Source organism: Aplidium turbinatum, chromosome 9 (assembly GCF_918807975.1).
Source record: "Aplidium turbinatum chromosome 9, kaAplTurb1.1, whole genome shotgun sequence".
In the NCBI taxonomy this organism is placed as follows: Eukaryota; Metazoa; Chordata; class Ascidiacea; order Aplousobranchia; family Polyclinidae; genus Aplidium; species Aplidium turbinatum.
In genome coordinates, this window is record NC_137480.1 from 26,698,100 (window position 1) to 26,841,543 (window position 143,444).

Sequence of the window (143,444 nt, forward strand, 5' to 3'; positions counted from 1 at the left end):
AAACGAACAAATAAAGCAAACTCCGATATTATCAACACGCATAAAATTCTATTCTAAATGGATGGTTACATAATATTAAAATCAAAAGCAGCAAGCCTAAATCTGAAACTGGTGTTCTGCCACGATTTCCAACTATGTACTGGTACAAAATGTAAGAAATACATGAACATATATCATCCATATATCATCCATTACAATACCGTTCATAGCGTTCTTTTGACGTTAATAAAAGTCACCTACCTTTGCTGCAGGGAGGTAACGAGTCAGGGGGGAGTACGCATTGTCTGCACTCCCCGCATGTCGCCCGGCAGTTGCTCTTGAAGAAGCGGCAACGTTTTTCGTTCTTGAAATATTCGCAAACTGCTTTGTTGTAATTGTCCACGCAGTTGACTGAAAGAAAATCAGAGCAAAGATTTTAATTGGAACGAAATGACTCGTGAATAAAAATTGCCTTCCCCAGGAATCAAACTCATGTTTACTGAACATGCTTTTATAAATGTTAACTTGCTCAATATTTGTAAGCTTACATTCACAGGGGGACACAGGGGCGATCAAGGTTGGGGGAGGGCGGTCGGGTCTGCAGCGTTTACATAATCCACAGGTCACAGGGCACGTGTACTTCATCGCGAATGACGAGGCACATCGTGGCTTGAGGACTTCACAAAAGTTCGAGCGATCGGCACACCCTGTCAGGAAGTTAATCAATTATTAGTTTTAATATCAATAATTTTGAATATAAGTTATTAACATTTTAATAACTGCCAAACTCAATGAACTCATTGAAATTGAAATCGCATAAGTTTTGCTTGGTTGGTGTCAAACATTTTGTAGAAACAATTTCTTGCAAATTGTAAAAACAAATTTTTTAATCTCCTATTTTACAATAATACATTTTGACTAAATTCATCGCAAATTATGAAAAGACATTTTCACTTCATTATTTGCATAAGATAAAAAAATTATTATTTTATTGTTGAGAAAAATTAGCGATAATTTACTCAGACATTATGACGTCACTTACTGCATGTCAAGCTGAGTTGCCGATAAAGAAGCGAAGTCAGGACAGCTCCATTCAGTCCGAACAGCGCATGCGCATTAACAGCCAGTCCGAGCACGAGTAGAGCAACAACAAACTTCATGTCTTGATTCTTCTTGTTTCTTCTTTAGATTCTTCGAGTTGATTGAGTGGAATGAATTGGATGCGAAATGCTCTCGCTTTTATAGCTGATCCCACTCAATGCAAAGTGTCAATCAAAAAAAGTGCATTAATTTTGCTGAGTAACAATGTTATGCCTCCTTAGAATACAAAGTCGGTTATTGCGGAAGCAGAAATTATTGGCAGGTTTTGTCAATATTAGTAGGAAATGCATTTGAATGGAAACCGGTCTTATTAAACCAATTCTTACTACCACTGAGCAATACATTAGCATATCAAAATTCTTGAGCCAAATTTCATGTAAAGTATGAACACTTCATATTCGTATTATCATAACGTATGGCGTAATCACAATGTAACCTGTAAAATTACACAACGCGTTTTATTATTATTCTGTTATGTAAAAATTTTATAATGATTACTAGATTTTTTTACTTATTTGTATGTCAGTTTACTCAAGCCACTCATCATGGAATGATGTAATTACGTCCACTAACATCACATTAATGTAAGTTACTTTCAGGTTCTAATTTCTTTGTTCTAACCATCAAATGCAGCCGACGTTGATTTTGTTGTCGATCTACCTCCTTAGCACGAGAAGTGTGGCCTTTCCTTTGTCAGCCTTGCTGTTGGTTATTAATCGCTTTAACACGACAGCGGCTAAGCTGAAGATGCTTTGTGACTTCAATTATTCTTTCATTCTATAAACAGATTGTTGCCATCAACTAGGTGTCTATGACGGAACAATCAGCCTGAAATAAATGAAGATAAACCTCTCGGTTTGAAAGAGGCAAGATCAAAACATTCAAGAGAGTCAAAGCAAACTAATCGAAGATCGCAAAGAAGATGGCGAGATGACATTGCAGAAAAGATTGGCGCATGGCCACTTAAAGATACGGCCTGATTTGTTACATTTTGCAGAAATTTTCAGGTTTTTCTAACTTTGGGCGAACGTTTAAATAAATTTTTCTAAAAATTAGATTTTTCCCCTTTCTTTATTCTTTTCCCCAGATGACACAATAGGTTTTAACATTCTCACATGTCGAAAAACAAAGAGAATTTGATTTCGAAGATTGTACTCAGACTGTTAATTTTCAATAACAGTCTGATTTTGCGTTTTTCAAATTAGTTTTTCTCATTTGCTACTGCTTCCCCAAGGCAACAAAAAAGTTTTATGTCATTAGGAAACCGTGAAAAGTAAAAACATCTCAGAAAATGTCGGTCAAGCACTAGCAGTAGCTGTAATCAAAATCTGCAAAATGTGACAAATCAGGCCGCATCTCCAGGTGGCCATGATTGGCGTCACCTGGATGAGAACAGCAAGAGACAGAATGGCGTGGAAACATATGTGGAGGCCATCTGCCAGCAGTGGCATGACCGGCTGATGATGATGATGGTAAGCAGGGCCGTCTGGGTGATGTTGGAGAGGTATCAACGGGACCTTCGGGCCACAAATGCAGCCTATTTTAAGAAATCCAAACTGTATTCAATTAATATGCTGTGGTTTTTCTGTTTCCGGCCCGTTGTAATGGTTTTGGGCCTCTAAAAGCAATCCGGTACCGGAATCAAAAGTACCTCCTGAACCCCTTTGTCAACACTACTGGCAATGATGATGTCCGACTGCAAACCTTCATGATAACTTTGTCAGCAATTTGCAGCTTACAAAATCATTGATAAAAATATATCAATAAGTTGAAAAAATGCAAAGAAATTTATTTCATTTCACTTCTTATTTCTACTTCATTTTCTTAAGTTGAAAAAAGTACTTTAATGTGTTGAAAGATTTATGTGGACACTTCACTTCAGTCAATTGGTAGAAGGATGTTATTGGTTGAAACTCAGTCGCTGTTTGCATCGGTCTGCGATTTTGGTCTGGTATTGTGTCTAAACACAAATGATCAAGCAATTTCCATCGATAGAAATGGTGACTGTCTTGAAACGTGTCTCTCGACACGTACTACGTCACAGACATGCGTTATTATGATGTAATTGCAAGCAAGGCAGGTCATTTGCTGTTTACTCACTTATTAAAAGTTCTAGAATGTTGACAACCAGGCCTACAAATATTACGCCTAACGTCTGCGAGATGTTAAATTACCTTCAAACTTCAAATATAAACATAAACGTTTTATTACCTCAACATAAATGAAAAGATTTAGATAAGTTTTGAATTGAATTGACAATATACAGGCTGATGCGATTTTGCAGTGGTGAAAGAATTCGTCTGTTAATTCATAGAATCCATGAAATGCACATTGGATTTCTACTCTTTCAGCTGCTTTGGCTTTGAAATATAAAGAAATCCCAACATTGAAAACGAAACCAAATGATTATCCTGTTACATTTTTACACATTTTTTTCTCACAGACATAAATTGAGTTACTTATAATTTCCAGGTCTTGCCTGTCACTTTGGACTAAATTATAAATTGGCGTTCGCGCTAAAATTCTCATCCCAACAAAATAAAACAGCCAGAAATAATCGATAAAAATAATAAATAAATAGCACAAGACAGACAGAAAGTCAACTTTTCAGCAATTTTTATGTTTTGTTTTGCTTTCAATGTTAATATTGTTTAATTTTTTCAAGAATCGCTTTGACCGAAGTCAATCATTTTAATTTTGTCGAGTTCCCCAATTTGCATGTTGGCTACTAAGCGTTTAATAAATAGTCAAACGAAGATAGTTCATAATGTTAATCGTGATCAGTCCATATTAAGGCAAATGAGTTAAACATGCTCAACATGGAAATCTTAAGTATTAGACTAATTTGACTTCATTCTTGCTTGGCTTTGGCCTGGCTGAATTAATGAATTATTTTATAATCATTTTACTTGAAGTAAAATGTTTTCCAAATAATCAAATAAAAGTTTAAGAGATGGTCCAATAACCAACTTATTATACATGGGAATTCCACCAACATGCAAATGTTATAACAATCAAGATATTGATTAATTATTTTTTCGCTTCCAACCAAATATCAATCATGGACCAATAAAGATGCCTAACAACGTATGGAGTAAATTGTAGGCCTACACGTTTTTTTAGAATAAATATTATTAACAGTAAATAAAAAAAAATAACAGTAACCTCTCAAGTACATGTAGCTTCACACAAACTGAAAATTACATGACTTTTGTCTCTTTTTTTATTTCTTTAAAGATAATGTCTAAAAATACATTTTTAACTGCAGACAGAGGCAAATATTTCGATCTTAAGGATCTTCAGTGCAAAGAAATAAAAGTAGAGAAGTTTTGAATGGGATGATGGTTTTCAAGAGTTGTGATCAATAAGCCAATGATAATTGATTAAATTTTTAATTTCGAAATTCAGCAAAAGGTAATTTTTCCGCCAATTAGTCAAATTGGGCTCATGGGCCAATCCTATAGATGGTACGTCCCTTCATTTTCTTGGAACATGATTAACTTTACAAAAGTGTGTTCAAGGCCAACCAATAACATCCAGCAGAGCACGATGAAGCAAGTATAGTTGCTACTTTCCACAAAACTTGAAAGAGTTTGTTTCACCTTTGCCTTGGTCTTCAGAAGGTTCTGATTCAAATAGAATCACTATTCAATCATGGCGACTATATTTAACAAAATGCTTTTATGTCGTCACTATATGTCTCGTGCTTTCATAATTACAGCCGGAAATAACAAACACAACATGTTATGTTTCCAAACATGATGAAAAAACAACGTTAGCTTTGACCCAGGTGATGCAAAACAAGACAAAATCTGCGAGAAATTTGTTTCCCGGCTTCGAGTTAACAAATCCACACCAAATTGCAACTGATCTGGCGGTGATTGTGACATCATAGAAGCACAACGATGACGTCACAGTAATTGGCAGGCAACCGCTATGTTCTTGCTACATGTTGTTAGAATCAATCTGAGCAATGCGATGTTGCAAATTCGCAAACAAAGTAATCAATTCAGCTCTGAATATTCATTAAAATATTTGGATGAATTGTCCAAGTATTGTTTTTCATTCCACGATTTAGAAAGTTATGATGGAGGGAACTGACCAAACCACGCCAAATGATTCGCTTGCGATCCAGAAAACTCGATTTATGAAATCAGCAAGTACTAAGAATTTTTGAAACCAAGATTTTTCGGGGAATTGGAATGGTCAAAGACTTGGATCATCACAATGGGAGCTTTTGTCTTTGTTTATACAAGAATCTATCAAACGCCTCGGAGAACGTCTTCGTAAAATTGAAACAAATTCTACAAGGAAAATTGCGCTTTCGTTATGTAATGTAAAATCGGCCCAGGGCTTTATTGCTATTTTAAAGAAATATTTCTCCCCAGAACTTATTCTGCTAAAGCGGCAACAATCTCTAAATAACATTCAATTAAACTCATTTTTGTAAATTTATTTTTTGATGCAAAACGGTTATTTTTGAAACGTGAAACGTACTTTCAGAGTAGAGTTCGTTTGACTCACCGCCAGACTATCACGTAGACAAAGTGTTTGATTGACAGGGCGCCATTAATGTCAATTTAGCGTAAAAGAATTTTTAAATTTCGTATAAAATTAAACTATAATTCATATTTGGTAAATTATGACGTCATTATTTCTTTTCTGCATTACGTAAAGTTTTTATTTATAAACTACGATTAAAATATTCCAGATGCTGTAATTAGAACAACTTCAGAGAAGTAATTAATAATTTAACATTTGGCCGTTGAATAAATATTTCAATTCCAATACCTAACCACCGTTGGTTTGTAGCCTACCTCAACCACGATCTTAAGTTATACCTGTATGGATCAAGTAGCATATTCCCATTCAATTTCTTATTTTTGTAACAAAAACGTGATTCAATTACAAAAATGATCAATCAGAAACGCTTAAAACATTCATGCACATCACAATATTCACAATGCTTATTCATGCACATCACATTATTCACAATGCTCATTCATGCACATCACAATATTCACAATGCTCATTCATGCACATCACAATATTCACAATGCTCATTCATGCACATCACAATGCTCGAAACCGACCAAAGAACAGATTGTTAATATGAAACTTTTGCAAGACATAATTTTGAATTTACTTTGACAAACAAAACTTGAGCTAAATGAGACCTTCTTAAACAAAGAACTCGAACGCGAGTGGTCAGTTTGGTTGGATCAAAAATGGCTGAAAATTTGTGTGATTATGTTGACTTTCACAGACTCTAGCAACTAGCAATTACAGTGTTCAAAATACAAACAACAAAATAAAGCTTAAGCGAAATGCGTCATATAGCTTTGTACTGTGAACTAGAGTAAATCTAAAAAAAAAATCTTAAAAGCGACTTTGTAAAAACCAATGTATTATATCTATTTACTCATTCAAGCTTAGAATGAGATAATATGCTGTTTCAAACATGAGCAATATGCTAATAAGTAAGAATTGGTTTAATAAGACCGGTTTCCATTCAAATGCATTTCCTACTAATTTTGACAAAACCTGCCAATAATTTCTGCTTCCGTAATAACCGACTTTGTATTCTAAGGAGGCATAACATTGTTACTCAGCAAAATTAATGCATTTTTTCTGATTGACACTTTGCATTGAGTGGGATCAGCTATAAAAGCGAGAGCATTCCGTATTCAATTCATTCCACTCAAACAACTCAAAGAATCTGAAAAAGAAACAAGAAGAATCAAGACATGAAGTTTGTTGTTGCTCTACTCGTGCTTGGATTGGCTGTTAATGCGCATGCGCTGTTCGGACTGAATGGAGCTGTCCTAACTTCGCTTCTTTATCGGCAACTCAGCTTGACATGCAGTAAGTGACGTCATAATGTCTGAGTAAATTGTCGCTAATTTGTCTCAACAATAAAATAATAATTTTTTTATCTCTTGCAAACAATGAAGTGAAAATGTCTTTTCATAATTTGACACGAATTTAGTCAAAAATTATTCTTTTAAAAAATAAGATTAAAGCAAGAAATTATTTCTACAAAATGTTTGACACCAACCAAGCAAAACTTATGCGATTTCAATTTCAATGAGTTCATTGAGTTTGGCAGTTATTAAAATGTTAATAACTCATATTCAAAATTATTGATATTAAAACTAATATTTGATTAACTTCCTGACAGGGTGTGCCGATCGCTCAAACTTTTGTGAAGTCCTCAAGCCACGATGTGCCTCGTCATTCGCGATGAAGTACACGTGCCCTGTGACGTGTGGATTATGTAAACGCTGCAGACCCGACCGCCCTCCCCCAACCTTGATCGCCCCTGTGTCCCCCTGTGAATGTAAGCTTACAGATATTGAGCAAGTTAACATTTATAAAAGCATGTTCAGTAAACATGAGTTTGATTCCTGGGGAAGGCAGTTTCAATTCACATGTTATTTCGTTCCAATGAAAATCTTTGCTCTGATTTTCTTTCAGTCAACTGCGTGGACAATTACAACAAAGCAGTTTGCGAATATTTCAAGAACGAAAAACGTTGCCGCTTCTTCAAGAGCAACTGCCGGGCGACATGTGGGGAGTGCAGACAATGCGTACTCCCCCCTGACTCGTTACCTCCCTGCAGCAAAGGTAGGTGACGGTTATTGAAGTATTTGTAAACAAAAATATATCAAAAGTCTCTGTCGATGAAACATCTTTTTAATTAAGTTTCTTGTTAAATAATTTTGTAAGCTTCGTTTCAAGTCCCCTCCGTGTAGAGGCCATAGCAAGTATCAACAACACACTTGACAACGATTAAATAATAAATGCTATTAATCCAACAAAAAGTGCTCAATGCCAAGCAATAAGCCAAGCAGAGCGAATTACATCAAATACAGTTATTACTTTCTAAAACCTTTACAGCCTGTTTCACCCTAAAAGGGGATCATCAGAAGGTCCTTATTCAAATAGAATGAATGGACGACACTTAAATTAATGAAGTATCAACAATTCGGTTTAATTCTGTGTCTGACCATCAAAGCAAACTAGATCGCGACGATGATTGTAACTTCAAAAGTTGAGTTTGAAGATATCAGCCGTAAACAATTATGACTTCACACTATCCCATTGACAGATTGCAAAGACCTGAGGGGGAAGAAGACATGCGAGTTCTGGAGAGGTCGCGCCCAGTGCAGTAATCGTGACGTCAGATTCGTCTGCCAACTTACGTGTGCGGCTTGCACACGGTGCCCCATAGCGTGATGTCATTGATGACGCAAGAAGAACTGAGACTTGCATACAATTAAATATATTTGTCTTTATATTCGTCATTGTGTATCTTTTCTTTTTACTTTAGTTTTGTTATTTTTTACTTAAAACAAAGACATTTATAAAATAATATTTTCTGCAGTTTTTTATGAAATTTTTATGCAACGAAATAAAACACTTATCAGCATATTTGGTTTTGGCGTTGTTAGAATTCAGAGAACCCAGATTTCCATTAGATATAATTTCAAACCATCACAATAAGTTGCGATAGGTAGAGGTGGAAATAATTGAATAAGGAAACCTTAAAAAGGAGCTTGCGCAGTTTCATCATTTGATTTATTGAGCTGTCCTTGGAATTCCTCCATCCATCGTCCTTCGGTCGTTATGGAAGAGCCCAGATGGTTCTATGCAATGACGCTCACAATTTAAAGCAGTGGTTCCCAACCTGGAGGAATTTCTTATTACGGGAGAATTTTACAATTTGCAGGGGGGAATTTGGTTTTAGGATTGTAAGGCTTTTTAAGCCTAGTAATTTGGCCTAGACTACTGTTGAGCTTTAGAACGTGTTCAAATCATTTTTGAATTGACATGTTTTCACACACAAACTAAACCTTTGCGATTTCATATCTCCCACTCAAAACTTGAAACTATAAAGTGTAAACAAAGCTTCACACTAACTGTTAAATGCATTGACTCTTACATTTTAAATATATTCTTTGAATAAAATATTTTTCAGGAAGGTTCATCATTAATTGTTTTAGTATGAAGTGGAATATTAGAGGCTAAAGAACTTATTACTAGTGGTAAATTATTTCCTCTTCTAAGACTTAGATTAAAATATTAATATAAACAAGTTTTTAACAAAATAAATTTATAGGGGTGGAATTTAAATTTGAATATTGACCAAAAGGATCCACAAGATAAAAAAATGGTTGGGAACCACTGGTTTTAGGGGTAAACCTTCCTTTTATGTTGATGTAGTAAAATTTTTTTTAGTTCTAATAACTCCTTTTTGCGTACAATGTACCAATCTCTTTCTCTTTATTGATCACCACATTTTAGCTATCAGGTTGTACCAAATGTCAACAAACGCGCCACTTTATTGTGACGTAGTTAGAATAAGTTCCTTTCTGAAATGCTGCAGAAGACTGAAGGCAACGCGGGACGTAGCAACAACTGTGAAGCTGCTCAGACCGAGAACTTCTCTTGTTGTCCAAGCTCTTGTGGTTGGTTACCATGGGAACCGGATAAGTTTCTATGCACATGTGTCTGTTAGATGACGTCATCACCTTCTGCCACTCAGCGATGATCGCACAAATCGTGCCAGGTTGTGGCGCGATTTACAATGCGCTGTTGGCTTTCTGACAATGCAAACCGTCCCAAGATCATCAGCGACGTTGCTTTTGCGTTGAGGATCATGAAGCGCGATGCTTCCTGGTCAGAAATCGTTTCAACTTCAACTTGGTTGTTTATTTTTGCAGCAGTTTTATGTTTAGTTGATAGAACTACCATACAACGTTTTTTATAGGTAGAGAAAACTTTTTTCAAACTGTTGAACAATTTTTTATGATCAGATCAACGCTGCAATGCGTGCTGAAAATTTACAGGAAAATCTGCATCAGGCATTGCAGAGTGCAAAAACAGTGTTGCAGAACGCGTTTTTGAATATTGAATTCTCATCAGTGCAACTACGTTTATGTACGCAATAACAACGGTTAAATTTAAACTCAATACAATACATTACAAAGATTATAAGGACATATTCTCAGTGTTTAATTGAATATTAATAAATCCAGAGACATCAGAAAATCACTTCCCACATGCAGTGCCGGTCTTTGGGGTGTGCAAACCGTGCGATCGCACAGGGCCCGCAAATTAGGGGGCCTGCAATTTACTCAAAAAATTCAGTAATTTTGTCATTTCCAATGGAAAATTTCAACACGTGAATTCAACAAAGGAATTAGCAACAAGAAAACATAGAGACTCAACGGGTGCAACCTATTTCGTCCCCTGAACATTTCGTACCCTGAAAAGATCGAGAAAAAAACAACATAGCCAAAGTTGCTGATCGGAGTTGCCGCAAACATTTCAAATTTCTCTCGATCTTTTCAGCGGACGAAATAGGTCGAAATTTGATTTTGTTACTCCGATTTCAGGGTACGAAATCGGGGTACGAATTTTTCAGGGGACGAAATAGGTTACATCCAGACTCAACATAGCTTTATTTCCGAAAAATGATCCTTTTGCTATGCCACCGGACAGCACCATTTTACAGTAATATTCATACCCAAAGTTTGAACATGCTCTCAGAATGCCCCAAATTCCAAGTAATTTTTCAAAATTTTCTGGGGGAGGTCCCCCAGACCTCCCCGCCGCTGGGTGTCGCCTTCGGCGATCACGTCGTCAGGCCTCGTTTGCCGACGCTCAAACCACCTCCTCCCATTTCAAAATACCTAGCTATGCTACTGAATTGGATCATTGTCATTGGGCCCGCAAAGCATATTTCGCACAGGGCCCGAAATACCCTAAGACCGGCACTGCCACATGTATTTCCAGACCGACATTACTCGCTTAGAGTGTTTTTTGTGTTTCTGGCAACACTGTTTTTGCACTCTGCAATGCCTGATGCAGATTTTCCTGTAAATTTCCAGCACGCATTGCAGCGGTGATCTGATCATAAAAAAAATTTTCAACAGTTTGAAAAAAGTTTTCTCTGCCTATAAAACGTTGAATGGTAGTTCTATCAACTATTCTGGAAACTTCCTTGGTTTCGTATTATCTGAGTTTATGTTTGGTGACAATACTTTCACGCAGTTCTTTCTGAAACTTGAAAATTCTGACGAAATTTATGAGAGAAATTTGTAAGTCACAAAACATCAGTTTGACTGGAATGGTAGGCTACTGCTATTTTGCATTCATCAAATGCTGGCATTTGCACAACAATATAACCTCTTACTGTAATTTATTAAGAGTAGTTTTACTGGAATACAAGTTTTAAAACTTTAGCGAAGGCCGGCACACATAGCAGGGACAAATTCCATGTCATTGCCATCTTGAGATCAAACCATATATTACGTTACCGTTAGAAAATATTACACAAGAAAAATACTTTTTTAAAATACCAATTAAATAGTAATTAAAAGTAGGACTACGATTGGAATTTTTATTTTGCCAAACACATTTTGAGTTACAAACTCACTTTTTGCGCTCTCTGGTCTGTTGACGTTTATTGTATTCGCCGTGATGGCCATGAAATGAAACAAATTGGAGTGAACTGTAAAAATATAGACGACTAGACCTGTGCTTCCCGAACTGAATGGTGTACTGATCGTTTTGAAAGAGCATGAGAATTGCATTCACATATTTAGCAAAGTTTCAGTGTTTTTCCACTGAATCAAAACGGAATAGCAAAAACTTTTGCATTTTCATTTCTGTTCGTTCATTAACAAGAATGCAATAAAATATTTGATGTGTTTCGGGGCTTGCTCTCTAATTTATCGCATTCGACACTGAAGTTATTGCTGGAAAAGTAACATGAATTCCAATCTAAACTATAACAAAAATATTTGCAAATTTATCTACAAAAACACATTTGAAAGTGGGAACAATTCTAAGATCTAAGCAAAGGATTAGTTCTAAGCATTTTAGATCATTTCTCTGCTAGCACCAGTTTGTCTGCAAATTGAATCAACTCAATAAATTCATAAATCCACTTCTAAGATATCTTCGAAAAATATCTGGCAACATGGAAAGCTGGTTCTTCCCCATCGTCGCAACCGCACATGATTCCAACATCATGAAATAGATTATTAACTTGTCAGGTAACAATGCAATTACTTCCTTTGTTGTATTTGTGTAGTAGCCTATAATTGATTTATTGTAGCGCTGGTCGCATTTTACATCGGTTCATGTACACCCCGCACGCGGTAGCTCGACGTATCAGCATCCAAAAGAGAAAAGCGCACAACCAAGAAGTTAACTATAAAAATATTTTTGTAATTCTGCTAGAAACTTAATTTCACACAAAACATTTAGTTAATTTGCTTTTGTGTTTGCTATTAGGTAGAGATAGTATTGTTTATAATGTTTATTTGTTCATATTGAATTTGGTTAAGTCATGCTTTGCATTCACTGAAAACGCGTTACTGATTAATCCACTTTGCCCTCTTGTGGCAACACGATCGCTGTTTATAGTTTTCTGCTAATTCTTGTTCTGTTGGTTCTTTCCAACTTTTGTTTTGCTTGGTTTAAAAAAGACGATTTGAGATAGATTGTTGAAGTGGACGCTTGCATCTTTTCTATTTTTGCATCACAATTATCTGTTGACGTCACTATAGAATAAATCTCGCTTGACGGTCACGCGCTAACAAAAAGCGCGCAACCGACAGGATGCGAGGTTTCTTCGATTGTTTGACAACAATATCTATCAACAAATACAATTGCAAGCCCAAAATATATTCACGCATATGTTGTAGATGCTAAGTGGTATACATGTAAGTGGTTACAAGAGTAGGGGCTCAATGCGATCCTACAATCCTTCCTCTTCCTGCCTCATCCATGCTTGCAATCGTTTCTGGTATTTTTATTTATTGCGTATGACTTGATTCAGTGAGTTGGGATAAAAGCTGAAATTTTGTACACACTTAATTCTAAACGATTTAACTTAAATCCAAAATCAAACATTCCTCCAGCTTGCTTTACTAAATACTAAACCCAACACAAAAGCAAAATTGTGACCAGAAACAACGGCTCCCGGCACGCAGCAAAAAGCGACAATCAGTTGTGAAATTTCTTTGCAGCCAGGCAAGCCACATCACGCAGAACACAAAAACAACGCAAATTCAAGGTCAACAAAATTTCATCACAATTTCAATTCTAAACAAGAGGGCAATTGACCCGCCGAAACATTGCGGCCCCTAATTATGGCACATAATTAAAATACAAAAGTTGCAGTAGAAGGGTCAATTCCCGAAATGCAATACACAGAAAGTATGTACATCAAAGCTACACAAAAACAGTGACTATCCTTTTATAGCAGTGCAAGGCACTGGGATACCCTGGCCACAATGGCCTGGCGAATACTTACACGATTAACGATTAATATCTACGTTAGTTTCATGAGACACACACAGTAGCAAACAAACCAAAGGCACTACACAGTAACTAACTAGCTACTTATAATGACGCAAATTACTGAGATCGCTGGCGAATACTTACACGATTAGCATTTACATCATTTGCATGAAACACACAATAGCAAACAAGTCAAATGCATTAACTAAACAGTAAGAGTATACATGTATGTGTAAGTGTTTTCGAGCGTCTGGATTGGTCGCGTGCAGGGTCCCGTGCAGGAGTCGAAACCACGGAGTGCTGACGGCAAGCACTGACGTTATGGTCACGTGGTTCAAACTGATGAGCTCCTCCATGCAGAAAAACTGAAGCATCCGCGACCGTTCAAAAATATCATTCCGCCAGAGCAACGTTTAAAACTGACCCCAAGTGATCCTTGAGGTAGTCCCGTCTTCAGTGAGGATGATCAGCATCCTCATGTCGGCTCCTTCTTCACCATATCGGTCATGGAGAGGAGCCAAGCTGCAAATGATGACTCAGGTTATTGAAGTAGAGATTTTGTTCATGATCTTCATCTTCATCAATAAATCCTAAAAATTAACGATGGAGTGGAAAGCGAAGCGCCTTAACCTAAAAAGGACAAACAATAGAACAAGCGATCGTTCCAAATATGTTTTGTTCAAGCAATTGCTTACGTCAAAACAAGGTGTGTCTAATTAAGCGATGGATTGATTGAATCTTTATTCTAGGAGTGACAAAGCCTTTGAAGTCTTAATCCTAGCAGTTTCGTATGCTTGTGGAGGTTTTAAATCACTGATGCAGGTCCAGTCACCAAGATTGACAGAGTGAAGTTGTCAATTGTTGAAGTAGCTTACTGTTACCTCTTGGGTTTTGTGAATGACCCAGCAGAGTGTTCACCACGATGTTGAAGTTCTTCAATTCGAATGAGATCCAAGTCAGCTACAAAAGTTAGGAAAATATATTTTTATTGTTCAATGTTAAGTACCAAGGCCGGGAATTTACTAAAACTTATCCTTTGTAAGAAGAAGTACTCTCCATTAGTGGCATCCAGCGGCTGGATTAAATCACAGACAGCACTTCAACAACAAACCGACACTGCTAAGATTAAACTCTCTAACAAGTTTGCTCGGTGTGTAGAATGAACGATTTACTTGGCATCAGCGCAAGGCTAAGTGAGCTACAGTCAGAACAGCGAGAATTGTGTTTCGTTCACCTGAATTACAGTCTGTTGCCATACAGAGGTAAAATTTCAGGACGTTGAAAAGTTTAAAATGTGAACGAATAGTGAGTTGTTTGGGTGATAAAGTACTTCTGCCATCTCCACAAAATCTTCTATTATATTTGCATTATTATATTATTGATATATTTTATCAATGGTATCAGTATCAATCTGTTAGATTTTCATTTTGAACGTCTTAATTGAGGCTTTTGTGATAATGGATGGAGGTAGCCCTATGGAATTCTGATGTTTTTTTTGCAGATTAAATTAAGGTAATAATATTTAATATCTTTTCAGGTATTACCGATTTATTGCTTTTGCATATTTTTCAGGACTTTCTGATGACCCTCATTTTAGGGTGAAACAGGCTGTCAAGGGTTTAGGGAGTAATAACTATATTTGATTTAAATTTTATCTACATTTGTATCAGTAGAATAGGATTTATAGCAGCCTCCTTCTCAGATAGAAACTTATTAAAATATTCGCTGCTTTGTGTTAAACATATCTTGTGCTTTATTGTGTTTGCAGTCAGGCTGTCGATGCCTATTATGTTGCATTGCGTGTAGATTCAGTCACTCCTAAAATCGCGCGCTAAAATCGCAATTTCAAAACGTAAACAATAAAATACCACCAAACTGTAAACGTTGGCTTGTCAGCTGATAACTCTTCAACAAGTGATGGCAACAGGAGAATCCCACCATTGGAACAATGTCTGCTAGAATCCCATCTTCAAACGCGAAGGTTATCTGCGTCTAATTGTGTCGTCATAGTGGAAGACGTTATTTTTATCTTCACACTTGGCTGACTCAACGTCCCGCAATGACGTTTTATCGGATAATGACGTCACAAAAGTAAACAAAAGCAAGGCGTCGCAATCAGTCACGTGATTACAATCAGATTTGGTGGACAGCCTTTTGGAAATCTCTTTATTTTGTCTACAATAACTAACAAAGTGTGGAATGATGAAAGCTCTCAGTAAGACCTTACCGATCAGAGTAACATTGCTGCTATAAATGAGCATATAGGCCTAGACATTACCACACCTGCGTGTACATGTGCGAACTTTCATACGTGCCTATTCATTTACATGTACTTTCCACGCATGTACATTGTACATGCGATACTTTCACGCATATATTATAATAGGTTCAAACAAGCCAAATATTTCATCAGCCTAACCTCTAAAATAAGAATGCAGAAGCAATGAATATTATTTTTTATACATGAAATTAAAAACTGCTATTTTTCTTAGTTTATTTATTTTATTTCTGCATTTGCTTTAACTAATAAGATTAAATTAATAAAATACCGCAGTGATATTTTCCAGAACAAACAAAATCGATTTAATTTTGGTGCGAGGTAAACACATCCTCTCTCACGTCACAAACATGACATTTTTCATTAAAACGATGCAAAACTAACGCTTCGTGAAACTATTTGCATCTTATGGTTTCGTGATGATCATGTTGTGATGATGTGAGCTGTTGTGACGCAAACTTACAAAAATAACTTACAAATGTTTTCACAGCCAGGCAGATGCCTCCGGCTAATTTGTCTCATGTTCAGAACAAGATGTTTCTTGACAAAAAAATCTTAAATTTCGGTTGAAATCGATGAATTAAACGTTGAAGATTTTTGCTGAGGCCACAGACTGTTTGTTGCTTTTCCGCAACAACGAAATATCTTCTCTAAGAGTTCTTGGAAAGTCGCAATTAGTCATAATCTTTTAATGAAACTTGCTAATAACATCTTTTTTGTTGTGACTGCTTCATAGTAATCATTCCAACAGACTATGAAAGATTTTCTATGATAATAATGAAAAAGTAACTTAAGTTGATGCAATGGAATAAAACTTTTCATTTATTCAAATTAAACCTAAATGTAGAAAAGTTTAAAATCTCATCATAAACATTTAATTTTCCAGCAGTAGTTGTAAAGGTTATCTGATGAACATGAAAGTAAAAAGGAACGAGTGAATAGTTTCATTGGTTCCCTTGACGTTTCGAGCACAATGACAATATGCATCTTTATGCGCTATGAAGATGACTATTGTTATGCTACGCGAAACGACAGTAGAGCAAAAAATTAACTTTGTTTCTCGTTTAACTTTTGTATTTATCAGAAAAAAGCACCTTTCCCACAGCTAGCTTGTAAACACGTAAACACGTTTGACGTTGCTTTTCAGTCGTTTTGTGTTATCTAGTTACTAGCAAAGATGCAACAACTCAGTTTAAGGAACTTAAGGTTTACCAAACCCTTGAATTCATTTACAATACAAAAGTAACGTAAGCTAGTTTGGAAATTGTGGAACATGGCAGAGTTTTAAAAGTAGTTTGAGCTAAAGTGAAACGATCGCTCATCATGTTTGGAAAAGGTTATAGCTACTTGAGAATACTTCATCAGGCGCGGATTTATGGAGGGGGCCAAGGGGGCCCGGGCCCCCCCCGAAATTTTGTGAAAAATTGTATGTTTCCGCATCAAATGGTTTGATATGCTTCTAAACAGCTGATATTAGTCCCTCGGCATCACAATTGATGAAAATGGTTGTTTTAATATCTATTTTCTAGCATATCGTATATGTCGTAGTATCATTGTTCATATCTGTTTAGCTTTTTCTTTCTTTTTAATTGATTTTCAAATTTTCTGCCCCCCCCCCGAAAAAAACTCTTAGATTCGCGCCTGTACTTCATGACAAGTTACTTTTAGAAAGAGCCGTTTCCATTGGAAAACATTTAAGTTAGTTTCAATCCTTTCTGCAGGAATGGATTCGATTTTCTTTCAAAGTTCAAGAATTCTAAGGTTTTCAAACAGAATCAAATATTTACTGAGCTTCTGGTGTCTACTGATTATTCCGTCACCGGCTCTCGAGGATAAACTTCCGCCGACGGAAAAGTATCCCCACTTTTCCGCCCTTGATCTCAAAATCAACTTTTGGCTTTACTGGAAATTTGATGACGTGTCGATTACGTTTGAGGTGACGTATACAATTGAGTGCGTGTCACTTAGTTATGTAATGATTTCATTTATATTTGGTTAGGGAGTAAAAGAGAACTTGCAGTAAATTGACGAAAAGGTTTGTTTAATGGTTTAGTTGAAGTTCGTTTGTCTATTGTCTGCGTGGTATAAACTAGGGGTCCCTGGTACAAACGTCCAGTCGCGGATCTAGGGAGTGGGCGATTGGAGAGACCGACGATTCTGAATACGTTAATAGCGATTCTAAGGCTACTTGCTGGATCGCCCCTGAATACATCAGCCCTGTAAACGACACAATGAATTCAGCATCTAAATTCTGAGTTTTCTTTCAATTATCCTTTCTGCATTATCAACAAATACTTAGCATTTTACGATGCAATAACATAAACACACGAGGAATCCTCACACAAAGCAACTTTGCAGGTCCACGGCCGCACTGACGGATGGGTGGCTCTTGGGATTGGGGCTTCTCCTGATGGTCTCATGAAGAAAGCTGACTTCTACGTAGGATGTGTGAACAATGGTGTCGCCAGCGTCACAGTAAGTACGATGACGTTACTATGACGTGGTTGTTACGTGAACTTCTTATTTTACAAACCTCGCGATAGCTTTCCTCTCAAAAGTTTTAAAATTAATTGGAAACACTTGAATTCTAAATTTTTTGAATTGTGTTAAAACGTCAGAAAGTTTTCTTCCAGATGCATCTTTATACACCTTTACCCACAAAAAAATTGTTAACATAATAAAATTACAAAAAACAAAAACATAAAACACACAAAAATTGTTAATAATCGGCTAACATAATACACAAACCTTTTCATAGACCTAAGCCCTCAGTTTTTATAACTTTCTGCTGACAGTTTTTCATCCAGAAGTGAAAGCGAAACCAATTTTTAAAACTTCAAAAATTGTTCGCTCCTGAACTGCAAAGGTAGGTTGCCATGGTATCATGCAAATGTAGTATCAGTAGGCTACTCCATGACCAGTTTTGTTTTTATTATCATTTCGTTGTGAATGATGATAACAACAAAAGCGCCAGTGACGTCAACATCAACTATGACGTCACCGCAGGACATGCATGGGGCGCACAACGGATCCACATCCATTGTTCCGGACACGCGACAGGACGCGACATTGATGGACGGGTTCGAAGAGAATAGGTGGACAGTGGTGAAGTTTCGTCGTCCGCTGATTTTGTGCGACACCGCGCAGGACGCGAACATAACAGTAAGAATGTGGATTGTTCTTCTTTGATAGTTCTGAAAGTTGCAAGAAGATGACAATTAATATTATTGATATTATTGTCATTCTGTATTTACTAATTATTACTGACTTTGTGTCTGTTGGTTTCTTCTGAAAACCCATCATCATTTTCATTATCATTATTATCGTCATTAACATCATTATCACTATAGCTATTATTAGAATCATTATCGTCATGGTTAATATCATCATAATCACTAACATCACTATCATCATCATTAGCATCATTATCATCACCATGTGAACATCATTACCACCACCATCATAATTATCATCATCATCATTGACACCATTATTATGGTTGATGGCCTTCACAAATACTAATGTTAGCGGCTAACCAGACGAGAAATTGCGTTCTTCCTCTGCCATCCAGACTGTGCCATCCAGACTGTGTCATCCAGATTGTGCCACAAAGACTGTGTCATCCAGAGTGTGCCATCCAGAGTGTGTCATCCAGACTGTGTCACGGTGTGACCAGCTACTTCGAAGCATGTTTGTTTTGGCAGTTTTGTTCATTCCATCGAAATGAACAAATTTAATTGGCTTGAAGTTCCACAGCATTCCACTGTGAACCATAGCCATGCAGTGAACACTACAGTATATATGATTTTGTTGAAATTTTAATACCTACTGTACATAAGTTTTATGCAGTTTGCTTTATTCAATCATAACCTATTGAAGATCGCGTTTAAATTAAATAGACCTGTTGCTTTGACACTGATCATTTAGTTTGAAAAGCTTAAAAATGTGTTTAAGTGAAACCAGAGTTTATTGTTTCTTGCTTATAGTTGGAGGTGATTAATCATCTATTATGTTCAGGCCGATACTCTATCGATCTTGTGGGCGCTTGGCAACACTGATTTTCCACTCAACATTTCGAGTTGGAATTACCTCACGGAGAACACTAATTGGAGAGGTATATCAGGTCTTTTATGACATTATACCTGTGGAATGTACTTGTGATTGGTTGGTTGGTTTTGAATCTTTATCCTCGCACTGACAAAGCCTTGATAGGGTATTCCTGGTAGTTTCGCATACATGTAGATCCATTTGACGCAGGGTCGGTGTAACGGTCCAGGAGTTACTGCGGTCTGAAAGTTATTGTAACTTCTGGACCGCGTATACGCAGTCTGAAAGTTACTGCCAGTCCAGAAGTTACTAAAACAGGGTTGTCAGATTTGACGCTTGCAGCAGATTTGTATAAATGATTTCAACATTGGAAACATGTTGAACTTGAAGACTTATCCACCATTGCATCTTAACAACATAGTTTATAGCAGAAACGTAATTGGGAATGAAGCGAAAATAAGATGAAAGTTAAAAGATGAGTTTTGTACCAGAAATTGTTGCTGTATTGGAATGAAATTTTAATTTGTAACCTAACAGTTTACGTAGGCTATCATTTTAACCTGATTTATTTGTATTATCATATGCGGTTGTGTCCGCGCCTTACGTGCGTTGGCAAATAAATTTGCAAGGGGAGGTGATTGATTAGATGACCACTTAGCTTATAGTCTTTTGCTGTCATCCTGATTATGCTATAATAATGCAACCTACGATTCACAATGTAATGTTATGAGTGTTTTATTGACTCGTTGTAGGCTATATGGCGCTGTTGAAACAAATAATTTAATTGATCATCGCTACAAACATTTCAAAGTTTGAATCGTGGCTATACGTGAATCGGTGGCATTTAATAAGCTACAGGCCTAATATATCGTGCAAAATTTGCATTTGAAGGCTGACTTGTTATAACCGCTGGTCTTGAGTTGTAGTTGACAAACTGCACGAACATAGTCTGTGACTATATTTTATATATTTCATGAAAGTTAAAACCAAAGTTTTCTAGTGAATGAAGCACTGTACACTGAGCCTATTTTTGGTCTGGTTTTTCATAACTATAGTTTTGAAGAAATATAAAGTAACTTAGGCTACATGTAGGCCAACCGGTAGTCAAAACGCCATCAACCTTCAGTGAGTAGGCTATCACAGTCTCACACAAGTTACCAGGGGTGCCCGGCGTTTTCGCAATCGATAGAAAAGCAAAAATTGTTTTAACTAAGTGTAATGAATTCATTGCTTTCAAACTAATGCAAGCTTATCAATTAACATTACAAATACTTATAACTATTAATCTGACCTTTTGAGAGGTAAAAAATTTAATTATTTTTCAAAACAAAATTAAATAAAATTTGAATGAAATATTTGGCAACTCTTGTAACTTTTGACCTGCAGTAACTCTTGGACTGCTACACCGGTTACCAAGATTGACAGAGCGAAAGAAGTGTTATTGTCGGGGAATTATTCCATACATTAGGTGCCAATGAGTGAGGAGCAGTCCTTAGAATGCGTTGCTCAAGCGCGCACCACGAGAGTCGAACTAGCGCCCCTTGATCTTGAAGCTTCTTCGTTCACGAAGTCACACGCTAACCAACTGAGCTATCGCGGCAGACATTAAGTTTCTGTGTTTGTCGTATCCGGGCAAATGTTTGGTGATTACCTGGTGATTGACAGATTAGATGAAATGGACGGGAAGGTGAGAAACCAATCTTCGTGTCCACCTTCAACCATGGCTTAAGTATCTTGCTACAAATTCAGAAACATGCTCTTGAGAAGTTCAGTTCAGTTCAGTTGTTTTTTTATTTCTGACCATCATATCAAAACAATACACATCAACATAGCAAAGGTCAAGAAAAAGGTAGAAGCGACAAAACGCGAACGTTAAAACGTGCTTGTGATCGAAGTAAGTTATTGAGTTGAAAAAAATTTGGCACGGTCGCAACACCTTCAGAAAAATTTAAGATATAAAGGGAAAATAAAAAAATAAAAAATGTTACAAAACAAATAAACATATATACATAGGCTATAACTTTATTAGCCTACATAACTTTAGTTGATATATTGAAGATTTGTATGGACAGTTGCTATGAAGATCGGCCATGGTGCGTTATCAAGAGTGCTGATGGTCGTAAGGGGAACACGTCTTGATGCGTTTAGCTCATAGCAAAGAGCAAGGCAGGCAAAGAAAACCCCACAAAGAAATCCTACCACGGGCAAAGCCATTTCAAGCGCAACGCACCAGGCCTTGCACGACTCACAAAATAGATAGGCTATAACTTGACGACATGAAACAATGACAAAAAATAAATAAAACAAACTAGCAAAAAACAACATCATCATCTTGCGGAAATTCAATTATACCCAGGGAAGTTATGTCTTAAAGATATCAAGCGTGCTTTGATAAAAGTTGCGTTGATAAAGCGATAATTTTAGACCCCTGTCAGCTAAACTCGCCACTTCCACACCGATCCAACGTTGGCTAACGTTGAATTAATGCAAAAATGACAGTCATCGCCAGCTGGGATGTAGTAGTGGTATGTCACAGTAATATGATAAATTTGGGTTACCGCATGTTTTATACGTTAAACCATATTAAAGTGACAAAAAAATATCCAATTTGGCATATTACGTTAAAAAAAATAGATAAACAATCAGACAATAGCATGACGATCCAGTCCAAGATATTGAAATAAAACAACTGGTTGGAGCACATGGCCACCGCTTCACCGAAAGATGGAGATTGGTCAAAAAGGATGGAAAAACTTCTGCAGACTCTGTAGAACTTCTGTGGACAAAAAACACAAGAACCAGAACGCCAGTAGGAGTACTTACAATCTTACTATTTTGTTAATAAATCTACACACATTGGCTAATCATTGCTGGCAATAAAAAAAAAATAAAAAAAAATATTAGTATGTTTGGTGCATGATGTAATACTTAGATGGGATTATTTCAAGGAAGATTTAGCTTGTTTATTTTTGATTTAAAGCCTTTTACAGTTTTACATTCATTTCTTATAGTAGTTGGAAGCTTGTTCCAAACTGTTGGCCCCGTGTACCGTATTGATTGTTTGCAAGTGTTAATTCTACAATACATCGGAATATAAGGAGAATTACTTCTTGTTGTTAGGCTACTTGATTGTTTACACATAAGTATATCATTGAATGTTGTGGGAAGCAGCTTTTTTGAATATTTAAATATGAAAGTTGCAATCTCTGTAGTTTTCATGTGGTTAATTGACTTTAAATTATTGAGTTCCATTACACCTTTTATGCTTTCTCTGCGGTCAATGTCAAATACAGTACGAAGAAAGTTATTGCATGTACGTTGTAGCTTTTGCAATGTAGTTTTGTTTTCATGACACCACGTTGAGATGCAATATAATATCTGACTCTCAACTAGAGAATGGTAAATGGAGAGAAGTGCTTGTTTGTTTAGGAAAGGCTTAATTTTTTTTGTCACGCAGAGTGTTGATCTTATTTTTTGAAGCAAGATTTCCATATGAGATTTCCATGACAAACGCTCGTTTACAATTATTCCCAGAAACTTTATTGAGGCAACTTGTTCTATGTTGCTTTTTCGAATATTCAAGGGTGGGTGGTATGATAGTGTCTTGCTTCCTTGACTTGAAAATAATATATGTTTGGTTTTGGTGACATTTAGAGACAATCGATTTGTTGATAGCCATTGATCTATGCATACAAGCTCTTGATTTGCCGTATCATATACCGTAGAAACGGTTTTACTTTTATATATAATGGTGGTGTCATCTGCAAACATAATTGTAGTTCCGTGTTGAAGGCAGTTAGGAAAGTCATTTACATAAATCAGGAATAGAAGAGGGCCTAAGATAGACCCTTGTGGGACACCCAAAGATATGTTGTTAACATTAGAAGATAGTGTGCCATTGAAAACCACTCTTTGTTTTCTATTACTCAGGTAACTCATGAACCAATCATAAGCCACGCCTCTTATTCCGAAATGATATAATTTAGCTAGCAATATTTTATGGTCAATGGTGTCAAATGCTTTAGATAAATCAAGAAAGATTCCTAATGCAAGGTGGTTGTCACTGAGTATACTAGTGATACTATCTATTAGCATTGAAGCAGCATGGCTTGTGGAATGATTTTTTCTGAAACCAAATTGATTGTTATAGAAAAATTTATGTCTAATTAAAAACGAGTATAATCTGTTGTACATGAGTCTTTCTAATATCTTTGAAAAAACAGGTAGTAGGCTGACTGGTCTGTAGTTGTTTGAATCTTTGCAGCTACCCTTTTTAAAGATAGGTATCGAAGTAGTAGAAGTATCGAACCGGCGTCGTAGGCTACTAGGGTTCTCAATAGGTTCTCACCACTCTGCTATGCAGTCATAGTGTAGGTGATAACAGTTAGCAAGAGAGAACAAATTCATATTTGTCACGAACAAATTGTTTCAAATATCAACTGCGATGATTCAATGCAAGGTCAAACGAAAAGAAATTATGTTACTCTGCTCTCCTCATGGGCCGTGAAGGGAGACACTTTGAAATGTCTCTGAATTTTTTAATAAAATAAATAATTCCCTAATTCGTAGCAAAATGTTCAATTAAAAGAAATCTCGGCTACGACCTGAAGTCCTTAATGAAGCAAATTGATGGAGCTCAGCAGGAAGATAAATATTTCATTGAACTCGTCAATAAATTAGCGGAAGTGCTAGTAATTTGCTTATCCACATCTTCCATCAGGAATGAAAAAGCTGCTGATACTCCAAGGGAGCGGGAATTATTCTCGGAACGAATCAACTCAGCACATTGACGTCATCAATGAGATCATACTTCCTTCCAACCCGACGCATTACAACTGCAGGTTGTTCAAAATGCCAACGTTCCCTTCAAAACGTCATATCATCCAGGTAACCACGCAACACTGTGTCGGTATCATTCAATAATATCTTTCCCGCTAGTAGCAACAGAAAAAAATTTAAACTAGTGCTTGATGCAAAAGTTCATTGTTTCAACAGATTGACCCCATGGTACAAAGCGACAATGTGCATCACGTGATCAGGATGGTGTTGTACAGATGCCTCTTCGAGAAGCCGCAGGTAGAGTTCAATTGTCTTTTTTGGTGTGGTTGTTCTTTATGGTTTTTGAATCTTTATCTTCGGACTGACGAAGCCTCTGATAGGTTGTTCCTGGTAGTTTCGCATATTTGTAGAGGCTTTTGACGCAGGGTCGGTTACCGAGATTGGCGGAGTGAAGTTTCCAATTGTTGAAGTCTTGTTGTCAGGCAATTATTCTATTCACTAGGTGCCGTTGAATGGAGAGCAGTCCTGAAAATGCGTTGCTCAAGCGCACACCCCGAGAGCCGAACCAGCACCGCTTGACCTTGATTCTGGCGCTTAATCGCTGAGCTGAGTTATAATAATGAAAACATTTTCTCGAACAGTCAGCTGTAGTTAAGTTGTGTTTCTCGCAGTCGAGTGTAGCAGTGTGGAGGCTACACTGGTATGGTTAGCAAAACACAATGTTCGCTGTTCTGTCGTGAGCAGTCAGGTAGTGCTAACGCCAGGAAGATCGCTCCTTCTCAACTGTAGTTAAGTTGATGATATTGTTGTTGAGATTCATCAAACTCCATTTAATTGGCTCAAGGTTTCCTGCACTAATGATTGTAACAAACGTCTATTTCCAGACAACAAATCAGCCGTTTTTTTACATTGATTCAACGTCTGGAGACGTTAAAACGGCTGATTTGCTGTTTGGGTTATAATGCCAATTCTCGTGAAGGGAACTTTGCTTGTTCTCACAAAGAATTCATCAATCTATCTTGTTTATTGAACAGAACAAGGATTTGGTTGGAGTGAACCACGAGTGCAGAACTAAAACATCTCCCAAGGACTTCCAAGCGTGCACTGACGTCATCCATGCTTGGGCTATCGGAGGAACGGTAAGCCATTCTAAAGTCACCGAGATCTGATGTGAAGCGACTTGAAATGAAACAACTCAGTAGCGAGCTGAAACTGGCGCCTTCTGGAGCATTCTAGGTTGGCTGCTTCAAAGTCTAAGTATTACTAATCGCGTTCATTATTGGATCTGTTTTGAGTAACACCTACAAGCCAGAGTTAGTTGTTGCCTTTAATACGTGTTTAAAAAACTTAATTGCTGCAAGAATTAGGTTGATATGGAAAAAGTTTGTTTGAAATTAACAAAATATAGTGGCATGAATTAATTTATTGTCTGTAGTGATATCAGGAAACATGTTTGAGATATATCACAATGACAGAGCTGCTGCTGAAATAACAAACATGTGCAGTTTCTGAAATACAGTGCCCATAAAAAAATAGACCTAGGCCTACTAAAGTGACATATCGAAAAACACTGCAAACTAACGAAAGCAAACCTGACATGCTGACAATAATCTAAGTCAGTTTGTGTTTCAGACTTTCTTCTATCCAGCCAACGTTGGGTTTGCAATAGGGGAAGGTGGCTTTTCAAAGTTTGTCCTTCTGGAAACGCATTACAACAACCCAGAGAACAGAACAGGTGCTAAATGTAGCTGGAAATGTTCTTTGATGAAATTTACTTGTAGCCTACAAAGTAGTGATTGCAGGAGGGTTCAGGAAGTCCAAGGAGCCTAGGGAGCAGATTAGTTTTGGGCTCGAGCTTAGAACCTAACCGGAAGTAAAAAAATGAAAAAAAAATAGGTTCATGTTTTACAGAGAATTTGCAAAAATCCTTTTGTTTTAGAGGCAACTCCTGCATTTTAGAACAAAACTGTCTTCCTCTTTAACGACTTGACTACTAGGCCTATTTTCCCTTCTTAGCCACTTAAGGGATGTCTGGCTTCATTTTTTCAGCGGTGTCTTGTTTTTAAGGCATGCAAATGTCATTGACAGCAGACCCGAATGAGTCTCCTAATGACCTTGTGTGCACTGCACACTGGATGCAGTTGAATACACACAAAGAAGATTATTAGTGTCTGTTTGTTCCAGAGATAAATCTATGACAGACTATCATAATAACTTATAGTTTTTCTTCTTTGCTTTGTATGAAAAAACGTTTTTTTATTTTGAATTATTATTCTTTTTGTTATACACTTTTTTTTGATCTTCCTAAACTTTCAACTTGTGTTCTGTTCCAGACATTGGAGACAGCTCCGGCTTCAGACTTGTCCACACGGACGAGCTAAGAGCCCACGATGGTGGAGTTCTCTTGGTTGGTCACGTGGTGAAGTATTATGCGTTCACAATTCCACCCTCTGCTGAAGACTTTGACTTGTTCAGCGAGTGTCCCAACACTTGCATCAATCAGGTGGGAAGTTGTGGAAATGTTTGAAAAGTTTTTAAGGATTCCCACTTTCCATTGATCCAACATAAACCAACATAATGTATTTATTACTTTTTTGTCTGTTAACTGGAAAGCTTTCGTACAACCATGGCCACCTGAAGATGCGGCCTGATTTGTCACATTTTGCAGATTTTGATTTCAGCTACTGCGAGTGTTTGACTGACATTTTTCTGAGATGTTTTTACTTTTTGCTGTCTCCTGATGATATAAAAGCTCTTTGTTGCCTTGGGGAAGCAGTAGAAAATGAGAAAAAATAAGTTGAAAAACGCTGCATCAGACTGTTATTGAAAAATTAACAGTCTGACAAAATCTTCGAAATCAAATTTTCTTTGTTTTTCAACATCTAAGGATGTTAAAACCTATTGTGTCATCTGGGGAAAGCAGTAAAGAAGACGTAAAAATATAATTTTTAGAAAATTTTTGTAAAACATTAGCCCAAAGCTAGTAAATCTGGAAATTTCTGCAAAATGTGACAAATCAGGCCGTATCTTTAGGTAGCCATGGTACAACCCAATCTTGGAATTTTTGCAACTTGTGAATAGTTTGAAGCATTGACACAAGCCCGTTCGTTGGGATTGCTACAGTAAGTTTTCGATTGTTGATGCATTGTTGCCTGCATAGTATTTTGTTCACCGAGTAGGCTATTATAAGCTACCACTAAGTGAGAGCTGTTTTTTGAGATACAAAGTAGAACTTGGTATTTTCAAGGAACAACCACAGATGTTGAAATTAGTTATCAAAAATATGAATTCCAACAAGCTGAAAACAAATGTGGCACCAAAACGGGAAACTCAAGTGAAACAATGTTTGTCTTGTAGTAAGAGCTTGTGCTTGCAAAAATTAATATTCAACGAAAGAGCTTACTCGAACGGAAAAATATAAAAAAGGATGCAATATTTCGTCATACAATATCAACACTTTGCTAATAGTCTCGTGCGCCTTTCCAGGCAATACGTCACATAAGACGAGACAACATCCAATTGTTCGGGATTTTATTCCACAGCCACCGACTAGCGACGAAGATGACATTACGTCATCTGAAGAAAAAGAACAAGACAACAGACATGGAGTATGGAAAACTGTGAGTTTTGTATTTCTGATTTATTTTTGTCTCCATTTCTCTTCTAACTTTATTTCCAATGCGCGTTATTCCCGTTGATTTACAAATTACAACTAATGAGGTTGATTACAATTACACAACAAGTTAAAGCTTTAATTCGGTCGCATCCAGGTTCACGTCTAGTGGTTAAAGATTTAGATTAAAAGGAAGGAAAGGCAGGGGAGCCAATCTTCGTGTCCATCTAACCACTTTCAGGCTTTTAAGTATCTTGCTAAACATATACTGTAGTTGCATGCACTTGAGCGGTGTCGAACCGGTGCTCTCTCTAGTGCTGTACCAGGGTTCTCACCACTCGGCCATCCAGCCGTTACATTGAGCTGCTAAGGAAGTGGCAGATGCTTGTGGGAAATGTTTCGAATGATCTTGTATTTGAATGTAAACATTAAATAGTAAAGTACAACATTATTAAGCTACAATGACCTGCTTAAACTTAAATAAAACGCATGTTATGCCATTCTTACATTGAATATCATCATGACAACTTTCCCCCAATATCGCTCCACGCAGACGACATCTTCACGCTTTCCCGCACATCGCTCAAGACAATAATTATGACGTCACACACCAAGAATCGCGGGTTCTCCTGAAGGAGGTCACCTTCAAAATTGGCGAGTCCATGCAATTGGTTTGTACTTACAACACTGAGAACGAGCGCAACCTCACTATGGTACGTTCTTAGGATTAATTAGTTGCGTTTTTTTGTATTTGTACTTTTCTCTTCTAAGAAGCTAAAACCTCAATTGCTAAGGTAACAGGGATCAGTTGTCAGTAGATGTTGCAGAAAATATATTTCGCACTTATTCAGTGCATCGTCAGTTCTGATAAAGGGCAGTTAAAACCTACAAGTAATGTTTTAAACAACATTACAGTGACGCAATAATGTCAAAACATGAGCGTAAAAAATTGAAAAAGTATAAGCGTAAGTATTGAAAAAATGCTGAATGAAAACTAAACCAAGCCGGCAGTAAAGTAAATTACGTATCAAATATATAATATAAACTAGAATCTTCTAAGTTTCTTTTCTCTTCTAAGTATCTTTTTTGTTTTATTTTTGTTGTGCTGATATATGACTTTATATCTTGTTGTTAGCGCCACCATGTGTCGTTTAATGAAACAATAAACAGCTGCATGGTGGCGGTGGCTTACCGTGGTGAATACTGAATGTTACAAATATAATTTCTTTTTTTCTGCAGGGCAGCTATGGAATGGATGGAGAGATGTGCGTAGCATACGTACACTACTACCCCAAGATACCGCTGACAAAGTGCCAGACCTATCCTGACCTCAAACTGTTCTACAGTAACGCGTATAACATCAGGTTCAGGTGAGTAGCCTACTCTGATAGGCCTGCTAATGCACGAGACCTTATAAAATCTTTGCTCACTAGACACCATCAAGAAGATGTTAGGTAGCCTATCAAGATATTAAACACTATTGAGGATTTTACCAGTTTTTAGAAAATGTTGTTTTTTTGTCTGTTTGCTGTAAAATAAAAGTTCAATTTCTGGAAAATTCAAAAGAATTAGCTAACAGGAAATTTAATTGAAACTTTGTGTGTATCCCTTAAGTTTGTACCTGTGTAGACCAAAATTTTGTTTTGTGTAGACTTTTTGGTTTGCATGTGATCATGACATCTTGAAAGCAACAACCAGTTAATTGTTTCTTTGACCTTCAACACTTTGAAGCGGATTCTCATTTATTGTTTGTTTAGATTTGAAGACCCTGAAGTAAAGTCAGTCAGCAACGTCATCCTAACTGACCCTTACTATTACAGGATCGTCAACTTTACTATGCAGCAGGAAATATATAGTGTGAGAACTTGTATAATTATATCGAGATTTTAAGATCTACAGCAGCATTGTCCTTACAAATTTTGTTTAAAAAGTGCAAAGCAGTGTTTGATGACGTTTAATGGCTGTCTTAATTTGTTCTAATTTGGCTGGCTGTTCTAATTTGCGTTATAGTAACATATCTACAGCGCATAGGCCTATATTTCATTTTAATTTTTTTGTAATAATCCTTAAAACCACTAATTTTGTCTCCTATTCAAGGCCTAGCAACCAGCATTATGCAAATATATTGTGTTAACAACGTTGTTTTCATTGTTGCAGAAACCATTCTACCAGTACAGAATAACCTTGATCCAAGACGTACAAAAGGATACAACAAGACAGGTAGAGTGTGAAAACACCACTGACTTCCCTGTGAAGGTGAGACCTTGTGTTATGTTCTTATGTTTCTCAAATGTTGCAACTTCCTTTAACCGTATCTGTCACTGCCTCCTTTTGGCGTCAAGAGTTACTGGCCGAGACCATCAGGTCTACGTCTCTCTTATTGCTAATTACTCCGTCGGCTTATATCAAATAACAACGGAAAAAAGTATGCCGTTGGTCAAAAGCCTTATCTATCACTTCAATCAATTTATTTCGCAAAATATATTCGTGATTGTGTATTTTAGGTAGAAAAGGTGATAAAGACTCGGTTTTTGACCTATTTTCGCCATTTCTTGGTCAAATTTCCCAGTTCACATTTTATTTTGAAAGTCCTCTTGCATAGAACACAGAATTTCATCAATTTTGTTTTTCCGTTTCTGTGCAAGCAGTATTCCATGCACTTTTTGCACTACAAAGCAATTTGCGCAAATAATAAATTACCTTCCTAATTGATGTCTAGCTTTGGTAGAGAGGTACTTTTTAAAAACCATAGACAGACAATCGATAACAACTTAATAACATTGAATTGCATAATTCAAAATTAATACAGAAATGAAACAGATACATAATTTCAAACGTTTTCGGCAAAACTTTCTGCCCTCTTCAGGAAAATATCTTAATTCATCTAAACAAAACAAAATTATTCGTGAAATGTTAATAATAAATGACTGAAAATTTAATAAAACTGCACTGACCTGCGTACAAGCAACAACTGACGAACAAACACAAAAGGTGGTAGCAATTTGTCATAATTATGCGGGAGTGTGGTCATGAGACAAGATAGTGAGCGGACAACATAACATAAAATAAACGTAAGCTAATACAAATTCAACAAAAAAGATGCCCCTCCAGCGAATAATTGTTTGTTGAGCCTGGGGTTGTGCTGCTTTATTTGGAGTGCCTCATGAATTTTAGTTTCAAACTCTGATTGACAGTTGCGAATTATCTTGAATGAATCTAATGTAAATTTGATGTTGGAACAAATACTGCAGTCATAAATGTGGTCTTTGATTGCACTGTGTTTATTGATGTCTGTTAAATTTAGGTGTTCCGTTGCTCTTGTTACCAAGTGTCTTGTGGACATACCTATGTATGTCATGTTCGTGTCGCACGAACAAGTGTCGCACGAACAATCACTACATGAATGAAATCACCAAAATTAAATCTATGTTATGTGCGAATGGATATCCCGGGCAGTTTTTTGATAAGGTTTTACAACGTTTCAATTCAGTATCTTCACCGAATACTGACGTCATAAATTTCCAGAACTCTATATCCATACCTTTCCTAGGAAAGGAATCTCTCGTATACGCTAAAAAACTATCTAAACTCTTTAAGTGTAAATTTGATATCGACATTGTTCCTCTGTACAAAACCTTTAAAATAAGTAGATATTTTTCGCTGAAATCTCCCGTTCCGCAGTCTCTTCGTTCCAACATTGTCTACAAATTCACTTGTTCGTGCGACACGAACATGACATACATAGGTATGTCCACAAGACACTTGGTAACAAGAGCAACGGAACACCTAAATTTAACAGACATCAATAAACACAGTGCAATCAAAGACCACATTTATGACTGCAGTATTTGTTCCAACATCAAATTTACATTAGATTCATTCAAGATAATTCGCAACTGTCAATCAGAGTTTGAAACTAAAATTCATGAGGCACTCCAAATAAAGCAGCACAACCCCAGGCTCAACAAACAATTATTCGCTAAAGGGGCATCTTTTTTGTTGAATTTGTATTAGCTTACGTTTATTTTATGTTATGTTGTCCGCTCACTATCTTGTCTCATGACCACACTCCCGCATAATTATGACAGATTGCTACCACCTTTTGTGTTTGTTCGTCAGTTGTTGCTTGTACGCAGGTCAGTGCAGTTTTATTAAATTTTCAGTCATTTATTATTAACATTTCACGAATAATTTTGTTTTGTTTAGATGAATTAAGATATTTTCCTGAAGAGGGCAGAAAGTTTTGCCGAAAACGTTTGAAATTATGTATCTGTTTCATTTCTGTATTAATTTTGAATTATGCAATTCAATGTTATTAAGTTGTTATCGATTGTCTGTCTATAATTGATGTCTGCCAGCAAAGAATGACTCATATCGCGTCAAAGACCAACTCCCTACCCAGACAGAAAAATCGACGTTGAATCAATGTAAAAATGACGGATTTTGCTGCCTGGGTAGAGAATGGAATTTTAGCGCCGTCGTGTTATGACTGACAGACACAAAATGAAACCGCACGCTAATAGTAAACTGTCAATCAAGCTATTGAATATCAGGAAATTTCTTGCATTTTATAACTGGCTGTGACAAAAGGTTTATTTTGAACTTCACAATTATCCGATACCAACATAATCGGGATTAAAAGTTGGGGCAAGAAAAAAAACTAAAAGTCAAGAAATCTCAGGTTTCTAGCGTCACTGCTTCTATGTGAAATTGCTGAATTAGCAGAGGGCGAGACCATAAGATCTACGCCAGTGACAGATACGGTTAAGATTTTGCAACTTCCTCTTTCACTTTTTCTACTGCAACTCTTTCAGTAACTTCGCATTTACAGTCGATTTTAGTAGTAGACTGATGAAAGTAACTTCTGCTGCAGTTCACAACCAAACTATTTCTATTCTTTCCATGACACTAAATTAGTGGATTTTCCCCCGATTTACTATTTTTACCTCAAGTATTTTTAATTTTCAAGTAAATTCCTTCAAGAAAAAGTCAGTTTTCAAGTTACAGTTCACTGTAGCCTACTGACATGTAGCCTACTTCGGTTGTAGCGAAGCATGAGTTGTGTCTTGGCTGACAAAACCTTCAACATGATTCTCTTTTTTCTAGCCACCTCCTTGGAGCATTCCCCCATGGGTACGTTACTTCGACCAGCCTCCATTGACGTGCGGATTATCACGAGGATGGGACTTAGGTTCCAATTGGTCAACCACAAAGTTGCTTTGCATCACCACTTCACTGGTGTTACAACTCATGCAAACGAATTGATCTGAGCCTAATTTGTGCAAATTTTATAAAGATTTTGTTGGAATCAATGTTGTTGTACTGCTGCATGCATTACTATGGCATTGGGTGTGCTTTAATTTTCTTCAAGGTTTTGTGTGGGCCACTTCGAAGTCATCGGTTTGGTTGACGTTGAGAAGTTTACTGAATGATGTTGGAATTGCCGATAGCGAATATGTCCTTTTTATATTAAATTTAAGGCATACGAAGCCGAGCAACGTTATCAAGTTTAATATATTAAAGAGAATTATATTTAATATTTAGTAAAAATTAATATAATAATCTTTAATATATTAAACTTGATCACGTTGCTCGGCTTCGTATGCCTATGGTTCAACAAGACAAACTCTCTACCGAAGCTGTATTATCAAATATAAATTTTATTCAACGTTGAATCTATATAAAAAAAAAGACTGATTTCCTGTCCACAACATGACATTGCATCAGAATTGCGTAATTGCATCTGGATTACGTCATTGCATCACAATATGCTACAGTTGCTTTTTACTTAGCTTCTGTGAGACGCCTGAAACTTCAAGCATTATAAGCGAGAGTGGTTTTATTTAGTTTTGCAAAAGAACTTGAAAGTTGAAAAATCCCGAATTTAGAACAACATTTCAAAGTGTGATGACAAGCCGACAACTCTGTGACGTCATAATGCATATTCTGTGTAGGCTAACGATCTTTATTTGTCCACAGGCCTTGCCAACGTGCGAACTAGAGGCCAGGCATGGAGGAACCACGTAGGCTTCGTGGGCCTCTGGGTGGGCCTGGGCCACTCACTTTTGAAAACCAAATTTCTTTGAAAGGGGTAGCCTACTGTATGACAGGCTACTGTATTGTTTGTACCGTAGCCTATCTATCTGCCAACTGAAATGAAGAAAATTACATCGCTTTTCGCCAAACGGTCTTTAGACAAGTCCAGTTTCGAAGAAAACTCAGAGGAACCTCCTTCTAGAAAGTATAACTGTGTGTATTGTTGCCTTTTTATGTGTGTGTACATCGCCATATTTTGTAAAGCGCTTTTATAGAGCAATTTTGTAAAATTTTTGGCCAAAGCGGGCCCAAAAATGGAAAATGTCTGCTTTCTGGCACAAAAGGCAAACATGAAAATACAAAGTATAAACGAATTCAAGTATTACTACAGGAATGCAACAATATTGTGGGGGTCCGGAGAGCTTCGCCCCCCAGAAGTTGGATTGACTTTGACTGCTGCATCTCTGGGCCCACCTACTTTTAAAATGGTTCCTCCATGCCTGGACTAGAGAGGCCAATGTAATTTCGATTTTAAACGCTAAGCTGAATTTACTTTAAATAAATGATATGTTTGTTTGTTTGTCGTATCCAGGCTTGCACCGGTGGTTAAAGATTTAGATTAAGTGGACGGAAAGGCAAGGAAGCCAATCTTTGTGTCCACCTTAAGGTGTGCCTCAAGTGTCCTGCCGAAGACACAGCTGCATGCTCTTGAGCGGTGTCGAACCGGCGCCCTTTCTATTGCCATTCCAGCGTTCTCACCACTCGGTTATGCAGCCGACGTGAATGATATGAAATTCCGTAGGCTACTGTATATTTATTTAAAATGACAGATTCGATAATCCAAATGGCTAAAATGTGATCACAGAATCTCAAATCACTGAAAAACTCAAAGTTTTTATGTAGCTACCTGAGGCCTACTGTAACTTACAATACATTGTAGTCTATAAGCGTATTTGCGAATGCGAACCACATCTCGTTCTACAAATATTTAAGAAATCAGTTATTGCAACACGTTCACCCTCAGATTGCAGCCTTTTGATGATTAATTGATTAATTGACATTTTATTTGTTGCGAGTATAAACACACATATTCAGCAAAGTCAGCGTTTGAATGTTGGACAGAAAGTTAGAGTAGAATTAAGACCATAGCCTACTGTAAACTTGTTGTAAATGGAACATGCAGCATATAGCAGCCAGGGGCGCCGGAACGATTTTTGACTGGGGGGGCAAGATTACGAAAAAAGGGCACTTTTTTTTACTAAAAGGCAAATTTTTTTTCAATTTTTAAGATAAGATTTAACGATAATGCTACTGTAATCTATCAGCTCACTATGTATTGAGTAATAATAGCCTACAAGTGTCCAGTATACAAAGAATGGCATCATGCTATATGTTATAATGATGTAACCTACTGTCAAGCCTTAAAGCAGCCTGCGGCCATGGCCGCTAAGTAGTGCTTAAATGACCACCGGTGCTACCTCCACAATCGGCCAAGTTTGGCCACCGGTCTCTTCTAGCCAAATATTTAATTTCGCAATAGAATGATCGTGGATTAACTGTCGAAAATATGTAGTATCAAAGAGTGACGCAAAATTAGGTCAGCGCGTCATAATCGCCACTGTTGCATTGTGCGGGGATATTTGTTATTGATGAAATCAGGGACCTCAGAATACCGGGACCGCCTCTGGAGAATTTTCGGTGCTTTAGTGGCCACTAGTAGGGTAAAAAAAACACACACGTTTTTGAGAATTATGAATGTGATTCTTTGAGGTCGATAGTGGTCTGTTTTTTGCAAGCAAGTGATGAATCCTCATGATGTGTAATTTTATTATAACAGATGGTATTCCTAACATATGAGTACAAGCAATAACGTGGTGGTTCTTGGTTTAAGAGACTTAGCTGAAGACTAATTGCTACCCTACTGACTGAGAGATGACTTTTAAGCTTATGATTTTCAAGCTAACTTAAATCTGTTTCTAGCTGTTTCAGTGGCAAGTACTATCATTACTTCACTAGCTGGTACAAACAGGTTATTTTAAGCATAGATTGTAGTCATGGTCATCCCTTTTACATCAGCAATAAACATGTGTTGGGGTGGGTACCGTACTGTTTCTCCAGTTCTGATAAACTTCCTAATAATTTTGTAAACTTTTGATCAGCAATGTTGCCTTTCACCTATCAGGCTACATACCTTAGAAGTTTTACTCCAGTAGACTATACTTTTTTTGCAGGTTCTCGTAATGGTAAAGTGATTTTTTTTTGTACTGTAGTCAACTTATATTTCATTGCAAGGTTTTAGCTGTTTTTTTGGTTGAACTATCAATGTCGCTGTGCAACAATAGCAATATCAAGTGAATTTAAGCATTACAGTTAGGCTACACACTACAGGATAAAAACAGTGCACTTTTTTCTTCTCCTCTCGTCCTTTGCTTTAAAAGAGAAAAAGAATACGTCATAACCAGTCAAATAGTGTTTCAGATTAAAAGACCGGAGCCGGTCAAATAGCCACTGCCTTCAATATGCGTTATATCACTAGCCTATCAGTTACTTTACATGATTTTATTAGGTTAATAATTTGGAAGTGGCTATTTTTCCACAATCAGGTGTTGCCAGAGTTAGGATTAAAGTTAGGAAGAGTTAAGGTAAGGGTTAGAGTTAAGAATAAGATTAGGGTTTTGATCTTCCCAGGACTAAAAAAATTTCCAAAATACAAGTACAGTAGAACTCGGTTAATCCGGATTCGGTTAATCCGGATCTTCGCCTAATCCGGATGAAACTGGAAGTACAAATGATTTGTAATCTTTTTCTTAAGAAACAGCTTCGGATTATCCGAATTATTTAATCCGGATCTTCGCCTATTCCGGACAAAAGTTGTGCTTTCTCTATCGCTTTATCCGGATTTTCCCGACAGTTTTGCCATTTTATGCAAAAACGTAACGTGGCTTATTGCGAGAAATTTCTTATCTATTGTTCCGTTAATGTGACGCAATAAATTATTGCGGATTTCTTCTTTTCATGAACAGTAATCCCTCCTAACGCAAAATTCGTGCGCAAATGCCCAAACTCGTACTGTTAAACTTGAAAAGATGTCGGTGGAATTTTCGGCAGGATGTCGGTGATGTTTTTCCAATAGAAGACTTTGTTTGATTTTTTGTAAGTTTTCCAAAGAAACTCGTCTTCCGTAACTGTTTTCAAAAGTTTTGAGTGACTACAGATTATTACGACACGCATGTCTGAAGATATAACTTTTGCCAGTGTGTTCTTGCGTTAGACGCAGAGTCTACAAATACAATCGTTTTACATGCATTGGCTACTGCATTTCAAAAGAATTCTATCGCTAATATGGTGATCGCGCGTCTCGGAATTGACAGATGACCACACTAATGCGTTCAATTTCGGTGATTTTTACCGATACCCTTCTATCTAGGTAACGTCAGGCTTGATAAAAACCGTCATCGGTTAATCCGGATCTTCGCCTAATCCGGATGGAATCGCCGGTCAAATCGAATCCGGATTAACCGAGTTCTACTGTAGCCTATTTGTTTTCAACAGCTTTAAACTTTTCTCAAATTAGGGCAGAATTCCTTATCTGGCAACACTATTGAGGCTATTATTACACTATCTAGTGTAAATATAGCCACAGCCTAATAATTTTTGCTTAATGTCTAAATAAATATATATATACAACTAAGGATAGTGCTGTTATGCCAGTGTTTAGATACCATGGTGTTTACTTGCTGTATTCCGAAATGTAAAACTGGATGTAAAACAAATAAACCAACCACCACTGAAAAAATCACATTGTTCAAATTTCCAGCTGGTAAAATTCTACAACGAAAGTGGATTAGAGCAATTCCTCGTCAAGATTGGAATCCAACAGAAAAACATAGAGTGTGTGCAAAACATTTCAATAATCATGATTTCATTACCACTTCTCATGATACAAAAAAGAGTCGAAAGATTACTCGCAAATCTGATAAATAAACTGCAACGGATACGTTTTTAACCTACGGCTGTTCCACATGTTTTTCTGTGTCTTCCTAAGTATTTATCTACGCCTGGGATCCCATTTCGACCTGCATCTGCAAGACTTAACTTAGGAAATGCAGCAATAACAAAAATGAGTGAAGATCTGTTACAACAGGAAACATTTAATGATTTTGCATCATTCCAGCAGAAAATAAAGGATGAACCATTGATAAGTGGGTACATTACAATAAAGAAAGACAATTGTATGCAATTTCATTACATGAAATGCTCAGGGAACTTCGTTGATGCTCCACAGTTGCTGGCATCAGTAATTATTACTGATAGTATGGAAATTAAAGCATGTAGCTGTATGTGCAGATAACCATGTTTGCAACAGGTAAGCTAAAATATGTTCTTATATTGATACATGTGCAGCACAGGAAATTGTTGTTTAGGCAATTGACATTTTTCGTGTGCAAGAAATTAGCTTGCTTTGGCAGCTAATGACAGTTAGTTGTTGCTAATCTCACCACATTCTTTGTCTTTAATCTCAGTGTAGAGTTTGAAATTTTTTGATAAAAATGATTTAACTTAGTGACATTTTTTCTTTACAAAAACCTATGAGCAACTCACATTTGTTTCCGGCTTTGTGCAAAAGTGACACTGCACTTATATATTATATATATAAAGGTAAAGGTCCCATACTCAGGTACTGAGCTTTGGGGAATGAAAAGATAAGGTTTTCATTATACTAAGCCTTCGGCACTAAGGAGAGTAGGGTGGCCAGTTCCTTTCTCTCGGCCGCCTTTACTTCAGCAACTACGCCCACCCAATTTATTACACCCTGGGTAGAGGTGAGCGGTGTTTTTCAACAACCAGCTGAAGCCGGGAGTCGAACCAGGATTGCATAATTGGAAAGCCAACGCCTTATCCGTTGCGCCATCCCACCGCGTATTATATATATACATAATGTATATACAGTATGTGAAAAGATTTGGAGTTTTAAATAGCAAATGTGGAGTTAAAAAGTTTAATTGCATCTAGAATTTCTATCCTCTAGAGTGTGGTGTTCATATGGTATGATTCCAGTGTGGTTTGGCATTTTGGTTTTGTCAAAGCAGTGTGTTGCACTGCTTTTAATATTTGGTACATACATAGCATCATCCGATGATAACAGTTATAAGCATAATTTTAATGCTCTTTTTCTCTGTGTGGGTTAGTTTGTTGTGTTATGGTAATTTATAAACTGTACTAACTACTGGTACTGGTGTATGTATATTATATATATACAGTATTTTTAGGAAGCTTTTTGTGGACCTTTGTGATGGGAAGTTGTCACACAGCATTGATCACCCAACACGGAATGGAGAACGTTTGTTTATTTTATTCGACTTTACACACAGCTTCAAAAACATGTACAACAACTTTCTTAACAGGAAAATAATGTATCTTTCCACTGTTGGCCATGAACAAATATTGGGTGAAGCCTGTTGTGCTGAATTCTCAAACACCAAGAAGCTGTAGGCCTATGCTCTGGAAGAAAATAAGACTCTGAAAATAGCCCACAGCTTGAAGAAAGTATCATTAAATCCAAGCAGTATAGCACGAACTTCTCAACATGCTCTGGGTAAGTAGATATGTTTGTTATACCTTGGTTACCTGTTTATTTTACTAATAATTATGGATATATTTATTATTATTATTTATTTGCGTCAAACAAAGTTGTCCATATCCAAAACAAAAACAACGAAATAATACACAAACTGCAAATGAACAATACATAGACATAATTTAATGTATTGTTAGTTAAAATAGCGGTTACTGTGTTATACAGTACCAGTGCTGTATTTCCATAAAAACAACAAATTTTTGTAAGATAGCAGCTTGATGTCAAGCCTTCTTGGTAAATGACAACCTCTGGTTATATGAACAGGTTTGTGCTCTTTTTACTGCATGATTAATTATTGAATGACTATATAATTATTAATTAGTTAATCATTAAATTCCTTATCCATTAAGTTTGTTGTGAACAATTCAAAAGAGCTTCATGAATATATGAAAGTATGAAAGTATATTATACCACAATGTACTTTCCAGATGTATTCAGTGAATCCACTGCCAGAGGTTTGGAATACTATCCCAGCACCTACCCTCCATTCATGCAGACTGCTCGGTACGTGAAATTTGTGCACAACATAATTATGGAAAATCATGTCAGTAAAAGCACCATATGAAGGTAAGTCTTGTTTCTGAATTAAATAGGTACTGTCGCTAAGAACAGTCACACAGTAGTTATGGTTTTTAAGCATTTTTTTAATCTGGCCAGAACTCAAAATCCAGGTCTGGTATATCCCTAATAGTGTCTACTAAAGTATATTATACACAAAATAATTCTGGCTATGTTTTGGTAGATTTAAGAAAAAGAGACCAAATGCATATGGAGATGAAGGTAGTAGATGGTGAAAATGATGCAGCAATGGCATACTTGCAAGAAGCAACACAACTCTTAAAAGAATGGCAAGCATGACTTACAACCGAAACCTTCACAGCGTGCATACAAACTATGGGGGCACTCCCTGAATTAACTCGGCATTTGCAAGATAAACACAGTTTCCAGTATGTTCTGTCTGGCAAACTTTGCAATCATCAGTTTAAGCAGAGCCACAATAGTGGGTAGATTGCTTGACCTACGTGCTCCGTTGATTCTGTTGTTTGTACTTTGTATGCTTGCGATATTTGATGCTTTGGATGCTTGTGATATTTGTATGCTTTGCTACCGCTTATTGGTAATATAGGCTACTTGTGATAATCTCTAAAATGTGGTCTGACGAAGTGAGTTAAGTTGCCCTCAAAACATCAAAAAATAAATGTGGTGGATCAGCGTTATGTATTGACCTCTTAAAACATCAATTTAAGAGAACATTAACAAGTTTACTGGGTTTCGAAAATCTACCCTACTAGTGTCCGGGGCAAAAACAAGTGAGCCATCCCGTACTTCAGAGATCCCTGGATGAAATATATCCATCTGCGATCACCAACGCTGTAAGTCTTGTTTGTAATTGTCGACGTTTATATTAACAAAATCTTAATCCGAAGTGCTAATTTACATCGGCTGGCAATATTGTCGTTTTTATGTCGATTCGATGTTGTCGGACATTGAATCGTTGTTAAAAAGGAGAACTAGATTAGTTGACATCCAAGGGAAAAACATTTTTTGATCATATTTTGCAAAAATTATGCTTCTTTTAGTAATGTCCTTCACATCATTGAAATACTTATTTTATTACCTTGTCGTCATCGTCAACACAATCATGTCGAGCGTTGTTTTTCGTTGCTAAAAAGAATTCTAGGGGAGTGGCGAACTTCTTTAAAATCAGCCACATCGGAGACACTCGTGCAAGTGTCGTTAGATGGCCCCGCCGTACTGGATTACAATCCCGATAAAGCAGTTATTGCGTGGTGCAACGATTCTATTGTATAGGACGTCGTCCAGGCCCAGATTTCAACAACGGTAAGTGATCACTTTAGCATTGTTGCAAGTTTAATTCTATTTACTTGTGCTATCGTTATTTTTATTTTGTATTTTGGCCTCCAAGCACGCAGATTTGGCCGCCGAGAAGGAGCTCTAGAAAAAAAAACGAGTTTTAAGGTCTGATAGGCTACTTCGTTGCAAAATTTTCTGCCGTAAATATTATTATTAGGCTAAAAGCGAATAGCAGAAATTGTTATATTGCAAAATGTGCAGTTGCTTACATGACTTTAAAAGGGCACCATTGCCCCCCCTGCCCCCCCATCTGCAGACAATTTGAGGGCAGGGGGGCATCCGCCCCCCCTGCCCCCCCGCTTCCGGCGCCCCTGATAGCAGCATCGCTTGAAACACACATAGATGAACGACAAAACATTTGTTGGCTTTATACATCACAAGTCATCACGAGCACAACTAAGCCTTCAACCTAGTTTGGTCTGAGCTTAATTGTTGATAAGGTTAACTATCGCAGTAAATTGGTTGCTCTAACTTCAACATGTGGGCTATAAATGAGAATAAGCACTTTCGGCGGTTTTTCACTGAGGTGCAAAATCAACTAAAGGTTTTTCGGCAAGAAGTCGCCAGGTTTTCTACCCAATTTGCTATCTCAGGCTATCATAATAAAGGCTACATGTCCTAATTGGCTATCATATAGCCTAGTTGGTTGGTTTGGTTTTGAAACTTTGTACTCGGACTGACAAAGCCTTGATTGGTTATCCCTGATAGTTTCGCATACTTGTAGAAGCTTTTGACCCAGGGCCGGTTACAGAGATTGACAGAGTGTAGTTTTCGATTGTTGAAGTGTTATTGCCGAGGAATTATTCCATTCACCATGTGCCACTGAATGAAGAGCAGTTCCAAAATGCGTTGCTCAAGCGCACACTCCTAGAGTCGAACCAGCGCCGTGTGGTCTTAAGCCTGGCGCGTAGGCTAACCACTGAGCTATAACGGGGCGGACAATTTCAATTAGTTCATTTTCAATGCACAATCTATCCTAAGTAGTAAGTAGCCTACTTCTAGTTTCATGTTTTATTTCTGACCATCAAGGCGAAAATATTATTTGTCATAACGAAACACGGGTCGAGAAAAATTTGGAAGTGACAAAACGCAACTGTTAAAAAAACTTAAACAATGTGACCGGTGACCGGGCCTGCGTCAGTAATTCAAAGCCTCTACAAGTATGCGAAACTGCCAGGATTAAGCTCTGCAAGAAGCTTTCCCAGTCCGAGGATAAAGATTCAATCAATCAATCAATCAAAAATTGAACTTTGATTTGTTTGGAATCCTTATCCTCGGACTGACAAAGCTTTAATAGCAGTAGCGTAGCTAGGAATTTTGAAAGGGAGGGGTTCTGACGGCCGGCGGGCGAAGCCCAACGGCGTTTTCGCCAAAGGCTAGCCTACACCCAGCGACGGGGTCTGGGGGGCCTCCCGCAGAAAAATTTTAAAAATTACTTTGAATTTGGTGCATATTGATCTTGTTTCAGTCGTATAGTTTTACTACATCGTTTTTTTGCATTATTGCAAAGAAAAGTCTACAATTGAATTTAATTAAACACCACAACTTCAATGCAAGGACTGAATTACCAAGGTTTCTTTTAATGTTTCTTAATGTGTCTTTTAATTCGAAGCGATATGTTTCACAGAATTTAACCTAATTTTTTCAGCTTTGTAGCCTACCAGAAAAGAAGTTAGCCTCAAAAGTAAACAAAGGGCGTCAGCAGCATTGTCTATACCAACAGATAGCGCTCATCTTTTTTATACAAAAAATAAAATTCAAAATAAATCACATTTACTACAGGTAGAGGTAGTAACCAGTGCAACTAATAGGCCTATACGAAAAAATAAGTTTTTTCGTATAGGTAAATGACAAACTTTTTTCTGAGAGCATTTTCAACAAAAATGTGGGTTTAAATATTCCTGTAAAATGGTGCTGTCCGGTGGCATAGCAAAAGGATAAGATCATGTTTTCTTGGGTATTTTTCGGTAATAAAGCTAATAAAGTCTCTATGTTTTGAGGTCATGTAAGCTAGGCTACTACCGTAGGCCTACACATTTTGCAATATAACAATTTCTGCTATTCGCTTTTAGCCTATAGGCTAATCTTTCATTTTTGCCGCAAAATAACATTCACGGCATAAAATTCTGCAACACAGTAGGTTACATCATTATAAAATAGCATGATGGCCTTCTTTGTACATTGGATACTTGTATCATTGCGGTAGTAGGCTACTCGAAAGTGAGCTGATAGATGAGCATTACTGCTATAGGCCTATCTTATCTTAAAACTTGAAAAAAATTGACCTTTCAGCAACACTAGTGCCTTTTTTTCATAATCCTGCTCCCCCAGTCAAAAATTGTTCCGGCGCTCTGGGCCTAGAGGCTTTTGACGCAGGCCGGTTGCTGAGATTGACAGAATGAAGTTTTCGATTGTGGAAATGTTGTTGCCGGGGAATTATTCCATTTACAGATGCCGCTAAATGGAGAGCAGTCCTAAAATGCGTTGCTCAAGCGCACACCCCGAGAATCGAACCAGCGCCGCGTGATCTTGAGTCGAGCGCTTATACCTACTGAATCACTGAGCTATCGGAGCGGACTTTTTAACTTTCTTATTCACCTTGGAAAAGTCATAAAAAACAATCTTTATCCAGAAAATGTATAATGCCGCCTCGTTAGCTTAGTGGTTAAGCGTCCGAATTTGCACACGAAAAAACTTCAGGATCAAGCGGCACTGGCTCGGATACTTTATTATTTTTAATAGAAACAGATAAATATCCATTTGGCCTTTTTCATCTAACATTTTCCTTGTTTTGACCTTTTTTGTTTTATTTCGGTTTAAAACCTTTTCATAGTCTGGCAACTCTGCTAAGAACCCATCCATTCAGATTTCGGAGAGTTTGTCAGGGAATAGGGCCTAGGGGTAAGGTCAAAGATTCCAAAATCCAAATCAAACCAGGGGAAAAGCACTGTTGCCGTTTCGGATTTAAATCACATTCATTTTTTTGTCGCATTGTAAGAAGAAACGATGTTGTGAAAATACAATGCAACAACAAAAGAAATTGGTGGCAAAGTTTTTTCACTTACAAACACTAGCAAGCAGACATTGCATATCGGCCAAAGGCTACAACCGAGACAGCAATAGTGATAGCTGTAGCCACTGCGTTTTTTCTACTCAGAGAATGCATAACCTGGTAGCCTACAGTCTTTAAGTGGTTAAGACCATCAAGTGGGATGTTATGAAGTTTCTAACTTCATGCTCATGAAGTCTTGTAAATTGCATAACTTGGACAAGGTTATCGGAATATCAGTCTTCACATTTGTAGGTTTTACTGCATTTTTATTTCTCTCCAGTTGTGCTCTCTTCATGCAAAGTCGAAAACCTCTGATCATACAACCTATGGGTCGCGGTTTGCTAATGACAATGCCATACCTGCTCAGACTCCTGATGATATCCAGATGATAGCCACCCATTACAACGACTCTTATAAACATTTGGGAATGGAAGTTAACATCAATAAACTAGGATAGCCGTTATGCCCGTTACGTCGACAGGACATTTGGTCGATAGAACGATTCATTTTAGGGTTAGGGTTAACTAACCCTAGCCCTAACCTAACTCTAACCCAAATGTCCTGTCGACCAAATGTCCTGTCGACCAAATGTCCTGTCGACCAAACGTCCTGTCGACCAAATGTCTGTCGACCAAATGACTGTCGACCAATCGACCGGCCACCGTAGATGGACCCAACAAGGCTTTTTCGTTTAATGCTCAATGAGAAACTGGAAGGAATGTGATGCAAAGATCAGCAAACAGTCTTCTTTAACCTTTAAGTCTTCAACTGCAAACATGAGTGTCTTACAATTTAGCCATTGTGAACTCAGCATATTGCAGTTGAGCAAGTGACATTTCAGCAAGGAGTTGAAATTGGTAAATGAGGAACCTAAGCAAGTAAAAACTTAGTACCAAGGAAGTCCAATACAAGATGAAAATTTCATTTACTGATTTGGGCAGTAGCTGAAATGTATATACTTGCTGAGTTATAGCATACCCAGTGGTCTGACTACCAGCAAACATTGGTCTGGAATTGTGGGAACAACTTACCAGTGACATGTCAATTTAGAGGAAAACTAGGAAAGGCACAGAATTCTTCAAAAACAGGAAACAAATAGATCAGAAAAACAAAACATTAGATGAGAAGAGTTGAAAAACCACGTTCTCCACCTTCCATGCAATGTGACTTTTGCCCACGTCTTTTCCATCATTGCCTTGGCTTCCTAAGCCACTTCCAATATCACCATCTAAAGCCAAATCCGATTTGAAAACAAAACCAATGCTCGGACACAAGCTAGAGCCGATAATGATTTATTGAATTTTCTTTTTATTTATGTTTACTAAAAACAAAGCTAAGTGTGTATTCCTATTTCCTTTTACAAATAATAATAAAAACAGCATTAGTACAGCACCATATCCACAGTGCAAACTATGCTCCTGCCAGTGCCGGTCTTAGGGTATTTCGGGCCCTGTGCGGAATGTGCTTTGCGGGCCCCAATGACAATGATCCAATTCAGTAGTGTAGCTAAGTATTTTGAAAGGAGAAGGGGGTTTGACGGCCGGCGGGCAAAGCCTGACGGCGTGTTCGCCGAAGGCGACGCCCAGCAGTGTGAGGTCTGGGGGGCCTCCTAGAAAATGTTGAAAAATTGCTTTGAATTTGGTGCATTCTGAGCGCATGTTCAACAAAAATTTGGGTATGAATATTAACTGTAAAATGGTGCTGTCCAGTGCGGAATGGCCCGTTTCGGTGAGTCCGATTCGGTGAGTCCGACCCCTTAACGGGAGATTTTTTCAATTTTTTTTTCAAATTATTGGGTAGGGTACAGGGTTGGCTGATTTAAATCAAATGATTTAAATCATTGATTTAAATCATGATTTAAATCAAACAATAAAAATCAAAAAAATCATATAAAAAAATCAAATGATTTTTTATTTGCTAAAATAAAAATAAACACATCAACAAACGTTTCACTGCTTCTCTGTAATACAAAAGTTATATTTAAATACTTAAGGCTATAGGCTATGCATGTTTTGAAAGGCAACTTAGTTTACTTGGCAGTTCACAAACAGTGTTGTTCACTAAACATAGTATACTAGGCTAGAGCTTTTTAGGTAAAAAAAATACAATCAACCATTCAGAAAAATGTATCTGTGAATTAATAAGGATGACACTATCATAATTCATCTGTGATATCACAGACAATAACGTTAGTAGGCGGGAATAATTGCACATGGCCATTGGCCAGGGTGACTGCTCTTGTCATTCATGAGAAAGGATGAGCCTAGGTCTGAGGTTGCAGCAATGTAATAGCTCAAAGTATAGCTGTGATTTAAGATACTGATAATTATGGAGTTTGAGTTGTGCATTTTAACTCAGAGAAAAAAATTGTTTCAGCATTTTAATACAGAAGAGGGTAAGCTGCACTATTCTGCATTGAGGCTCAGGGTTTTCTAATGTGAGAGTTTGAGCTAAAAAACACGGCGCAGATTAATTTTTTATTAGACCTTTAAAATGCCTGTCCAGGTTAAAAACCGTTTTAAGAATTTGGTACTTTTTAGATCATTAAGTATTTTGCAAAATGTGTTTCTTTCTTTTTTCAAAAACCTGTTACCATTCCACAGCTATTGATCTTTTTATAGAGCCATAAACTTTAGCGCGAATTTTTCCTTTTCATTCAACACAGATGTTGTCATGCAATGTGACGTCAAGATGGGAGTTTTACACCTAAGTAGACAATGCCGATTGGCTGACAGCGCTGCTGCTGACAAAACCCTTCTTAGTGTAAAAACGTGGTTGAGAGTAGTGAACCATATAAAACGAAGAAAACAGCATGGTTGAGTTCAGAATTAGAATAACGCTTTGCAGAATGACTTAATATTGATTAAATTGGTTACAGATTGTTTGTTAGACCATGTATTGATATATTTAATGTTTACCTTAAACGCAAACTCATTTAGATCGGACAGGCACTTTAAGGGAGTTTATTTTTGGCATAGATTCAACAACACATACAAGAATTATTTGCTAACCCAACTCTGCAAACCAATCCAGACAGAGCCGCAGGTTGGAAGACTTGCATTCTATTGTATGATTAAATGTTTATCAAAAGATCTAGTGTTATTAATTAAACTTGTATGCAGCCGAGAAACTGTATATAACTTGTGTAATTTTGTAGAGGGAAGAAGTGATAAAATGTCGGGAAGAAAGCAAGATGTTGTTTGGTTAAAATTTGACAAAATAGTTTTAGCTGGTAAAAGTGGTTGTAGAGCGAAGTGCAAATCATGTGGCAAAGAGCTTCAGGGACTAGTAGCTCGAATGAAAGCTCATATTAATCAATGCCAGCTTGAAGACGAAGTAATTGAAATCGAGCATTCAGAACCAGAGCTTACAACAGTAAATAACATACTAGTATCCTCAGCCGAAGTCCCAGGTCCATCTCGAAAGCGCTCATTCCCACCTGAAAACAATTCTTCTTCATCACAGATTTCAAAGAAAAAGACAGGAAATTTGGATACATTTGTTATGCGAACATCACCATCAGAAAAACGAGCCATTGATCTGCAGATAGCTCGTTATATTTATGCTACAAATACTCGCTTTTCTGCTGTTGATCATCCAGAGTTTAAAAAAATGATCCAAATGTTGCGACCTGGTTACAATCCTCCCAACAGAAAGCAAGTCGGTGGCAACCTATTAAATGAATCTTACATTTTACTACAGTCAGATTGCAAAAAACATTTGCAGGGAGCAACCGTTTCTATGTCATTAGATGGCTGGAGCAATGTTCACAATGAACCAATTCTGTGCTCTACTATTTCAACACCTGAAGGCCATTCATATCTTGCTCAAACGATAGATACATCCGGGCACAGTCATACTGCTGAATATTTGCTTGAGGTAACAGAAAATGCCATTGTGAAATGTGAAGAGCAATTTAGCTGCCATGTCGGAAGTTTTGTTACTGATAATGCAGCAAATATGGCAAAAATGCGAAGAGCACTGAAAGAAAAGAGTTTAAATGTTATCACTTATGGATGCTCTGCTCATTTGTTAAATCTTCTGGCACATGGTGTGGAGATTGCTGGAGTGAAAGACCATGTAGTTCAAGTTGTCAAGTATTTTAAGAATCATCATCTTCCAGCTGCTTGGTACAAGCAAGCAAGCGGCAAAGCTCTGGTCTTGCCACAAGATGTACGATGGAACACTTTAGCAGATTCCATTGAAAGGTACTTGCAAAACTGGCCCATTTTGCTTCAGATATGTGAAGATCATCGTACTGACATAGAAAGCACCATTTACAATAAAGTGCAAAACCTACAGATGAAAAGGCTTGCTGAAGATTATTTGTCTCTACTGAAGCCTATCGCAGTTGCATTGGATGTGGTACAAAGAGACACCTGCTGCATAAGTGAAGCCGTAGATGTCTGGAAAAATTTAGAACAAGATCTACAAAATGCTGGCCACTCCAATGTATCTGCTAAGTTAAAAAATCGCATGAAGCAAGCTTGTACTCCGGCTCACTTTTTGTCCAATATATTGGACCCCCAATATGGAGGTAGCAGACTATCTTTGGAAGAAATTGACGAGGCAATGGAATTTGCTGGTGACATTAGCCCAATCATTTTGTCAGAAGTTCTCAATTATCGTGCTAAAACTGAGCCTTTCAAACCATACATGTTTCAAGAAGATGTGCTCAAATCAGTAACACCCTTGGCATGGTGGAAGTCTCAGTCTGACAGAATCAGCAGTGATATGTTAAAGATGGCTCTGAAAGTTTTGGCAGCAAAAGCTTCTAGTGCTGACGTTGAGCGAGTTTTTTCCACTTTTGGTCTGGTTCAATCAGAAGTTCGAAATCGATTGGGCACTGCAAAAGCTGGCGAGCTTGTATTTATGTACAAATTTCTCAATGCAAAATAAACTGCAATTTTGTGTCATCTGAACTTTTATTGTTTTGGTATGGTACGTTGGTAACATAATTAATTAATTATATTGCACAGTTAAACTTTCTTTGCAAAAAGTCTGGTTGTAGGCTATGCATCAGTTAAGCAAAAAAGCAAAGAGATGTGCGCCCAAACGCAAGGAAAGATCTTAGTGTAGTGAGATGACAGTCTGAGACGTACCTCAATCTCGATATGCACATTATGATTTAGTATAAAGCAACATATCACACCTACTTAAAAATATGTGCAATAGACAGGCTAGCCCACAATATGATAATAAAAAAGATTAAACACTTGCAAAGCAAAGCCTTTCAATCAATCAAGGGGTTAAAAATAATTCTGCTATGTAACTAAAATGATCTCTTCCCCCCAAGTAGACTCGACGCTTTTTTATCTAAAAAAAATCAAAAAAATCTGATTTAAATCAAAAAAATCCGATTTAAATCAAAAAAATCCGATTTTTTTGATTTTTTTAAAAAAATCATGATTTTTTCCAACCCTGGTAGGGTAGCCTAATTATCATTTCCGTTTTAGGGTTAGGGGTTAAGGATTAAGGTTAGGGGTTAAGGATTAGGGGTTTGTGGTTAGGAACTCACCGAATCGGACTCACCGAATAGTAGCAGACCTTGTCCGGTGGCATAGCAAAAGGAATTGAATTTTTTCCATTGGAAATGACAAAAATTACTGCATTTCCTGAGTAAATTGCGGGCCCCCTAATTTGCGGGCCCTGTACGATCGTACGGTTTGCACACCCCAAAGACCGGCACTGTCCTGGGCACTATACATAACGATGGTGATAAAATAATATAGTAGCCTATTTTTAGTCATAATGTTCAGTAAAATTGAATTCAAGTGAGTTTTGATTCATTGTTCTTTGCTTACTAACAGGTTTGTTGTGTCATTAAAGTTATATATACATCCAAAATGTTTGGTGAGGTTGCACAGTTTTTCTTGGATGGGAATAATGAGATCTTGGCACTTGTCTTGACTATTGCATTATGTGTTGGTCCACTTATCTTAATATGGAGATCTACAAGTGTTGCCGATCGACCATATGATCAATACACAAGTGCAGTACCTGGGTATGTCAATATGTCATTAGTATTCATTTAAGCCATAAACTAATTTTGAGCTGGTGTACAAGTCTCCGCCCTGGTCAAAAATATGGTGATGTCATAGTACTTTGGAATCGACCAAACGTATAGGGTGAAACTACTTTGCCTTTGCTTTACTGGTCACACACTTCACCCTATATATCTTTGTTAATTTCAATCTTTGACGTATATTCAAATTCATGCCATAGCATTTATGACCAGGGCAACCAGTGAATAACATCACGTTATCCGGTGAGTAACATCACTCAAATTGAAAATATATACATTGTGGAATGTGGATCACTGCAAATGAACGTTACGATCAAAATTTGTACATCGGCAGTCGCCGACGCCTTTTAAGAATCTGTAATTTTACGTCAGCAATAATTTTGTCGTACAATAATCTAATTTCGAAGATTGTTGATAGAATCTGTGACATCATCCGCTGTGAGGAGGAACAAAAGCCAAGGTTTTTTATTAAGGATAATTTTAATATTTTGCTGATATAAATATTTCTTTTGTTAGGCCACAAGGTGGCAGTGAAGAAACTGCTCCCAATAGCAATCCAACCCGAGAAGTTATCGATGACCAGACATTTCAAACTGCGACCTTCGCGTTTGCTGGTTCGGTTGGTCTTGACACCCCAGACCATAACGATCCCACAGCAACAGAGGTGCCTGTGAACCAAACTGAGGAAGGGACCAGTCCCAGCTCACCACTAGAGGAGCCAAACACATCATCCAACGATGGTGGGGCAAACGAGGAACCGCCCACTTCTTCACAGGACGAAGGCTCGGCCGGTAACTAATCTAAGAACCAATGTATATACAATAAGCCAATGTAATAAAAGAGTACTACTCCGCAAATACCTTTACAATCTGTTCCTCCGTTAATGAGGTTTTCACAAGGTTAATTAAGATTTCAAAACACAGTTTGCTCTGCTTGGCTTATATTAGATTCATAGATTGATGGTAATGATTTTTAATGCAAGCATTTATGTCGTCATCACCTGAATAGTAAGTAGAATATTAGACTGTTTGCAATATCGTCGTCAAGTCATTGTTGCGTGGATAATCAACATCCTCTACAACTGACGTGATGAGACATTTTTCCCAACTGGTGCTTCCCCACATTCTGTTCATGTTCAATGTTGTGCTGGAGCCTAAAACTTACAGTGTCTACGTATTTATGACGTTGTTTCAATGTTGTCACAGAAGACTCAGCCTCCTCTGACCTTCCCACTTTGCAGCCTGGCCACTTCTATATTCGCTTGAAATATCTCGACGAAACCGTTCGAGTCGTCCAAGCCAAACCCACCGACACTATCGCGGACTTCAGAAGGTCAGTTGAGGATCTATGACGTCATTCTGTTGTGTTTCCTGGTTCCGTGGAGCGAACTTGTGACATTCCTCCTGTTGGTTGCATCCAACACAGCTAAATCCGTCCTTTTAACATTGATTCAACGTTTATAGATCAATGTTAAAATGACGGATTTTCCTGTCTGGGACACGACTTGGGCATGTCGGAAAACAATTGTTCAAGTCATGAAGTTTAGCTTCGTCTTCTTGACGGGTGCTTTTCAGGGTTGTAAAAACCTCGGTTTTTTGTTTAAAAAAAATCCAGCCCACTCGGACCCCGGTAGCTACCCAAGTACCCTGGAAGCTACCCACTACAACCCTGGTGCTCTAGAATATGCAGATGAGTGTGTCCCAAGATGGTGCACGGAAACGACGGTCGCTGTTGGCTTTTTGTCTTGATCTTGTAATTTCTGCAGCTGCACAACAACCATCAGTACTTTGTGAAAATGTTGTTCCTTGGTTTGTGAAAGTTCAGAACTTTTCGTCTGCCCGGGTATGAGACTGCCGCGGTAACTTGTGAGCCAGAAGGTGGACATCCTGCCCCACTTGGTCTCCACGCACAGAAAGTGGGAACATCTCAGTCAAGATGTTTGTTTTCAGACGTAACTTTTCCTTGGATCTCTCCCAGCGATATCGCTTGATATTCCAAGGGCAAGTCTTGCGTAATAACGAGCAAACCATACAGAACTGCGGCATAGCGCCTTCATCGGTGAGTTTATGTGCTTGGATGGTGGCAGTAACATGCGACTATGATAAAAATGTCAATTTTTGGGATTATTTGTGATGCTACTTCAGCCCTGTCACTGGGTTATGGTGGGTGATTTTCTGGTCATGCTGTCAGGCTTTACATCTGTTGCTCCGGCTCCAGCTTCGAAGAGAAAATAAATACATTTTTAGAATGAAATACAATGGAGTTTCTTTAAACCACTGCCCTTCAAAACAACGACAAATCTATGAGAAATACGGACAGTGTGGCAAGTTATTTGTAGGACGTGACAAACCAGCTTACAAGCCTACACCTACATAGTTTCAATACATTGGTTTCATGTAGAAAAACTTCTCAGATATTGTGTGACATTATAATTTTTGAATTATACTCTAGCAGTAACTACTCAGCTTGTAGTCTGGGAGCCTACGACAGAAGATTTCACCCCATAAGGTACAAAAGGTTTGACCCCTTGAAGTTACTGGGGTCAACCATGTCACTCACAAAAAGTATGGAAGATTGACCGCACCGGGTGGATCTGGACCCTAGAGCCCCCTAAAAAGCCCAAAAAGGGGGTTAATTTCACCCCATAAGGTACATGGACCAAACTTGGTGAAAACGAAGTTCTATGTCAGGACATCACAAAAATATCAAATCTAACAATATTTTCGAGTGGAAAGGTGATGTAAGACTCCCCCCAAAGTGACCCCCCAGGGGGTTAATTTCACCCCATAAGGTACATGGACCAAAGTTGGTCAAAACGAAGTCTTATGTCAGGACATCACAAAAATATCAAATCTAACAATATTTTCGGGTGGAAAGGTGATGTAAGATGCCTTCAAAGTGACTTCCCTTAATGTGACCCCCTCGGAAGGTTTATTCCACCCCATAAGGTACATGGACCAAACTTGGTCAAAATGAAGTCTTATGTCAGGACATCACAAAAATATCAAATCTAACAATATTTTCGGGTGGAAAGGTGGTGTAAGATGACTTCAAAGTGACTTTCCTTAATGTGACCCCCTCGGAAGGTGTATTTCACCCCATAAAGTACATGGACCAAACTTGGTCAAAACGAAGTCTTATGTCAGGACATCACAAAAATATCAAATCTAACAATATTTTCGGGTGGAAAGGTGATGTAAGATGTCATCAAAGTGACCCCCAGAGGGTTTATTTCACCATAGAGTACATGGACCAAACGTGGTCAAAACGAAGTCTTCTAGGGCACCACAAAATATCAAATCTAACAATACTCTCAGTTGGAAAGGTGATAAAAGACCTACCCAAAAGTGAATCTCCTCCTATAGTTTAATTTACTTCATCCCTTTCTCGAACCAACCTTGGTGTAACGAAAGTGCTATGCCAGGACAGTACGAATGGATTAAATTAAAAAATATTTTTATATAGGTTTTGATGAAATACATTCACAAGCTGTCCCATGATGCATGAAATGGAACTATAGCCTACTTTACAAAAAGTTTTTGTATAAATCATATTAAGTCAATCGAAAAAAGGCAACAGGACATGACAATACATGGCTTTGTAACACCAAAAACAGAAAGTACACAAGAAGCATATAGGCTACAGTAGCCAGAAAATTGATCCAAGATCTTGATACCACCACTAAATGTGGACTTAATCGAACAACTGACTATCCAAATCAAAACGTTTCGAAATGAATCATTTGGAACGTTAATTTAGGCAGTAATGAACATTTTCCAGCTGCTACAATAAATAACCTAATAAACCCAATGCAGTAAATTTTTATTTAATGCCATTTGCTTCATGTCTCCAATCAGTTATCGTAACTGTTCATTCATAAACAGAGATTGTTCGTGTAAATGTAAACGGTCGTTTCTTTATTCTTCATTGTCACTGCTGTCGCTTTCACTTTCTTCGTCTTATTCTTCAGATTCATACAATTCTCCTGTTATATACAGAGATAAAGCAAGCTGTCTGCGATGTACCAGCCCCAAGCAATGTGGTTATCCGCACGTCTGACACTGACTGTCTTGTAATTGGCTTAGGTTGCTATGGAACTTTTGATCCTTCATTAAAGATATGGATAGAAGCTGGCTTGCAAAGCAATAACACGCAGCGGTACATCAACATCAACCAGCTGCATAGGCCTACCGCACTTGGAGTGACGATTTGCAAGTGTTTACCTGCATATCATGCCTTTACAGATTCTGATTACACCTCGTCATTTAGCAGGAAAGGGAAAGTGCGGCCGCTGAAATTACTCCAAGGAAACCACGAAGCGCAGGCAGCTTTTAGCCAACTCGGACACGACAAAGAAATTAGTGAAGACACTATCATCGCCATAGAGAACTTTGTGTGTAACATGTACAAAAACAAGAAAATTAATTATGTCAACGAAGTCCGTTTACAAATGTTTTTAGACGGCTACAAACCCAAAAAAGAAAATGAAAGGATATCATGCATACCAGAAGCTACTGTAGATAGTAGTACTCTACCACTTTGTTTACGAGTACTTCTCCAGAAGACAAGGCGCACACATCTCATCACAAGATGGTGGTTATCTTCAACTAGAAGTGAACAAGCAGCAACGTTGCTGCTAGAGTATGGCTGGAAAGAAGAAGGAGGTTCTTATAAAGTGGTGTGGTTTGAAGGTAAAGGTATAAAGCATCTTTAGATGTCTCTGCGTGGAATCTGATCTCATCCAGGAAAGTCAAGAAGAAGGTAAACAGCATTGGATGTCGCTTGGGTTACCCTTTATAAATATAAAACTTTCTCCTGGTCTATCAGTCGTTTACTTTCTTACTGTAAACATTAGCCAATAACTGGCTGTAAAGTTTCGTTTTAGGAACCTATAACCAATAGTTTCTGCAATCTTGAGAAAAATGCCTGGGTGCACTAAATAACAAATAAATGTTGAACTTTTTCCAGTTAATAGTAAGTTGCAATGTTGCATTATTCGAAGAAAAATAGACGTCTGTAAAAGATAATAAAATTACTATTGTATGTTACGCATATCTGTAGTGCATAATAGCAATTGTTTCGTACAGTCTTTATTTCTCTGTATATAACAGGAGAATTGTATGAATCTGAAGAATAAGACGAAGAAAGTAAAAGCGACACCAGTGATTGATTGATTGATTGAATCTTTATCCTCGGACTGGGAAAGCTTCTTGCAGAGCTTAATCCTGGCAGTTTCGCATACTTGTAGAGGCTTTGAATCACTGGCGCAGGCCCGGTCACCGAGATTGACAGAGTGAAGTTTCCGATTGTTGAAGGCTTGTTGTCGGGGAATTATTCCATCCATTAGATGCCGCTGAATGGAGAGCAGCCCTTAACGTGCGTTGCTCAAGCGCACACCCCGAGAGTCGAACCAGCGCCGCTATTGATCTTGAAGCTTCTTCGTTCCAGAAGTGACGCGCTAACCAATTGAGTTACCGTTTACATTTACACAAACAATCTCTGTTTATGAATGAACAGTTACAATAACTGATTGGAGACATGAAGCAAATGGCATTAAACAAAAATTTACTACATTGGGTTTATTGGGTTATTTATTGTAGCAGCTGGAAAATGTTCATTACTGCCTAAATTAACGTTCCAAATGATTCATTTCGAAACGTTTTGATTTGGATAGTCAGTTGTTCGATTAAGTCCACATTTAGTGGTGGTATCAAGATCTTGGATCAATTTTCTGGCTACTGTAGCCTATATGCTTCTTACGTACTTTCTGTTTTTGGTGTTACAAAGCCATGTATTGTCATGTCCTGTTGCCTTTTTTCGATTGACTTAATATGATTTATACAAAAACTTTTTGTAAAGTAGGCTATAGTTCCATTTCATGCATCATGGGACAGCTTGTGAATGTATTTCATCAAAACCTATATAAAAATATTTTTAAATTTAATCCATTCGTACTGTCCTGGCATAGCACTTTCGTTACACCAAGGTTGGTTCGAGAAAGGGATGAAGTAAATTAAACTATAGGAGGAGATTCACTTTTGGGTAGGTCTTTTATCACCTTTCCAACTGAGAGTATTGTTAGATTTGATATTTTGTGGTGCCCTAGAAGACTTCGTTTTGACCACGTTTGGTCCATGTACTCTATGGTGAAATAAACCCTCTGGGGGTCACTTTGATGACATCTTACATCACCTTTCCACCCGAAAATATTGTTAGATTTGATATTTTTGTGATGTCCTGACATAAGACTTCGTTTTGACCAAGTTTGGTCCATGTACTTTACGGGGTGAAATACACCTTCCGAGGGGGTCACATTAAGGAAAGTCACTTTGAAGTCATCTTACACCACCTTTCCACCCGAAAATATTGTTAGATTTGATATTTTTGTGATGTCCTGACATAAGACTTCATTTTGACCAAGTTTGGTCCATGTACCTTATGGGGTGGAATAAACCTTCCGAGGGGGTCACATTAAGGGAAGTCACTTTGAAGGCATCTTACATCACCTTTCCACCCGAAAATATTGTTAGATTTGATATTTTTGTGATGTCCTGACATAAGACTTCATTTTGACCAAGTTTGGTCCATGTACCTTATGGGGTGGAATAAACCTTCCGAGGGGGTCACATTAAGGGAAGTCACTTTGAAGGCATCTTACATCACCTTTCCACCCGAAAATATTGTTAGATTTGATATTTTTGTGATGTCCTGACATAAGACTTCGTTTTGACCAACTTTGGTCCATGTACCTTATGGGGTGAAATTAACCCCCTGGGGGGTCACTTTGGGGGGAGTCTTACATCACCTTTCCACTCGAAAATATTGTTAGATTTGATATTTTTGTGATGTCCTGACATAGAACTTCGTTTTCACCAAGTTTGGTCCATGTACCTTATGGGGTGAAATTAACCCCCTTTTTGGGCTTTTTAGGGGGCTCTAGGGTCCAGATCCACCCGGTGCGGTCAATCTTCCATACTTTTTGTGAGTGACATGGTTGACCCCAGTAACTTCAAGGGCTCAAACCTTTTGTACCTTATGGGGTGAAATCTTCTGTCGTAGGCTCTCGGTCTATTGTCTGTGACTAACTGCGCATTACTTCACACGCAATGTATAGCTGCTCATTAAATGAAATGCATAGCTACCAACTAGCGAAATTCTTCCGTATTATTTGTTGATTTAACCTGTACATCTGTACATACTTTTAAAGTATGACATCATTTGTATGTAGCCTATGGTTTCGCTAGTTGATCTGTGACGGGACAATCTGCTCAGTAAAAATGCTTCAATATGTGACATCATCGGTCATCTCTCGTAGTGTCTCATCTCGTCACGTGGATTTAAAAAGTTTTGTGGCTCCAGCTCCATTAAAAACGCTTGGCTCTGCTGCACAGCCCTGGTGGAAACTTTTCAAATGTCACAAACCTTTCACGTCAGTGGTCCATGCTTTGTACTCGCAGAACGACGCATCTTCAGACAACATGCCAGTGGTGCATTGCTTCCTGTCTTCCCAGGTGGACAACCCGAACCTTCCCTCGAGCTCATCGAACCATCTGCAACAAACAGCTGAAGAACTCAACATTGGGCACTTCTTTCTTCCGCTGCTGGGTGAGTTGTGGCTCAACCGAAGCCAAGTAATTAATCGGCGCTGTGGACCTGAGGTCGGTTCCAGGAATCGAGTTCGTTCATATTGAGATATCGCATCAATGATTTCATCGGCTTGTGGATATTTTTATGAATTTTATCAATTTTAGCATTAGGAGAAGGCGGCGCAAAACGGACATTTGCATTTTTGAAAAAACTGCAAACAAGAATAAAATTTTTTTCTCTATCTTCTAAAACTGCTTGAATGAATATTCCTCACAATAAAATTTGAAACTTTCGTGCCACACTCAGTGGCAAAGAGGTTGAGATAACTTTCTCAGTACTTTGTTATAAAAACTTTTCCGCCCCGTTAGCTCAGTGGTTAAACGCTCGACTCAATATCACACGGCGCTGGTTCGACTCTCGGGGTGTGCGCTTGAGCAACGCACGTTAAGGACTGCTCTCCATTCAGCGGCATCTAATGAATGGAATACTTCCCCGACAACAACACTTCAACAATCGGAAACTTCATTCTGTCAATCTCAGTAACCGGCCATGCGTCAAGAGCCTCTACAAGTATGCGAAACTACCAGGAATAAAGATTCAAAAACCAAACCAACCAGTTTGTCTGCTAAAATGTGATAGGATAATATTTAATTGTTTTTTGAAAAATTTTGCTTCTCTTTTAGTTGTGAGCATTGGGGACAATGGATCACTCTCCTCCGAAAAATTAGATTTTTACATATTTTGATATTGCTGCACAACAGTTGGAATGTTGATCTGATGAATGAGAAAATAAAACCATTGAAATTTGTTACTTCAGTAACGCAAAAGAAATATTTCTGGTTTCACTTTCTCATTTACTAGATGACAGAGGCATTGTCAGGGACGTAACCTCCAATCCTTGCGTCATTGCAGGTTTCGTCATTTCCTTCCTGTGGTACCTCTGCATCTTCTACACCACTTTGTTCACCATCCCATCGTTGTTCGGTGTTCTTGGCCTCTCCTGCTTTTACATTGTCCTCCTGGTCAACAGGTTCTTATGACCGACGCTTCCTTCTACCCTCTGTGTGACGTCATAGTCGCGTTTTTAAGGAATCTTCTACGTTTGTGCTCGTGACGGCCTCGAGTTGTTTGTGTGAGATCTCATTTACTTGACCTATGACGTCAGTGGCTGCTTGTGATGACTATGTCACTATAAAGTCCGGTACTTCCCCTCATTATGATGACGATGCAAACGCTTTTGACATCAATATCGTCATAATTGTTTTTCAAACTGGAGTCTAACGCTTTCCGCTTCATGGAATTGTTGTTCCTGTCACAAAGGAAGTCGGTTGGACGAATTTACAGTTGTTCGAAGATTCGGTATTCCTCTCAAACGTAAGGACGGCATTCCACCCTTATTGTAATTATTTCATATTAGACATGGAGTTTGTGTAAATTCGGACAACTGGTATACCGTATCCCATTAGGCAGGCACGGGTGCAATGCTTTCAAGCAGACGACAATTAAGCGATTTTGGAAGAATCGTACCCTTTGTTATTGCCGTGTATTCAAAACTGTGCATTTTCAACAGCTATTTGTTGAGCCCACCGGTACTAGTTCTGCTGTTCATTCAAGTGTGGCTTGTTACTCAATGATTGTAGGCTACTATTACTTCTTTACAGACCTGGATGATATGCTTAATTAGCTTTTTTACGCAAAATGCAACATTTGGTCTGCTGTACGTTATGCACTTGCAGGCCACAAATGAATTTTGCAAATTTAAATCTTTAAATAATTACGACCACAGCCATGGCCGCTTTGAAAACCTTTGCGATCCGCTTCAAAGGTTCAAGTTTGGGATTAACATCCATAGTGACTTTTAACTTGAAAATTTCGAAACCGTTCGGCTTGCGCATTATTTGTATTGCAGTAGAGCAGTGTTAATTTTAAAGTGTTCGTGCAGCGATCTGTGGTTGGTACCACGAACTCAACATAATGGTTGAGAAATATATGACCGGTTTAATTTCATTTAAATTGTGTGTGAAAATAGATTGGTGGAATAGGGAAATGAGTTTGAGACAAGACTATTCGACGCTTAATTGATAGTGTTTGATGTAGGCTACTGTGTGAAGCGTAGGGCTGCATTGCTCAAGTCTCCCATCAAAAAAAAAAAACAGAACAGAGAAACCATGTAAATTTTTGGGATTTATACAATTGCAAACTCAGCTTTGGGAGAGAAGTGATCTTACAGTTTCACAAACCGATGACTGACAGTAACTTAATGGGATTGAATTGCCCGCTCGCTATCTTGTCTTGTGATTACGCTCCTACGTATCAACAACATATTAACAGCTTTATTAGGCCTATCTGTTGTTCAGTTTTACGTTGTAAGCTACTTAGTTCAGTGCATATTGCAGTTGTTTATTTCAGTCACTTATTAGGTATCACCAGTGTTTTGGGGGACCGAAACGGTCCCCCAAATTTCTCCAGCGGTTTTCCAAAATTTGGACTTGCAACTTCAGTCAAAAAGTAATGGTTGTTTCTCGCTATGTCTTGTCGATAATACGAATATAGCCTACGATCAATAGTTTACGTCCGGAAAAAAGAATAAGTGGAGGTACAGCTAACAGCTGAATCAAAGAGTTATTCACAAAAGAAGTGCACCTTCGATACTCGTCAATGTTTATTTCTGATTTATGGCGCATAATGATCAGTTTTTACGTGTGGAAACATAACAAGCAGAAGCCAACAAGCACACTTTGATTGTGCAGCAAATTTGTTTAGTTAAATGTTAGCCTAATAAATAATTTGTTTACGCAAATATGGCTATTTTTTGGTATTTAAATGAAACACTTGCGGTCTCTTAAAACTACTTTGCGGTCAACCAAACCTTAAAAAAAAACCTGGGTATCACTGCCATGAGTTATTTGTTTGTTTAAATGTATTAGGAATTTTCTGAAGAGGGCAAAGAGTTTTTACCGAAAACGTTTAAGTTTGCTATGTTGTTATTTTATTAGCGTTGTTCACGAAATTATGGCCAAGTTATCTGTCTCCGTATTGTGACATAGATTGTCGCGCAATCGTGACGTCATCATTGCGATGCACTGCCACGCTTGAGCGACAATCTCTCGTCATTCTTTCTCTATTTTTTCTAACTTGTGTTTTACAAACGTGTTTCGTCTTTCTTTTACGATGTGTGAATCTAACGGACGGACGTAATAAGAGTGTGAAGTGACTATTCCACATCACAATTATTGAACCCGTCTCTTGTTAACAATATACCATCAATCTTCACTCAACACATGTGGAACTTGAGTCGAAAGTTAGGAAGAAGACAGATTGGATAGCAGCTCATACGTAGTGGCTATCAAAAAGAAAGAACAAGTGTATTGTATTTATTGTTAATGTTGCGATTCAATCCCATCAAGTTACTGTCAGTCATCTGTTTATGGAATTGGAAACTTCACTGGCGGCCTCCAACTGGCTCTGCGTCAGTAGTTCAAAGCCACTGCAAGTAGCCTAGCAATGTGAAACTGTCAGGAATAAGCTCAGTCCAAAAATAAAAGTTCATAACCTAGCCAGCCTTCATTAAGTTAATATCTTAAAGTAATCTCCAGTGATTACAAAAGTATGCCACATAGGCCTCCGCTATCGACATGTAGGCCATAGAAGAGTGGTTCTCAAACTATCAACCTTGGACTTTTCATTGCAAGGAAATTGTAGAAGTAAAGGCAACGCTAGATTACAAATCGGCCGCAAAAGATAACAAATAAATGAACTTTGAGTTGCCCACAGTCGTCGATCCATCTTTTCGCTATGATGGTTACAAATAGGCTACTGAACCAGTAATTTACATTAATTGTTAAATCTGGTATGATGTGTCTGCTCTTTTCAACGCAGTTCAGGTTCAACAGCGTTTCCATTCATACAAGAAGGAAAAGTCTCCGCCCTCACTTCAGGAGATTGAGACGCACTATTTCTAAGAAAACGCCCTATCAAGCCACGACAGTGCAACTCAGCGTTCGTTTGAGCAGAAAACTTTTCATGGAAAGGCTTTTTATTCAATTTCAATTTATTTTTCTTTGTTAGAACGTTGGCTAAAAGAAACGATACTGTGGGAATAAAATGCACCAACAAAAGAGAATAGTGGCAAAACTGTAATGGTTTTAAGATGTGCATGTACAAGATGTGTAGATTGCATGTGTCGATGAATATAATCAGGCATGGCCACCAAACCTGATAGTTGAAATAAGTAGCCTAGATAGATTAAAAGAATCAATCGTCTCGTTCCTAATACAACTGGAGTACCAACTAGCCTATTGATGCAATGCGAGGACGATTGAGCGTAACTATCCCATAGGTATGGGATAACCAACATAGATAAAATTTCGAATAGCTAATTACTGTAGGCTATAACATTTCTTCTACTCTAGTATGGATCTCTAGTAACTTAGCCCACAACGCGCGAAGATGCTGATTCTATGTAAAAAGTAACCAATCCGTTAAGGCAATGTTTGTTTTGACTGACCAAAGTCCGGATCAGCAACAAGAAAAGTAGGTTATGCCCAAAGTAATTAAAAATATCTTTAATCCATATTCTATGTTTGGTGAGGTCGTAAAAAGGTTAATGCAGCACACTGGTTCTCTTCCACATTGATCCTACGTGCGCAGACGTTGATAGCCTAACTGACTATAGCTATAACTTGTGAAACTTGATGCAATGTGAGAGCACAGAAATCGAAGGCAATTTGTAAATTAGGTTATCAGAGCACATTGTCAAAAGGATTTCTAAAGAGAGGTCTTCTTCTTTCATTGTCGTAGCCTATTGAGTATTGATTCCAAGCATTGGCTTCCTCTTATATGAAAAGTTTCCAAAATTCTAGGTCTTTTTGCTGTGTACAAAGTTCAAAATAACGACGCAACTATTACTTAAAAATGTGTAGAACACAATTGGAATTAGCGCTGGGTCTTTACATAATATTCCCTCGCAAATTCAGGATCAGGCCCGCATTTAGGGGGGGCAGTTGCCTTGGGCCCCCGACTTTTGAAAGGCCCCCCTATGTGGAAAAAATGTGATTTTGTGTTATTTTTTTCCTTTTGGCCTTTAAAGTTTCTGCAAAATGCTGTGCAGTAAGCTACTGGACTGATATGCTACTGTAGACGTAGAGATGGTTTTTGCACGGGGTCCTCCGATCTAAAAGTGCCCCGGGCCCCCCATCAGCTAAATCCGGCCCTGTTCAGGATGCTGTTTTTATTAAAAGATCTAGATTCGATCCGGAGTAAAAAAGTAAGATTCGGGTCCAGAACCTGTTCCTGTAGCCTACACCTCTGTAAACGGTCAGTGATTTAAAGTTGATTTCAAAAAACTAAATTAATTTCCAAATTTAAAATTATTTAAAAAAAAAAATTCCATAAAATATATCTTGTGAACTAGCCTACATGCACGTATTAAACCATTACGGTTGGTTGGTTTTGAATCTTTATCCTCGGACTGACAAAGCCTTGATTGGTTATTCCTGGTAGTTTCGCAAACTTGTAGAGGCTCTTCCGCTCTTGACACCGGATCGGTTACCGAGATTGGCAGAGTGAAGTTTTCGATTGTTGAAGTGTTGCTGCCGGGGAATTTATTCCATTCACTAGGTGCTCTGAATGGAGAGCAGTCCTGAAATGCGTTGCTCAAGCGCACACCCCGAGAGTCGAACCAGCGCCGCGTGATTTTGAGCCGGCGCGTAACCACTGAGCTAACGGGCGGACAGGGTTAATTGCCACCTTTTCCTTTTGTTGGTTTTGTTGCTGTTGTGTAAAGGCATAATACATGTTATGCCCTGAGACTGCTACGTGAGCGATGACTGAGGTTTTTGTGGTCATTCGAGACTAACACAACAGTTGCTGTATTTTATTTTTACATTATTATTTTTTTTACCTTCCAACAAAGAAAAATAAATTGAATTGAATATAGTTTTTTAGAATCATGTAATCATGTTCCTTATCCGGCTGAAGAAAAACTAAAAACAGCTCCATTTAAAAGTTTGCCTTTCCCAAGAACAACGGGGAAATCCCCCGCTCGATTTCTCTGATTCGCAATTTTCACGTTTGTCAGTCTATTATTAAAATATTGTTTCAATCATTTGCGTATTCATCAAAGACGCATATACACAGTGGAACACAATTTAGTAAAGAAGTTTTCAGTTTTAGTAAAGAAATTTTCAGTTTTAGTAAAGAAATTTTTATTAGGTTCATTTTGGGTGCCCAGGAAATTCTCATAACTTCATCAGATTTTTCACAAACATTCACTGAGGGAACAACTTCTTGTACCAAAGAAGAAGTCACTACGATGGTTATATCAGCTCAGCTTATTTTTATTTATAACCATCACAACGAACAATAATATATCATATGCCAAACACAGCAGAGGTCTAGAAAAAGGTAGAAGTGACAAACCATGCATGAGATACCAAAGCAGGACAATCAGTTTAATATACCGGTATGGCACGGTCGCAAAGTATGGAGTACATACCGTAACTATGGTGTACTGGCTCGTACCCATACAAACTTTATGATGCAATTTATGTGGCAGATATATGCTTCTGTCAGTAGGGAGTAGGCTAATAATAATAATCGTGTTTTTATTTGTGCCCATTGCGATAACATACAGTACACTGCGATCACAGATGCGATACAACAGACGGCGGAAAGCAGCAAAACGAAGTGACATATAGTCTTCGAGTCAGCTGCTCCCCTTATTTTGACCTGCCTTTAAGTGTCTTTGCCGAGACACAGCCGTGTGCTCTGGAGCGGTGTCAAACCCACGTCCTTTCGAACGTCATGCAGACGTTCTCACCACTCGGCTATGCAGCCGAGCTCAGTGCACAAGCAGGCAGATGTTTGACTGCCCCACTGGTGATATTCGGCAGATTGACAATGTCAGTTTGTACAAACCAGGGCCGTGGAATTCAGCACACAGATTGTACGACTCTCGACTTTGGACACGTCAAAATCCTTTCGACTCCACAGCCCTGGTAAAGCTTATCAAAGGTAAAGCAAACCAGTCGTTGGATAATATCCGAACTTGATGTTGCAGGCTACTTTCAATTTAATTTATTTTTCGTTGTTGGAACACAATTAAGAAATGATACTGTGGGAATGAAATACAACAACAAAAGGAAATAGTAGCAAAATTGTAATGGTTTAAGATGTGCATGAAGAAAATCTAATTTTATGGTATATTTGCCTATGGATATAATTAGGCATGGCCACCAAACCTGATAGTTGAAATATATAAGTAGCGTAGATAGATTAGTGGAAAGAATCATATTGTCTTGTTCCTAAAACCACTAGAGTGCCAACTTTTGAAGCAAATTGAATAGGTTCTTGTATATTTCTTATGGGTTACTACATATATAAGGACCTGTACTATCGATTTCCTATTATTTTCGATATTGAGGGGAGCAGCTGGCTAGAACGATTAAATGTTCCTAATGTTGTCGCAATAGGCACAAGAAAAAACATGAATATTTTTATTATTAGGCTTGATCTAGGTGCAATCCCACTTCCTGCACTGCAGCGTTTGTCAAAATGGCACTTTGCCAGAACTTTTGTTTGAACTTGTTTCTTGAAATTTACTTCTTGAACCGTGGTGCTTTTAGGTAGAATTAGAAGAGAGGCTTATTTTTTTTAACTTGAATCGATGTTAAGTCTATAATACTGTAACTGAAATATTTTTGCATCCTTGCAAGTTATGAGATTTTGCATGACTTTTTCGCTGCAATGTCTCAAAGCAAAATATCTGAAAAGAAAACCAAAAATTGAACATGTTTAGAACGTATAATAGTTTTTGAGTATTTTTATGACACAGCCTGTCCCGTCCGACCATTATTAACCTGTAAATATCCTTTAACGTCAAGGATGCCAGACCATTAATTTGTAAACAATTTTTTTTTAATTCAGTAAAATTAACAAGTTTGTTGAAATCATTTTATGATTCCTACAATGTTGGACAAGAAACTTGGTTGTAGATGTGAACTGTCATAGAGACAGCCTTGGTTTATCTGTAACTTGATGATATTAAAAATGTATTTGAAAAGTTGCTTGTACCAACACGCAGCAGTGATTTACTATCAGCATTAAAGTTTACATAAACACTTGATAAGGTGAGACAGTGTTGATTGCAGCAGCAGTTAACTTGCAACAATCCGTCTAAATTGATCCTTCAAGTATATGACTGAAATGTAGATGAGTTCTGCTAGATTATGCACAGAGATGGGCAAGATCACCAGTATTGGTGATCTTGAAGATCAAGATCAAAATCACCAAGAATAGGTGATCTTGAAGATCAAGATCACCAAACTAAGTGATCTTGAAGATCAAGATCGTGATCTTGAAGATCAAGATCACTTTTTGTGTACTTGAAAAAAAATGAAGTTTTTGGTCAATGATGTTGCAAAAAATAGTTACTATACTGTATATAAGCAACCCGGGTAAAGGTATATAGTTGGTATTGCTAACTTTTACTTTTAACTACTCGATCGCTGGCCTATGAATTGTAATGAGTTAGTGACTGTTGCTATTAGGCCTATCAATTGTTGACGTAGTTTGCGTAGAATCGCAACGTCACCCCAAGGCCGAGGTTAATTACAATAGTAGCCTACTGAAAAAGCAATTAGTTTTATGCTTGTTATTTATAATAAATAAATATTAATAAAGTTTAACTGCATCATTTTTTACCAAATTTTTGTCTGGTTTATGTTGGAGTTTTTATTCGTGTTACTAAGTTGTTTTAACTTTCACTGTGTTATGTCAATGTTTATTGCACCATTTACCCATCTGGCAACCTTGATACTGTTGTCTGCTATCAAAAAAGTTCCAGAGGTTTGCGGTCAAACAAACCGCTCCATACTCAGACCGTAAACAAGTCTTGGTCTGGTTGATTTGCTGCAATAAACCACTTTACATGACCAAAGTCGGCTAGAGTCCAGATTTTTTAACACCGCCATTCTACACTTTTGAAACATCTAAAATTGGGTCAAAGAAAGCAAACATTTCTTTAAAATTCACACATGGAAATTGTGAACAAAGTGTTTCGTGAACAATTGTGTGAACAATTGTGAACAATTGTGAACAAAAAAACAGTGATCTTCAAGATCAAGATCACGCCCATCTCTGATTATGCACACAACTTGCTTAATGCAGTTGTCAGACCATTTGACATGCGACAATTCAGTAACTAATTACGTTTCAGCTACTGCCAAGTGAGCAAACGAGAATTACATGCTCACGTCGAACTTGGTCATCGCTTGTCAAACTTATTTTGCTGACTTGTGACATTCCAAGATTCGACTTGCTCAGTTGTTACTTGCTCAATTTCATCATTTACCAACTTAGGACATTTGCTGAAATGTTGCTAGCTCAGTTGTCGCTTGCTCAGTTCACAACTGCTGACTTGTAGGAGACTCATCTAATCCATTTGTGACTCAAAGACAGAGTTGATGCTATTGAAGCTGTGAATATTTCTTTGGGACGAAAGCATTGGGTAATGGGAATTACATAATGGAAGAGGTAGAAAAACACAATGCACAAAATGTTAGTAGATGTACTATATTTTGCAATGTTTGCATCATAGATTTTATGTTATAGAATTATTTTGTGAAAAATGGTTTAAGCTTACATGGTGAAATAAATCATCTATTCTAGTTAGTTAAGATCAATTGCTATAAACACCCAAGACTTACTATTTGGCATGGTGGTTCTGACAGAAAAGATCGTACTTGGCCGAGCCCGGACAACAGATCTCAGCGGCGTCAAAACATTGAATTGCTGGTGAGGTGTTTAATTGCTTTGTCTGACTTGCTGAAACTCATAAGTATAAAAACCTCACTTCCAGGAGATGTGAATAAATTAAAAGATGCATAAAATTATAGTTTTTTTATTTAAGAATTGAATTGATCATGATTTGAGCAAACGATATGGCAGCACTGTTGTCTGACTGCATTGTTCAGTGCTACACACCATTTACTTGGCACCAGATTGTAATATATAGATTATGAAACTATATAACTGTTCGCTCGCATGTATGATGATTGTGCTGTGTTGCAGGGGAAGCGACTTGACTGACGTAAGTTGTAGCTTTGATTAAAATGATTTCAGCATGCTACAAGAAATAAGAAATTGATATGTACTGTTTTTGAGGAGAGCTGCTACTTCTTATCTGAAAATTTTAACATTTCTTGCAATTCACTTGTAAAGTGATGCAGTTTCTAATATGAAATGCTTCCACCATAACTTTTAGGAAATGTATATATTGTTTGATTTCATTAAATATTCTTTTATAGCAACATGGTTGTAGCAACTTTTGCCATGTTGAATGATCTGATAAGATTTTGAAACATTGTAAACTTTGTGATCTCTAGTAAAGAGCATTATTCATCACTAAGTTTTTTGTTGATGCTTTTATTTTCTTGTTAAATTTATCATTTGAAATTGTATGTTATTGGCTCGGATTAATTTGGGCCGAGTATAATACAACATATTATGCACTACTGTATCTTTCATATTTTTAGGTGTCCGTTGTGAAATCATTACCAAATGTTGAAGTCATAAATGCCAGGTACAATTTTAAGCACATTGCCATGACAGCGATTCTCAAACATTTTAGTCACTGTCTTTTCAAAGATTATTATCGATTTCTAAATTTTTACAAGTGACTCCGAGCACAAAAATTGCAGATTTACTGGAAATATGAATATTTCAATTTTAGCACTGTTTTCTAAAAACAATGTCAATTCAAATACGTTTAATTCAATAGAACTGAAGATGAAGACAGTATAGTTTTCAAAATCTATGAGTTTGGTACCTATCTACATTTTAGGCTCTCTTTGATTAGGTTGACCACTGACCAGGCATACTAATTATTTTGCTACTTTTTTTGCAACAGTCTGCTCCATTATTTCCAAAGTTCCTTCGGCTTGCAGACGATATTTGTAGCCAGAACGTTATGATGTTGCATTAAATGGAGAAAAATTCTATTTCTTGTTGTTTTTCAGCGTCAATGACATTGAAAGTCTTGATGCGTTTTCTTCTTGCCTCAACTTGAAGGAATTGTATTTGAGGAAGAACAAGATCAAGGACATTGAGGAACTTTCTCATTTGGTGGAGCTGAACAATTTAAGGTTAAGTTGAAATTTAGAGCATGCTCAATTTTCGTGTTTTAATTTTTCCGTTTTACTAAATTTAAACATTTTTCACTTTGTAATCTTGTCAATTTTTGTTTTCCGTTGATCTTTCGGTATAAATCAACCAATGTCGGATAGTTGAATATACAACCTGCAAGTAATATTCATATCTACCTCCAACGTAGTTGGTTATGCGCTCATTGTTGGCAAGTTCGTGTTAAAGCTTCTGCGCATTCATCTCAACTCTATTGTTATAATCCAGATTTCTGTGGTTGTCCGGGAATCCATTCTGTGAGTCCATGTCCACAGAAGAATACCGACTTGCTGTGATCAAGTTCCTACCCCAGATACAGAAGCTAGACAATGCAGGTTTGTATAGGCGAGCTCTGTCCTGATTGGTTGCTCTCTCGGAAAGTGCTTACTTTGGTTGAATCATCACGAAAGCCATGCGCCACGGCTTTCACGTGCATTTCAAATTAACAATAAATATTTACAAATGCTATTTTACTTTTTGCACCAAACACTGAACTGTTTTCAACGGTTTTAAACTACGGTACATATGTCTGCAATGAACTTGTGAAGCACTGCTGACGTCAGTTCCTACGTCATTGTTTCCTTTCAGCGGTGACTTCGAGTGAAATACAAAAAGTGCTGCAGTTGAACCTGGAGTGCGCTGCGATCGAAGCCGAGACTGAAGACGCCGAAGCGCCTTCAGTTCACAGCTGCGAGGCTTCGAGCGAGATAACTTTGGCTTCGGTAGTGGAAGCGAAGTCTCTGGATGACGTAACCACTGAGTCGGCTACGTCATCACAAGCCTTAGATGCTGAGTCAGCGAGTAGCGTTGCTATTGGAGACCACGACGAACCAGCCAATCAGGAGTCTGCAGCCGCGATGACGTTGGATGAAACCAAGTGAGAGATCCGTATTTTGCATATTGTTTATTCTGTCAATTGTCATTTAATAATGACAGTGTGGATGTGTCCACTCCACAAGTATGCGCTGCTCTCGGCACTTACCCGGCAGACAGTGTCAGTGCAGCCGTATAACTACCGATTCAGTGTCAGACATTTTAACCGCTAAGCCAGGTGAGAACGAGCCTTCTTTGCGCTAACCACCGCTGGTTTGAAATGTTTAATTCTTCCCCCATCTCTACTTTTAACTTTGATAACCTTTGCAGCCAACTACGACTCCAGCTCGGTCTTAACCCAATCTCGGCGGCAAAGTACAGTGCATCAGTGACCCCCCACTTCAAGCCACCTCGCAGGTTAAGGAAGGTGAGTACGGAGGTAATTCATCAACCACTGGAGGTTGAAAGGCTTTGATGCATCTCAATCTGATGCAGCTACTACTTGAGGGGCCAATGCACAAGCATTGGTTTCCCATGAACCATGTTATTTTATTCTTATGGAACTCGCATTAACGCTTTCCTATAGCTCATTACAAGGACCTAAAAATAGCGGCCGGTTATATATTTACATGGTGGTATTTAGATAAACTTAAACGCAATTAGAGGATTCCCAACGGTTTTAGCAACGCAGTTTTTCCCATGGGAGAGATGTTGATGAAATTTTGACATCACGAGCAGAAAAGACTCTGGTAACAGCGTGAAGTTGCATGCTGGGCATTGTGATGCGCGGAACAAGCAACAAAGTTGTTTGTTGTGTTGTGAACGTTCCCGTAGTGTCGGCCCATCCTGGATCTTCATGCTGTGTCTCCGAATGTGAGTAGGGGGAGTATGTCCTTGGGAAACTGCACCGGGGGCCTATTGGGCATTCTTATTTGAAATTGTGCTCAAATTAGTTATCCTCCTGGCACCAACATCCGATTCCTCCACGGATTAAATGCTCTTCCTGTTCACTTCCCTTATAATCTGTTGCCTTCTTCCAGCATTGTTCGACCAAAGGCAACAATATCCTGTCAGCCACCATGTCCCTCATCCAGGAGCTGGACACTGGAAGCTTATTGTCCCTCCAGGATGCCATACAGGAGCGTCTGGAGACTTTAACAATCCACAGACCTACGGAGGTGAGCATTGTCGAGGTCATACGAGCATTGACTAAGATCGAATCACGAGCATGTTGAAATGTTGATTGCAGCGGTGGTTGAATTGAAGCCTGGCCAGGTTCACACCTGTTCCTGCTAACTGTGACTCTTAGTAAACTCTTCAACCACAAAGCTTCACCATCTGGCCGATCTTACTCAGTTTATCTCTTTCAGGTACCGCACGAGCAGGAGTTAGTACCGAGTTGAAGACGATCAGAAGGACTGTGTTCGAGTTCCACCAGCGCCGGCAATCCACGTCGGTGCTGCTTATTGTGACATTTTGCGTCATCAATTCAGACGCTTACTTGTCTCTAACGACTCTCCTGTGATGTCACACATTTCATATATTGTTTCCTCTTGTTCAATTTCATTTTGTACGTGAACCGATAGCTCGATAATTTTGAAGCTTATGTTGTTTTCTGTAACCATGGAAACATTTTGTGTATAGAAAGCGCCCCCATGTGTTTGCCAGCATCTTGCTGCAACCTCAAAGTGGTTTGGAACTGTTTTGTCTCCAACCTTGCTAACAAGTATCTGCTTGGACAGAATCTTTTGGTTTGCTTGGTAGCTCATCAGGTTAACGCCCTGGTATTTGAAAGAGCAGTTCCATCGACTTTGGTTCAAATCTTGAGGTGTTGTAGCAAACGATTGCGCTTGGGGTTGAACATTTCGTGAAATGGCTCAGTAGTGCAAAGCGTGTGTGAGCATGTGAACTATAATCCTAATCAAGAAGTCACTTCCTGTCTTGTTTCTAAACTCGGCTTCGAAGCTAGACCATGACATGAGATTGGAGGCCCAGAATGGCTTTGAGCCACTGTCTTTTCTCGACCAGTCTTAGAGAGGGGAAGAGTTGCAAAAACAGTTTGCCCCAATAGGGATCAGTCAATCTCTGACCGTCCTGCGTCAGTGGCTTGAAACATTCCGCAAAACTGCTAGGAATAACCCGAGTACAAAGACACAGTCAATCAGAACGGTGACGTCAGCACGTTTAATGGTTGGCCGACCACCGCTCGCATCGTTCTCCATGATCCTGTGCAAAATTGATTGCATGATGAAACACACACGATTGAGTGAATCGATATGTAATTGTTCGCAACTCATGCGCGCCTTTGAATATCTGCATAAATAAGGTACCCGTAGGCTACATGATTGTGAAGGAATATTTATAGAGCAATGGGAGATAAATCGACGAGTACAAACAAGAAAAAGCAACACAAAAGTGGGCGAGATGCAAGTATTGTCGCCTCCTTGTATGATTCAAATTAGGTGAAGAAAGATCTAAGCGCTCTGAACATCTCGACAACACGCACTGGTCATCGGGGGGGGGGGGGGGGGGGGTAGGTAGAGTCACCGCATTATGTACCATTCTTGATGTGACGATCGAACAATGTGCGTGCTGTATACGTCACACTAGAAAGGCAAGGACAACAACGAACAGTTCTTAGCAAATACACACCAAAGACGTCATATTATGGTCATTTGGTCAAGTAACAATAGAAAACAAACGCGTGATGATGCCATAATAGGTTTATATAATAAGAATATTGAATCCACGAGGCATCAGCGTTCTGACAATACGTGGAGTAGTGATGTCGATTTCATGGACATCCTCTAATTAAAGAAGCAGTTTGAGAAGTTGCACCACTTAGGAGGAGCCATTCGCATGATATGGTTAGAAAATTACCGGCGATAAAAGGGCGGGCAAAGACACTTCGCCGTAAGCGGAATATTTCAAACCATTGTTCTAACCTCGAGCCGGATATCGGTGGAAGTTTAAAGGTAATCGGACGTTTTATTTAATAACAAAACTCTCACTCAGGGCCACTTAAAAGATCCCACCATTGGAGGGAGTGTGCAAACGTGCAGAGGTCTGGAACCACTGATGCAAAACAAAATCCATAGTGTCCATCAATCATTGTTCTTGGTGCTCTTTGCGTCCGGACACGGAGGATGTTACGAAGCCCACATCTGCAGTTCCGCCAGCTCATCATCTTCTTGTTGTTTCGCTGCAGGGAACAATGAATGATAAGACATGAAGTTAATCTCCATCAAACAGCGCGACTCAAGATCTCATGGTGCGACAAGAATTATCAGTAAGACAATAATTGAAATAAAAATGAGCTGATTCTTAGAAACCGGGTTCAATAATTGTCCCACAATTTCCTCCCTCATGGTGATCGCATGATGACGCTTGTTGCATCATCAATTGGGTTCAACTGTAGGTCAAAGGGGCAGGTGAAGGTCTGACGGCAATCTACATTTCAAAAGCCACCGCAACAACATTTTATCCGGTAAAATTTTGAGTCTAGGAAGTCTTGCAATGCGCTTGTCTATTGTCTAAGATGATTATCATCTCAGGCTTGTTCAAAACCTTATAAGCGCTGTGTAATACAATTCTGATGGAGGGTTTATATAAAGTGCCATATTGCCTAAAATGTCGCTGAAAGACAAAGCATACGTTGTGATGAGAACTGATCGGTGTATTCACCACATCAGGGATCGCGTCTCATCAACGCATGGCTCTGTAATCTCTCTTCATTCCGCCGGGGAGAGCCGTTTGCAGCATGTCAGATGTTTAGGAAAGCGTATCCACCATGCAAAAACTAACTCACCTTTTGAGGGTTTGGCTGCAGGAAGAGCAGTAGTCGGTACATCGGGAAGTTGATCCACGGTCGGTATGGTAAGGATGCTTTCATCCAGATCCTCCTGCTCTAACTCCTCCAGCTCCGCCATCAGGTCATCCTGAAAACAAAAATATTCGTACATGAAGAAAAGAAACGCATCCGTCTTGAAGGTTCAAGCAACAAGGTCACTGCAATGGGGCTCAAGGACGTTGAAAAAAATAATTTGCACCCGGTACGGTACCAAGGAGACTCGGGCCTCAAATTCAGACACTTTCTAAAAAACGAACCATGTATTATTGTATAACGACTACAAATTGATTTCGTTACATTCCCGGACCCCTTGGAATGGTTACGGGTTCTAGAACCATTCCAGGCCCGGATCCAAAAATACCATCGGAACCTCGTTACTGGTGGGCCGTGACGTCCCAAGGCACAACATTATTTAAAAAAAAGTTGTGTTTACCATGACCGGTAAACAATGAAAGTGGACAAGTTACAACTGTACAAGTTGCTAGTGGAGGGACGAGGGTTGGAAAACAATTTTTCTGCATCGTAACAAAGAAGTCGGGTTTCCTCCACAACAGCGATTCTCAACAAGAGGCCCGTAAAAATTTACAAACTTGCAACATGATTGACAGATGACGTCATTTCAAAATCGCTTGTGTTTTATTTGTAGTGATTCTCAAACTGTGCATCACGATGTCCTGATGCATCTAACCAACTAAAAAATAAAATTATGTAAAAGAGATAAACCTTTTTATTGTGATAAATATAAATGTGCAACTGGATTCAAGACAGCAAATTGTTGATCAATGCTTAATTTAGAGATACAAACACAGTGTTGCCATGACTGATGACAAAAATGAAAAACTCTTTGAAAGGCATAAAGTCTATTAAGGTTCGATAAAATTTATAGAAAAACATTAAACCAGAATATAGATTACTGATTTTTGATTCTGTGTGCCAACATAATTATAACTCATATAACATAATTTCGTCAATGTCATTAATCGTCATAAGTGCGTCTCGAGTCTAGAAAATTCTTCCAAGTTCCAAGCATGTCAACTCGATACTTATGCAGTATTTGTTTCTGTTAAGAGACGCGATATACAATAAATTTTGTTGCCCTTGGGATCCGCCAAGACAAAAAGGTTGAGAACCACTGCAACGTTGTATGAGGGGGTTCTTTGAACTTTAAGGTTTATCAAAGAAATTATAGAGTTGATTTGCATGGCTTCGGATAAGGTGGTTGATAAGAAAATAGGGGTGTACGACGTGCAAACATTTGTTGGATAGACCCATGAGACAAGAGAAGCATCAACAACAAATACTCGCTGAATTATTTAAGTCAACAAGAAAAAATACAATAATCTGCAACCTCTCAAGATCCTGCCATTTATACAAGATCTTTTTCAGTCTCTTGAAAAGTGATGTCGGGAAAGTTAGTTTTCTTTATTTGTTGACGAACTATGTAAGAGGTTGCTGAGTCCTTTATATTCAATGCTGATTTATTTAAGCCAACTTGTAAATACAATTTTTGTTTCTAACATTTTTATCATAGCAAAGTTTACAAACTGTTACAACACACAAGTTCATCGTTCAAGGCTTAAGCTGGCGGATTTGCCGAATTCAAAACCAATTGACTTATGAGGTAGCATGTAATTTTAGACGATCGTTGAGTTGGAATTGCTTTATTAAACTCCAATCTAGACTATTGCGATTTGTTGTTATGTGAGCAAAGATAGGGATCAACAGGATGCATTGCTAACCCAGGGTACATCACCCATCAGCATTCAGCAAGGTACCTCATCTATATCCTCATTGTTGCCAATGCCAGTAGCCAATGCGTTGGTAATCTCATCAGAAACTTCCTGTTGTTCTGTGATTTCGTCCATGAGGTCGGCAACATCGTCCGGTGACCTGAAAGATCAAGTTGATGAACAAAGTTACTTCAATGCAGCTCGATCGTATTTACTGCTCACGACCATACTTCACAATTCAGGTTTTTATTTCATTCTGGTGTTGAAAATTTTGCTGTTTGTTTATTTTGTAATTTTGCTGCAGCACATCTCAAGTCAAAATGAGTAGGACAGAGTGATCCCGATGGCCTGAACTTGGAATCAAGTTGGTCATGTACCGACTAGATCAACCATGCAATTTACTCAATCACTGTCATGGAAACCTTTGACGCTTAACGTCGTACACAACCTTGCTTTAAATGTTACACGAGTGCGATGATAAAGTGCTGATGACGCTGGTGCTGCCTGGTGAAGCTGCAACGTGAAACCAGAAAATCTGACTTTGACAAGGATATCTCAATTCGGAGACAGAATTTTTTTTGGAGATGTTTAATATCCTACTGCGGCGTCTGTTTATTCAAAGAAATTAGCTTATAATAGAGGTAAAGCTCAGCAAAACAGTCTCAGCAGAAAAAAAGTTGTCAAACCGTGTTTGGTGGTTGCGTTCCCTCCCCTCAACGTTACTAGCATGATCGATCACTGTAGCCGAGTTAGCAATATATCAGCTAATTTACATCTACCTCACTGAAACCGTAACCGTTTCGTTTGCATGGGTATGGGAAGGTAAACACAAAAACGCCTACTTATATGATCCCTACAAATTCTCTAAATAAACAGAAGCCGTCGAGCTGGATTTTCAAGAAATCACCAAATTGGTCAAAGGCTGTCTCCGAACCAGATTCTTCGAAAAGAGCCATTCCGCATGAATCAAGAGACACAACAAACTATAGGGCAATTTCAAGTTAAATGTACCCCTGTGATAAATAACAATACTAAGAACAGCGAGTTTTCAATAAAAGGTTTTAATTAGTAGGCCACTGGGCAACTGGAGCTTTCATGTTTATAAGCTTCAACCTCCAAAAATAATATTTTTTTTGGTACCTCTGCTGAGGTATTTTGAAGAAAAAACAAAAACTTTTGTTTAATTAAGTTTTTGAAAAATCCAGAATAGGCTTGCAGCCTTTTTACTGGCGGGCCGAATACAAAACTTTGAACGATAACGCGGTCTCGCATCAATTTTTTATTCGAAGAAAATTAACAATTGGTTTGATGTGAACCACATCAAAGAGTGAGGTGAGCTAATCACAAAGTTTTTATGATTCAATGCTTGCCTTCCTCAATCCGATTCTACTGCCAAGGGTGAAAACAATGAGATATAACTTGTGATGGTCATTATACTAATATACTATATTATACAGTAGGCTATACACTTTTAGTATTATGTTGGGCACCACCCGGGCCGCGCAGAACAATGTTGCACAGAACAATTTAAGTCACGCAGAACAGTGTTGCAAATCAACATACCGTACTTTTAATCTGATTAGTATATTTAGCAAAGCTACTGTTCTTTCAAAGATTTGCAGTGCTAAATTAGTTAGGGACTGTTTCTTGAATTGTTTTTGAGAGTTCAGAGTAGATCCAACGGCAATGTCCCATTAGTTAATCCGCGGAAAAAACAATTTTGTATTGTCTGTGCAGTGACGTCCTGCCATGCGGCGCACATAAAATTTATAGCGTCTAGAACACTACTTGCACGTGCTACGTTGGTGGCTGTAGCGTTTTCATCAGCATCGATGGTGACCAGAAGTTTTTGCAACATACTCCATCGATAATGATGTTTGAAATTCTTGATGATACCTTGGTCTAAAGGCTGGACAGAAGAAGTTGTGTTAGCTGGAAGAAACACAACTTCCACTTGCTTAAGGTGAGTTTTGTCGATGTTGTGTGCAGAACAATTATCCAGCAGCAAACAAACTTTTCTTCTTTCTTTTTCCATCTTTTTTTCGAATTCGTTTATTTATTCTTGAAAAATAGTTGCCGTCATCCATGCATTCTTGTTAGCCTTGTAGCTTACTGGCAATACACTCATGCCCCTAAAGCATCAGGGTTTTGCCGATTTTCCGATCACCAACGGCTTTCTTTTATCAGAACCATCCAGATTCGCCGTCAGTAGGACAGTTAAACGCTGCTTTGATTTTTTAGTTCCAAATGGCTTTTCTGTTTTAAAACACATTGTTCCTTCGGGCAACGCTCGGAAGTACAGTCCTGTTTCGTCACAGTTGTAAATATCGCAAGCTGCGTACTTGGAGTGTATGTCAGGCCATACCTTTGACACCCAGTGTTCGGCTGCTACATAGTCGTGATCTTGTTTTTCGCCATGCTGTCTTTTGAAAACAATGCCCTGGCGTTCTCGCCATCGCTGAACCCAACTCATTGATGGGTCAAAAGTGATGCCCATTGACTGGGCCAAGTCTTTTGCTTTTTGTTGAAGCATTGGACCATTGATTGAAAGCCCTCTCGTTTTGGCCTGTTTGAACCAACGCAACAAGACCTCTTCCACATATTTTTGTGAACTGTTTCTGCAACGTTTCCTCGAGGGATTGATGTTGTTACGATGGTTGTTCAAGAGCTTTTTCCTTCCATATCCGTGAAATTTGCGCCTGTGACACATCAAATTTTGCTGCAACAACTCTTTGCGGAGTTATCTTCTCCAACTCTTTGATTACAATTACTTTTTCAGCTAAAGACAGATCTTTTCGTTTTACAGATTTGCTTGACATGTTGACTTCACAAAGCGGATTTGCTAAATGATTTTTCAAAAGTTGTTTAGATTTATCATTACAATGCTAACTGCGTTTTTCCAAAATGTTGTGTTTTAAACATTGACTCAATGTTTGTTTCACACTTTATTGGGAAGTGTGATTATTCCTTTTGTCTGCTCTTTTGTTTTAACGAAGCCCAGCTGTGCTAAAGTTGGTTGTTTGCAGTGCGATGTCTAGCACATCAGATGATGGCCTGGGATTACATACACTTGTCTGTGTTTTGATCGCATGCGTCTCTCTCACCTTTGTTTCATGTCGCCTTTGAACATTGCAGACAATTAAACGAAGCAAAAAAGAGACATTGTATTTTCGCTTATGGGTACAATTATACGATTAAATGAATGAAGTATGCAAACGAGAAGCAAATCCTGATACTTTTATCCGACTTATTCTTTTAAGCGGTATACGCTTAACCGATGTTTTTACTTAACATTAGATTGGATTTGGTTTGGGATTTCAGGTTTTGATTCAAATAAACGATTGATACGTTTAAGCAGTATACTATTAACCGATTTCGTCTGTAGTAACTTTTTGAGCAATCCTAAGTGGCAGTAGAAAAATGATTTATGTTGTAAAAACTTACAGGTTCCCATGAGCTTTCTTCAATGCTTGTGCTCCCGTTTTCATAGTGTCTAGGACTTGTTTGTTAGAGTGAGCATTCTGTAAGGACTCCAACTGAAATTCCACTGTGGACAATGTTCCATCGATGTTTTGAAGTTGTTTCTCATATCGCTTCTTCCTCTTCAAAGCACTTATTGCCACTGCAAGAATAAATATTTTTGCAAGTTCAAACAGCGATAATGAGTGTGTTAAAAATGAAAAGTTAACAACCAATCACAAAGACCAAAGTTGGGCTCAAGAATACTATTCAAGGAATAAACTATTTTATGCAGAATGCATTTCGAACAAACACTTTATAGTAGACGTTATAAGCAAGCGGGACAGTGGCATAAAGAAACTGAGCCAAAAGTTAGTGGAAATTTAATAGCTACAAATCCAACATTACCCCATCTAAGTTGGGATAATTCATTTACCATTTATATACATTGCCAAGAAAGGTTACCATACATTATTTTAACTAAAAATATTTTATATTATAAAAGAGAATGACAGTCTTTTACTTATTCAACAATTCTTCATAAGGTATATTGTTTCTGCCAAGAATGTTTTCAAATGAACCAACTTAAAATTGATATATATACGATACATTTTTACAATCAACTCTAATAAAAAGAAAACTAAAATTATTTTTGAAGCATGATTGAAAAGTGTAAGCTCTTTATATTAGCTAAGTTTCAGTACGGTATATCACAATGCAACTCCACGTACATCGTTTATTTTTTGTTCCATGCTGCTTGGCAACTTTTAATTCATTTTCAATTTTTGTTTCCAAAAATTCAGATTTCTTCTGCAACATTTCCGTAGTTTCTCGCAACTTTTGAATTGCATCTTGTGCCGACGTAGGCTTTGATTTATTAGCTCCAAACAATTTCATAAAGCCAGACATACTATATATATTTTGTGCTTTTATAAAATTAGAATATACTATCTTAAAACCAAATTTAATCTGTGTGCTCCATAGAAGACAAAAGAAGCAATGTGACCATGCAGACTGAAGCAATCAAATAAAATTGTAAAAACATAAACACTGCAGATAAAAAATCTAATTCAAACAACAAGAATGAGAGCTCGAAAAAATTAACGTCACCTAAACCAACAATTCAACTATAATCGCAAATAGTTGATGTTTTTAACTAGCCGAGTATTTTTCATGTCATAGCATGCTGACTTGTTTTTAAATTTTGACCTCAAAACTTGTACACAGTATTTACAGCTTGTCATGCCAGTGTCGAGGCCAGTTAAGAGCATTGTATTTGATGTTTTTTTGGTTATTGTCATCATAGGAAGGTCTAAGGGGGCAGTTGGTGAGGATGTGTTTCATCGTCTGATTGTCTAAACCACAGTCATGCATTGGGTCTGGAGTCATCTTCTATCGAAAAAAATATACTTTTATTTCTCCAGACTCTGCAACGGCCCTATTCAAGCAACACCACTCTCAAGGAAGGGAGCTTGTTGGAGGGTTTTAGAAGGACTTGAAAGCAGAATGCTGTGTGAAATCAAACTTGGATGAACATTGCTCTAATCGTGCAATTGCCCTGTTTGTGTGTTCCAATGAGCTAACTTTGACAAATCTCTTGTGTGACTTAAGTCGGGTGCAACCTAATTCGTACCATGAACAATTCGTACCATCAGTTCGTACCTTGAAAAGATCGAGAGAAAAAATTAAAAGCCGAAATCGCTGATTGCAGTTTCCGCAAACATTTTAAAAGGGTTAGGGTTTCGGAGTATCGGCTAGGTATCGGTATGAGCAAACATACAAACTGAAAAAATCGAGAGAGAAAAAATAGAACATCGCTGATTGCAGTTTCTGTTTTTCCGCAGTTTCCGCAAACATTTTAAAAGGGTTAGGGTTAGTTAGGGTATCGGAATATCAGTTAGGTATCGGTATCCGCAAACAAACAAACTGAAAAGATGTAGAGAAAAAATAGAACATCGCTGATCTCAGTTTTCGTTTTTCCGCAAACATTTTAAAATTTCCGGTAATAATTCTAAGAGTTTACCGAAGTCACTGATCGTAGTTTTTGCAAACATTTTAAAAGGACTAGGATTAGGGTGTTTCCGCAAACAAACAAACTGAAAAGATTGTGAGAAAAAAATAACACAAAGCCGAAGTTGCTAATCGCAGTTTCCCTTTTTCCACAGTTTCCGCAAACATTTTAAAATTTCCGGTAATGATCCTAGGAGTTTGCCGAAGTCTCTGATTGCAGTTTCCGCAAACATTTTAAAAGGGATAGGGTTTAGGGTTAGGATTGATCGGAGTTTCCGCAAATATTTTAAAAGGATTAGGGTTGATCGGAGTTTCTGAAAACATTTTAAAATTTCTGGTAGTGATTCTAAGAGTTTTTGTTTCTTTGCGGAAAATTTTAAAATGTTTGTGGAAACTGCAATCAGCGATTTCGGCTTTTTTTAAATTTTTTTCTCGATCTTTTCAAGGTACGAACTGACGGTACGAACTGACGGTATAGAGAGGATGGTGTTGGTCAGATATCTGTTTTATGCTATCTTAAGCAATACCCAGAAACATTTAGAAATTCACACAAAAAATGATTACTCCATCTCTTTTATTTTCAAAGCACATAAGAAAGCAATTTTTACAAGCAGAGTAGGCCTACAGTAGTTCATAAAGATAACTGCTTACTGACAAACGTCTTGTCTAATGTCTAGTTAATGTTAGCTTTACAACTTATGTCAAAGCTTGCACTAGCAGAATATGTGACCAGAGAATATTCAAGGTACCGGTATATCAACGTTGTTATGCATAATTTGATGGCGAATGCGCCTCTATGAAATATTGCTTATTAATTTCACAAATTTAAAGACCATTGATAATACCACTACCGTGTGCTAAATGAAAGTGTGGCGGGGATCTAATCCAGTGAAAATTTGCTCCACCGATTTTAGTGCTATAGTAATAATATGATTATTATGGTAGTGTAGTATTCACTGGAAAATCGTTAAAACTGATTCTTTTTTAAAGTTTCGGCACTTTGAAGTATGAAATTTTTGACATCTAGAATTCTTAATTGTATAATAATCAAAAACTTTCATTTCTTAACAATTCTTTTGGTAGCCTATCTACACTACAGTAGGCTACATCTTGCAAATTCTCTTATACTTTCATTATACCCACATTTTGATCAGATTCTTTTTCATGATGTATGAAGCAAGATTTCCTCAAATAAAGACATTTTCAGTCAACCACTCACTCAACCAGAAGACCTTATTAAGCTGAACAGCTGAGTGTGAATCACAGTGACTGGGGATAAACAAACCACAACGTCACTCCCTGCCCTCCTACGCTTATTTTCTTTCGTTTGCTTTTAGTTTTTTATGAAGCTAAATCAAATCTACTGTGGGATGCTCAACATTTTTTCTCTTCTAAATTAACACGTAGACGTAGGTAATCAATGCATTTAGTACTGAAAATTTTCTGCATGTTTCAAAATTGTGTTTATATTTTTATCGAAACAATGTGAAAATATCCACCGTTTTTCTTTTTCTGTCATTCATCCAGATGGTGATTCCCCAGCTGATGTCACATGCTGATTGCTGAAAGGAACTTAAGTTACATGAAATCATATGACACCCATGACTATTCTTTGCTGTTCTATTTTTAACCATACTGTCCTAGACAACAAGATTTGTCATTTTTACATTGACTCAACGTATGCAGAAGTTGAATCAATGTAAAAATAACGGACTTTGTTGTGGAGGTATATTTGCGATTTTTCAACAATTTGACGAAAAAAATCGCCGAGAAATCAAAGAAAATAGAAGGACAAGCGGTGATAACTACAACGAAGTCTGCTCTCAAAGTTTAGTGGTTAAGCGCGCGGCTCTGTACACGAAGAAGCATCAAGATCAAACGACGCTGCTTTGACTCTCGAGATGTACGCTTGAGCGTGTCAGGAATGCTCTCCATTCAGCAGCGTTTAGTGGATGGAGTAATTTACAGACAACTATCGAAAACTTTACTTAACCAATCTCGGGACCCAGTTTTGCGTCAGTGGTTCACAGCTTCTACATTCTACAAGTATGTGAAACTGCCAAGATTAACCCATTATCCATCAGAGGCTTTGTCAGTCCGAGGATGAAGATTCAAAATCAACTAACCTTTAAGAATGTCCAGTTGAAAAAACAACCGTACAAGAACAAAGTATTTTTGTGAGACAAAAATTTGCCAAAATACACACGATTTTATTGATCAATCAATCATCTGTTTTATAACAATGCTGCCAAATATACAGTACTTAGTCTTTTGTTTTATACGTCAAGACAGCCGTTTACTCAACTTAAGAACACACAGTAGGCTATAGCCTATAAACTGTAGACAAACACCATTTCTTGGACAACAGAAATTCTGCACTTCATGCTGTCAGCCAATTCCACAAGCCGTTTGTTATTCCCAATGCGCCCATTTAAATTGTGCCATCAGTAAGCTGCGGCATTCTTATTCAAAATTAATCTGGTTCAAGCTACTCACTCAGCCAGTGCCAAAGCTTAATTAATAAAGCTGTCACTTTGCATTCAGGGTTGGCGGGGTTCTCGTAAACGGAGCAGATCAAAGGCATGGCGTTTGTTTGACTTTTGTTATGACCTACGATTGATCCGTTGCTGTTACACTTGAAACAGTTAACAAGCACCTGCACTTATTCTTGTTCGGTAAATCGAGATCGAAATCTTTGTCGTTCATCAGCCAACCTCCGTCATCCAATTCAAAATTTAACAAAACGAAGCAGGGACGTAGCCACGGGGAGGAGCAATCACTCTCCAAAAAAATCATATTTTAATATTATTGCAACATTTTAAAACCATTAGAATTCCTGGATGGCGTTTGCCCCGCCAACAATTTTCTTTGTAGCTTCGTCACTGCCTAACAGGAAGACATCTGGTGAAACAATAAGAACTCTCTTGAAAATTTCCTGCGTCCGTCATGACACTTTATTGAAGATTGCGATAATTTTATTGACATTTCAAGGCGATCGTCACTTTTGAAACTCGAAAATACTTGAACCACAATAACCTCTATTGAAAATCTTGGCGACCTCAGTGAGAAATAAACATCGGGAACAAATCATCCTTTCTTGTTTGTTATTGGCATTTGGCAGAATACGCACGTCCCGTGTGTGACGAGTGGATTTCAACTGAATGAAACTAATCACATGGCTCGCTAAGAAGTTGCTGGCATCTATGCGACGATTCCGCTGTAGCAAACAAACAAGCGACAACTCGCGGCAAAATAGTCTTCGAGTCGGTCATAATGCCCACACACTGTTCACCATCTAGCGGAATGTAAGCGAGTTCACCATGGCAACCATCACAATGGTGGGGAGCTGATGGTCGCCATAGATTCACTTCCGGGTTCGACCGATTAATGAGAGCGCAATGGCTGAGACGAGCGCCTTAATACACCACCGTGCGGACGCGGCGAGTCTTCTCTCTTTTCTTATTTCGTCGTTTTTTCTCACCCAAAGTTTGTTTTACCTCTTTGCTATTGGTGAAGGTCCGGATGGTCTGAGGCCGGAAAAATTCCTTCTCCACGTCATGGACCTCAACTTTGTCCTTTTTGTTGACACGCTCAATTCTGGCTGCTAGAGGGCGCAAGTCTTCCGATATCGCCATCGAGCCGGCCATCGTGGCAAGAACGATCTCCACTTTGGATAAACTCCAACTCTTGTACTCAGATTCATTAAAACCAGGTGGGGGAACACTGTAGAGTAACTTTCCGTTGACGTAATCTTTCAAAATTATTCGAGCGGAACGAGAATTGTCCGGCTGTCCATGTGACGTCATGAAGCCACGGGAAAGAGCATGCGCGCTGAGTATCTCGACAGAAGTGGGGGGTCGATTCGGGTCCTCCCCTTCTTTAGGTCGAGGGATATTTATTCCATAAGTCCCTTCAATAACAGCCCGGGGGACGCGGGTGGACAGGAGGTTGACTGGCCCAACATGGTCGCGCATCTGGTCGATAGGGAGAATCCCACTGAGAACCATTTCAGATTTACTCGAAACGAAACTTGGGAACACCAGGCCAGGACAATCGCAGAGACAAAGCTCGCTGTCGACGTGGAGGGTCTGGAAGTGCTTAGTGCGCCCCGGTGTAGCGGAAACAGCGACCTTCTTTATCCCCAGGAGGGTGTTGACGGATGAACTCTTACCCACGTTCGGGTAGCCAACCATGCCAATCACTTTCGAATCTTTATCGACCAAACCTTTCAAATAATCAATCAACTGGAGTCTACTCAATAACAAATCATTGTCAGAATCGTCATCCTCGTCCTTGCTTTCGTCATCATTGTCGCTGACGTGGTCGTCGACGTCATGGGTGACGCGTTTTTTCTTGTTTTCCAACTCAAGTTTTTCGTTCTCGAGCACAGCAGACCAGAAGACGGCGGTGACGTCATGGTCATCAAAGTATTTCTTCCAGGATTGTCTCTGCTTGGCCGAGAGAAGATCGGCCTTGTTGACCAGGATCATGTTCTGCTTGGAGGCGCTCACTTGCTTCACGTATGTCTCCAAGTCTTCGCATCTACAAACGAATACATGGTCACCAGGTGACGTTACAAAAGGAGGATCGCATGAGCAATACGATTGCACAAACGGCGCAAAAGTTGTTTGTTAGATGACAATTACTGAGACGATTATGTTCTGATTTATGTTTATGAAAATAACATTGTTCATAGTTTCGAGAGCTTCTGAATCTTTAATCACACAACGACGTTTCGACTTGAAGTAAAACAATTTCTTTCCAACTTACATAATAAGGTTATTCAAAACGCGAGTTTGCCTGAAGATTGTGCCTCACCTGAACAACAATGGAGTTCGCGCATCAACGATCTGTACGATGACGTCACTTCGTTCGATGACGCGCCACAGCTGTCTCCAGAAGTCGAGGTTCTTTTCATACGGAGTCAGAAGAAGGTTTTTATTCTCTTGCACCTGGTTCGATAATTATGGATGAAGGTTAATGAACAGTTAAGAATACAACGAAATGCTACAAATAGCTAGAAAAAGTAAGAATAAAACAGTAAAAGCTAACGCAGCTTTTACACGGAAAAATAAGTAATGACGTCACAGACAGGTCTCTAAGTTGACCGTAAACTTCATCACGGGATCATAATGCGTTGAATACGAAGTGAAGCTTTTAGAAAAATCTACTTCAGTGCCTACAGTTCAGTAAACCTCACATAGCATTGTGCTTAATGTTCAAATGAGCAATACGTTGCTTCAACCAAACGGATAGGTGTTGCCAGATCAAGGAAACGTCATCTAAATATGTTTGCATCGTGGCCTACTACTATTTTCGTAGGCCACGGTTTACATATATTTGGAACAATCTATATGCTTCTTTTCATTGCATGAAGATTGTAAACATCAAACTGTTGGCAATCGTTTGTTAAGAATCTGGACGGTCACATAGTAAGGTTTAAAACATAAAAAATCTCAGCCTTTAATAATGTACGGTAATGAACCAGATGAATTACAAGTAGTAGAATGCAGAAACGGTTTTGGCGAATTTAGGAACATGATTTCATATAGGTTCAAAAGATAATTTAATATCGAATTTTCATGTACCGTTGCCAGTTGCCTTCGCCATGCTAAAAAGGCATTCCGCTCTTTCAAATCCAGTTCTTCTTTGGTCATTGATTCATTCCACTCAGGTCGTCGTGGAATGCCGAGAAGATGTTGGAATTCCTCATATGCTTTCTCTTGTTCTTTCTTTTCAGCAGCACTTAGAACACCTTCAAAGAAAACGTGGTTCATTAAATTCAAACAAAAACTTTCTCATTATCAGCTATTTTATAGATATTACCGAAGATATATGATATTACCCACCAGTGTACCTACTGCACTGATTAGGCTGTAAAGTTGAAACGGTGTGCCACTGTCTACACTTACAAATGTTAAAATAAATGTTAATATTCTGAAAGAAATTATCACCTTTGCAAAACTTAAATGTTATATGAAATAGAAATACTGACCATGTTTATCAGAATCCACAAAGCGAATATTCATTTTTTGAGCAGAAAATTCAGTTCCAGCCATTTCTGCAGTTGCTAGAAAGTCATCCAATGAAGTCAACTCAGTTACCGACTTTAAGTTCAAGTCTTCATGTTCAGCAGATAGTTCCGACGCGTGCATATGTGAGATCACTTTCTTTCTCCCAAACCGATCTTTGATCAACATTCTTCCCAAACCAGGAGCTTGGTTGGATTTTCGTGGCATGACCAAAATCAATCTTTAAACCTTTTACACTTTGCAACGTTATGTTACAATGCAAAACTCCAACCACTACTATGACTTGGATAAGATTTGCAAAATACTATAATTTGGAAAAGATAGGTAAAAATTTGAATACAAATATACACAGCACAATAACGTGCTTTCGTAGATTTCTGCACGTTACAGCTATTGTCAACATTCCTCACTAAATAAGCAGTTTTCATTTTTGTTGTCTATTTCCTGGTTGTTTGAAGCATTTTTCTGAATGGCCTGCAACACTGTGCATCTATGTATAGTCTGATGTTGATATGTACTTTTTAGTTACGGAAGTACTGCCTGCAGCTTTAATAAACGAATAGTAAAACGTAATTATGATCAGTTAAGTAGACCAATTCTTCTACATAGCAGTGTTGCCAGATTAGAAAGTCTATCCTAATTCAAGAAAATTTTGAAGTTGTTGAAGACAGAATTTTGTTATTTGGGACATTCTGAATTCCTGGGCAAAGGGAAAACCGAAACATGGCATCGGAAAACCTGAGCGTTTAAAAGCTTTCTTTACATTACTTTTTGTTTGAAAAGCACTCGAAATTTCAAGCATTTGGCAGCTGGTTCTTTGAGGGTTGAATTGATGTAAAGTTTTGAAAAATACATATTCTAATATTTTGAAACGAAACAAAAGTCTGGTCTTGAAAGTTTATAAAAATTTCATTTTGCTTTATTATCCAAAATAAATTGATTTTATAAATACCGACTTACTTCTAGCCACCATGAAGTTGTTAAGTAATGATTAAAAACAATCTTCCATGTCTCTGCTTTTTTAATTATTGCCTAAACAGAAGTAGGTTACGCTTTACCCACACAGTGTTTAATTTTGGTTAAGAATTCACACTGAAACATCCAAAATATAAAGTTGCGACAATTTATACTCTCGCGATATTAAAAACTGACAATATTAATTGATTTTTTGTCACGTTTTGTTGCTTCTATCTTTTTGTATACATTATATACATACCCAATCAGGATGGTAAGAAAAAATAAAACAATTTGAATGTCTGCAATTTTTCTTGCTGACATATTTTTTAGTAGCTATGTACAAAATCAGAATAAGCTGCTGGGTTTACAAACTTCCAATGACTAAATATGCTAATCTCATTTGGAGTATTATCATGCAATTATAAATTTGCATGACTTCAAAATAGCAGCATATGTGAAATGACTGGTAGGCCTAGTGGTCGTTAAAAGCAAAGCTTCAACTTTTTCATGCATTTGTCGCCTTACTGCTGCTACCTTATAAATGCAACGGAGAAGAATCAAAAGCTTCAACATAAGCAAAAGGAGCTTCAACATAAGCAAAAGGAGGAATATATAAACGAGGTTGAAAACCACTGCTAGAAAAACAAAGTTTAGATAACAGTTAGGCAATATGTTTCTCGGCAGCCGATTTGTAGGCTCAAGAATTGACAGCGACGGACATGTGTTTCGCCCATGAGGCTGGGCTCATCAATATCGCACCGTACTCTAGCCACAAATTTATTCGACCACCGCTTTACCAGTCAGTTTAACTCTTATCTTTGTGGAAAGAAAAGAGCCAACAAAACCAGCAGGCGCCAGGGCAGAGGACATTGTGAAGAAAGGGGCGTTTTTCCCGGCTATCAGCACAAGGCTGAGCACTCACTAGTACAGGCAATATGATTAACTTATAGCACTAGATATCCACCTTTGATAGATTATTATCTGAGTTGCCTCATTAAATGCTGGGTCCTACTTTAATCAGACTCGCAAAAATATCTTTTCTTAGCAACGTAGATATCCTTCTGATGACGACATCTTTTTTTTCATTGAACAGTGTGAACAGTGAACACCTTATAGTGAAATCCAAAAGTAAATTTCAACAACAAATGACTAAGTTCTCTTCTGCTTGTGAAAACTTTGGACAAACAATCAGCATTAAAAAACAAGAGGCAATGTATCAACTAGCCCCAGAAAAATTGTGTGATGAATCATTGCATCACTGTAAATACAGACGAAATCGGTTAATAGTATACTGCTTAAACGTATCAATCGTTTATTTGAATCAAAACCTGAAATCCCAAACCAAATCCAATCTAATGTTAAGTAAAAACATCGGTTAAGCGTATACCGCTTAAAAGAATAAGTCAGATAAAAGCATCAGGATTTGCTTCTAGTTTGCCTACTTCATTCATTTAATCGTATAATTGTACCCGTTAGCGAAAAGAGAATGTCTCTTTTTTGCTTCGCATAATTGTCTGCAATGTTCAAAGGCGAAATGAAGCAAAGGTTAGACAGACGCAAGCGATCAAAACAAAGACAAGTGTCTGTAATCCCAGGCCATGATCTTATGTGCTAGACATCGCACTACAAAGAACCAATTTTCGCACAGCTGGGCTTCATTAAAACAGAAGAGCACACAAAAGGAATAATCACACTTCCCAATAAAGAAGTTTAAATGCTTTTGATGTCATCGGTCGGCGACTGGCCTTGCAAGGAAAAGACACGGACAAATTATTTCGGCTTGAGAGGGAAGTGTTGAAAAGAATGTCTAAAAGTTTAAACCAGAAAACTGTGGAGAATTTTTTTTTAAATTGCTGAAAAAAAGTAGCCTATTGTTGTGAAATGCAGTGCGTAATTTCATTTGTGCAGTATTGTTCAGTTGAAGAATATTGCAAATTAATTATTTTACCAGACATGGCAAAACACTTGAAAAAAAAACCTTTGCGATTTCAAAAGAAACAATGAGTGTGAGCTGTGTTTTTCCACCATACCACTATTTTCGTAGGCCCTTTTCCATACTCAAAACTACACAGCTGGTACAGAGCTAAAAATAGCCCGCTTGAATCAATTTCTTCAACGTCAAAGTTCGCGTTGTGACGTCACAGAGATCGGTGATATGAAAGATTGCCGATTTGCAGTCCGATTGCTGCAGTTTGCAGAAAAATGCTTTGATGGTTCTCCCAGTCAGCAAAGCTGATCTTTTTTACATTGTTTCAACGTCTGCAGACAATAAATCAATGTAAAAAAGACCAGTTTTGCTGGCTGGGACATACAGTGTAGTGGTATGTTAACACAGAACTAGGAAATTCTTTAAAGTTTAACCAGAATTGTAAACAGTTGTAGGAAGTATCAGTGGTAATGTGCGTTGCAGCCTAGTCAGCACAGACATCTTCTCAACATTACGCCCATTCACAATAAACCTTTTTTTAGTAAATTGGTTAAACGAATCAATCGTATAATCGTATCAAAATGTCTGGCAAATAGGTGATTCGATTAACCGATTTCGTCTGTAATCAGAAACTTTATGCCTGTCAAAGCTTCAAGTATCTCGGGAGTATTCTTTCAAACACAGCCACAATTGACTTGGAAATCAACAACAGAATCATAAAATCATCTATCCATCCTATCAATTGGTAAATTGAAGATTACCGGTAACGTATCCATGGGACAAGCAAGTTATTAGACTGTCCACAAAGCTAAAGATATATACAGCTATTATTTTGACCACTCTTCTTCATACATGTGTGACCTTGACTCTTTACAGGAGACACGAAAGGCAGGTGAACCACTTCCACCTTTCCTGCCTCCGAAAACTTTTCAAGATTTGATGGCAGGACAAAGTTCCAGAGACCTAAATTCTCAGTAGAGCAAACATACACAGTACTCTCAGCATCATAAAGGCACAAATTGGATGGGCAGGTCATGTCCACTGGATGCCAAACCATTGCATTCCAAATCAACTGAAATATGGAAAACTTACAAGCGGCAGACGCCATGTGGGTGGAAAAAAAAAACAGTTCAGATATTGTACAAAAAGAATTTTCTTATTTCCTCTACAAAAGAATTTTCTATTGATGTTGATTCTTGGGAAGACTTACCGGTATCCACAGTACAACCAACATGGGGCAGTCTTATTTCTGAAGGCGCAATTAGCCAAGAAAAAACATAGGGTATGTTATCTGTTGTCAAAAAAACAGCGTAAGATTCAAGCCTTGAACAAGAACAGTAGAAACCATCTTCCTCGTGTTTACTCTGCAGCAGAAGCTTCACATCATAGATAGCCTCATTAGCCATCTGGGCACCCATGCACACTAACCACATACGGTAGGGCTACTAAAGTTTTGTTCAGTCTTGTTGGCCATCTTTAGACGAAGGGCAAACATTATCATTGAACTCCTTGTAGTAGGCCTACCGTACCGCCAGGCCACGTACCGTATACCATCAGACTATCATATTTCACACTACAGTTAATTTGATCAACCATGCACCAATGGGAAATAACCTCTTCCTCCTCCTGTGAATGTGGTACCGAGGAACAGACCGCAGATCACATCATCAATGACTGTAGGCTACCACCTTCAAGCCACCTCACGGAGTGGAAGGTCTACGCGTCATCGATGATGAAACCAAAGACTGGCTGCTCTCTAGCAGCCTTCCAATGTAGTCCAGGAACATCGTGAATCTGGGGTGGTAAAAGGATAGACCCTCGGCCCCAGAGGCTAACACGACGACCTATCACACTCTAAAAGCTTTATTATCTTGAATGCCTGCACCAAACAATGAAAGCTTTAAATAAAATAATGTTGATTAGTAAATTACGGCACCGTACTGTCAGAATTCAGAACTCAGAAGTAATAAAAATTGCAACACGAACAGAACCATGACAGAATAATAGCGTTGCCATATGAAAAATTTAAATTTCAAATAATTGTATGTCGAAGAGAAGGTTTTTCATAGCTTGAAGCTGGAGCACTTGCTCTCTTCAGGTCCAGGAGCTTGCCTTCAGAATAATGTTATGGTTTTATTTATTATCGCTCTACAACTGCTAAGGTCTTTTAGCAACAGGACTCATTTTTAACTTTATATCAGGTTTATTATGTCACCAGTCACCACATTATTACCCGACTCATGCTCACTGCATTGTGCAAGACAGAGCACAGTCGGTAGGCTACGTTTTTAAAGTTTTTGGTGTGACTCGACCTGAAATCGATCACACATCTTCCAGCACTACAGCCGAAAGCGATAACTACTCGGCTGCTGAACTGGCTTTGTCGTCAGAATAAAATCAACCTAAGTGTGGCGAGGTAGGATAGGCTATTTATAGATGGAAAGTAAACAAAGAGTTAATTTTGATTAAACAACAAAAAGTCGTTTCAGATTAGCCTAACTAAAATTGCTATTTGTTGGCAAGTCAGAATCAGGACTTTTAATGAGTATTGCCCCGGGTATTGCTTCAAGCGCTGTATGGTGAAACGAAAAACTGCCTTTGGCAAGAATGGAAAACATTTCATTGATTGGTTGAATCTTTTATTATCCTCGGACTGGAAGAGCTTCTTGCAGAGCTTAATCCTGGCAGTTTCGCATACTTGTAGAGGCTTTGAACCACTGACGCAAGCCCAGTCACCGAGTTTGACAGAGTGAAGTTTCCGATGGTTGTTGTTGCCTGGGAATTATTCCATCCATTAAGTACCGCTACATAGAAAGCACTAGTCCTTAACGTGCGTTGCTTAAGTGTAGCCTACACCCCGAGATTAGAACCAGCGATGCTTGATCTTGAAGCTTCTCCGTTCACGAAGTTATGCGCTAGCAAACTGATCGAGCTGTCGGGGCAACTACCGGCAATTCATTTGATAGGTTAAAAAGTTTGAAACAATGTTTTTTTGAATCTTCGAAATTCTGTTGATCACAAAAGTCGAAGGCGATTATTAAAAAATCTTCCATAAGTTTAAAATATAATCATCAAACAAACAACATACAAAAATGACAAAGCTGATTTCCATGCAAAAGAAACCAAATCGTTTAAAATCACAGAAAAAGTAATAAAAAATTAAAGGAAGGAATGGTATAGGCTATATAGGTGACTGCACGAAGCTGTATTAGGCCTAATTGAACAACAAACATAAAAATTGATAAAAATAAAAGTTAATTGCAACATGAAAAACTAAAATCACTATTTCAAGAAATGTTAGTAGCCTATAGCATATTTTCCACACTAAAATATAATGATGTAATCACACACACACACTATGACGTCATTGAAGCATTTGCATATGAAAAAGTTTAGATCAATAGAAATTGCAATTGATTGACGTCAGAGGAAGATGTTGCTTAATTCTGTGGGGCGTCGTATCTTATCATTGTTTTGTAAACCGATGTATCCGCAGCGCTCATGATTGTTGTGTAAGTGGTGTCGTGATTGAATACAAGAGGAACAGACAACACCTGGAAGACAATCACAACAATTGTGATTAATATAATCAATGATACGCTTCCACATGAAAAAGCTGGCCATAAAAAAACATATTTAAAAACTTTGGTTTTAAAAACCGTTCAATTGTTTGCAAATACCTCATTGCTGTGGACTACGTTGAGAAACGATGACATTTTAAGCCGATTGACGTCACATTGTCTTACGTCATAAAGGTGAGTCGGGTCCATGTTCATTCTTCCAACCTTCTTCATAGCAGAGATTCCTGCATCTCTCCTGTCATCCGAGGATGGAGGTTTGTTCCAAGGATCATAATTTGTTTCCAGGACGAACCAACTGGGAAAGAAAAAAGATCAACTTGCAACAGCTCAGTTTGTTTCGTTTGAATTAAAGTTGAAAATTCCAGGATTTCGCTTCAATTTTTTACTTTCCAGTTTTTAAAACAAAAACTTCCCGATTTGTGCTTAAACTGTTTTTGCAAAAAAAAAAGATTAGATTAATTCAAAACATAAAAAAGTTATGAGATGTTTTCTGTTTTACAGATTGTATTTATTCCACCAACGACATGTAATTTAATATTTCAAAAAAAAATCTAGATAAGAACCAATCATCATTCACTTGTCTTCCATCATTGTGACGTTCAGAACATCCCATCTGTTTTTCACTACAATAGCGCCTTCTGACGGTTGCAATCCACCAACAATGTAATACACTGGGGCGATCGTTGGAGCACGAATGAGCATCGTTAACGCTGATTTGTAATCAGTCGCGGTTTCAAGCACCTTTATTAATGATGAACTTTGTTAAAACAAATAAAAATCGAACAAATCGCCAAAAGAAACAATGTTTTGAACTTTGATTGTTTTGTCATCAAACAAGTTAATTATTGATAAGTCACGAGGTATTGTTTGTTTATTGCTGCAACTTCCTCAGCTGCTTTGCTGCATCGAATTGTGGCATGCATCAACTTCACATTGCACTTCACTTTCCTTGGTTTTGATTGGCTAAACCTGCAATCCTGCATGTTATGAATTGCTTATAGTACAGCACTTGGATTATTTTCTTTATAAAACAACTTCCAGGCAGCAAATACAAACTAGTTCCACAGTGACTAATGTAGCGATCCCAGCTACCAGCTCTTGCTACCAGCAGCTCTATGTTACTTTGAATAAAAACATCAAAGAAATTACTTACCATTCTTTCCAGAAAGAAAGTTGGCCATGATTTCTCTAAAGCTGAAAGAAGGTTTTCCCAAATTTCTCCTTTGTTTCTCTGATCACCACTGACTGAAAACGCTCCATGTTTGGCCCCAGTGACGACCCCGACGTACCCCGCATAAGTGGTTGCCATGAACAAGGTCTGGAAGATAATTAACAAGACTTAGTAAATAACTCGGGCAAAAAATCTGTTCCTGGAATTGAAAAGTTGTCCAACAACAAATACTTCACACCAAAATCATAACTTTAGAGGAGATTTAACAAACATTTAGAACAAGGGATTTCTTACACTAAAGCGGCGAAGCTCCCAAGGAGGACAGAGATATATTTGTTGAGATTACCTCCATCTGATCTTGATCAGTTAATTGCTGTCTCGTAACTTTAAAGACGGCAACTATAAAGTATATTGAAAAGTGCTATAGCGATAAGACGAAGGCAATTGCGGATATTTCGGTTCAACATATTTGTGTGAGCAGACGTTCTCAGTTATAAACTTAAACTGTGTGCATGTGCATCTATGTACATATGCAACTATGTGCATGTGGTCTATGTACATGTGCAACTGTGTGCATGTGGTCTGTGTACATGTGCAAATGTGCGCATATGCATCTGTATGCATGTGTAACTGTGTGCATGTGCAACTATGTGTATGTGTATCTGTATGCATGTGTATATATGTACATGTGCAACCGTGTGCATGTGCATCTACATGCATGTGCAACTGTGTGCATGTACATCTGTGTGCATGTGTATTTGTGTGCATGTGCATTCTTTCTTTACGCAAAACAAGATTGTCAGAGGCCATCGGGCCGCGAGCATGTTTGCACTATCGAATCCGGCCCACCTGGGAAAAATTTTGGACACTCTTGCACTAAACAAACAGTAAGTCCACTGGTCTAGCCTGGAAGGGCTTGGTATGCCAACGTGGTGATGACGTCATCAAAAAAATGATGTGAATGAATGAATCGCTACAGAGTTGCGCATTGTGGCCAGCTGAAATCCGTTCATGTTGTCACAGATGCCACGTAATAAAGTTTGTTACGAATACCTTTCCCTCCTTCTCGAAGTTGACTTGCATCGTCAATGGTCTGAGACGGTCCGGAACCGCGTAATCCAAGTTCCGTCCATGAATGATCCTTCCAATCCTATCGACAGTCACAATGCTGGTGCATGCCCTGCAGTGATCAAAAATTGTTTCATAATATGAAGGATTTCTTGAAATTGTTGATATAATTCTTCATTACTTTACCTACAAATAAGCTCGTTACTGCTGCTTCAGTAAAATTATTTTATTCAGACAACTTGGTTGATTGTTCAATTTGAAATAATCGAAAAAATAGAAAAAATAATATAAATACTTGAAGTGGCTGCTGTTAAAAGCTGAAATGTCGTAAGCAAGATTGGCCGCCACAATTTCTCCCAGTCCAATATTAAGGGCAGCACTGACTCCTCTCATTTCATCGGCAAATGGATGGGGGATGTAGCGGTCGAGGTCGGCGGCCACCGCTTCAACTATTTCAACAAGAATCTTGGAAGGAAGATACTTGCTGAAATATAAAAGCATAACTCAATATCAGATATGTGTACATCAGCTTTGAAATTGATCAAACGTCAAAGAGTATAACTTTTTAGAAATCAAGCCTTCATTCATTCACAATGTAGTAGAAACAAGACCTCATCTTGTAATAATGAGATGTTGAGAGGTATGTTCACTGGAGAAATGTGGCCATGAGTTCCAGTGGTGGCTCGTGGCAACTTTTATTGGATAGGCTGCAAAAATCATTTACATAGTTTTACATTACATTCACCTATTTTACAAGGGTAAGGTGCAGCCACAGGTGGGTTCACTGTCTGGAGGAGTCAAAAATCTTTAGTTTGTTTCGAGATGAATTTCTATCCAAGCCTGCTCACAACAAAATGGTGACTAATACCGGTCGGTATGACGCAACTCCAAACAAGTGCACACGGCATTTCAACCAAGGACTATGCTTTCTGCTACCAAAAGTGTGTTTCAGTTCTAACACATGTTTCAGCACAACACATTAAATCTTGAACTACCGGGGATGTCCTCGCAAGGCTTGGTTGGGTCAGGCTTAACCACCTGCAAACTGGCGTCGGCCGCTTTCGTCCGGACATGCACAAGTTGGGCCTGGCTCCTTCATCAGAATGCGAGTGTGGTGCCACGGAACAGACTGCAGACCATGTCATCCACCACTGCCTAACCCACCGGCCTGCACACGGTGCGCATGGTCTGAGGGTCCTGGATGACGAGACTGCTGAGTGGCTGATGCTTTCCTGCGCTCCAATCTACCCTGGAAAGATCTGCTCATACGCCGATGAGTGATTGGGCCTTGTTCATTGGCTTCCTTGCCTTCCCGTCCACTTAATCTAAATCTCCAACCACCAGGTGTCAGCCTGGATGCGACAAAGAAAGAAAAAAGGACAATGCCGCAGCCAGAAAGAAAATTTAAGGCGGAAGAAACTATTGGAGGGCAAACAGTTACACTTCAAATACAGAGTTTGTTTAAAAACAAATAAAGAGTTAATGATAGCTACTGATTGCAGCCAAACATTTATTAAACGTCATTCAACATGTAACATGATGTCATTAAAACGTTGTAATAGCAGTAAAAACCCATTTTTTGGGGAAGGCAATATGCGATTTTGGGTCTTTGATTGCTTTCCCAACATCCGCGGCTACGTCGTTAGTGAAGGTTTGTTTGCGAACAGCAGTAGCTAGGCAAATTAGTTGTCAAGACAACGAAACGTCGCACCTGGTCAAGGCGTTGATTGCAGCTTTGACGTCATCTGGGTTGAAATGACTGAGAGCCTCTGTCCACCTGGAAACAATAGAATAATTGTGACGCATGTGGCAACTTTAGCCAATCGCAAACGGTGGGGTCCGGTTATCGAAGCTTTTGGATGTTTTTTTTTTGTAGTAGGCTAGAAGAATGAACTTAGACAAAATACAACGTGGCCGAAAAAAAATCAGTTATAAAATAAAATCTAGCAAACAGTATGATCAGGCTTCATATTTCGCTTTTAAGGGATTTTATTTTTAAGGGATGGAAGATTGCCAACTGTTATCTAATACAGAGATGTACGTATACGCCCCATACTGGCGGCGTAGACTTTTTGTTTACGCTAACGCTTGCGGCCACATTTTTTTGGATAGTTTGCGCTTGAGGCTACACCGTAAAGTTTTCGCGGTTTTTTAGCGCATAGCGTCAACGCATACTTTTTAATGTCTTTTTTTCGCTACAACACGTCAATACCTTCCAGCGCTGCAGTTGAAAGAATGTTTTCAATGGGCAAAGACATATTGGAACCAAAACACAGCAAAATGTCAGATGAACACTTTCAGATGCTTAGGTATCTTCGTGGAAATTCAAAATAAAACTTGTTTGTTTCGAGTGGTTTATACCGTGTGAATGTTTGGCACCTAGCAAACAAAATGAGTTTACGCTAGTGTATGCGCTGACGCCACCAACTTTTTTTACAAGTTACGTTGACGCATACGGCGTATGGTTTTTCGAACGTTTGCGTTTGCGCTGACGGCGTCAATATTTTTTGTATGCACGTACATCACTGATCTAATATAAGGGAAAAACTTATTTGCTATGTAGAAAAAGTGTAAAATTATCACGATAAACATATTTTTTAGTAATAATGACGCCATAAATCTGCAACCAACCTTTCCTTGGCAGGTAAGTCGAGATTCACGGTGAAGGTTTTTGCAGGAATGGCTGTTGCGTCATCTTTAGCTATAGCGATTTGATCGGAGGCCGGCCAACCGACGACACATCCGGTGAGAGCAAAAACTAGAAGCAGTCTCATCGCTTTGAAACAACCGTAAAGTTTTCTAAATCTACTCAAGAGGTATTCGATGAAGAAAGCCAAGCAGCGTTGGCTATATCATACATGAACTATTGTATCAGTCAGAGTATATACCTAATAGCCTCTCTTGCTCAGTAAATCTTAACCCTCCCAGACTAAAAGACTTATGCCTCGCCCACTACAACCTATGTGTTGGAAGGGGTAAAAGAAAGTTTCAGGGGAGTAAAGCATCTGTTGGAGGAGGGAAACGTCCTTGAACATGCGAACAGTATTGAAACGTTGCAGGCTTAATAGCAGACTAAAACATATTTTTGAAAGGCGAGATAAAACTTTGGGGGGCAATTGTTCTTTGACCCTCCCCGTGGCTACGTGCCTGCTACATTGCAACCGTTGTTTGACAACAAGAATGTTGCATATCACAAATACGTTTCCAGCTGAAAGACATTGCCTTAATTTGTGAAACCGAAAGTTACCCTGTTTGTTTAAACTAGGTTCATGCAATTCGTATTCTACCGCACTATAAGATAACCCTGGCATTGAACTTTTGTGCCGTAACAATCACCTTTGCTATCGCGATATTCTTCCTACAACGCGACCAGAAACAAACGCCGCTCCTACCACTGGAAGCGACAGCTAACTTTGCTTGCACCAGGAACAAATACCAAACACGATTCTGGCAACTGATTAACAACCAGCGCTATGCATGAGTGGTTTTGTAACAAGACAATTTGATGCGTTTAATTCAGTTCGTCGGTAACGTTTCAACCTTTAGGGTGTTCCTTTCCTGGTGGCGATGTTTCACGACTACGCTGAGAAACTACTGGAGCAGCTGCTCTTTTTCCTCTTCATTTAAGGCAAGCAGACTTTCCGCTCCGTTTGCGTTAGCTCAGTATGACGGCCAGAGTTGATTCTTGCTTTGAACTTTGAAAATTAAAGAAGAGAAAGAGTGTTCCCCTGAAGACCATCAACACTTTTGATAACGCATCAAGATCGATCAACATAGTCGTAACATATGATAATAATAATAATCGTGTGTTTATTTGCGCCCATTGCGATAACATACAGTAGGCTACACTGCGATCACAGATGCGATACAACAGACGACAGAAAGCAGCGAAGTGACATTTAGTCTTCGAGTCAGCTGCTTCCTTTATGTTGGCTTGCCATTAAGTGTCTTTGCCGAGACACAGCCGCGTGCTCTGGAGCGGTGTCGAACCCACGTCCTTTTGAACGTCGCGCAGTCGTTAAACTGATTGTTTTGCTTTGGTATCATGCACGTTATAACGTTTGTTGCTTCCAGGGGCGCCGGAACGATTTTTGACTGGGGGGCAAGATTACAAAAAAAGGGCACTTTTGTTAACTAAAAGGCCATTTTTTTTTTCAAGTTTTAAGATAAGATATAGCGACAATGCTAATCTATCAGCTCACTATGTATTGAGTAATGATAGCCCACAAGTGTCCGGTATACAAAGAAGGGTATCATACTATGTTATAATGATGTCACCTACTGTCAAGCTTTAAAGCAGCCCGCGGCCATGGCCGCTAAGTAGTGCTTGAATGACCGCGGGTGCTACCTCCTCAAATCGGCCAAGTTTGGCTGCCGGTCTCTTTTAGCCAATTATTTAATTTCGCAATAGAATGATCGTGGATTAACTGTCGAAAATATGTAGTGTTAAAGAGTGACGCAAAATTAGGTCAGCGCGTTATAATCGCCACTGTTGCATTGTGCGGGGATATTTGTTATTGATTGAATATATCCATCTGCGATCACCAGCGCTGTAAGTCTTGTTTGTAATTCTCGACGTTTATTTTAACAAAGTCTTAATCCGAAGTGCTAATTTACATCGGCTGGCAATATTGTCGTTTTTATGTCGATTCGATGTTGTCGGACATTGAATCGTTGTTAAAAAGGAGAACTAGATTAGTTGACATCCGAGGGGAAAACATTTTTGATCATATTTTGCAAAAATTATGCTTCTTTTAGTAATGTCCTTCACATCATTGAAATACTTATTTTATTACCTTGCCGTCATCGTCAACACATGTCATGTCGAACGTTGTTTTTCGTTGCTAAAAGAAAAATTCTAGGGGAGTGGCGAACTTTTTTAAAATCAGCCACATTGGAGACACTTGTGCGAGTGTCGTTAGATAGTCCCGCAGAAGGCTACTGGATTACAATCTCGATTAAGCAGTTATTGCGTGGTGCACCGATTCTATTGTAGGACGTCGCCCAGGCTTCAACAATGCTAAGTGATCATTTTAGCATTGTTGCAAGTTTACTTCTATTTGCTTATGCTATCGTTATTTTGGCCGCCAAGCACGCAGATTTGGCCGCCGAGAAGGAGCTCCCGGTAGGCCACGAAGGGTGTCGAAAAAAAAGCTAGTTTTAAGACCTGTAGCCTACTGTGTTGCAAAATTTTGTGCCGTAAATATTATTTTGAGGCAAAAATGAAAGATTATAATTAGGCTAAAAGCGAATAGCAGAAATTGTTATATTGCAAAATGTGCAGTAGCTTACATCAGGGTTTCCCAAACTTTTTTGGGCCACGGACCACTATTTGTAAATCTGTTTATTCGCGGACCCCCAATACAAAGGTAAAAATAAATAAAACCAAATTTTGTTTATTTAAAAAACTGACAACATCAATGGGACGGACGGGATTGCTTCTTATTGCATAAGTCATCAATTCTCGGAGTTATTTGTGAAAGACAAACTCGTAAGCCAGGGTCCACGGAAAGTCTGAACCTGTATTTTGTCTTCATGTTGGTAAGAGCTGAAAATGCTGTCTCAATCAATCAATCAATCAATGTTTTATTTGTCAGTAACAGGAACATAGGTACATGTTTGAAATATGCAATATACACAGTACAAAAGTTACACAAGTTCCCATACTGACAGGGAGACAACGAGACGACCATACGGTCTACTAGTCAATTGCCACCCTACGGAAATTACGGTTTTGCCATTTAAAATAAGCTTACAAGAGAAAAAATAATAATTGAAACGTTCCCGCGCTTCAAGAACAGCATACGCACAAAAACAAAAAAAAACATATTGATGATAACATAGGCCAAAACACAAAATTCCATGAAGCAAGCAGAGAATAATCAAGCTTCCGAAGAAACTGACAAGTTGGTTTCCATAACATATCACTTACGATGCACTGTAGCTTTGTAAAATTAACGTTTTGATCTCTTTTTTGAAACAATGAAATGATAAGTTTTTTAGCTTACTTGGAACCTCTGACCAGAGCATTGAACCCAATACCTGCATGGACTTCTTACCAAATTCTGTGTTTGATCTATTTATAAAATAGTTGTTGCTTGTTTGATATCTTGTGTTATGCTGATGAATAGATGAAGCATTTGTAAATAAATCACAATACGTAGACGGATACTCATTCATATGAACTTTGTAGGCTACATATGTTTTTTTATTTCAATGTTATGTATGTCTTTTAGTTTCAAGATGTTCATTTTGAAAAATAAAAAATTAGTGTGAGCAGTGGCGTACGCAGGATTTTGTCAAGGGGGGGGCCATTGACAGTAGGCGTATAGCCATAAATTTGTAAAAGAGGGGATTGACAAGGGCGGGCGAAGCCCGACAGCGTTTTTGCCTGAGAGGACACCCAGCGGCGGGGGGGTCAGGGGGGCCTCCCCCAGAAAATTTTGAAAATTACTTTGAATTTGGTGCATTCTGAGAGCATTTTCAACAAAAATGTGGGTATGAATATTCCTGTAAAATGGTGCTGTCAGGTGGCATAACAAAAGGATAAGATCATGTTTTCTTCGGCATTTTTCGGAAATAAAGCTAAGTCTCTATGTTTTCTTGTTGCTAATTCCTGGCTGAGATGTTTGAATGTTAAGCATCATTCCCAAGCATAAAGAGACTGAAGGCATGATTTTCAATATCGTGATGTCACACGCGTGCCAAAGGGGGGTTGTAACCCCCAAACCCCCCCTGGCTACGCCACTGGCCATTGATATCCCAGACGTCTTCATGATATCCCAGTATGGTTTTAGTTTAGACTTTATCCATTTTTTTCTCACAATAATAGGCTTACAGAACACTACGGGTGGGGTTGGTGGATTGGGCCATGTATTTCGTATTAGCTTAGTCTATAGAACAACATTGTTAATTGCTCTGACAGTGCAATCCAAAACATATTAAATGCCTTAATCTACGTTGTTAACTACTAAAACATTTTTAAGGGGGGGGGGGGGGGGGGGGGCATGGCCAAATGGCCCCCCCCCCTGCGTACGCTAGTGAGTGTGAGCATAGTAATTTTGTTTCGTAATTATTCTTATAACCTTTTTTTGTAATTTTATTAAAGGATCCAGTGCACTGTCACAGGCCTTTCCCCAGCTTGAAATACAATATTGCAAATGACAGTAAATCAAAGCGTGATACACATCTTTTAAAGTGTCTGTGTTGACATAATTCTGAGTTTAAGCAACGCCATGGCCATGAACCTTTTGCTACTTTTCCGCAAATTTTATCTATGTGATATTTCCATGTTAATTTGTTATCTATGTAAACGCCAAGGTATTTTATTTGATCTTTTTGTTGAATGCTTGTGTTACCAATGTTAATGTTAAAATTTTTTATGTGTTTTTTATTTGTTATTAGCATGTATTCAGTTTTTGAGAAATTTAACGATAATCTATTAAGCTTCAACCAGTTGTAAACTTTTTGCATTTCGGCATTCACATTGTTCTGCAAATTTATTTCACATTTGTCGCACATGGTAAGTTTGGTGTCGTCAGCAAATAGTTTAACATTCATGTTTGTTGAATTTGGTAAGTCATTTATATACAGTAAGAAAAGAAGGGGTCTCAATGTCGATCCTTGGGGCACACCGCAGGTAACCTGTCTTGAGTTTGAAGAGATTCCATTGACGACCGTGTGTTGTAGACGATTGCTGATATAGCTTTTTAACAATTGTAATGGAAGGCCCCGAAAACCATATGTTTGCAGTTTCTGTATGAGAATAGTTTGATCAACTGTGTCGAAGGCTTTAGCTAAAACACATGTCTCACACATGTAGGTCGTGGCAAAAGGCAATAAAATCTTAGTTGCTTTTAGCGATAGCAATGGGTATTCCTCCACAACACTCAACCAGAAAGATGCAACAGCTGTTTGATTGAAACTAAGCATTATACTTCGATCAGATGATAATTCGGCTAATTCTTCTTCTTCTCGTCCTGACAGATCAGTCTTTGTAACAACAAAAGGGTTTAAAATCCAGTCAAAATTCTCATATGTCTCTTTTCAAAAATACTTCTTGAAATGTGCAGAAAGAAATTCCAAATGTTGTGTAACGTCAGAGAAAATCAACTCTGTATTAATTGAGGGTTTGTTGGTAATGTAGTCACACAGAACAGGAAACGTAAAATGCACAATATTATCATTTATCCTTGTTTCCCATATGTTAAGTTTCTTTATGAATGCTGTTATTTTGTTTGTTTGCGGCAATTATCTTTGACAGGGTACGTACTTTACAACGTATATGTGTGACTTTTTAATTTCTTGTCATATCACCATGGACCACCTGTGCAGTCGTCGCGGACCACAGTTTGGGAAACCCTGGCTTACATGACCTTAAAAGGGCACCATTGCCCTCCCTGCTCCCCCATCTGCAGAAAAATCGCCCCCCTCGCTTCCGCGCCCCTGGTTGCTTCTACCTTCTTTTAGACCTCAGTGATGTTCAGGGGCGTTGACAAGGGGGTCTAGGTGGTACTTTTGGACCCGGAATATTTAAGGGGCCCGGATTTAAAAAATTCCCCGCGACTGCAAACATCATCAAGATCTTAATATAATCAGATCTAAAGGAATTGCCATCAGAGGATAAAACAGCCATTTCAGCAGTCAGATGGTAAAGTACCGGGCCCCCTTCTGGGTACCAGGCCCACTTCAGCTTTCTGGTGGTAAAATAGCCACTTCAGCCACCAAGCAGTGAAATAAGACTTTAGTCTATAGTGATTTCCCTAACCACGAATATTACCTGAAACACGAATTTCAAAATAAACAGGCTAATATTTGTTCAAACTGAAATGACACAGGTAAGAAGGTTGCTATCCCTATTTTTGCACTAAAAATTAGACCAAAACCTCTTTTCAGATTGCAGCAATTAGTAAGTGTTTGACCTCGGACCAAACACCTTTCACAAATCAAATTGAAAACTTTCTGACTGTCTGCACTAACTTTGCTATAAATTCTCTTCTTGTGAGCCTGGAATGACCAGTGAAACATCAATGAAATCGGGAAGTAATCAGGGGTGGGCATTCACATTCCAGGCCAATTTGCGGCCATTTCCAGAGTCTAGCATCATGTTACAAATAAAAATTCGAAAAAGCAACCGCTAGATATAGTAGCCTAAGTTTTGCGGTTCAAGAAATTTTAAATTTGCGCAAGATTTGTTGAATGACCATGCTTAAACGACATCAATGAAAGTTTGTACACAACCTTTATATTCATAACTTTGGCGATTAAGGGGGCCCGAAAATAAATTGGTACCGGGCTCGAGAAATCCTGTCAACGGCCCTGATGATGTTTGGCATATGCTACTTTGTTTTTAGTTGTGATGGTCAGAATTGAATACAAACTGAACCGTACTACTGGCAGTAGCCGACAGAATGGTACTGTACCAACCTTAAAGCTAGACTCCCCCAAACCAATGTATGCACATTGCACAACGTTGCCATTTTAGCTTATTATGTCTGCTGTTGCTGCGTTTCAACTTGGGCCTAAAATCTTCCTCCAGGTGGTAACTTACTTATAACCTACCGTTGTCTGCCGGTCAGTAAAGTTGTGATTGATGCGTCACAGAAGTGCGATGATGACGCATTGAGTTGCTTCATACTGGAATGTGTTGCCCTGTCAGTGTGTTTGGTGAAAAAAATATGAAAGAATGTGGAATATCGCGATCTTAACTTATATTAGCATTTCTAGGCAAAACTAATGCGAAATAGAATTGGTCTGGAATATATCGCAAGAATGTGAAGATGGCCTCACACTTGTCCACTGGATGTGACTTTCAAGATATGTTTTATTGCACTTGACGTATGGTAGGCTAAAAACACACCAACAGTATAATGAATCAACAACAATGAAAACTGGCCGCATACGTAATTAACAATATGGCGTCCAGCTCCCTTGTGGCTTCATGATGACGTCATAAGCGCAATGAAGCAAACACAGGAAAGTAGCGACGACAAAGGTAAATATCCTACACATGCAATACCGTGCAAACTCCTGTGTAACGCAGTAAAGTGAATGATCAGGGAACATCAGCTTCCCTCCATAGAAGCACGAACGTTAGTGAAGCAGACAGTAAAGATATTCTTCTGTGAGGCAACAACGGGAATTAAGACGAAACACTGTAAAGATAAAATCTACATCTAATGATTTGAAACTTTTTAAGGAAGCGTCAACAAGTGCAGTGTATTAATGACGTCATTGAATCCTACGTCATGGCTGCGTGATGAAACGCGAGTAGCAATGTAGACCTTGTGGATTCGTGATGGTGGATTGGTCGATGGGTGAGCATGATGAAAGAATCTGCAGAGGCAATAGAATGGTAACAATGTGGGATAAAACTTCACTATCTTGCATACGAACAGTGCTGCGCTTTGTAAAACAGTTAAAACGTAACAAGCCAGAAACTGATGTAGCTTTGTATCTCCCATTTCTAGGAGGAAGTTTAGTGAGTCATCCCGACAATTGATGCCGTGTCCTTAAACGCGATTACCTCAGCGGCAGAAGACAAGTCTCACTCGGTTGGTCCATCGAACCTGACCATTGTCTTGTACGCGCCGGCATCGCTAGCGCTCATGATTGTTGTGAAGGTTGTCTGCTCGTTCAGTACGGGAGGGGTGGACAGGACCTGAATACAAATGCAGGGGTGATTATGAAGGGGTGGACAGGACCTGAACACAAACGCAGGGGCGTGGTTACGGTGGACAGGATCTGAACACAAATGCTGGTGGATAATTAATCTACTCATGAGATGAGGAAGCTGGATACTTCTGCTACTGAAATAATTATTATTATCCACCTTAGCTGCCTGGGAACGATCTTTATCTTTAAACCAGGGAGCGACCGTCCGCTCATTATCGAAATATTTCTTCCATATCGGCGCAATTGTGGCAGGGACAACTGTTTCAGCTGCTGAGCACCGCCAGCACAACATTAACCCGGTCGACCGTCGTATCATCCAACAGGCAAATGGTGTGGTACCTATGTATGACGCTCAGTAACTGCTGCCCATGTACTGGCTGTGTTGATTTATCGGAACTTTGCCTTCCGTGCATCACAATTGTCGCAAATTTGATGTCATAATTCTACTTTCGCTCCAATGTCATAACAGAAGTCATAGTCATCAAGAACAGTTATGTTGCCAGACAACCACAAAGGAGGGTTTCTGTCACAAAAGCGAACAGCCTTCTAGAACAAAGAGCTAACCAAGAAATGAGGAAAGCAGCATTCCTAATCGGCCAATACATGGGAATGCACAGGGACAAACTAAATGGGAAACTTTCGCGGTTTGCAAAGAATTTAAACAGAAGTGAAAGCGGCAATCCCGATTCCGCGAACATCAGAGAAGCCAACAATGCACAAACCCTACAAACGAGCATCGACTAATGGCGTCGTGCTGATGTCACAATGCAGGAACTATAACCGTAAGTGGAAGCGTCGTCTGATGGGGAAACGTTTCCAAAGTGGTCATAGCGCGATTGCCGCCAGGTCACAAGACAAAACAATAAAGTTTACATTCAAATATAGACACATACAAACAAATAACATTTTGTTGTCGATTTCGTGACAAAGCAATGTTACACGAAACAGGCTTCATCGCTTTCACGCTTCATACCGGCACGATTTAGCGGGAAGCATCACGTGACCAGCCGAACATTGCGGAATAAGCGGGAAAAATAGTTGCCTAGCAACAAACCTGGTACAGTCGATCCGTGTCCATCTTGTCCTTCCCCACAGCCATCATGGACTTAACTGCAGCGTGTCGCCGGTTGTCGGACTTGGGGGGTTTCTTCCAGGGGTCGTAGTTCGTCTCCACCAGAAACCACCTGAAAGAGATGTAGGTTACCATGGATACCCTCCATACCCCACCAAGTGACCGGGGTGAGGCCTAGAGCCGCTCAAGTTATTCAGTTCAGGAAGTTGAAAGTCTCAGTCTCCAAACTTAGTTTCATTTTTTCCTTTTCTCGTCGAGGGAACTGACACTGCAACATTTGCATGTTTTAATTGCAGTAAATTTTTGAAGGGTGGAAATTCCATAATCATAAGTTGACTAAATGTGCGTTCTCGGATGCTTTGCGATGTCATACAGTTTGACGTCAGAGGCTTGCCCGACAGCAATTATGTCACAACACATAAACAAATCAGTAGCTCACGGATGCCTAGGGTAGTTGTCCATATGTTTCACCAACGCCACATCCTCCCCATTCCGCACCACCAAGGCCCCCTCGCTGGGGCGGATACCCCCCAGGATGAAGTAGACGGGGGCGTCCGTGGGGGTGTTGATCAGTTGGTTGAGGGCGCTCTTGTAATCTGATGACTCATCAAGGACCTGAAGGTTCAACACAGTGTTGCCAGATGAGTAATTAATTTGGTTCAACAAAACAGGTACTTGTCGCCACAAAGGGAGCTGATGCTGCGGAATTGATCTTCCATACAGTTACTCAAAGTCTAAATACAAAGTCTGCAGACGTTGAATTACTATAAGACTGAAGATGAACATTTTTAACTGGGGAGAGACCTGCGGCCAAAATAATAATAAATTAACAAACTGTTTGACACTGCTCATAATATTTTCGCACATGTTCACAAACTGCGCAATGCGCTTATGCTCCAAATCTCTTTTCATGGTTTAACCCATTTTTATTGTTCAATCACAAAGAGCTTGGATTACCTTTCGTGCAGCAAAGAAAGTGATGTGGCCGCCCTCCAATGACGTAATAATGTTTTTCCACAATGTTCCATAATTTCTCTGATCGCCGCTCAGTGAGAATGCTCCATGGCGAGTTCCAGTGGTCACTCCAACATAGCCAATATATGAACTTGCTGTGTAAACTGCCTAGAAATTTGCATAAAGTTATGCTTTCACTTAATTGAAATAGGGACTGGAGGGAAAAGTTGGCCAGCTGCGCATTAGTGTGTCTGTGGTTCGACCTTTGAAAGGGCGCCGGTTCGACAACGCTCAAGAGCATGAGGCTGTGTCTTTGGCAGGACACTTAAATGCATGCCTGAAGGTGGACACAAAGATTGGCTTCCTTGCCTTCCGGTCCACTCAATCTAAATATTCAACTGGCGGGCGTAAGCTTGGATACGACAAAAAGTGTTGGTAATCACTTCTTTAAGTTCTTTGCCACCTGAGTCATAAATCATAGGAACAAGGTCGAAAGTGAAACGACACAAGTGACTGCCGTATCTATTGTGGTATCTTATAGCCTACCGAATGACAAGTATCTTAGTCTGGTCACCCGGTACGAATCGGTTTCACTGCTGCAACGCCATTTTAACTTTTTGAAACTGAATAAAGACCCAGCCCATCGTTATATTTACAACCGACCTTTCCATTCCTTTGAAATTCCACCTGAATTGTGAGGTTCTTCAGAATCTTGGGAAGAATATAATCAAGATTGCGGCCATGAATAATGCGGCCTGTCTTATCAACGGCAACAATGCTTGTGCAAGCTCTGAACAACAACTTGCCAATTAACTTCCACACCAACTTCATGAAAACATTACCTCGTCGGTAAACTGCGAGTTTCGCGGCATGTCTCAATTGTCTCAACATACAAGGATGTACAAACTAAAGCAAAAATAAATTGTTTAAAAGCTTAATTAATTTTTTCATGTGCAATCAACGCACTTAAAACAAGCCGTTGTTGTACTCCATCCGTGCAAGGCAGGTGGATGAGTGAAATTAGCATGACCAGAAGCTGTGACTGTATTAAAATGTTGCACCATAGGCATACGAAGCCGAGAAACGTAATTAGACTTAATGTATTCACGTTTATTACTGCATAGTAACATTCACAGAAAACAAAACTAAAACTAAATTTCAAATCAAACGTTTTCGACATCACATTTTGGCAAAGTGTTTTGATTGTGGGAAATGTGATAAAGAAAAAGATTTACTTGAGGAATGAGGATAGCAATTTGTAAAACAGAGGATAGAGTTACTCTCATGGCATGAAACAGTGACATATTTCTGTTATTTGGGTGATCAAATAAATGGAAACGGTGGATGCTAAGCAGCTGTGATAAGAAAGACAAGGCTGGGTTGGGAAAAGTTCAGGAAATGTGGGGATTGGGAAAATGTTATACCGTACGGAAAAAGTTTTTGTTAAAAATGAAAGGGAAAGGATATCAGAGTTGTGTGCGGCTTGTACTATTACATGGCAGCGAAACATGGACATGGATATTATTAAGAGAGAGTGAACTGGCTATTCTGAGAAAAAAGGAAAAAGCAATGGTGAGAGCAAAGTGAGGGGTGAAAACAAGGTAGGAGAAAAAGAGTGAAGAGCTGATAGATACGCTAGCAACGAGGAAGACTATTGAACAACTTGCAAGGGCAAATGGCGTAAGATTGTATGAACCTGACCAAGGAGAGAGGAAGAAAGTTTTCTTTGAAAGGCTTTGACTTTGAAGGTAGATGGGAAGAGGAAACGGGGACGCCCAAAAAGAACATGGAAAAAACAATTGAATGAGGCAGACAAAGTCGGACTGAAGGAGGAAGATGCACAGGATGGAAGCAAGATGGAGAATAGGAGTTAAGGCAATCGCTACAAGCAAAGAATTGGCCACCCCCACTAGTGGAGGACAAAACCGAATTTGGATGATGAGGATGTCCTTTTTGGGCATACTATATATATACAGTAATTTTATGTACATCTGAACAAAAAAATTGTTAAACATTAATTATCAATTAAAATGAAATGTATTGAACTGTTTCTGCAAGAAAATTTTTTTCTTGATAGCCGAGCTTGAATGACTGCACAAATTAATGACTAAATGAGCTAAACACTTTGCAATACCAAATATTTTGTATGACTCACTTAATGCTGCTATTAGCGTACGCTGTAAAGTCATAAAGGATGTTGGTGAGGACAATGTCACCCAGGGAGATTCCAGTCGCCGCACTTAACCCCCTCATTTCGTCAGAATATGGCTGAGCTATGTAGCGATCCAAATCACCAGCGATCCGTTCAACGGCAGCCGCCATCTCAGGGGATTTAAACATCGGCCTGAAAGCAATTGGTAAAACACTAAAAGTAATGTTTGCAAAATCCAAATAAAGATAGAGCTTCGATGGAGAGTTTGTCTTACAGAAAGTTTCAATAAGGCTTTCTTTGTTTGAAGATAAATATTGTGCAGTAGCCTATCAAACAAGCCGAATGGAAATGTGTCTTTGTAATGGCTGGACCTTTCTTTAAACTTACCGGAGCAAAGCTTGGATTCCTTGTGCAAAATAATTGACATCAAATTGGTGAACCAATGCGCGCCACCTGAACAAACAAAATAATCAGTCGGCTAATCAAACAGGAAACATTGCCTCCACCTGATTCAATGTATTTTTCACATAATCTAATGTTGATATGCCAAACTACCAGAACATCACCATCTTCGGTGATGAAATGACAATCAGACAGTAGGTTATTGCTAAAACATACCATATCAAGACATTTTCTGATATCTCACCGCAACCCTGAGCAATGGGTTCAAATGAGATGCCTGGCAAACAATCAAATTCAAAACAAGATCTTAGTTGAATATAAAACTTCAAAGCAAAAACGAAACAAGAATAATTGTAAGTTACAAAGTTCCCCATATCAAAAGTCACCAAAATCACACCTACCGATCCATTGGAGCCTGATCAAGGTTGACAACGTATGATTTAGCTTGTGTGGCATTGTTCTTATTCTCCATCTTATCCATCGTTAAGACATAGTTTGAACGACTAGGCATCGATGACCCAAAGTGAACAACCAACAAAAGTGAAAACAATTGACACAGATTCATTGTGATTGTTAACACGATAGATGACAATGAATCTTCATATAAAACAAAACTGAAAAACGTGAAATAAACAATTTTATAGTCAGCTGATGATGAGTGCAATTAAATAATAAAATAGAATATTAAATAAAAAGAATGGAGCTCAATCCATCAATGGTTGGAAAGATCTGTCATCAACATCATCAACCAATTTTGATTAGGCCTATATACAGGCCATAAACTAATCCTCATGTTGAGAGTGTCTAATCCTCACGTTGAGAGTTGGGTTGGCAAAGTCCATGGACTACAAGGCCATGCTTTACAAAAAAGGTAATATTATTATTAGTTCTTCCTAAGTCAGTTTCGATCTACCTTGACCCGGCTGTGCTGCACCTGACCTGCGAGATCCAGCTGTTTACAGTCAATGTTTACAATAACAAGTATATATAGCCTACCATACATAAAACCAGCCATGTTTTGTTTAACACTTGTATATTCATTGATAACTGAACAGAAGCTAAGAGGTATATATCAGCATCTGTAGCGCACTATTTAAAGGTAGGCTTCCCAGGGTGCACCCTAATTTGTCCCCTGAACACTTAGCCCCCGATTTCATCCCCTGAAAAGATCGAGAAAAAATTACAACAGAGTCGAAGTCACTTTTTTCGAATCTTTTCAAGGGCCAAAATAGGTTGCATCCTTATTGAGAAATGTTTCTATTTCTAACCAAGGGTTAGGAATTAGGTTAGGGTTAAACATGTTTCTATTTGTAACCTTAACCCTTAATAAGGATTCAACCTATTGCCTATTGGTTAGGGTCAGGGATAGGGTTAGAAATTTATAAGTGTTTTCTATATCTAACCTTAATAAGGATTCAACCTATTTCGTCCCCTGATTTCGGGGCACGAAGTGTTCAAGGGACGAAATAGGTTCCATCCGGCTTCCCATGTATAGCTGCAGTCGTGCAATGACATCCCGAGCATGACAGTAGTGGTCAAAAGTGAGAAAAACTAACTGGTAAAGGTGATCAGGTACTATGACACTTCCTCAAATGGGCGATCAACCTAACACAGAAAGCAATCATTAAGAAAATAAATCAATACTATAGTTTTTTTTCAAGTCTAAACCTTAAACCATTTGACCAGGTTAACACTCACAATAGTATTTCAAAAATTTACTTAGTATAATTTATGTTGTGGAACCGGTTTTCTTCCTATAGGATTCATCAGCACAACTGGATCGAAACGAAAAAATTACAGAAGATTACTATCAGCACAACTAGCCCAAAAAAAAACGCAAATTTACATGTTAAATAAATAAAAAAATCAGGGTTGACAGATTCTGCAGAGCAATATATACCAAATAGTAAAAAAATATATACCAAACTTAAAAAGTTATATATACCAAGTTTATACCAAAAAGATCTGAAAAACAAAAGTTTTCACAAAAATTACGTTTTGCACACATCAACTAGCTGAATTATGTTTAATTTTTAACTTGGGCAAAGAACGTTTTAGTTTGGGCCAATTTTAATATATATGACTCGAAGATGAATTGATTACCACAGCGATTTCGCATTTTACTATTTAATCAAGTTTCAGAAAACAAAAAAACTAAACGTTGCTGGAACATTGGTTCCTGTGATGCAGACGAGACTACGCTCATGTGGCTAATGCATAAAACCCACCATGCAATCATCAAGAACCCAACAAAACAGACCTTACTCCGAATAGCACCAAAATGACCGCGTGCCACACTAAATATCCAGACGCCACAGTGTGCGCACCTATCTGGCAGGCACCTAATTGTCTTCGCCCAGTGGCGTAGCCAGGAATTTTGAAAGGGGGGTTTTGACGACCCAGCGACAGGGGGTATGGACCTCCCCAGAAAATTTTGAAAAATTACTTTAAATTTGGTGCATTCTTAGATCATTTTTAACAAAAATGTGGGTATAAATATTCCTGTAAAATGGTGCTGTCCGGTGGCATAGCAAAAGTATAAGATCATGTTTTTTTTCGGAATTTTTTGGTAATAAAGCTATGGTAAGTCTCTATGTTTTCTTGTTGCTAATTCCTGGCGGAGATATTTAAATGTTTTGTATAGGCAAAACTTGCTCTTTTAATGCAGTTTCGTTTACAATTCTAAAGGCAACTTTGTCTTAGAGACATAGAGATTGAAAGCATCATTCTCAATATTGTGGCATCATACGCGTGCCAAAGGGGGGTTGTAAGCCCCCCCCCCCCTTGTCTACGCCACTGTCTGCGCCTAATAGACTTGCTCCGAAAATTTAGGAAATTTTTCACTTTGCCAAAGTATCAACGTCAGGGTAATAAAAAGAATTAAGTAATTATGATTCAATAATTACATACGATATAACACAATAAGGGTATTAGTAAACATAAATAAAGTTTTAGTCACACATTAACAACACTGTTCAACACTTTGAAACCAAAATTTACATTCCATCATAACAGCACAGTAAAAGTCATAAGTCAACAACACTTGCAATGTTGCTCACTGAGAAGAATTCTTTAACACCTTGAGACAACAATACGTTGTAAAACATTACAGTTAGGCAACTCCAGTCCAATGACACTCATGCTTTAGAAAACCTTTACGTCTTTATGGTCATTAGGCTAAATCTCAAATGGTACATCCATTTTAGTGTTTCAACTTAACCAACTTAACTTTTTTAAAGAAGAAACAAGTTTTTATTGGTTAACACACTCCAAATTTGTACATTGAAAAAAATACTAGTCAATTGACACAATATTATAAAATATACCAAACTCATAAAATCACCTACCAAATGCTACAAAATATATACCAATATACCAAACGAAAATTTCGACTACCAAACTTAAAAAAAATATACCAGATTTGTGAAATTTGGTATATAAATATACCAGTTGGCAACCTTGCTTACGATGAGGCCCAACAGCTTCATCTGTCTCATTTCTAAGGTAACGCCTAGAACATCACATAACTAAGGCGAAAGAGAAAATTGAATTGAGTCCTGTCTTTGTCATGAGTTACCAAGGGGGGTGGGGGGGACTTGTATACCTGGGACTGGTATATAAGCCCCCACTCCCCCTGGTAACTCATGACAAAGACAGGACTCAATTCAATTTTCTCTTTCGCCTTAGTTGTGTGATGTTCTAGGTTTTTCCCATTTCTAAGAATCTCAGCAGCAGGGTTGCCAGGTCTGCTTATGGAAAAAATGCCAAACAGTTTAGTTCATTTATTTATTTGTCACAAACACAAACATGAAAAGAATACAAAGTATACAATAATAATCGGTTGTGTGTCATATGACGAGGAGACTGCGAAAAGACCAAACGGTCATCTAGTCAGCAGCCACCTCAAGCTTGGTGATGTAGGCCTAAATAACATATATACAGTAAATACACAAACACACATACAAAAAAAGAAAATCAAACAACTGGTCAAACAACTGGTCAAAAAATGCCAAATGACCTAAAAAAATGCCAAATAGGCAAAACGCTGTGAAATCGAACGTTTCTTTTAATAAGTAATGGATTCGGTTAAAGATGGATAAAACCATAAACTGCAACAAAGCTCAGCCTACACTTGCTGCTATTGCACAACCTAGCTATCTTCATTCTTGAGAGTATCGTACCGGTATTCTTCAAAAAAAAAAAAGAATTTTGAAGAAATGCCAAACAAGATTTTTTCATGCCAAACAGCATAAAATATGCAAAATTTGGCAATAAAAATGCCAACCTGACATCCCTGCTCAACAGCCCATCTGCCGTTTATGGCCTATCTTCTAAAAAACTACTTTACTAAATAAATAATTTAATAAACTGTGAGGTAGTAGTAGGCCGACATCTGAAGTGAAAAGCAATATAGTGGAGTAAAAAATAAGGGGATGACAAGGTCTTCTCAACAGAAGGTATGATCATTGTTTTATATTGATTTTGGCCTTGATAATTGTTAGTCATTTGCTTTCCAGTAGATCGAGCATATTTTTCAATAGCATAAAGTAAAGCATTTTTTTTACAAGTTCTCTTTTCTCATTATAAAAGGCTCACCTACAGTTATTAAGCGTAACAGGTCTTTTCTTGAGCCTATCCTTCAACAAATCTCCTTTCAATTTTAAAATTGATAATTGGTCTTTTCTTGTTCAAGCTGTAGCCTACGTCGTTTTCATCATAAACAAGTTTCTACATTTTTTAGCTACACATCTGTCAACCGAGTTGCAACCATATGCAGCTTAGCATCCGGAAGGGCGTGGTCGACATGCAGGCTTCACGAGATAAATTGTTACCCTACGTCATTTATCGTGATGATAACTTATCAAATCTATCGCACTTCTGGACCGTTTATTTTACTTTATAATTTCGCTTTTTATGACGTACCGTAGCCTACTAGCAATGCGGCTGTTCTTCTGATTTTTTCTTTCTATTAAAAAATTGCTTCACTGTTTTCTATCTCAAAACACGTTACTATATGTAGATTGTAGAACGTAACGGGAAGCAGACCCACTCACTTTCACCAAGAAGCACATTCCACTCCACTAAACTTAAATGCACGCCAGGGCAGGACACAGAATGAGAATGACCGTCTTTGCCACTACCACACTACTTTTTTACACAAACGCAAGAAATTGCTCGCAGTCATGTCAATGGAGAAACAACCCTCGACGGTTGAATGATCCTGATTTTAAAAGATCGGTACAAGAAGACAAAACTGATTGATATGTAGCCTTTTGTGAGATTTGTGATCAGGCCCGGATTTAGAGGGGGGCAGAGGGGGCAGTTGCCCCGGGCCCCCCCGACTTCTGAAGGGCCCCCCTTATGTGGAAAAAATGTGATTTTGAGTTTTTTTTTTTCTTTTGGCCTTTAAAGTTTTTTGCAAAATGCTGTACAGTACTGGACTGATGCTATTGTAGACGTAGGCTAGAGATGGCCTTTCGCGCCGTAGGCGCGAAAAATTTTTGGCACAGGGGCCCCCGATCTAAAAGTGCCCCGGGCCCCCCATCAGCTAAATCCGGCCCTGTTTGTGATAGCCTATTAAGTTAAAGATCACGAATTGAAAAAGAACAGTGATTTAGTAAACATGTATCTTCTTTAAACTGTTGATTTCAGAGTCGTGTTATTCTTCAACTTGGCGGAAAATGGGTCGCTGAGGTTCAATTTTGCAATCTTGTGCTTTTGTATTCAAATCTTGTGCTTTTTTTTCTTAAATCTTGTGCTTTTTCCGAATTTGCTGTGGCAGCATTGATTGTACCGGTAACCTGAAATCGCCTAGGCCCAAAGATATGTATTACAGAAACAGTATATCCATGGTTTCATCACAAACGTCAAGGACCTCCTAATTAATCGACCGTTACAACTCTGATGTTGCCGTTTTACGGATCTTTACGATCACTGCGTATCCTCTGCAGTCAGCTTCAGCTCAAGACATTTTGCTTTCAATCAACATTACAAGAGGATGCACTACGACAAAATGATCAGCAACGCTTCAATCAGTGCGGATCGCAATACCTCATGCAAATCCACAAACTTTGCAGATTTACGGAATCATCGACGACTCACGGAAGCACGAAACTTCTCAGCCAGAAGATACTAACTGCAGTGTTATTTATTGTTGTATTTCCAGACGTTTAATCTAAAATAAACAATAATAACAGTAGGCCTAGTAGCCAACCAAGTGAGAAAACCATTTACCTCTTGTACTTACTAATAATAATAATGTTATGGTTTTATTTATTGTCGCTCTACAACAGCTAAGGTCTTTTAGCGACAGGGCTCATTTTTTATACCAAGTTTACGGTGTTATCACATTATTACCCGACTCATTCTCACTGCGCTATGCAGGATAGAACACAATCGGTAGCCTACCGCTATTAAAAGTCTTCGGTTTGACCCGACCTGGAATCGATCTCAGATCTACCAGCACCAGAGTCGAAGGCGAAACCACTCGGCCACTCAGCTGGTTCTTGTACTTACTGATTCAGTGTATAAAAGCAACGCAATATATCATCATCATCACCATTTTCAGCCTGTGAGAGCCCACTGCAGAGCGTAAGCCTTCCCCTTTTCATGCCAATTTACAATTACAACGCAATATATAGTAAGAAAGAAACGCAAAACAATCAACTGAGGAATGTGATACAGAACGCTTGATTGATTACACGCGCAGTGCGGTGGTAATCAATTCCAGCGTCTGTACCAGAAAACGCTGAATGTAATTATGCAATGAGGCAGGTCACAAGTTACATAATATCAACGTAAAAATGACAACCATAACACCTATTGAATTAATGATGATGATTTAAGAATCGAATTACCGCCGGCACTATCGCGACAGGGTCTTACAACCCTCCCACTTTAGCGTCGACGTAGCTTCCAGGTGGGGTATTATGTAACAACCCCATATCACCAGCTACAGTACCCAGCCTACGTCACAGCTTGATAGAACTGGATTTCGTAAAAACTATGGTAGCCACTTTAACAAGTAGAAGTTCTGCCACTGCGAATGACTACAATGCAACCGCCAACCAATCAGAACATGTTATAAGAGGCTACCGTCCAATTGTGATGTTTCTAGCACTCAGCCAGAGAGGCTTGTTTTGAACTTTATTTGGTAATTACAGAAGAAAAAAGGGCAATAGCAGTGGTAGGAATCGAACCCGCGTCAATGAAATAACTAATTTCTAGCCCTAACCCCTAAGCCAACCAGCTGACAGAAAATCCATCACTTGATTTGCTTTGTATCATCTTCTTTTCGCTCTTTTTCACGTCAAAGAAAACGTAGCTTATGATTGGTTGGCGGTGCATTCTAATCAATTGCAGTGGCAGAATTTTTCCTTGTTAAAGTGGCCACCAAAAACTATACGTGGCTCATTATTCATCTTAGTGTTTCATAAACAAATGGTGGTTTCCTAAAAATAAATAATGTTGATGCCTCGGAAATGCATGCGAAGAGTGGCCCAAAGACTATACACAAACAGAGTGTTGTTATTTCCCCTGATCATTTATCGGACTTTTATGATCAGCGATATCGTGTTTGAGTTGTTGGGCTGAGTTCCTGCTACACTCGACTGCCGAGAAACACTCGTTTTATATATGTCGGAACCACAGGGCCTCCGAGAGAAATCAGCACTGGTCGGGAAACAATACGAAAAATGGGCCCCATAATATTTTTTAGCAAATAATGCGTTGCATGTTCGTGTTAAGCTGAAATTAGCCTACTTTCCTCAGCATGAAAAGAACTTCGTTCAACGTAAAAGTCATCATAATCACTGGATTACACTTGCAGCAAAAATGCCATTGAGGCAAACTATTTTGTCTAGAAAGCTTTGTAAACACACAATAGGCCTACAGGCAATGAAAATAGTTCAACCAAGCATTTAATTCAGGAGTGTCCAAACTTTTTTCCAGGCGAGCCAGATTTGATAATAAGAGTTCGCAGACCAACAGCCACAATAATTTTTCTGAAAACTGCAAGTTGAATTTATATGATTTTTGTGTGTCTGCAGGCCAAAAATAACACATTGTATGACAGCAGGCGCGGGCCATACAAAAACGTCTCGTGGGTCGGAGTTGGCCCGTCGGAGTTGGCCCGCGGGCTGGACTTTGGACATCCCTGATTTAATTCAACCCTTTCTGGACTTTTTGCAATGCAAAGTTACGGATCACAGCATCAAATGATAAAATTTTGCGACGTCTGAATTGCTGCACAACATATATAGTTAGGCTTTTCAATCGGTTTTGAGTCATAGGCCTACTGGAGCGCAAACAATTCTTTACAAATTTCAGTAATTGCTAAAACCACGTTCTCAAAGCGCAACCGTTGGAGGTAGCTACCGGATTCCTTGTGTAGGGATTATGGGGTGGTTCGTTCTGGTTTGCAGCTAAAGCTTGCTGTGTGGCTGGTCACAGCGGTAAACCATAATCTCTTCGTGGGAAAATTGTAACATAAGATTCCCAAATCCGTTCGTCTGCATGTAATGACCGAAAAATAAACACTCTTTTGAAACGTCTATTCAAAAGTGTATTCCTGTAAAATTAGCCCGCGGCTAACGAAAATGGGACGCAACACCGTACGCCTCTAAAACTGTCACTACAGAACAGATTACTGGATAAAAGACGGAAATTTTGTCCAGCTAGCAAGCACCAAGCAAACAGTTAAACTTGCGACTGACTTCCAACAAACAATTTTACGAATGACTAGAATAATTTGCGATATCTCAAATGCACGTAGACAGTAACTGTGACGCAATAATGAAAGACATTTATGAAGTCATTCAAACAGGTGTTCAAGCGGCTAATGCAATATTTCATCAGGTCTTACGACCGATGGTGCAATATTTGGACATTTTCTAGCAATTTTCATGACGTAAGATGCCAGCTAGGTTAAGTAGACCATAATGGTTTTTATATGACGTTTGATTTGGTGAAAATTGTCGGGAACATAGCGGCCCCTAGTTATGACAGTCTGACATGGCATAACTAAAAAGAATTGACGACAATTGTGAGCCAATGAATAAAAACACATGATACACAAATTGTTTGAATCACTCACGTTTAAGTTAATACGTAAATACAAAGGGCATGCAAAGAATGAACAACAATACGAATCATACACGACGATACATGAAATTGGTACCATAAGTACACGCTAAAATGACGCTATATACAATGGTTGCGATAATAACCGACTATTCTGGGCTCAGACAAGGGTCGGCCACCGCAGACAAAACCAGGCTCAAATCCTAACACTTAGGTGTTCTTTACGGGGGCGAGGCACGAAATATCCCTCAACACGTAGTCTACTTTCATTTTCCCCGTACTCTCATCATAGTTGCAGATGGCAACTTTAGCTCTACGAACCACAGGCTTCCCTTTCCTAATTTGTGAAACTGCCTCATGCACCCTTCCAAGTTGATACTTCCCACGTTTACCAATGTCTTGGAGAGAACCTACCACTACAAGTTGACCAGGCTCCAAATTCTCGGCCAGTTTTAACCATTTTTTCCGGCCCTGAAGCCCTGGCAAGTAAAAATCGATCCATTTACTCCAAAACTGCTGAGAAAGTGACAAATTGAACCGATAATCCCTTCTTAGTTGGTCACGATCATGTGGTTGCCCAACAGCACAGTATGGGTCTAAGAATGGGGTCAAAAGTGAGGCAGGGGTGATGACAGTAAAATCCCTAGGGTCGTCACTCAAAGGTACCAAAGGGCGTTCGTTCACGATCCGAACGGCACTGCCTGTGTACGTAAGCAGTTCAATAAAATTGGGCTTACGTACTGAAGAGTCCAAAATGTGAAAAAATGCAATTTTAAATTGTTTTACCATTGCCTCCCAGGCGCCACCTTGCGCCGGAGCATACGGAGGTATAAATTCCCAGTTTATCTCTCTCTGTCTCAGGGCGTTGTGAAATTCAGCTGATTCTATCAACTCGGGTAACTTCTTAGATGCTGCCTGAAAGGTGCTTCCATTATCGGAATAGATAGCATTAACCTGCCCACGGAAATCTGTAAACCTAGTAAAGGCAAGTAAAAAGTCGCTCAGCGACAATGACGTAACCAGCTCAACATGAATAGCGCGAGATGCCATACATGTGAACAAGAGTCCCCAAGCTTTTTTGTGACTTCTACCTTCAACAAAGGTCAAAGGTCCAAGATAGTCTAAGCCGCAATCAAAAAAGGGTTTCCTATGGGCAGTTGTGCGAGACAAAGGTAAATCAGACATGAGCTGCCTTATAGGCCGCGCTTTCTCAATCGCACATACACCACAATCATTAAGATACCTCTTCACGGAGGCATTACCATTAGCGATCCAAAACTTCTGTCGCGTAGACAACAAAGTGTGCTGTACTCCACAGTGCGCATTTCCATTATGATGCGACAGTACAACAAGCCTAGTGAAGGGGTGTTTCGAAGGCAAAACAATCGGATGCTTTGCTTCTAGAGAAATCTCTGGAGAATTACTTAAGCGCCCTTCAATGCGGATTACACCAGCATCATCTACACAAGGTTTGTACTTTTTAAGTGAACGCAATTCTTTCAAGCGTTCCTTCTCACGTTGTGAAGCGCCAACACTACCCCGCTTTATCACTTCCTCAAGGGCATCCGGCGATCGTTTGGTCATTAAATGTACCACATCGCCATACACGCTTTTCTGAACAAACTTCACAGTTAAGTCTAAGGCTCTATTAAGATAAGAGGCGTCCAGTTTTGGCTTCACAAAGCTACGCTTTCTCGTTTTACAGCACAAAAATTCAACAAAAGCAACCAAATAAGCGATTCTCTTTTTCATAACATACAAAGAAGGTGCGGCCTCGATCAATCTGTGAAGGCCACCCTGTCCAACGTCAAGCGACTCCTCTTCGTCACGAAGATTTAGGCTATGGATAGGTACTGAAGTGACATTTTCTACAGATGGAATTTCTTCACATTGATAGAGAAGACTAGAACCATTCAACCACAACTCTCGAAATTCTTTCTTTGTAATAAGATTTGGCCGTGTGCCAACATCAGCTGGGTTCATATCGGTAGGGCAAAAACGCCAATCCTGGGCTCCAGACAACAATAAAATATGCTCAACTCGACGCGTGATAAACTTATTCAAACGTAAATCAGGGTTTTTAACCCACTGCAACACGGTCCGAGAATCACACCAAAAATACTTAAGGCAGTCGGGCATCTTCAATGCCTCGTAGGCCTGCTTCACGAGTCTTGCTGTATTCAAAGCGGCAACAAGCTCTTTCCTAGCTATCGGCCTTTACAACAATGGTAGATTTACCCAAAACGAAAGACACACTAGGAACTCCATTAACCAGTCTACGTAAGTAAACAACAGAAGAGAAAGCTTGATTCGAAGCATCACTAAACCCATGCAATTGATATGAAACAACGTCATCCGGACTACACACACCAGAGTTTGCAAAATACCATCTCGGTAACGAAAAATCCTTAAGCAGGTCCAAAGAGCGAAGCCACGACTCCCACTCTTTAACAAAGCTATCAGGGACCTCGGTGTCCCAATCAAACTTGTCTATCGCCAATTGCTGAAGTATCAGGCGTGCTTTTAGAAAAAATGGCGCTCCAAAGCCTAGCGGGTCAAATTTTTGTCCAAGCTGACTGAGCATACTTCTGCGCGTGTGTTTAGCTAAGGGCTTTAAAGAACATGCGATACGCATCTCGTCAGACTCGGTTTGCCACACACAACCCAATGTCTTCGCTGATGGCAAAGTCATATTTTCAGTCTGAAAGTCAATGTCACGAATCAAAGGTGAAAGCATCTCATTATCCAAATTTGACAAGACAATCATAGCCTCCTTGTTAGCACTCCACTTAACAAGTTTAAACCCACGGCTATCAAACAAAGCAATTGATTCATGAGTGATTTGCTCAGCTTTCTCTAAGCTATCAGCCGAAAATATAAAATCATCCATGTACATATTATCTGCAATATTGCAGAGAGTTAGTTCACCAGCACCGCTGGGATTCTGCTCGATCATTTTCTTTACAGCCAAGCAAGCGATGTATGGGCTACTCTTTATTCCCCAAGGTAAATAACTCGGGCAAAAAATCTGTTCCTGGAATTGAAAAGTTGTCCAACAACAAATACTTCACACCAAAATCATAACTTTAGAGGAGATTTAACAAACATTTAGAACAAGGGATTTATTACACTAAAGCGGTGAAGCTCCCAAGGAGGACAGAGATATATTTGTTGAGATTACCTCCATCTGATCTTGATCAGTTAATTGCTGTCTCGTGACTTTAAAGACGACAACTATAAAGTATATTGAAAAGTGCTATAGCGATAAGACGAAGGCAATTGCGGATATTTCGGTTCAACATATTTGTGTGAGCAGACGTTCTCAGGTATAAACTTAAACTGTGTATGTGCATCTATGTACATATGCAACTATGTGCATGTGGTCTATGTACATGTGCAACTGTGTGCATGTGGTCTGTGTACATGTGCAAATGTGCGCATATGCATCTGTATCATGGCTTACTATATTACAGGCCTCCCAGACGCGCAGTGCCACCTAAAAACTGGAGGCGAGTGTTTTAAAATCACGTTTAACGTGTAATTGGTACAGACCAATCATTTTATCATTTGCAACCATTTTTACATTTCTGACTGTCGAACCTACTACTTCTACACAGAATAAATGTTGCTAGATATTGAAACAACATAAAACAACTGATTTTGTTATAGGTTGTGTAATGCTTAGAAAGCATGCAAAATTGCAATTTAACCAAATGTCAACAAAAGAAACTTAAAGTTTATCAACATGAAAATGTATGCATTACACTCAATTCAACAATATTCATAAACAAATATGCAGTTATATGCTGTGAGCTTTGAGTTTTCAATTGAGTTTTACATTGCCAATTGATAAATTGTCACTTCTGGCAATATACGAAAGCCACATGCTAGCACAGTGATACTCAACCTGTTTTCTTTTGTGGCCCATTTTTACCAAGCAGAAGTTTCTGTGACCCACTATCCTGTTCACACTGTTGTAGTAGCTTAAAATCAAGGTTCGTATATGGTGCAATACAAGGCATTGATTGCATATCAAAACTACTAAACTAACGCACAAGTGTAAAATTAACTGCACTGAAACAAATGAAACTAAAATTTTCAATGAATCTAGCATTTTTTAAACAGTTCTGCGGCCCATCTCAAAATGTTTCCATGGCTGAGAACCGCTGTGCTAGCACAATCAAAACAATAAAACATATGAGGCCCTACATTGTGGAAGTCAGACAAATTAGCATCAGTTGTGTAGTTTCAAAACTTTTAGCTTTGCCTCCTTGTTGCTACGAGGTGTGTACAAGCGCGAATGATTGTTAAACAAAATATTGCACAAGGTTGCAGCATGCTGTTTACCTGCACACAAGCATAAAAATCTGAGATTTTCAGCAAAAGTTTTCTACCGATGCACTTCAGAAAAAGTTTGGCAAACTGCGCCAGGGCTCAGGTGGTGCATATTTTATTACTGCACAGCAAGTGCTTGAACAAGATGATATTTACAAAACCAAACTTCTTCTTGGCATAAACAAAAACCTGTTAAAAAGTGCTAATGCTGGTGGTCACTCTTGCTTGAAATGTGATTTTTCTATGTCAGAAAACGTTTGCACAGTCTTTGAACATTTGAACAAATTAGAGGGCTCACTGCCTACAGATGTAAGATGACATTGTTGTATATTGCTGGTTATGTTGTGCGAAACAGTAATTTTGATGTTGATGACACCGGTTTTTATTACAAAAAGTACGGTGAATGCATGAAAAAAATAAATCGTGGGGGATTGACAATTCCTGGCGATAACGTCTGCCAGTGGGTGTTTTACAGCTACATACTTTTTCGAGAAGTGGCAAATGTAACTTGCCGTAAATCTCTATGTGTTCTTTTGCTTTGTGCAAGTAAACAGCATGCTGCAACCCTGTGCAATATTTTGTTTAACAATCATTCGCGCTTGTACACACCTCGTAGCAACAAGGAGGCAAAGCTAAAAGTTTTGAAACTACAGAACTGATGCTAATTTGTCTGACTTTCACAATGTAGAGCCCCATATGTTTTATTGTTTTGATTGTGCTAGCACAGCGGTTCTCAGCCATGGAAACATTTTGAGATGGGCCGCAGAACTATTTAAAAAATGCTAGATTCATTGAAAATTTTAGTTTCATTTGTTTCACTGTAGTTAATTTTGCACTTGTGCGTTAGTTTAGTAGTTTTGATAGTGGTAACAATGAATGATGCTGCTGTTTTTTACTACAAAGTGGCAATTTTTGTTCTAATTATAAACTCGGTGGCATGTTGCAATCAATGCCTTGTATTGCACCATATACGAACCTTGATTTTAAGCTACTACAACAGTGTGAACAGGATAGTGGGTCACAGAAACTTCTGCTTGGTAAAAATGGGCCACAAAAGAAAACAGGTTGAGTATCACTGTGCTAGCATGTGGCTTTCGTATATTGCCAGAAGTGACAATTTATTAATTGGCAATGTAAAACTCAATTGAAAACTCAAAGCTCACAGCATATAACTGCATATTTGTTTATGAATATTGTTGAATTGAGTGTAATGCATACATTTTCATGTTGATAAACTTTAAGTTTCTTTTGTTGACATTTGGTTAAATTGCAATTTTGCATGCTTTCTAAGCATTACACAACCTATAGCAAAACCAGTTGTTTTATGTTGTTTCAATATCTAGCAACATTTATTCTGTGTAGAAGTAGTAGGTTCGACAGTCAGAAATGTAAAAATAGTTGCAAATGATAAAATGATTGGTCTGTACCAATTACACGTTAAACGTGATTTTAAAACACTCGCCTCCAGTTTTTAGGTGGCACTGCGCGTCTGGGAGGCCTGTAATATAGTAAGCCATGATCTGTATGCATGTGTAACTGTGTGCATGTGCAACTATGTGTATGTGTATGATGCCAGTGGCGTACGCAGGGGGGGGGGGCATTGGGCCATGGCCCCCCCCCCCTTTAAAATTTTTTTGTAGTTAACGACGTAGATTAAGGCATTTAATATGTTTTGCTTTGCTCTGTCAAAGCAATTACTGTAACAATGTTGTTTTATAGACTAAGCCAATACGAAATACATGGGGGGGGGGAGGGTTACAACTCCACTTTGGCACGCGTGTGACGTTACGATATTGAGAATGATGCTTTCAGTCTCTTTATGCTTGGGAATGGTGCTTTCAGTCTAAAAAAAAACTTGCCTAATTTTAAACAAAACTGCATTAAAAGAGCGAGTTTTGCCAATACCAAACATTCAAACATCTCAGCCAGGAATTAACAACAAGAAAACATAGAGACTTAGCTTTATTTCCGAAAAATGCCAAAGAAAACATGATCTTATCCTTTTGCTATGCCACCTGACAGCGCCATTTTACAGGAATATTTATACCCACGTGTTTGTTGAAAATGCTCTAAGAATGCACCAAATTCAAAGTAAGTTTTCAAAATTTTCTGGGGGAGGGCCCCCAGACCCCCCGCTGCTGGGGGTCGTCTTCAGAGAAAACGCCGACGGGCTTCGCCCGCCGGTGGTCAAAACCCCCCCTTTCAAAATCCCTGGCTACGCTACTCTCAATGGCTCCCCCTTGAGAAAATCCTGCGTACGCCACTGTGTGTATCTGTATGCATGTGTATATATGTACATGTGCAACCGTGTGCATGTGCATCTACATGCATATGCAACTGTGTGCATGTACATCTGTGTGCATGTGTATCTGTGTGCATGTGCATCTTTCTTTACGCAAAACAAGATTGTCAGAGGCTATCGGGCCGCGAGCATTTTTGCACTATCGAATCCGGCCCACCTGGGAAAAATTTTGGACACTCTTGCACTAAACAAACAATAAGTCCACTGGTCTAGCCTGGAAGGGCTTGGTATGCCAACGTGGTGATGACGTCATCAAAAACATGATGTGAATGAATTAGGGATTGTAGATCATAGGGATGCGAAACTTCATCCGCTTTTGGCTTATCCGCAACACTAGAAGGGTTACGTTTCTTTGTAATTTACAAAATATTTTACTTTTTATGGGTTATATAAGAAGAGTGAAGTTGCTTTTAAAGTAATTTAAGGTTTTTAGTTGAAAGCAAGCCAGCAGTAAAGCGTATAAAATATGTCAAATTGGCAATTGACCCTTCTAATGTTGAAGGAACAACGGAGTTGCGCGTCCCGTAATGTACCGTCCCTAGAATGAATGAATCGCTACAGAGTTGCGCATTGTGGCCAGCTGAAATCCGTTCATGTTGTCACAGATGCCACGTAATAAAGTTTGTTACGAATACCTTTCCCTCCTTCTCGAAGTTGACTTGCATCGTCAATGGTCTGAGACGGTCCGGAACCGCGTAATCCAAGTTCCGTCCATGAATGATCCTTCCAATCCTATCGACAGTCACAATGCTGGTGCATGCCCTGCAGTGATCAAAAATTGTTTCATAATATGAAGGATTTCTTGAAATTGTTGATATAATTCTTCATTACTTTACCTACAAATAAGCTCGTTACTGCTGCTTCAGTAAAATTATTTTATTCAGACAACTTGGTTGATTGTTCAATTTGAAATAATCGAAAAAATAGAAAAAATAATATAAATACTTGAAGTGGCTGCTGTTAAAAGCTGAAATGTCGTAAGCAAGATTGGCCGCCACAATTTCTCCCAGTCCAATATTAAGGGCAGCACTGACTCCTCTCATTTCATCGGCAAATGGATGGGGGATGTAGCGGTCGAGGTCGGCGGCCACCGCTTCAACTATTTCAACAAGAATCTTGGAAGGAAGATACTTGCTGAAATATAAAAGCATAACTCAATATCAGATATGTGTACATCAGCTTTGAAATTGATCAAACGTCAAAGAGTATAACTTTTTAGAAATCAAGCCTTCATTCATTCACAATGTAGTAGAAACAAGACCTCATCTTGTAATAATGAGATGTCGAGAGGTATGTTCACTGGAGAAATGTGGCCATGGGTTCCAGTGGTGGCTCGTGGCAACTTTTATTGAATAGGCTGCAAAAATCATTTACATAGTTTTACATTACATTCACCTATTTTACAAGGGTAAGGTGCAGCCACAGGTGGGTTCACTGTCTGGAGGAGTCAAAAATCTTTAGTTTGTTTCGAGATGAATTTCTATCCAAGCCTGCTCACAACAAAATGGTGACTAATACCGGTCGGTATGACGCAACTTCAAACAAGTGCACACGGCATTTCAACCAAGGCCTATGCTTTCTGCTACCAAAAGTGTGTTTCAGTTCTAACACATGTTTCAGCACAACACATTAAATCTTGAACTACCGGGGATGTCCTCGCAAGGCTTGGTTGGGTCAGGCTTAACCACCTGCAAACTGGCGTCGGCCGCTTTCGTCCGGACATGCACAAGTGGGGCCTGGCTCCTTCATCAGATTGCAAGTGTGGTGCCACTGAACAGACCACAGACCATGTCATCCACCATTGCCTAACTCACCGGCCTCCACACGGTGCGCATGGTCTGAGGGTCCTGGATGACGAGACTGTTGAGTGGCTGATGCTTTCCTGCTCTCCAATCTACCCTGGAAAGATCTGCTCATACGCCGATGAGTGATTGGGCCTTGTTCATTGGCTTCCTTGCCTTCCCGTCCACTTAATCTAAATCTCCAACCACCAGGTGTCAGCCTGGATGCGACAAAGAAAGAAAAAAAGGACAATGCCGCAGCCAGAAAGAAAATTTAAGGCGGAAGAAACTGTTGGAGGGCAAACAGTTACACTTCAAATACAGAGTTTGTTTAAAAACAAATAAAGAGTTAATGATAGCTACTGATTGCAGCCAAACATTTATTAAACGTCATTCAACATGTAACATGATGTCATTAAAACGTTGTAATAGCAGTAAAAACCCATTTTTTGGGGAAGGCAATATGCGATTTTGGGTCTTTGATTGCTTTCCCAACATCCGCGGCTACGTCGTTAGTGAAGGTTTGTTTGCGAACAGCAGTAGCTAGGCAAATTAGTTGTCAAGACAACGAAACGTCGCACCTGGTCAAGGCGTTGATTGCAGCTTTGACGTCATCTGGGTTGAAATGACTGAGAGCCTCTGTCCACCTGGAAACAATAGAATAATTGTGACGCATGTGGCAACTTTAGCCAATCGCAAACGGTGGGGTCCGGTTATCGAAGCTTTTGGATGTTTTTTTTTTGTAGTAGGCTAGGCTAGAAGAATGAACTTAGACAAAATACAACGTGGCCGAAAAAAAATCAGTTATAAAATAAAATCTAGCAAACAGTATAATCAGGCTTCATATTTCGCTTTTAAAGGATTTTATTTTTAAGGGATGGAAGATTGCCAACTGTTATCTAATACAGAGATGTACGTATACGCCGCAAATTCTACGCCGCACACTGGCGGCGTAGACTTTTTGTTTACGCTAACGCTTGCGGCCACATTTTTTTGGATAGTTTGCGCTTGAGGCTACACCGTAAAGTTTTCGCGGTTTTTTAGCGCATAGCGTCAACGCATACTTTTTAATGTCTTTTTTTCGCTACAACACGTTAATACCTTCCAGCGCTGCAGTTGAAAGAATGTTTTCAATGGGCAAAGACATATTGGAACCAAAACACAGCAAAATGTCAGATGAACACTTTCAGATGCTTAGGTATCTTCGTGGAAATTCAAAATAAAACTTGTTTGTTTCGAGTGGTTTATACCGTGTGAATGTTTGGCACCTAGCAAACAAAATGAGTTTACGCTAGTGTATGCGCTGACGCCACCAACTTTTTTTACAAGTTACGTTGACGCATACGGCGTATGGTTTTTCGAACGTTTGCGTTTGCGCTGACGGCGTCAATATTTTTTGTATGCACGTACATCACTGATCTAATATAAGGGAAAAACTTATTTGCTATGTAGAAAAAGTGTAAAATTATCACGATAAACATATTTTTTAGTAATAATGACGCCATAAATCTGCAACCAACCTTTCCTTGGCAGGTAAGTCGAGATTCACGGTGAAGGTTTTTGCAGGAATGGCTGTTGCGTCATCTTTAGCTATAGCGATTTGATCGGAGGCCGGCCAACCGACGACACATCCGGTGAGAGCAAAAACTAGAAGCAGTCTCATCGCTTTGAAACAACCGTAAAGTTTTCTAAATCTACTCAAGAGGTATTCGATGAAGAAAGCCAAGCAGCGTTGGCTATATCATACATGAACTATTGTATCAGTCAGAGTATATACCTAATAGCCTCTCTTGCTCAGTAAATCTTAACCCTCCCAGACTAAAAGACTTATGCCTCGCCCACTACAACCTATGTGTTGGAAGGGGTAAAAGAAAGTTTCAGGGGAGTAAAGCATCTGTTGGAGGAGGGAAACGTCCTTGAACATGCGAACAGTATTGAAACGTTGCAGGCTTAATAGCAGACTAAAACATATTTTTGAAAGGCGAGATAAAACTTTGGGGGGCAATTGTTCTTTGACCCTCCCCGTGGCTACGTGCCTGCTACATTGCAACCGTTGTTTGACAACAAGAATGTTGCATATCACAAATACGTTTCCAGCTGAAAGACATTGCCTTAATTTGTGAAACCGAAAGTTACCCTGTTTGTTTAAACTAGGTTCATGCAATTCGTATTCTACCGCACTATAAGATAACCCTGGCATTGAACTTTTGTGCCATAACAATCACCTTTGCTATCGCGATATTCTTCCTACAACGCGACCAGAAACAAACGCCGCTCCTACCACTGGAAGCGACAGCTAACTTTGCTTGCACCAGGAACAAATACCAAACACGATTCTGGCAACTGATTAACAACCAGCGCTATGCATGAGTGGTTTTGTAACAAGACAATTTGATGCGTTTAATTCAGTTCGTCGGTAACGTTTCAACCTTTAGGGTGTTCCTTTCCTGGTGGCGATGTTTCACGACTACGCTGAGAAACTACTGGAGCAGCTGCTCTTTTTCCTCTTCATTTAAGGCAAGCAGACTTTCCGCTCCGTTTGCGTTAGCTCAGTATGACGGCCAGAGTTGATTCTTGCTTTGAACTTTGAAAATTAAAGAAGAGAAAGAGTGTTCCCCTGAAGACCATCAACACTTTTGATAACGCATCAAGATCGATCAACATAGTCGTAACATATGATAATAATAATAATCGTGTGTTTATTTGCGCCCATTGCGATAACATACAGTAGGCTACACTGCGATCACAGATGCGATACAACAGACGACAGAAAGCAGCGAAGTGACATTTAGTCTTCGAGTCAGCTGCTTCCTTTATGTTGGCTTGCCATTAAGTGTCCTTGCCGAGACACAGCCGCGTGCTCTGGAGCGGTGTCGAACCCACGTTCTTTTGAACGTCGCGCAGTCGTTAAACTGATTGTTTTGCTTTGGTATCATGCACGTTATAACGTTTGTTGCTTCCAGGGGCGCCGGAACGATTTTTGACTGGGGGGCAAGATTACAAAAAAAGGGCACTTTTGTTAACTAAAAGGCCATTTTTTTTTTCAAGTTTTAAGATAAGATATAGCGACAATGCTAATCTATCAGCTCACTATGTATTGAGTAATGATAGCCCACAAGTGTCCGGTATACAAAGAAGGGTATCATACTATGTTATAATGATGTCACCTACTGTCAAGCTTTAAAGCAGCCCGCGGCCATGGCCGCTAAGTAGTGCTTGAATGACCGCGGGTGCTACCTCCTCAAATCGGCCAAGTTTGGCTGCCGGTCTCTTTTAGCCAATTATTTAATTTCGCAATAGAATGATCGTGGATTAACTGTCGAAAATATGTAGTGTTAAAGAGTGACGCAAAATTAGGTCAGCGCGTTATAATCGCCACTGTTGCATTGTGCGGGGATATTTGTTATTGATTGAATATATCCATCTGCGATCACCAGCGCTGTAAGTCTTGTTTGTAATTCTCGACGTTTATTTTAACAAAGTCTTAATCCGAAGTGCTAATTTACATCGGCTGGCAATATTGTCGTTTTTATGTCGATTCGATGTTGTCGGACATTGAATCGTTGTTAAAAAGGAGAACTAGATTAGTTGACATCAATGGGGAAAACATTTTTGATCATATTTTGCAAAAATTATGCTTCTTTTAGTAATGTCCTTCACATCATTGAAATACTTATTTTATTACCTTGCCGTCATCGTCAACACATGTCGAACGTTGTTTTTCGTTGCTAAAAGAAAAATTCTAGGGGAGTGGCGAACTTTTTTAAAATCAGCCACATTGGAGACACTTGTGCGAGTGTCGTTAGATAGTCCCGCAGAAGGCTACTGGATTACAATCTCGATTAAGCAGTTATTGCGTGGTGCACCGATTCTATTGTAGGACGTCGCCCAGGCTTCAACAATGCTAAGTGATCATTTTAGCATTGTTGCAAGTTTACTTCTATTTGCTTATGCTATCGTTATTTTGGCTGCCAAGCACGCAGATTTGGCCGCCGAGAAGGAGCTCCCGGTAGGCCACGAAGGGTGTCGAAAAAAAAGCTAGTTTTAAGACCTGTAGCCTACTGTGTTGCAAAATTTTGTGCCGTAAATATTATTTTGAGGCAAAAATGAAAGATTATAATTAGGCTAAAAGCGAATAGCAGAAATTGTTATATTGCAAAATGTGCAGTAGCTTACATCAGGGTTTCTCAAACTTTTTTGGGCCACGGACCACTATTTGTGAATCTGTTTATTCGCGGACCCCCAATACAAAGGTAAAAATAAATAAAACCAAATTTTGTTTATTTAAAAAACTGACAACATCAATGGGACGGACGGGATTGCTTCTTATTGCATAAGTCATCAATTCTCGGAGTTATTTGTGAAAGACAAACTCGTAAGCCAGGGTCCACGGAAAGTCTGAACCTGTATTTTGTCTTCATGTTGGTAAGAGCTGAAAATGCTGTCTCAATCAATCAATCAATGTTTTATTTGTCAGTAACAGGAACATAGGTACATGTTTGAAATATGCAATATACACAGTACAAAAGTTACACAAGTTCCCATACTGACAGGGAGACAACGAGACGACCATACGGTCTACTAGTCAATTGCCACCCTACGGAAATTACGATTTTGCCATTTAAAATAAGCTTACAAGAGAAAAAATAATAATTGAAACGTTCCCGCGCTTCAAGAACAGCATACGCACAAAAACAAAGAAAAACATATTGATGATAACATAGGCCAAAACACAAAATTCCATGAAGCAAGCAGAGAATAATCAAGCTTCCGAAGAAACTGACAAGTTGGTTTCCATAACATATCACTTACGATGCACTGTAGCTTTGTAAAATTAACGTTTTGATCTCTTTTTTGAAACAATGAAATGATAAGTTTTTTAGCCTACTTGGAACCTCTGACCAGAGCATTGAACCCAATACCTGCATGGACTTCTTACCAAATTCTGTGTTTGATCTATTTATAAAATAGTTGTTGCTTGTTTGATATCTTGTGTTATGCTGATGAATAGATGAAGCATTTGTAAATAAATCACAATACGTAGACGGATACTCATTCATATGAACTTTGTAGGCTACATATGTTTTTTTATTTCAATGTTATGTATGTCTTTTAGTTTCAAGATGTTCATTTTGAAAAACAAAAAATTAGTGTGAGCAGTGGCGTACGCAGGATTTTGTCAAGGGGGGGGGCCATTGACAGTAGGCGTATAGCCATAAATTTGTAAAAGAGGGGTTTGACAAGGGCGGGCGAAGCCCGACAGCGTTTTTGCCTGAGAGGACACCCAGCGGCGGGGGGTCAGGGGGGCCTCCCCCAGAAAATTTTGAAAATTACTTTGAATTTGGTGCATTCTGAGAGCATTTTCAACAAAAATGTGGGTATGAATATTCCTGTAAAATGGTGCTGTCAGGTGGCATAACAAAAGGATAAGATCATGTTTTCTTCGGCATTTTTCGGAAATAAAGCTAAGTCTCTATGTTTTCTTGTTGCTAATTCCTGGCTGAGATGTTTGAATGTTAAGCATCATTCCCAAGCATAAAGAGACTGAAGGCATGATTTTCAATATCGTGATGTCACACGCGTGCCAAAGGGGGGTTGTAACCCCCAAACCCCCCCTGGCTACGCCACTGGCCATTGATATCCCAGACGTCTTCATGATATCCCAGTATGGTTTTAGTTTAGACTTTATCCATTTTTTTCTCACAATAATAGGCTTACAGAACACTACGGGTGGGGTTGGTGGATTGGGCCATGTATTTCGTATTAGCTTAGTCTATAGAACAACATTGTTAATTGCTCTGACAGTGCAATCCAAAACATATTAAATGCCTTAATCTACGTTGTTAACTACTAAAACATTTTTAAGGGGGGGGGGGGGGGCCATGGCCAAATGGCCCCCCCCCCCCTGCGTACGCTAGTGAGTGTGAGCATAGTAATTTTGTTTCGTAATTATTCTTATAACCTTTTTTTGTAATTTTATTAAAGGATCCAGTGCACTGTCACAGGCCTTTCCCCAGCTTGAAATACAATATTGCAAATGACAGTAAATCAAAGCGTGATACACATCTTTTAAAGTGTCTGTGTTGACATAATTCTGAGTTTAAGCAACGCCATGGCCATGAACCTTTTGCTACTTTTCCGCAAATTTTATCTATGTGATATTTCCATGTTAATTTGTTATCTATGTAAACGCCAAGGTATTTTATTTGATCTTTTTGTTGAATGCTTGTGTTACCAATGTTAATGTTAAAATTTTTTATGTGTTTTTTATTTGTTATTAGCATGTATTCAGTTTTTGAGAAATTTAACGATAATCTATTAAGCTTCAACCAGTTGTAAACTTTTTGCATTTCGGCATTCACATTGTTCTGCAAATTTATTTCACATTTGTCGCACATGGTAAGTTTGGTGTCGTCAGCAAATAGTTTAACATTCATGTTTGTTGAATTTGGTAAGTCATTTATATACAGTAAGAAAAGAAGGGGTCTCAATGTCGATCCTTGGGGCACACCGCAGGTAACCTGTCTTGAGTTTGAAGAGATTCCATTGACGACCGTGTGTTGTAGACGATTGCTGATATAGCTTTTTAACAATTGTAATGGAAGGCCCCGAAAACCATATGTTTGCAGTTTCTGTATGAGAATAGTTTGATCAACTGTGTCGAAGGCTTTAGCTAAAACACATGTCTCACACATGTAGGTCGTGGCAAAAGGCAATAAAATCTTAGTTGCCTTTAGCGATAGCAATGGGTATTCCTCCACAACACTCAACCAGAAAGATGCAACAGCTGTTTGATTGAAACTAAGCATTATACTTCGATCAGATGATAATTCGGCTAATTTTTCTTCTTCTCGTCCTGACAGATCAGTCTTTGTAACAACAAAAGGGTTTAAAATCCAGTCAAAATTCTCATATGTCTCTTTTCAAAAATACTTCTTGAAATGTGCAGAAAGAAATTCCAAATGTTGTGTAACGTCAGAGAAAATCAACTCTGTATTAATTGAGGGTTTGTTGGTAATGTAGTCACACAGAACAGGAAACGTAAAATGCACAATATTATCATTTATCCTTGTTTCCCATATGTTAAGTTTCTTTATGAATGCTGTTATTTTGTTTGTTTGCGGCAATTATCTTTGACAGGGTACGTACTTTACAACGTATATGTGTGACTTTTTAATTTCTTGTCATATCACCATGGACCACCTGTGCAGTCGTCGCGGACCACAGTTTGGGAAACCCTGGCTTACATGACCTTAAAAGGGCACCATTGCCCTCCCTGCTCCCCCATCTGCAGAAAAATCGCCCCCCTCGCTTCCGCGCCCCTGGTTGCTTCTACCTTCTTTTAGACCTCAGTGATGTTCAGGGGCGTTGACAAGGGGGTCTAGGTGGTACTTTTGGACCCGGAATATTTAAGGGGCCCGGATTTAAAAAATTCCCCGCGACTGCAAACATCATCAAGATCTTAATATAATCAGATCTAAAGGAATTGCCATCAGAGGATAAAACAGCCATTTCAGCAGTCAGATGGTAAAGTACCGGGCCCCCTTCTGGGTACCAGGCCCACTTCAGCTTTCTGGTGGTAAAATAGCCACTTCAGCCACCAAGCAGTGAAATAAGACTTTAGTCTATAGTGATTTCCCTAACCACGAATATTACCTGAAACACGAGTTTCAAAATAAACAGGCTAATATTTGTTCAAACTCAAAACTGAAATGACACAGGTAAGAAGGTTGCTTTCCCCATTTTTGCACTAAAAATTAGACCAAAACCTCTTTTCAGATTGCAGCAATCAGTAAGTGTTTGACCTCGGACCAAACACCTTTCACAAATCAAATTGAAAACTTTCTGACTGTCTGCACTAACTTTGCTATAAATTCTCTTCTTGTGAGCCTGGAATGACCAGTGAAACATCAATGAAATCGGGAAGTAATCAGGGGTGGGCATTCACATTCCAGGCCAATTTGCGGCCATTTCCAGAGTCTAGCATCATGTTACAAATAAAAATTCGAAAAAGCAACCGCTAGATATAGTAGCCTTAGTTTTGCGGTTCAAGAAATTTTAAATTTGCGCAAGATTTGTTGAATGACCATGCTTAAACGACATCAATGAAAGTTTGTACACAACCTTTATATTCATAACTTTGGCGATTAAGGGGGCCCGAAAATAAATTGGTACCGGGCTCGAGAAATCCTGTCAACGGCCCTGATGATGTTTGGCATATGCTACTTTGTTTTTAGTTGTGATGGTCAGAATTGAATACAAACTGAACCGTACTACTGGCAGTAGCCGACAGAATGGTACTGTACCAACCTTAAAGCTAGACTCCCCCAAACCAATGTATGCACATTGCACAACGTTGCCATTTTAGCTTATTATGTCTGCTGTTGCTGCGTTTCAACTTGGGCCTAAAATCTTCCTCCAGGTGGTAACTTCCTTATAACCTACCGTTGTCTGCCGGTCAGTAAAGTTGTGATTGATGCGTCACAGAAGTGCGATGATGACGCATTGAGTTGCTTCATACTGGAATGTGTTGCCCTGTCAGTGTGTTTGGTGAAAAAAATATGAAAGAATGTGGAATATCGCGATCTTAACTTATATTAGCATTTCTAGGCAAAACTAATGCGAAATAGAATTGGTCTGGAATATATCGCAAGAATGTGAAGATGGCCTCACACTTGTCCACTGGATGTGACTTTCAAGAAATGTTTTATTGCACTTGACGTATGGTAGGCTAAAAACACACCAACAGTATAATGAATCAACAACAATGAAAACTGGCCGCATACGTAATTAACAATATGGCGTCCAGCTCCCTTGTGGCTTCATGATGACGTCATAAGCGCAATGAAGCAAACACAGGAAAGTAGCGACGACAAAGGTAAATATCCTACACATGCAATACCGTGCAAACTCCTGTGTAACGCAGTAAAGTGAATGATCAGGAAACATCAGCTTCCCTCCATAGAAGCACGAACGTTAGTGAAGCAGACAGTAAAGATATTCTTCTGTGAGGCAACAACTGGAATTAAGACAAAACACTGTAAAGATAAAATCTACATCTAATGATTTGAAACTTTTTAAGGAAGCGTCAACAAGTGCAGTGTATTAATGACGTCATTGAATCCTACGTCATGGCTGCGTGATGAAACGCGAGTAGCAATGTAGACCTTGTGGATTCGTGATGGTGGATTGGTCGATGGGTGAGCATGATGAAAGAATCTGCAGAGGCAATAGAATGGTAACAATGTGGGATAAAACTTCACTATCTTGCATACGAACAGTGCTGCGCTTTGTAAAACAGTTAAAACGTAACAAGCCAGAAACTGATGTAGCTTTGTATCTCCCATTTCTAGGAGGAAGTTTAGTGAGTCATCCCGACAATTGATGCCGTGTCCTTAAACGCGATTACCTCAGCGGCAGAAGACAAGTCTCACTCGGTTGGTCCATCGAACCTGACCATTGTCTTGTACGCGCCGGCATCGCTAGCGCTCATGATTGTTGTGAAGGTTGTCTGCTCGTTCAGTACGGGAGGGGTGGACAGGACCTGAATACAAATGCAGGGGTGATTATGAAGGGGTGGACAGGACCTGAACACAAACGCAGGGGCGTGGTTACGGTGGACAGGATCTGAACACAAATGCTGGTGGATAATTAATCTACTCATGAGATGAGGAAGCTGGATACTTCTGCTACTGAAATAATTATTATTATCCACCTTAGCTGCCTGGGAACGATCTTTATCTTTAAACCAGGGAGCGACCGTCCGCTCATTATCGAAATATTTCTTCCATATCGGCGCAATTGTGGCAGGGACAACTGTTTCAGCTGCTGAGCACCGCCAGCACAACATTAACCCGGTCGACCGTCGTATCATCCAACAGGCAAATGGTGTGGTACCTATGTATGACGCTCAGTAGCTGCTGCCCATGTACTGGCTGTGTTGATTTATCGGAACTTTGCCTTCCGTGCATCACAATTGTCGCAAATTTGATGTCATAATTCTACTTTCGCTCCAATGTCATAACAGAAGTCATAGTCATCAAGAACAGTTATGTTGCCAGACAACCACAAAGGAGGGTTTCTGTCACAAAAGCGAACAGCCTTCTAGAACAAAGAGCTAACCAAGAAATGAGGAAAGCAGCATTCCTAATCGGCCAATACATGGGAATGCACAGGGACAAACTAAATGGGAAACTTTCGCGGTTTGCAAAGAATTTAAACAGAAGTGAAAGCGGCAATCCCGATTCCGCGAACATCAGAGAAGCCAACAATGCACAAACCCTACAAACGAGCATCGACCAATGGCGTCGTGCTGATGTCACAATGCAGGAACTATAACCGTAAGTGGAAGCGTCGTCTGATGGGGGAAACGTTTCCAAAGTGGTCATAGCGCGATTGCCGCCAGGTCACAAGACAAAACAATAAAGTTTACATTCAAATATAGACACATACAAACAAATAACATTTTGTTGTCGATTTCGTGACAAAGCAATGTTACACGAAACAGGCTTCATCGCTTTCACGCTTCATACCGGCACGATTTAGCGGGAATCATCACGTGACCAGCCGAACATTGCGGAATAAGCGGGAAAAATAGTTGCCTAGCAACAAACCTGGTACAGTCGATCCGTGTCCATCTTGTCCTTCCCCACAGCCATCATGGACTTAACTGCAGCGTGTCGCCGGTTGTCGGACTTGGGGGGTTTCTTCCAGGGGTCGTAGTTCGTCTCCACCAGAAACCACCTGAAAGAGATGTAGGTTACCATGGATACCCTCCATACCCCACCAAGTGACCGGGGTGAGGCCTAGAGCCGCTCAAGTTATTCAGTTCAGGAAGTTGAAAGTCTCAGTCTCCAAACTTAGTTTCATTTTTTCCTTTTCTCGTCGAGGGAACTGACACTGCAACATTTGCATGTTTTAATTGCAGTAAATTTTTGAAGGGTGGAAATTCCATAATCATAAGTTGACTAAATGTGCGTTCTCGGATGCTTTGCGATGTCATACAGTTTGACGTCAGAGGCTTGCCCCACAGCAATTATGTCACAACACATAAACAAATCAGTAGCTCACGGATGCCTAGGGTAGTTGTCCATATGTTTCACCAACGCCACATCCTCCCCATTCCGCACCACCAAGGCCCCCTCGCTGGGGCGGATACCCCCCAGGATGAAGTAGACGGGGGCGTCCGTGGGGGTGTTGATCAGTTGGTTGAGGGCGCTCTTGTAATCTGATGACTCATCAAGGACCTGAAGGTTCAACACAGTGTTGCCAGATGAGTAATTAATTTGGTTCAACAAAACAGGTACTTGTCGCCACAAAGGGAGCTGATGCTGCGGAATTGATCTTCCATACAGTTACTCAAAGTCTAAATACAAAGTCTGCAGACGTTGAATTACTATAAGACTGAAGATGAACATTTTTAACTGGGGAGAGACCTGCGGCCAAAATAATAATAAATTAACAAACTGTTTGACACTGCTCATAATATTTTCGCACATGTTCACAAACTGCGCAATGCGCGTATGCTCCAAATCTCTTTTCATGGTTTAACCCATTTTTATTGTTCAATCACAAAGAGCTTGGATTACCTTTCGTGCAGCAAAGAAAGTGATGTGGCCGCCCTCCAATGACGTAATAATGTTTTTCCACAATGTTCCATAATTTCTCTGATCGCCGCTCAGTGAGAATGCTCCATGGCGAGTTCCAGTGGTCACTCCAACATAGCCAATATATGAACTTGCTGTGTAAACTGCCTAGAAATTTGCATAAAGTTATGCTTTCACTTAATTGAAATAGGGACTGGAGGGAAAAGTTGGCCAGCTGCGCATTAGTGTGTCTGTGGTTCGACCTTTGAAAGGGCGCCGGTTCGACAACGCTCAAGAGCATGAGGCTGTGTCTTTGGCAGGACACTTAAATGCATGCCTGAAGGTGGACACAAAGATTGGCTTCCTTGCCTTCCTGTCCACTCAATCTAAATATTCAACTGGCGGGCGTAAGCTTGGATACGACAAAAAGTATTGGTAATCACTTCTTTAAGTTCTTTGCCACCTGAGTCATAAATCATAGAAACAAGGTCGATTAAAGTGAAACGACAGAAGTGACTGCCGTATCTATTGTGGTATCTTATAGCCTACCGAATGACAAGTATCTTAGTCTGGTCACCCGGTACGAATCGGTTTCACTGAGCTGCAACGCCATTTTAACTTTTTGAAACTGAATAAAGACCCAGCCCATCGTTATATTTACAACCGACCTTTCCATTCCTTTGAAATTCCACCTGAATTGTGAGGTTCTTCAGAATCTTGGGAAGAATATAATCAAGATTGCGGCCATGAATAATGCGGCCTGTCTTATCAACGGCAACAATGCTTGTGCAAGCTCTGAACAACAACTTGCCAATTAACTTCCACACCAACTTCATGAAAACGTTACCTCGTCGGTAAACTGCGAGTTTCGCGGCATGTCTCAATTGTCTCAACATACAAGGATGTACAAACTAAAGCAAAAATAAATTGTTTAAAAGCTTAATTAATTTTTTCATGTGCAATCAACGCACTTAAAACAAGCCGTTGTTGTACTCCATCAGTGCAAGGCAGGTGGATGAGTGAAATTAGCATGACCAGAAGCTGTGACTGTATTAAAATGTTGCACCATAGGCATACGAAGCCGAGAAACGTAATTAGACTTAATATATTCACGTTTATTACTGCATAGTAACATTCACAGAAAACAAAACTAAAACTAAATTTCAAATCAAACGTTTTCGACATCACATTTTGGCAAAGTGTTTTGATTGTGGGAAATGTGATAAAGAAAAAGATTTACTTGAGGAATGAGGATAGCAATTTGTAAAACAGAGGATAGAGTTACTCTCATGGCATGAAACAGTGACATATTTCTGTTATTTGGGTGATCAAATAAATGGAAACGGTGGATGCTAAGCAGCTGTGATAAGAAAGACAAGGCTGGGTTGGGAAAAGTTCAGGAAATGTGGGGATTGGGAAAATGTTATACCGTACGGAAAAAGTTTTTGTTAAAAATGAAAGGGAAAGTATATCAGAGTTGTGTGCGGCTTGTACTATTACATGGCAGCGAAACATGGACATGGATATTATTAAGAGAGAGTGAACTGGCTATTCTGAGAAAAAAGGAAAAAGCAATGGTGAGAGCAAAGTGAGGGGTGAAAACGAGGTAGGAGAAAAAGAGTGAAGAGCTGATAGATACGCTAGCAACGAGGAAGACTATTGAACAACTTGCAAGGGCAAATGGCGTAAGATTGTATGAACCTGACCAAGGAGAGAGGAAGAAAGTTTTCTTTGAAAGGCTTTGACTTTGAAGGTAGATGGGAAGAGGAAACGGGGACGCCCAAAAAGAACATGGAAAAAACAATTGAATGAGGCAGACAAAGTCGGACTGAAGGAGGAAGATGCACAGGATGGAAGCAAGATGGAGAATAGGAGTTAAGGCAATCGCTACAAGCAAAGAATTGGCCACCCCCACTAGTGGAGGACAAAACCGAATTTGGATGATGAGGATGTCCTTTTTGGGCATACTATATATATACAGTAATTTTAAAACAATGAAAACTATTAATACTACAAAAAGTGCTCAATGCCAAGCAAAAAGGCAAAGCAGAGCGAATTAAATCAAATGTAGTTATTACTATCTGAAGCCTTTACAAATTGTTTCACCTAACGGATCATCAGAAGGTCTGCAAAAAACATGTAAACAGTAAAGAATCGATAATTCTGAAAAGATATTAAATATTACAACTGTAAATTAATCTGCCAAAAAAAATCTCTAAACCTGTACTGCCTTTACTGTACTAACCTTTATTACTAACCTTTATTTACTGTACTAACCTGTACTAACCTTTATGAAATTTGACATTGTTGATTTTTATCCATCCATTACGGAGGAACTTTTGTGTAAAGCAATTGAGTTTGCCAAACCATTTATGGATTTGGACGATTGTATCATACAAACAATTTTCCATGCTAGGAAATCGTTGCTTTTTAATGGTGGTGAAACTTGGGCTAAGAAAGATGGTTTGTTTGACGTTACAATGGGCTCATTTGATGGTGCTGAGATTTGTGAGTTGGTCGGCTTGTTTCTTTTGAACGAACTTTCTGCTATTGTTGACAGAGACATGCTTGGCTTATATCGTGATGATGGTCTGGCTATTTTGCGTAATTTATCCGGCCCTAAGATTGATCGTTTGAGAAAGAATGTCATTCAATTATTTAAACAACATGGCTTAAATATTACTGTGGATACTGGTCTAATTGAAACTGATTTTCTTGACGTCACTTTGAATTTGCTATCTGGTAAATTCTGGCCTTATAGAAAACCCAATAATGATCCAATTTACATCCATGCCCAGTCCAATCACCCACCCAACATTAAGAGACAAATCCCGACTATGATTTCAAAGCGATTGTCCGCCACATCATTTGGCCAAAATGAATTTGATAAGACCGCATCTGTTTATAACGATGCCCTTTTGAAAAGTGGTTTTGCGGAGAGAGTTTGCTACAATCCTGCTAATAACTTACGAACATCTAGGAAAAGGAGCCGGAAAATT

The 143,444-nt window shown here is 38.9% G+C and overlaps 10 protein-coding genes and 1 long non-coding RNA gene across 12 annotated transcripts in view; 6 read left to right on the plus strand and 5 right to left on the minus strand.

The window, feature by feature from the left end:
• Positions 1-6,813: 6,813 nt before the first annotated feature.
• Positions 6,814-8,319, plus strand: LOC145776890 (uncharacterized). The gene is made up of 4 exons (XM_082588108.1): positions 6,814-6,945; positions 7,262-7,420; positions 7,558-7,707; positions 8,192-8,319. Exons 1-4 carry the CDS (start codon positions 6,828-6,830, stop codon positions 8,317-8,319), a joined length of 555 nt encoding a protein of 184 aa, XP_082444234.1. The 5' UTR covers positions 6,814-6,827.
• Positions 8,320-15,346: 7,027 nt separating this feature from the next.
• LOC145776891 (DBH-like monooxygenase protein 2 homolog) lies at positions 15,347-33,589 on the plus strand. Its single transcript, XM_082588109.1, has 15 exons — positions 15,347-15,379; positions 18,035-18,151; positions 18,683-18,838; positions 19,694-19,790; positions 24,444-24,610; positions 24,719-24,799; positions 25,537-25,641; positions 26,135-26,237; positions 26,836-27,005; positions 27,989-28,122; positions 28,669-28,828; positions 29,355-29,485; positions 29,873-29,972; positions 30,273-30,371; positions 33,222-33,589. Exons 1-15 carry the CDS (start codon positions 15,347-15,349, stop codon positions 33,378-33,380), a joined length of 1,812 nt encoding a protein of 603 aa, XP_082444235.1. The 3' UTR covers positions 33,381-33,589.
• A 6,001-nt stretch (positions 33,590-39,590) lies between these two features.
• On the plus strand, positions 39,591-40,691 carry LOC145776948 (uncharacterized). 2 transcript variants are annotated; one of them, XR_014290297.1, is made up of 3 exons: positions 39,591-39,747; positions 40,218-40,356; positions 40,532-40,691. It is a non-coding gene; the product is annotated as an uncharacterized LOC145776948 (long non-coding RNA). The 2 variants fall into 2 exon arrangements; XR_014290296.1 differs by having other exon boundaries at positions 40,218-40,293.
• A 7,199-nt stretch (positions 40,692-47,890) lies between these two features.
• Positions 47,891-50,543, plus strand: LOC145776892 (uncharacterized). Its single transcript, XM_082588110.1, has 2 exons — positions 47,891-49,526; positions 50,527-50,543. The coding sequence occupies exons 1-2, from the start codon at positions 47,891-47,893 to the stop codon at positions 50,541-50,543; spliced, it is 1,653 nt and encodes a 550-aa protein (XP_082444236.1).
• On the plus strand, positions 50,533-60,335 carry LOC145777324 (uncharacterized). The gene is made up of 6 exons (XM_082588679.1): positions 50,533-50,720; positions 51,258-51,532; positions 51,947-52,073; positions 52,691-52,799; positions 58,199-58,346; positions 59,241-60,335. The coding sequence occupies exons 1-6, from the start codon at positions 50,563-50,565 to the stop codon at positions 59,366-59,368; spliced, it is 945 nt and encodes a 314-aa protein (XP_082444805.1). The 5' UTR covers positions 50,533-50,562; the 3' UTR covers positions 59,369-60,335.
• A 7,612-nt stretch (positions 60,336-67,947) lies between these two features.
• LOC145776990 (cilia- and flagella-associated protein 410-like) lies at positions 67,948-72,066 on the plus strand. The gene is made up of 9 exons (XM_082588252.1): positions 67,948-68,123; positions 68,400-68,418; positions 68,864-68,910; positions 69,347-69,472; positions 69,738-69,844; positions 70,098-70,386; positions 70,653-70,749; positions 71,363-71,500; positions 71,693-72,066. The coding sequence occupies exons 1-9, from the start codon at positions 68,044-68,046 to the stop codon at positions 71,723-71,725; spliced, it is 936 nt and encodes a 311-aa protein (XP_082444378.1). The 5' UTR covers positions 67,948-68,043; the 3' UTR covers positions 71,726-72,066.
• A 444-nt stretch (positions 72,067-72,510) lies between these two features.
• On the minus strand, positions 72,511-80,329 carry LOC145776991 (charged multivesicular body protein 4b-like). The gene is made up of 5 exons (XM_082588253.1): positions 80,093-80,329; positions 79,347-79,524; positions 75,948-76,062; positions 74,131-74,260; positions 72,511-73,524 (listed from the first exon to the last, which is right to left on the minus strand). The coding sequence occupies exons 1-5, from the start codon at positions 80,268-80,270 to the stop codon at positions 73,472-73,474; spliced, it is 654 nt and encodes a 217-aa protein (XP_082444379.1). The 5' UTR covers positions 80,271-80,329; the 3' UTR covers positions 72,511-73,471.
• A 4,005-nt stretch (positions 80,330-84,334) lies between these two features.
• LOC145777137 (large subunit GTPase 1 homolog) lies at positions 84,335-87,702 on the minus strand. Its single transcript, XM_082588434.1, has 4 exons — positions 87,367-87,702; positions 86,960-87,126; positions 86,190-86,323; positions 84,335-85,913 (listed from the first exon to the last, which is right to left on the minus strand). The coding sequence occupies exons 1-4, from the start codon at positions 87,608-87,610 to the stop codon at positions 84,788-84,790; spliced, it is 1,671 nt and encodes a 556-aa protein (XP_082444560.1). The 5' UTR covers positions 87,611-87,702; the 3' UTR covers positions 84,335-84,787.
• Positions 87,703-93,699: 5,997 nt separating this feature from the next.
• On the minus strand, positions 93,700-111,969 carry LOC145776893 (uncharacterized). The gene is made up of 16 exons (XM_082588111.1): positions 111,763-111,969; positions 111,347-111,412; positions 110,963-111,151; positions 109,471-109,597; positions 108,811-108,975; positions 108,293-108,468; positions 107,836-107,965; positions 106,658-106,767; positions 98,739-98,954; positions 97,819-97,884; positions 96,403-96,591; positions 96,093-96,219; positions 95,022-95,186; positions 94,446-94,609; positions 94,034-94,163; positions 93,700-93,841 (listed from the first exon to the last, which is right to left on the minus strand). The coding sequence occupies exons 1-16, from the start codon at positions 111,924-111,926 to the stop codon at positions 93,728-93,730; spliced, it is 2,298 nt and encodes a 765-aa protein (XP_082444237.1). The 5' UTR covers positions 111,927-111,969; the 3' UTR covers positions 93,700-93,727.
• A 15,709-nt stretch (positions 111,970-127,678) lies between these two features.
• On the minus strand, positions 127,679-130,635 carry LOC145776895 (N-acylethanolamine-hydrolyzing acid amidase-like). Its single transcript, XM_082588112.1, has 4 exons — positions 130,381-130,635; positions 129,442-129,507; positions 128,025-128,213; positions 127,679-127,841 (listed from the first exon to the last, which is right to left on the minus strand). Exons 1-4 carry the CDS (start codon positions 130,521-130,523, stop codon positions 127,679-127,681), a joined length of 561 nt encoding a protein of 186 aa, XP_082444238.1. The 5' UTR covers positions 130,524-130,635.
• Positions 130,636-137,549: 6,914 nt separating this feature from the next.
• The window catches only part of LOC145777430 (N-acylethanolamine-hydrolyzing acid amidase-like), an 8,439-nt gene continuing 2,544 nt past the window's right edge, over positions 137,550-143,444 (minus strand). The window contains exons 4-9 of the mRNA XM_082588801.1: positions 141,114-141,240; positions 140,449-140,613; positions 139,931-140,106; positions 139,474-139,603; positions 138,270-138,404; positions 137,550-138,079 (exon numbers count right to left, since the gene is read on the minus strand). Of these exons, the coding sequence (XP_082444927.1) occupies positions 138,291-138,404; positions 139,474-139,603; positions 139,931-140,106; positions 140,449-140,613; positions 141,114-141,240 (712 nt within the window). The 3' untranslated portion in view covers positions 137,550-138,079; positions 138,270-138,290. The remainder of the gene's footprint in view (positions 138,080-138,269; positions 138,405-139,473; positions 139,604-139,930; positions 140,107-140,448; positions 140,614-141,113; positions 141,241-143,444) is intronic.

Excerpts from the sequence above, each read along its gene's own strand:
- LOC145776890 (XM_082588108.1), top strand. The coding sequence starts at position 6,828 with ATGAAGTTTGTTGTTGCTCTACTCGTGCTTGGATTGGCTGTTAATGCG. Across the intron at positions 6,946-7,261 it reads GCAACTCAGCTTGACATGCA|GGTGTGCCGATCGCTCAAAC; the intron begins GTAAGTGACGTC and ends ACTTCCTGACAG. Across the intron at positions 7,421-7,557 it reads CCCTGTGTCCCCCTGTGAAT|TCAACTGCGTGGACAATTAC; the intron begins GTAAGCTTACAG and ends ATTTTCTTTCAG.
- LOC145776891 (XM_082588109.1), top strand. The coding sequence starts at position 15,347 with ATGTCTGCTAGAATCCCATCTTCAAACGCGAAG. Across the intron at positions 25,642-26,134 it reads CTTGGGCTATCGGAGGAACG|ACTTTCTTCTATCCAGCCAA; the intron begins GTAAGCCATTCT and ends TTTGTGTTTCAG. Across the intron at positions 27,006-27,988 it reads CCAACACTTGCATCAATCAG|GCAATACGTCACATAAGACG; the intron begins GTGGGAAGTTGT and ends GCGCCTTTCCAG.
- LOC145776892 (XM_082588110.1), top strand. The coding sequence starts at position 47,891 with ATGTCGGGAAGAAAGCAAGATGTTGTTTGGTTAAAATTTGACAAAATA.
- LOC145777324 (XM_082588679.1), top strand. The coding sequence starts at position 50,563 with ATGTTTGGTGAGGTTGCACAGTTTTTCTTGGATGGGAATAATGAGATC. Across the intron at positions 50,721-51,257 it reads TACACAAGTGCAGTACCTGG|GCCACAAGGTGGCAGTGAAG; the intron begins GTATGTCAATAT and ends TTCTTTTGTTAG. Across the intron at positions 51,533-51,946 it reads ACAGGACGAAGGCTCGGCCG|AAGACTCAGCCTCCTCTGAC; the intron begins GTAACTAATCTA and ends ATGTTGTCACAG.
- LOC145776990 (XM_082588252.1), top strand. The coding sequence starts at position 68,044 with ATGGTGGTTCTGACAGAAAAGATCGTACTTGGCCGAGCCCGGACAACA. Across the intron at positions 68,911-69,346 it reads GTTGAAGTCATAAATGCCAG|CGTCAATGACATTGAAAGTC; the intron begins GTACAATTTTAA and ends GTTGTTTTTCAG. Across the intron at positions 70,750-71,362 it reads CACCTCGCAGGTTAAGGAAG|CATTGTTCGACCAAAGGCAA; the intron begins GTGAGTACGGAG and ends GCCTTCTTCCAG.
- LOC145776991 (XM_082588253.1), bottom strand. The coding sequence starts at position 80,270 with ATGTCTGGCTTTATGAAATTGTTTGGAGCTAATAAATCAAAGCCTACG. Across the intron at positions 79,525-80,092 it reads TGGAACAAAAAATAAACGAT|TGGCAATAAGTGCTTTGAAG; the intron begins GTACGTGGAGTT and ends TTATTCTTGCAG. Across the intron at positions 76,063-79,346 it reads AAGAAAGCTCATGGGAACCT|GTCACCGGACGATGTTGCCG; the intron begins GTAAGTTTTTAC and ends TTGATCTTTCAG.
- LOC145777137 (XM_082588434.1), bottom strand. The coding sequence starts at position 87,610 with ATGCCACGAAAATCCAACCAAGCTCCTGGTTTGGGAAGAATGTTGATC. Across the intron at positions 87,127-87,366 it reads TGTGGATTCTGATAAACATG|GTGTTCTAAGTGCTGCTGAA; the intron begins GTCAGTATTTCT and ends TTTTCTTTGAAG. Across the intron at positions 85,914-86,189 it reads CGAACTCCATTGTTGTTCAG|ATGCGAAGACTTGGAGACAT; the intron begins GTGAGGCACAAT and ends ATTCGTTTGTAG.
- LOC145776893 (XM_082588111.1), bottom strand. The coding sequence starts at position 111,926 with ATGAATCTGTGTCAATTGTTTTCACTTTTGTTGGTTGTTCACTTTGGG. Across the intron at positions 111,152-111,346 it reads GGAATCCAAGCTTTGCTCCG|GCCGATGTTTAAATCCCCTG; the intron begins GTAAGTTTAAAG and ends AATTGCTTTCAG. Across the intron at positions 98,955-106,657 it reads AGGTTCGATGGACCAACCGA|CCAACGCTGCTTGGCTTTCT; the intron begins GTGAGACTTGTC and ends TGTATGATATAG.
- LOC145776895 (XM_082588112.1), bottom strand. The coding sequence starts at position 130,523 with ATGAGACTGCTTCTAGTTTTTGCTCTCACCGGATGTGTCGTCGGTTGG. Across the intron at positions 128,214-129,441 it reads GCAATCAACGCCTTGACCAG|CAAGTATCTTCCTTCCAAGA; the intron begins GTGCGACGTTTC and ends TTTATATTTCAG. Across the intron at positions 127,842-128,024 it reads TTTAACAGCAGCCACTTCAA|GGCATGCACCAGCATTGTGA; the intron begins GTATTTATATTA and ends TGATCACTGCAG.